Below are 123,304 nucleotides of genomic sequence, written 5' to 3'. Positions count from 1 at the left end.
ATCTTAGCAAGATGTGTTGCCTTAGTATGTGAGATTGTCAGCCAATGCTGCTGTGTAAGCTGGTATGTCTCCTGAGCCACAGGAAATGTATTTCTTATTCTTTGTAACTAGATGTCATTAATCAAGCTTTGATCATATATATGCTAATACAGTGTAATCTTGCAGTACTCCCCCACCTCACCCGCGTAAGACAAAGCAAAATGTATATTACCAGTCTGTAACCTGATAGAAACGCTCCCTGTGACTAACTGTTGAGACATATTTCTGGAAGGGGAGCAGCTTTTGATGCTTTGTCTTTCCCTTTTTATCTTCTGTTTGCTTGTAAATGAGGTCCTTCGAGTGTTTTGCCACTGGTAGAAGCTCAGGCTGGCTTTAAGCAAAAAGGACTAGCACTGCGGTGCTCAGGTCTTATCTCACCTGTCCTATTTGCATTGAAGGCTGGACAAAAGGCAGCAATTTCATAAAGCCAGGCAGCCTGCAGCCGTGGTGGCTCTTGTGAAAGAGTGAGGAAGCTGCCGGGCTCAGCAAAGGCTGTGTTCCCCTCTCCTGCTGATGTACCCAACCTACCTGCAGGAGCAAATGCTGGTTTCCTGGCCAACCGATCCATTGGATTCATCAGAAGAATTCCAGTTAACTCCTTTTAAAACTTCATGGGGGGAGAAATCTTGGAGAAGACATCTGTGTGTCTGTTGCTGGAGCCCTCACTATAGTGGGGAAGACAGCACTAGGAACAGGTGTCCTCTTCTTCCCCCCCCCCCCCCCCCTTTCCTTTTTGATCCTTTTAATTTTGTTAGCAATTAATGATATGTAGCATTGATTAATTATTATTTTTTCCTTGCTCACCAAGATTTGCATATTTGGCATTTCTCTGCCCATACATTCAATTCCCAGGACAGTGCCTCAAGCACTTGGAAGTACAAAATCATTTATTCCCATGTGGGATTCTTTTTTTCTTTTCCCCTCTGCTCTCAACCCTAATATTTGGAAACGGTGATACACAGAGCCCGCAGGTATCTGAAAATACCAGTACAAAGTGCTCGGGTACCTGTGTGGCAGGACGTACGCTACTCTGCTGGATGCTTGCTTCAGATGCTTTGGTTGCAAGGGGGAGAACGAAGAGCCTTGAACATGTGTTGCTTGAAGTGCCCATTTGGCTTGAAATAAAAGATCAGAGTGACCTGAAACCCAGCTGCCAGGAGCCGTGTCCCCAGGTGTGCCGCTAGCTGATGGCCCAGGACACTTCCAGCTGCAGTCAGGAACTCCATGTGCAGATCCAGTTTGAGGAACTGGGAAGGGTGCAGAGTTTGGGGGGCCTGTAGGTGTTATTTTCACCAAGAAGTGAGACCACCCTAAAATTGCTTGGAGAACCGGCAGCTGGCTGGGGCGGGGTGCATGGTGGAAGTGGTCTCTGCTCCTTGTGGCTTGGGCAGCATCATGAGCAGGAAGAGCAGATCCTGGCAGGAGCCAAGGGGTGCCCAGTCAGCTGTTCTCGGGGAGGGGGGGGGGGGGCTCACAAGTGAGGTACCTGTTTCCCAGGAGTGCACTGATGCTGTTTTCCCTCTGAGCTCATTGCTGCGTGTGTATATGAGAGCTCTGGGATGTTGTTTTTCCTTTCAGCAAGTGAAGCAGTCTGCTGCTGGAGTTCCCCTCCCATCTGCCAGCTGAGCTGCTCATGGGATGTTCCCTGGCCTCTGTCAGCGTGAAAATGAGCAAAGACCTACCACGTAACCTGTTTCAGCTCATTAAATCTGACGTGGGTGCAGGAAGCAGATGAGCAGTTCAGCTGGCAGGACGGAGGATCTGCAACCTCTTCACCCAGCACAGCTGGAGCCAGGGGCAGACAGATGTGCGGAGCCCAGCCGTGCTCGGCATGGCACTGCGGAGATGGACCGTGAGAGGTGGCTGGCTGCCTGCCCCCAAGAATTTCTTATCTAAGTGGCAGAGATGCACGCCGAGGAGAGGTGACAGTGACAGATGCAGGAAGCAAACTCCAGTCTCTCTGCTCCCTGGCTGGAGGCCTAATCGCGTCACGCTGCTGCTATTTGTAAAACGTCTCAAGATGCTGGGGCGAGGGTCGGAGGGACAGAGCACGTGAGTGCTAATGGAGGAGGCTGTTAGCGGGGTGGACTTGCGGTTGACTGCAGCTTGGAAAATGGCCTCAAGGGGAAAAGTGCTCAGTGTGCATTTGTGAGCTCTGCTTCTAGTTTGTGTTTTAATTCAGCTCCTGGAATGGGGCTCAGTCGCCCACCGTTGAGGGTAGGAGCTGTAGCGAGCTGGTCTGGATCGGGCGGACCAGGCTGGGCAAGCTGCTCCTTTCCCATCCTGCCCAGGCTCTGTTACTCCCAACTCAAATTAAACATCTCAGTGCATCATACTCCTGCGCTGCAAACCCCTCTTCTGCTTTACCCATCGCCCTGCAGCTAGCCCTCCCGCAGCAGGCAGCGATTTCACTGTGCCGAAGTATCCGCTGAGGACTTTATCGATTTATTTTTATTTTTATTTTTTTTACTGTCGCTTTTAGACCACATTTTCACCCAGCCTTCTCATCCAAAAGTGCACCCTAGCTGCGTATTTTCCTTTGGTTTTCAGCCGTCGCCCTGTGAAAGGCGGCAGACGCAGGTTCGGAGAGGACGGAGGCAGGTCACTGGTGGGGGTTTCCAGTAACGGGGCCACATGAAAGGTGACAGCGGTCCCCGCTCCTGCGTGGCTGTGCGCTGAGCTTGGTGCTTTGCAATCTGGCTGGAGCTGCGATGAGGGAGGCAGGGAACGCTGCTCTTAAAAGATAGCCGGTAGGTGGGCTGGGGGTAACGGGCAACTCCTTGAGTGCTTCCAGGCAGCGCCGCACCGGCTGCAGCGTGGCAGCACTTTAGCTGGATGCGGGCAGGATCGGTGCCAGGCATGTCCCGGTCTGCGCAGCATCAGCCCATGAAGGCCAAGAGAAACAATGCAGCCCTTCCTAGAAATGCGCTCTGGAGCTTAAAAGATGGACCTAATTGAAAAAATGTATCAAGGCTGTACCAGGGGATAAAAGGGAAAGCTGAGCCGAGATTAACCTGGAGCTCAGCAAGCTGAGAAGTGCGGCAGCCGCGGCCAGGTCCCTAAGCCAATTCCCAGCCACGGCCTCCCAGCCGCCCGCTGAATCCATGCCCGGCAGGGAGGTGGTTTGCTCTGGATGCAGGTCTGGCAGGAGAGCCCAGCACGCTCTGGTTTTGTGCTTCAGGTATGTGCTCGCTTTCTGCTTTGCTCTCTACCCCCTGCCACAGCGGCTCCGGGCTCGCTGTTGGGTGTGCTGGGTGTTCTTCGGGGTGTTTTCTGCCTGCACGGTTCCTGCTGGTTGTTCGGTCTGCTGGTCCTGCCAAGAGCCTGTGCCTGGGGAATGCTGGAGCTGCTCCAGTTTCCCCAGAGCCTGCATCTTCAGCTGCTTCCTCGTGACATCCTCTTCCCTCCCCACACCTGGCATCCCCTCTGGGTATCGCTCGCCTGCCCTAGGTGGCTGCAGGGCTCTGGCAGGGACTTCCTTTTCCCCTCGCAGCACCTACTGCCTTGTTGCCACCTCCAGCTTCAGCAAGTCCCATGCACTGCCCCTGCAGCCCCCTTCTAGAGCCAGGCTGGGACCAGCCCTTTCCCCTGCTCGGGCCAGAAGAGACCTGGGACAGAAGAGGGGAGCAGGTGGCCTCGTTGCTCCAGCAGCACGGAGCCAGGGGGATGTGTCGCCTGCGTTAGCAAACCCTGGGACTCCGTGACCCAGAAAGCTGCTTCCCCTCCCTCCTTTCTGAAACAAACCCAGGTGGTGTCAGCAGGAGCAGCCCCGCGGTGAGCTCCCTGGGCTCTGGTCTGCCCGGCCCTCCAGCAAAAGCTTTTCTTGTGGTCAGTTTGCAAAACACATCCCTCTCCCTGCAGTTCCTCTGGTGTCTGGGAAGCCATGAGCTCACCCTGCCCTCCTCCTTCCAGGGCAGTTAGGAGGCTGCCCCCCATCCTCACCCCCTCCTCGGTGCTGCAGTCCCACCCACCCTCCTCTGCACCAGGGCAGGATGGGGCCGGTGGGTTGGGGAGCACTGAGCCTGGGGGCAGGAGCAGCCCCACTGCCTAAGGGCCACAGCCAGAACTGGAAACCGGTCAAGAACCACATCAGAGGACTGCCCAGCGTGGGTGCTTGGACTGGGGACAAGCCTGTCCCCAAAGAGTGGAGGTGGCTCCATACTGACCCACCGAGGAAGCTTTGTGAGCCCATCCTCTTCCTCCCCCTGGCCAGCTGGCTCTTGGCGTTTGGCCAGTTGTCCTGATGTGATGCTTGGCGATTCACAGCCCCAGCCCTGTGATGGGCATTGGGAGCTGCTGGGAGGGATGCAGATCAGAGGTGAAGCTGCGTGGGGGTCTCACAGTGCCCCTGGAGAGGGGGTGTCTGGCCCATTGGGCTGCTTCTGCACTTGGGACTGGGATCTGCCTAATGCTGGTCACCTGGTAGCGAGCGGGGCTCCGTGCCGGAGGGGCTCAGGGCCGTACCCAGCCACCTTGAGGTGGCCAACCCCCACCCTATGAGCCTGCCCAAGAGTGTCTTTGCTTCCCAGCCCGTGGGGAGGGCGGGAAGGGGTATGCGATGCTGTGTTTGTGCCTATCCGGTGTCACCGCACCAGCTGGAGCAGTGCTGCAGCCCGCAGAGCTAACCACAGTTATTTTAGCAGGCTGATGTTTATGTTTACCTCCCCTGCTGCAGCAAGCCATCACTTTCGGTCACACGCAGGTTTTGCAATAACTGCTGCTCCGGGCCAGGCTAATTCCATCCCTCCTGGGTTTGGGGCCGTTTGTTCTCCCCCAGCAGCAGCAAACAGGTAGTTCTGGAGGGAGCTATCAAAATAGGTAATGTGGAGGGGGGAATTTCTGCTGCTCAGACTGGATTTGTGCTGCAGCGTCAGGGCTGCTGGTGTGGGGTTCCTGGCCCCATGGGGTGCTGCGTGCGCTGAAGCTGGGATAGGATCTGAAGAGACTAGGCTCTGGGTTGAACTTTGTCCCTAGTCCTCTTGGGACTTTGCAGCTGAACGGGCAAAAAAACCACACGAACCAGTTACTTTGTTTTTCTGGTGCAAAGCTGGAGCCATGGGTGGCAAACATCTCTGCCCTTGCCTCTGCCCAGGGCTGGGGCTGCAGCTGGGGCTGGAGCCTGCCCCTCGTGCTGTCTGCCCAACCCTCGAGCTTGAAGCTTTGCAATAACCCAGTGATTTGATGAATTGGAGTCGTCAGATCAGGAAGGAAATCAGCCCGTTCCACATTTGTGATTTTTCGCTAAATGTGGCAGGACCAGGCCAGCAGAAACTGGAGCAAAACCACCCTTTTCCCCTCCCTGCTCCTCTTTATGCCCGTCCCAGCAGAGTTTGGTCTTGTGCGTGGGGCTCTGATCTTGTCAGAGACCTCCCAAGCTCCTGGGATCCGTTCGCTCCGATCTCCGGGTGAAGTTCAAAGCTTTCCCTTCGTTCCTGCCGGCAGCCGTGGGGTGTTTAATGTGCAACTGGCATTCCCTGCACGCTGGTGCCCTGGATGTGAACCACTGCTTTTCAGCTCTGTCTGAAAAGGAGCCGTCTCAGGGCCTCGCCTCTTAATTGTGGAGGAGGTGAACATGAAAAAGCCTCTGGCTGCTTTTAACGCAGGCAAAGGCGGCTGCTCCAGAGGTAGAGCCTTTGCCCGGGGAATCCTCACAGCAGGGTGGTACCCAACCAGGAGCTCTCACCCTGGGGACGGTGGGAAACGCTCTGCCTGGTGCTGTTCCCACTGCTGGGCTGCTTTTTGGGCTGGCAGGTCAGACGGGAAGGAGGAAAGACCCTTCCTGGAAGCTGGAGATGATGAAGATGCTCCCAGAGGCTGGAAGCATCACGCTCTCTAGACATTACAGCCTCAGGGATGCCGATGGGTTCTGTCAGAGCTGGGTGTAGGGGCGTCACAGCAAACTGATACTTGCCTTTCTAGGCATTTGGTAGCCCCTCCAATTGCTTGTAGGGATGCTTGGTGGTCCAGGGCTTCGGCTGCAGGCGAGGGGCACTGCTGCTCCTCTCTCTCAGCACCGGGCTGGGTTGTGCAGCAGGGTGAGAGTAAAGCAGCACTTCCTCATCACCCAAGGGCTTTGCTGGGCTTGGATGGGGCTGGAGGGGGGGGCTGGAGGGGAGGAGCCGGGACTCAGCTAACCTGATTAACCAGGTTAGAAATGAACCTTGCAAAATTCCAAGCCGTCTCGCTGCAACCTCCTCCCACCCTCCCAGGGCACGGCTGGTCCTGAGTGGGAGCCCCCCACCCAGCCTCACGGCCCCACTCCCCTCCTGCATCCAAGAGCAGCCAGGCGTGGTGGGGAGGTGGGATGCAACGGCCGGCATCGTGCCTCCGGCTCCCGGGACTGGGTAAGTGTCACCCCCTCGGAGCACCGCGGCCAGCTTTGGCCCCACTCTCCCTCCCCAGTGCACCCCCAGCCCCGCACGCCGGCTGAGCATCCCCCCTCCGCCGCAGCACAGATGCTGCTCTAGTGACGCTTGCGATGAGTGTCTGGGGGGTTTTGGAGCATGAACTCCTCAGGAATGCAAATACTTCTTGGCCTGGTGCTGGCTGGGGGGCAATTGAAGCCTCAGCAGCAGCCAAAAGGAATCCTGCTGAAACACCAGCAGCCAGGGGATTTCTCTACCCAGGCATCTCCCCCAGCACTGCCAGCAAGCAGTGCTGGTGTCTGGCCACAGGGCTAAGAACCAGCAGCGGTGGGGAGGGGTCTGCTGTGCCCTGCGAGGGCTTGGCCACAGGGGTCTGGTCCCAGAGGAGACCCCGTCCTGTGCCACGGGGCTGAGTGTCCCCAGCACAACCCTCCTCCAGCCCCGAGTGCCTGGGGTGGCTGGTGGTGTGAGCCACAGCAGGTGGCAAAACCCAGAGAGAATTTGCCTCAGAACAGGTTTCTTAATATTTGGGCGGCTGCCACAATAGCTGTAAAGGGGGAGTCCCGGGGAGGGGGGGGGGGGGGCTCTGCTCCCAGCCCTGGAACGGCTCTCCAGCCGTGGGGGTGTCATGGCTCAGGATGCATGTGGGGAGCTGATAAAAAAAAGCAGAATTAAAACCAGTAGTGCAAGTCCCCACTTCCCCTTGCTGGCTGCTGCCGGCCCACCTCAGAGCTGCTTGGAAAGACGAAGTAAAGCTGTGGTGGAGGTCAGGCAGAGGGAGCGGAGGACTTGGCTCTCTGCAGGCCCTGGAGCATGGAAGAGCCAAAATGAGTCGCTGCCCTCCATCCCAATAAGCTTTTCCCAGCAGCTGTGGACAGGAGGGATGCAGATTTCCCAGTAAAGGGGTTTTTGCCCAGGATAATTTTGAGCATCATAAAAAAAGTGGTGTCCCACAATGGGAGTCATCCACCCAAAAGCTCTCGGGGCATCAGTGATGCCCAAACGGAGTAGAACGGCTTGTTTCCCAGCAGCGCATCCCCAACTGCCACCAGCTGCTCCGGCTGAGCCCCAAGGGATGCAGCCCCGGGTGCAATGCTGCAGCCGAGCATCCCTCGATTTCCTGCGTGTGGGCTTGGGGATTTCTCTGCAAGCACCGGTTGCCTTCAAAAATAACAGCCTGATTCATCCTGCTCATGACCTTATCTCCTGCAAGTATTTGCAGCACTGACCGAAGCAGCAGAGAAGGCAGGATGGGACCCTGCAGCTGACCAGGTTCCTTCTCTGCCCTCCGAAAAAGTTCCTCCCAAAACTTGGCGGCTGAGATTGAGTCACTAAAAAGACATGACATCACTGGCGGTTTTTGCTACCGAGCAGCTCTGCTTCCTGTTATGCCCAGACGCCCATAGAGAGACATATATATATACATGCGTGCATAGGTGCGTGCTTTTAGCCAGCGATCAAGTTCGCTCTCCTTCCTCCCAGCGTCGCTTCCCTCAACCCTTGCCTCTCTTTTGTAGTGCCAGCAGCGAGGACCAGCGGTGAGGCTGGAGAGCTGGGTCCTGCTAAGAGGATGAAAATATGGGGCTCAAGTTATCCTGCCTGAAAGGTAGGTTTGGGTGGGTGTCGGGGGTCTCTCCTGTTTCATGGAGGCATCTGGGGAGTGGTTGTACATGGAGGAGCTTTAGGTGTTTCTGCCATGGGCAGGACTGATGTGGTTTGGCATCCTGGTGGCTTTTAAACAAGTCCTACAGGTGACCTATTGCTCATGCATCACCCCAAAGCTCATTTCTCCGTCCCCTACCCCGGCCCCATAAAAACATAAGGGTCCTATCCTGCATCCTTTGCTCTGGAGAATCCTTGGGCTGATAGCATCCCTTAAGGAATCAGGTGGGGTTTCCTCAGAGGTGGAAAAGAGACAGCATGGATGTGATGCTCAGGATATGGATGGGATGCTTGGGGTGGGGTACCCCAGCTCCTGGCCTCTGGGCTGGCCCAAACATCCTTCATTGCTCCACTCTCCCCAGGGATATTCCAACCCAGGCACTTTCTACCCTGCTGCTTTCCCCCCAACTTTAATTTTCTTAATGGGGTTAGGCTGGGGATGGCGGCAGTGATGTCTGCAGAGAGAGGAAAGCGGGAGCTTTTAATGCTCCTGGCCTCGCTGCACTGGGTGAGCAGGGCAAAGGCTGGATATCGCATCTCCCATTAGCTCTGCGTCCCAGCGCTGACCCCTGAGCAGCTCGTATTAATCATCCTTGGGATCATTAAGGATGGCAGCTAATGAGCATCCCTCTCTGAGATGCAGAGCTGCCTCCTCCCTGGCTTTTCCCAAGCCCAAACCCTAAGTGAGGTGCTGGCTGGGAATGGCTTTGGATGCGTCATCAAAAAAGAGATCTGTGCCCCCTCCCTGTGTCAGTGATGCTGTGGGTGGGGCTGGTGGTGTGGGGTCTGGGGGATCTGGGGGTCCCACAGAACCCCCCAGCCCAACATGGTGTGACTGAAGAGGGGAAACTGAGGCAGCCAGGGTGTCCCTGTCCTGCCCCAAATCCCCAAATCCAGAACAGAGCCCCAGAATCCCCCACCCCCCTGCCTCCAGACCCCTCTGACGAGCTTGGAGTCTCCAATAGAATAAAAGGTGCCCCCCCCTTTTCCAGCTCCCTTACATAAGGCAGGGCTTTATCCTTAATTAAAAAGAGATTAAAAATATCAGTGTCTGTCCCCTCCGGGCATTTTCCTGCTTGGGAAGAGCTGAAACCTCCCTGGCTGCCGCCTGCGCCACGCGGGGCTTTTCTTCTGATTAAAAAAGCAGATTAAAGCGATCTGCTCCCCGGGGGGACGGGCAGGCGGTTGGGGGGTGGGGGGCTGCGGTATCCACCTCTATTGGACACCCCAAAATCCAGGGTGGAGAGGAGGTGCGAGGCTGCACCTGGCTGCTGGGTGTGTGTGTCTGTGTCTGTGTGTGTGTCTCTGTGTGTGTGTGTCTGTCTGTCTGTAGATTCTCTAGCGGCTTGTAAGGGGTTGAGCCGGACATGGAGGAGGGCAGGGAGGTAGGCGATGCTGCAGCCCCACACCTGATCTTCTCCTCCACCCCCTCTCCCCTTGGTGCCCCCTCTTTCTGCAGGCTTGAAGACATGCGTGAGCAGCGGGAACGGCAGTGACAGGAGCCCAGCGGCATCCCCGGGCGAGAAGCATCTGCATGTGCCCTCCATCATTGTCACGCCACCCACGCCCACGGGGACCATGCTGTCCCGCGAGGCCCGGCAGGCGGGGGGACCACCGCCCTGCAGCCAGTGCTGAGCACCCACCGGGCTGTGGGGGATGCCAGCCGGGCAGGATTTGTCCCTGCTTCGCTGGGATGGAGCCACAGCTGCCAGGAGGCGAATTGGGCAGATCCAGCAACCCAGGGCTGGCTGGGCACCCACCATACGGGTGGGTTTGGACACCAGTGACTGCTTTTTCTCTTTTTTGCTCAAATGACTGGGGAGGGGGCAGCACCCAGCGGCTCCTCCCCAGTGAATAAACCCCCCTGGGGCTCTGCACCCTTTGATTTGGCACCCGCCGCCTCCCTCGGGCTGTGCCAGCAGAGTGGTGGGTGGGTGTCCCCCTCAGTCCCCCCCATCACCACCACGCTGAAGCTGCCCTCGTGCTGACGGGTGGCCAAAAGCGGGGTGCAGCCCGCCAGCCCCCACCTGGCCACCCAGATAGAAGGAACCAGTTGCAAACAGCACCAGAAAAATGAACTTGGTGTCGCCGTCGCCAGCAAGCCGGCCTCATGGCCCCGCCGGATCGGCCGCATCCCGGGGAGGGAGCCGGAGGCGATGCTTCCCGGGGAACGGCGGCACCAGGAGCCGGCGGGAGAGGCGGGAGTGTGAAAGCAGATGGAAATTTAATTTTTTAATGACAGCAGCAGATGGCAAAAGACATGCAAGTGGAGTCGCAGTGTGGTGGAACCATTTATAGAGCGCCCGGCAGAGCTGCGGCACGTGCTGGCGGCACCACGGGGGCTGTGTGGCTAACGGATGGGGGGACAGGGTACCCTCCTCCTGCAGACCCCATGGGAGGTGGTCAGAGGGTCCCCGAGGCTTGGCCCCCCTACTCAGGTCCAGGGACAGCCCTAGGACAATCCTCACCCCAAGGATGGGGGTAACTCCCATGGGTGCCCTGGGGCTGAGCCCAAGGTGGCTGGCGGGGGGGGGGGGGGGGGCGCTGGGGAGAGCTGGCATCACCTGGGGGGGGTCTGTTTCCATGGTGACCTGCAAGGCAGGCTGCAGCCCCCCTGAATCACCCGGGGCAGCTGGCGCTGGTGGCTTCAGCCGCTTGGCTGGGCTGGATGTGAGCAGGTGGAGAGAGGGAGGGAAGAATGAAGTGATGGAGGGAGAGAGGGAGGGAGGGATGAAGGGATAGAGGGAGGGATGGAGGGACTGAGGGAGGGATAGAGAGAGGAAGGGATGGAGGGAAAGAGGGAGGGAGAGAGAGATGAAGGGAAGGAGGGATGGATGGGGGGATGGATGGAGGGAGGTAGGTATGAAATTAAATGATGGAGGGAGGGAGGGAGGATGTGGCACATGGACAAACAGTAAGAGGAGGGCTGATTGCTGCTCTAAAGCATGGATGAGCGGATGGAGAATGAGTGGAGGCCTAGATGGGTGGGTGGGTGACTAGATCGGTGAGTGGAGGGATGGAGGCATTGGTGGGTGGATAAGGGCATGGGTGAGGGATGGACGAGTGGATGAGTGGGTGGGCTGATGAGTGGAGGGAAAGGACGGTGGGTGATGGCAGGCCCCTGAACTTGGCTGGCTGCCCAGGGACATGTGCGCAGGCGTGAGGATGCTCAGGCAGGGCGGGGGGGGCACCCCGGGCCCCGGGGACACGCACCCACGGTGGAGGGAGCCCCACGCGAGTCCCCGCGGGGCGCTGCCGCTCCCGGCCGCCAGGGGGCGCCAGCGGCGGGTGCGGCGCACATGCGCAGAGGGTGAAGGGATGGGAGGGGGCGCTTTTGCCCCCGCGGCGCCCCGGCAACAAGTGCGGAGCGCTGATTGGCCGAGAGCCCCCCGGGGCGCACTGGGATTGGTCCCTCTGCGGCTGACCCAGACCTCCCCCAGCAGGGCCCGGCCGCGGGGCCGGAGACGGAGCGCGGCGCGAGTAGAACAGCCAATCAGAAAGGGGTGCGCAATGATGACCAATGGCCGACCAGCGTCGTTCGCGAAAAACCAATCAGCGTACTCCGAGCTGCTCCAGGCCCCGCCCCACGCGGAGACCGCCAAAACGGCGGGAGGCGGGCCGCTGTGGGCGGGTCCTCTTCGCGGCCCAGCCAATCGCGAGGGCGGGCGCACGGCGGCGCCGGGCTCGTTTGGGGCCGGTTCGGGGCCGACCCAGGCTCCCCGGTCGCGGCCGCCATGGAGCCGGCCGAGGTGGAGTTCCTGGCCGAGAAGGAGCTGGTGACGATCGTGCCCAACTTCAGCCTCGACCGGATCCATCTCATCGGGGTCGGCGGGGCCGGGGGGTGGGGACAGGCCTGGGGGAGGATCCCGGGGACAGAGGCTTAGGGGGAGCATGGGGGCAGACCTCAGGGCCTGGGGACAGGGGCCTGGGGACAGGGCGTGGGGGGGCTTGGGGACAGGGCGGGGGGGGGGGGCTTGGGGACAGGGCCCGGCTGGGACTGGGGGTAGGGACTTGGGGGACAGGGCCTGGAGGGCAGGGCCGGGGCGGGGGCTGGGGACGGGGACTTGGGGGATAGAGCTCAGGGAGATTGAGATCAGGGTCTGTGGGGGTTTATGGACAGGCCTTGGGGGCAGGAGGGATTAGGTGTGGGGGATTGGGCCGAGGGGATTGGGATTGAGGGACCGGAGCTGGGGTCATCAGGGGACAGGGGCTGTGGGGATTGGGGGCAGGTAATAGGGGATGTGGGGCATGGGGAAGGAGCTGGAGGGATTGGGGGTCAGGTGTGATGGGGATGGAGGGATTAAAGGGGGACAGGGGCAGCGATGGGGCGGAGGGGGGAAGCAGGTTGGGACAGGAGGCAGGGCAGCCCCCCGGTGGTTTGGGAGGGGGCAGTGCTGTCCCCCACATCTCCGGTGCTTTTGCAGTGGGTGGCGCAGCCCCTGGCACCTGGGCCTTGGCTGGGGGCTGGCAGGGGTGACCGGCTGCCCTGAGTGCTGAGCCACCAGCCGAGGGGGGTCTGGATCTGGTGTTGGTGTTGGTGTCCACATGAAATGTGCTGGTGGTGCATGCTGTGCTCACTGCCACCCGCCTCTGAAAACACCTCAGTCTGAGCCCAGGGGGTTGCATTTCCAAGACAGATGTAATTTCTGACTATAACTTCTGTGAAATGCTTTGAAATAGAAAATGCACTGGAAACGTTAGTTATTACTTCTCAAGGGAGAGGAGGAAAAGTCTGAGAGCAAGAATTATGGGAAGCGAGAGGAGCAAATTCAGAAGCTATTTGACTCGGGCTTTCAGAATCCTCTGGAAACCTATGCTCTCTAGAGATGGCCAAGGCCAAATTAGCAGACAAATTCTGCAGTGTCCAAGCCCTCACTGCTGCCTTACTTTCATCTTCAATTCATCTTCCAGGGAGATCTGGGTCCTTTCAATCCTGGCTTGCCGGTGGAAGTGCCTGTCTGGTTGGCCATTAATCTGAAGCAGAGGCAGAAGTGTCGGCTCATTCCTCCAGAATGGATGGATGTTGGTAAGGATGGTGGCTTCAGCCCTGGGCTTCAGTTGGTGCAGCAGAAACATGAAGTTAACAAAAAATCTCTGGTTTTCAGCATTAGCAGGAAGCTTAATTCGACAAACACAAGGTAACTCTGAGAGAAGGATCTAATGTTCCACCACTGGAGTGCTTTATATTTACAGGAGATGTAATCTTTCCAGTTAAGTCAGGTATTTAACTTCTGTTCCTCTGATGAGGAGGAAGAACAAGGGTTAGATTGAATCCCCAGCCCTGACGCTCATCTCCAGCAGTAGTCACTGGTTTTCTGAGCAGCACTTGCATCTCTCGCAAGACTTGCTCAGAAAGAGCTCTGGGGACCTTGGATGACACTCTGTGAGGAGGGAAACCTTGGAGAGCATATATGTATGTTAATCACCAGTTCATTCACTCCATGAAATAATTTTCCTCAAGGGCATTGGAAATGGGAAGTCGTCTCACTCTCTAAAAAGTGAGAATCGTGGCACCCTCCCTTTTGTCATCTCGAGGGAAGCTGGGAAAGAGAAGGTAAACGGTGGAGCTGCAGTAAGAGGGAAGGTGCACCAAGCAGTCCTGCTTTATTCATTCAAGGGCACAAACACTGATTAGAGCAAGTGCTTTGTTGGTGAATGGAACATCTCCCAACAGGTGATGAGTTTGGGGGTCAAACTGGTGTGGATCCAGCCTCCCAGCATGGTGTGCTGTGTGGCTTCAATGTCCCTGTTAGCATCCTTGTGTGCTTTGTTACAGAAGCCTTTTACTGTCTGCATGTTGGTTCCAGCTTGAACACAGAGTCGGTCCTACAGAAACAGCACGTGGGTTTTCCTGGGGGCTAAAAATGTGCCTAGGGCATTCAAAGTCTGGCAATGCCTGACCATTCCTGGTTGTATTTTAGAAAAACTGGAGGAAATCCGGGACCAGGAACGTAAAGAGGACACCTTCACTCCGATGCCCAGTCCTTATTATATGGAACTCACAAAGCTGCTGTTAAACTAGTAAGTAGGAAATGTATTGTAACAGTTTCCGCCCGAGTACATACTGGCATAGACAATTTTTCAAGCTTTCGTTGGCAGCAAACCCAGAGGGCGGTGGGAAAGTGAGAGTTAATGGAGGTTTATTTCACAGCGTGCCAAGATCTCATTGCAGCAGTTTTCTCATGGTAACTTTGCATTTCAGTAACTTGGGGATTGCTTGTTCTGTGGCCTGATAATTGGGGCTGTGCCGCTTTATTGAGCGGCAGCTAAGCGTAGAGGCCTTGAGGATCGGCAACACGTTCCATGCCTGCAATCTGTTCAGCAGCCTGAACCCTCCAGGCTTCTTCCTTGGCTCTCCTTCAGGAGGAAAGCTCCTCTTTCCTCGGCCTGAGAAGCAGGAGACCGGGGATATTCCGAGTCTGAACTCCTGCCTGCTGAGGCATTTCACTTGTAAAATGTGCTGGCTGGTATTTTTCCTAGTGCAGGCTCTTCTGACTTTAAGCCCTCTATTACGGCGGGGTGGTCATTTAAGCACTGGCTTTTCCTCTGGAGATGACGCTCTTGGCGTGCGGCTCCTTCCCTCACGCTAGAATAACCCTGACAGCTCTGTCCATGTGAATTGATCTGATCTCTCGAGGTCCTTATGGCAGCGCTGAATTGCCTTAATGGGAGGATGTGGCACAGCTCGTACAGTCCTTTCAACTTAATACTCTGATAGAGCCACGAGAGCACAGAGCCGGGGCTCTAATCGCAGCCGAGTCCTTTCAATTCCCTGGCTGCCTGTGAGTTTGGCCGGGTTATTGGCCCTCCGTGTACCTCGTACCAGCTGGGCAATTAAAGAGCAGAAGGATTCTAGTGAGAACCAGATGCTGCATCAGAGCTGAGCATTCCTGGGTAAATAAACTATCCCAGAAATCCCAGCAGCAGAAGTACCAGGCTGGATTTTAATGTTGAGTTGCAGGTTTTTTTCTCTATAGCAAACTGTTCTGCTTATGCCTCGGAGGGCTGAAGAACTGCCAACATTACTTACACCGGTGACATAACGTACGAGTCCCTCACAGCCTGTTCTGATCCTCTCCTCCTCCAGTGCCTCAGACAACATCCCCAAAGCCGATGAGATTCGAACACTGGTGAAGGATACCTGGGACACCCGGGTGGCCAAGCTGCGGCTGTCTGCGGACAGCTTCGTCAGGCAGCAGGAAGCTCACGCCAAGGTGCGGCGGGGACGCGCGGGGCGAGGTTTGCCAGCTCCGTGCTGGGAGGATTCCAGATGCCGTGCGATTGTGTGGGCTTGTGACTGATGAGAGCTGCTCGTGAAAATGCTGGTTGGGGCATGTTTTTCCTGGGTTGTGGGTATGTCAGTTGGGATCTAAAGCCATATGCTGAAACCTTGCTTTATGGGCTGGTTGCAGCTCCCCGTGCCTTATGGAAATAGCGCTCTTGTTGCTCGTGTGCTTCTCTTGACTGGGGGTGGCAGCTGGGCCAGTCCCTTGGGGTGTCACCGAAGGAAAAGTGCGGGCTGCAGAGCTGCTTTCAGAGTTCCTTGTCCTCCACTGCAACAGGGCTGTTTCCCCACATTCTGTTATTTTCTCTTTTAGCTAGATAACTTAACCTTGATGGAGATCAACACAACCGGGACTTTCCTTACTCAAGCCTTAGATCACATGTACAAGCTCCGGACTAACCTTCAGCCTGGTGAGAGTGCTCAGTCCCAGGATTTCTGAGGTACTAGCCAGGCCGGCCCCCAAACCTCTGAGGAGAGGGCAGTGGAAAGGAGCAGGCTCCCTCCTCACCTCCATCTGGCCAGCTTCCACCTCCCTGCGCAGATCTCCTGAAGCCACCCAAGCCTGCAGCCCCTCCTCGGCACACGGGCTGTGGTTCCCTTTCGGTGTGTGTGCAGGCAGGGGAGGGAGCAGGCGGCTGGGAACCGCTCCAGAGCTGCCAGTGGCCCAGGAGCATCCCTGTACGGCAGCTCCTATGTGCTCCCTCTTTGCAGAGGTGGGCCTCTCTCTTGGATTCGGAGATCTGCTTGCTGCAGGTGGTGGCTTGCCAGCACTAGGCTGCTGTCTAATGATGTCAGGCAAATCTCTCCACCCTGGAGAGTGTGGGTGTACTTCATAGAGGGAACTTCTGAGGGCAGCACAGGCCACACACTGGCTTGAAAGCAATAAATTTCTAGGCGGTGCTTCGCCATGAATTTTCTCAGAGCCTTGAAAAGGGGGAAGATGTGCTGGCAATGAGAGGTGTCTGCTACTCTGCTGGGGAGATCAGCTGGGAAGCAGATCCATCTGCTCTTTGGAGAAGGACAAAAGGAAATTATTTTCCCTCTCCAAAGCCAGGCTGTCTTGTAATATCATATGTCTGACTTTTTTTTTTTTTTTTTTAAATATTTAAATCTGAAACTGTGTGTATAAAAAATAAAGTAGTTTTTTTAAAATTGCAGCTGAGTGAATGGCATCAAATTAGTCACCCTGTTCTGTCGCACGCTGTGCATCAAGCATACGTGGGTTAAACAATGCTTGGAAAAACCCGCAGCTCTCCTCCTTTGGCTCCAGCCCCGTTCTCCTGCGGCAGACCGACAGGCAAGGGCAGGATCCTCGCCGGCGTCGGGCTGCGTTGATGGCAGACGTAATTATTACGGGCGAGGGGGAAATGCCGGCTCAAACCCAACGGCGGCAAGCCGCGAGCGGTGCCCTTCCCCGAGCATCTGGGCCAGCCTCCGTGCAGCTCCTGCCTGCCATCTGTGCCCTGCCTGCCTCGCTGCTTCCCTCAGCACTGCCTGCAGCGGCCAGGGCTGCGACCAAAGGGCTCTGACAAGGTGGCAGTGGCAGGAGCTGCTCGCGGTGAGGCTGGGGGATGCTTGGAGCAGGGCTGACTTCCCATCGCCAGTGGGGGAGAAAGAATCCTTTGCCGTCATTGTGGAAGAGTTTATTTTTTTTGGATGTTTTCAGAAATTACAGCAATATATTCATAAATACCTAATTACTACATTCAACAAATAATATATTACATTACAATTAATTCAAACAAGTACACTTAGAACATGTTTAGGGTTTGGGTTTTTTTTTTTTTTTTCTCCTTTTTGGGTTTTTTGTTTTGTTTTGTTTTCTTTCACAGCATCTAAACTGCCCCCAGCAGGCTCTGCCTTCCTTCCCCTCCTCGCAGCCCTCCCAGGCTCTGGCGCAGCTGCTCCAGCAATTCTGCATGGGGTACGTACAGACACAACTGCTTGCCATGGCCTCGGGGGGAATAATGCTGAGAAATTGGTCCAAAAAACATGATTATGGGCTGGTGAGGGGGGAAAGTCTCAGCACAGGAGCTGCTACGAAGCAAGGCTACATCCCAGCCAGGCTCCTACCCGCAGCCTCATCACGGCACGGTGGCGGCAAGGGATAAATTGCCGCTGATTTTCTAGCCCTGGCTTCTTCCCCCCCCCGCCCCCAACCCCAGCACACGGGAAGGGAAAAAGCGAGACGAGCAGCAAGCATATTTTGCCGTGTTAAAATTCATTGTGAAGCCTGGAGTTGGCAGCGGCTAGGCCAGAGGCTGGCGATGCAATTGGGGATTTAAAAAAGATTAAACTAATTTCTGTCACAAGGGCATTTTGCTTTTTAATCTTGCACAGCTTTTTTTTTGGTGAAGCCAATGGGAGACTGGGGAGCTGGTGGGGGGGGGGGGGGGGTGTTAATGCTTTCTTTGAGAGTGCAACAAGGGAATTTAAAGCAGAAAGCAGAGGTCACCTTTTCCCATAGACGTGAGCTTGTCTTGTGGTGAATTAAAAAAAAATAATAAATAATTGTAAAAATAATAATAACAAAAAAATACAAAACCTCCCTGGGGAGTTGGGGCACACAATGATTACAAAGTGGCTAAAAATGGCACCTTGTGGCACCAAGCCTGAACCTGCCACCCTGGCCCGGCGCTGCCATCGTGCTTCACTGCGGCACTGCCGGCAGCGAGCCTCAGGCAGCCCCTGCCCACCGGCGGGCACCGGGATGGGCAGGGAGAGCTTGACCTGGCTTGGCCCTGTGGTGCCACCAACCCCAACCCCACGGGCAAAGCCCGGCTACCCCTGCCCCAACTGCCTTAGCACCACTCTGATTGTCTTGGTGTTTTGGGGGGGACATGACAAGGACCCCCCAGCGCCACCCATCCCCAAACCCTCCAGCCCTCTCGGCGCAATTGCGTTGTATTTTTAATTTGGCAGATGGGAGCCCACACAAGGCTGAGAAACCACCCGGCACTGTGACACCCACAGCTGCCCAGATGGGCCAGAAAAAGGTCCAGAAACAAAAAAACCAAAAAGGGTAAAAAAAAAAACCAAACCAAACCCAAACCCCAGGAGGAGGAGGGTGGTGGAAGGGCTCAGCTCCAGGTTCCCAAGGGGCTGGTGGTAGGACAGCACCTGCCCCACTGGAAAAGGGGATTTATTTTCCCTGTTTTAAAATTCTTCTAAAACAATATCTTTTCTGTCCTGACCAGCAGCAGTACAAACACTAAAAGCAACTTAATCCTTTTGCCAAAAAAAAGAAAATAAGAGGGAGGCAGAAGGGGGGGGGGGGGAAGGGGAAAAAAAAAAGCAAAAAAAAAAGCAGAAACATATTAAAAAAAAGGCAAGCTTTTTATAACAATAATTAAAGTAATAAAAACATACAAAACTTTTCCTTTTTTTAATATATATACACAATACAAGGCTGAAGCACCTTTTTTTTTTTTTACTTTTAAATTGCAAAACCAGGGTGAATGGCTCTGACAAGGTACCCCCACTGGGGCCCACCACCAGCGCGTCTCTGCCCCTTACCCCCAAACAGGAACAAAAAGGTACCTTCAACCAGTTTATTGACTTTATTGTTTTATAGCGAAGTGCATTTCCAGTGGAAAGCCCCGGGGGGTGGAGGGAAGGCTCCCAGTGCCATGGCAGGGGGGCTCGGCCGCTGCTGGCCAGCCATCCTGCACCCAGCCCCACAGGGCTCCTCCGGCTTTAGTGTTGGTGGAGTCTTTAATTGTAATTAAAAAAACCAAAACAAAAAAAAAAAACCAACCCCCCCCCCAAAAATAATAAAAAAAATAAACCCAACAAAAAATGAGCATTATAAAGTGTGGGTGGGTGGAGGGGGGCCGCAGCACCCTGCCCCCGGGAGGAGAGCCTGAGCCGGGCTGGCGGTTGCTTGCAGAGGGCCAGCAGCCAGTGGGGGGTGGGAGGGGATGGGATGGGGGCTGCTCGCCGGTCAGGTGGGCTCCCCTCCCGGCTCCCGTGCTCCTTTGCTTCATGCATGGCACATTCTCCGTTTTTGTTGTTGGTTTTTGTTTTTTTTTTTTTTTTTAATTTTATTTTTTTAGCTTCAAACCTCCCAGTGAAAAATATTAAATATTCAAGGTAATAAAATAGATTATTATTTCTAGACTATATGTTCGGCCTAGCCCAAGGAGCGTCACCTGGGATACCCCTTGAAATAACCCCTAGACCACTGCATTGCAGGCAAGGCAAGGCACTTCCGCAGGTGATCCAGCTCGGCTTGCAGGCGCTCACGCTCCGAGACCATCTTCTGCTTCTGGGTCCTTAATTCCTGCAGGCAGCCGAGGGGGAGAAGACAGTCAGGGCAGGCAGCGGGGCAGCCACCAGGCCAGGGGTGCAGGGGTGGGATCCCTCCTGGGGTGCTGGGCTCGCCTGGGTGGCCCACGGGGGATGTGGGGTGCCTGTGCGGTGGCATAGGGTGGGGGGCACTGGAAGGGACAGGGAGGGGACACTGCAAGGGACTGGTACTGCAGGAGGATGGGACACTGCAAGGGATGGACAGTGCAGGAGAACGGGGCGCTGCAAGGGAGGGGGAGGGGACACTGCAAGGGATGGACAGTGCAGGAGAACGGGGCGCTGCAAGGGACTGGTACTGCAGGAAGATGGGACACTCTAAGGGATGGATATTGCAGGAGAACGGGGCACTGCAAGGGAGGGGGAGGGGACACTGCAAGGGATGGACAGTGCAGGAGAACAGGGTGCTGCAAGGGAGGGGGAGGGGACACTGCAAGGGATGGACAGTGCAGGAGAACGGGGCGCTGCAAGGGACTGGTACTGCAGGAAGATGGGACACTGTAAGGGCTGGATATTGCAGGAGAACGGGGCACTGCAAGGGAGGGGGAGGGGACACTGCAAGGGACCGGTACTGCAGGAGGATGGGACACAGCACAGGTATTGCAGAGGGCCGGGGCACTGCAAGGGACGGGTGCGCTAGAGGCGGACAGGGTGCCCGGTACTCACCGCCATGCTGTGCGAAAGCTGCTCTGCCGTCAGGCTCAGGCTGTAGTGCTGGGCCTCCAGCCGCCGGCACTGGGTCTGCAGCACTTGGCGCTCCAGGTTTTGTTCTGTAAGGCCCAGAGGAGAGGGGCTGAGCACCGGCTCCTCCGGTGCAGGACCGTGCCCGAGCACCGGCATGTCACTGCGGAGGATGCCAGCCCGGCACAAGGCTCTGCCCAGCCAGCAGCCATCACCTCCAGCATCCCTGCATATCCCCTGCGCTGCCCGCGAGGAACCTGCGAGGTTCCTCCCGCTGGGAGGGCTTTGGGCAGCTGTGAATACATGAATTTTTCACTTATATATCCATTTTCACCAGTGCCTGTTGCTTTTGTGCTGCTCCTGCAGTTCTGGGGAGCCACCGGTGCTTCCCCAGCCTGTCCCAGCAGGAGCTGGAGATGCCTGGCTAGGGAACGGAGTGGTTTCACCCAGGGAAACTGAGGCACGAAGTGGGGGTTTACCCTCCCTACCCCTGCCCTACACACCCACCACCACACCACCCCCTACCTTCTATATGTTCCTGGTAAGCTTCAAAAATTGCCTCAATCCCTTGCCACTTGGGCCTGGGGTACTCTTCCTCTTCTTCCTCCTCCTCCTCCTCTTCCTCTTCCTCAGAGGCCGAGTCGTGGGGCAGTGGGGGCAGCGCCCGGTGGGGCAGTGGCCCCTCAGCTGTGCCGTTGTGCGGGGGGGCGGCCAGGCGGCTGGTCGCCTGCAGCTCAGGGATGTTGTAGTGGATGGAGGCATCAAGCTTGTGGTTCTGCTCTGCCGTCAACGCTGTCGTCCCCCCTGCAGGCACCAAGCATCAGCCCCCTGCCCACTCCCCGTGCCCCCCGCCTGCTCCCTGCATACCCCACCCTAATGCTACCCTCCCCGAGACTGCATCAAGAAAGATGCTCCCCTCAAGGTATTAATCTCCTCCCACCTCTGGGCCCTTTTTGGGGGGCTGCAGCATCTTCTGTGGGTTTTCTTCATCCCCTGCCCACTGGAGTAACTTTATTTTCCTCACTCACTGAAATGAGCTGGGGGGAACAGAGCTGTATTATCCCAGCACCTTACTTTTAGCTTTACCGATAAGCTGGGATGCTCCAGCAACAAGGTTGCCAGTGAATTTTGCACCCTCAGCGGTGCCAGACCCCAGCTGGGGGACAAAGGGGTCTCCTATCCCACAGGGATGCTAGCCCAGTGGTACCCAGCCTGCTTCCCGCATCCCTGCCGTTACCTTTGTGCTTCTGCAACGCCTTCTGGGTGGACTGCAGCACCGACTCGTGGAACTGGTGGGCGAATTCCTCGGCAATGAAGGGCTCCCAGGGCTTGCTCTTGCCATTCATGCTGTGAGACAGTGGCACTGGGATGTCCTTGGGGAGGGGACCCCTGACGTAGCTGAGGATGCTCAGTGCCTTCTTCCCAGGGTGCCCATCGCTCAGCCGGGGCTTCTCTGCCGGCACGGTGGCCAATTCTTTAGCCCTCGGCAGCTCCTGGGGTCTCAGCTGGTCTAACCTGCCGGGTTCCACCGTCTTCTGCACCTCTGGCACGGAGACAGCGATGCCCACGGGTTTATCTGGATCCAGCAGGAGTGGCGGCACCGGCGGCTCTTTGGGCACAGGAGGAGCAGTCAGCTGCAGTCGGGGCTGCGTGCCCCCCGCAAGGCAAAGCTGAGCCCCCCATCCCGCCGGGCAGGGGATGCTCCCGGCCAGCCGAGAGCCAGGGAAGGATGAGGCATGCTTACCAGTGGTGTGGCCACTGGGGCTGTCCCGCGGGGAGCTCTTCACCACCACGGCGGCCGGCGTGGTCTTCTGCTTCATGGCCTGGAGCATCTCCACCAGCTTCTCCTTGTCTGCAGCATGGGAAGCTGAGGTTTAGTGTAGCCTCTGCTCAGCAGAGCAAGCTCACGGCCCCAGACAGCACCCCTCCGTGGCACCCCCCAAACCAGGCAGTGGGGATCCCCTAAGCCAGGGCCGGGCCAAAGCGTGCGCGGGGCATGGCTGTTACCTTTCCTCTTCTCAGCACTGATGTGTGTGAGGTTGAAGATGGTGAGGAAGCGCTTCTTCTCCTCGAAGTTGGGACTGTTGTTCATCTCGTCAGGGCTGTACCGGGTGGAGAGTGGGAGGCGTGGGGAGGGCGTGCGGCGCTTGCTCTGCACCGTTGGTGGCGAGGGGCTCCTCTCCCGCAGCATCCGCCGGCGTTTGCGCCGTTTCTGGCTCAGCAATTCCTCCTTCTGCTGCTGCGTGGTGAGGCCGAAGAGCTGCAGGAACTCCAGCTTCTGGGGCACCGAGGGGGAGAGCAGAGCAGGGTGACCCCTGGACCTAGTTTCCATCCCCATCTCCATCCTCATCCCAAACCCCACCCCATCCCCCTTCTCCACATCTCCATCCTCATCCCCATCCCCATCCTGGTCTCCATCCCTATCCCTGTATCTCCATCCCCATCCTCATCTTCATCCTGATCTCCACCCCCATCCTCAGCCCAATCCCCATCTCCATCCCTGTCCCCATCCTCCTCCCAATCGCCGCCCTTACCCCCATCCCAAACCCCATTCCTGTCCCCATCTCCATTCCCACCCCCATCCCTAAACCCCTGGTGCCTCTGCAGCCAGCTGGGGATTGTGGTTGCACCGCAGCGCAGGGACCTGGTGCCTGAGGAGGGGCTGCTCCCCTGGGGGACAGAGGGGACAGGGGACAGCAAGGGACAGCAGTACCTCAGAGGATGTGTCCAGCTTCAGCGGGGGCTGCTCGGCCACGCAGCGCAGATGGGCCCGCACCTCCTCCTCATCGCTGTCGTCGCAGGAGTCGTCCAGGTCGTAGTAGTAACCTGGGGATGGGGAGAGCTGGTGTGAGACTGGGGAGACCATGGGGACCTGCTGGGACCCCGCTGGGGACAGATGCAGCAGGGTGCCAGTGCAACGAGGCAGGATACTGCGGGAGGAGCAGTGGGGGTCCAGTGTGGGTCCCAGCAGGGCAGGGGGTGTAACCCAACAGAGCCCGGCCCCCCTCCACCAGCTGTGGGACCCTGGAGGGCATCGCCCACCCCCGGGTCCCCGCTCAGCATTGCTCTGGGCCAGGTGGCAGGGGCTCGGCAGGCGGGTTAATGGGGCATGGCTCTGGGGAGGCTGCGGCTGAGCCCCCAGCCCTGCTGGAGGGGGTATGGCAATGCCTGCCCCGCCCCCCCCCCCCCCCAAAGCGCTCCGTCTCCTCACTGCTGTTCTTATCCATGCTCGCAGAGTCCCATTAATATTTAAAGGCCGCTTATTAGCCTCAGTTCATCATTTATTAATTGGGCATGTCTAGAGCAGAGGATTTACCGAGCCGCTCAGCTTGCGGGAGCATTTGCATTGCAGGCTGCCGGCATCCCCAGGAGACTCGCCGGCTGCCCCCACCCACCACCAGGTCCCAGTGCCGGGGCAGGGGGGGTCCCCAGCACGGTGCAAACCCAGCACCTCACCTTTCTCACGGGCCTCCCGCCGCCGCCGCTCCTCCAGGTCGAGTTTGCTGACCAGCCTGCGGTGCTGCTGCACGAACTCGTCGTAGATGTACATGGGGTCCTGCGCACGGGGTGGGGGGGGGTCGGTATGGGGAGCTGGGCTTGGTGGCCTCGGTGAAGGGGGCGGCTGGGGGTCTTTGCTGGCTCAGGATGCTCTGCGTGGACTTCTCCAGCTCAGTTAGGAAGGGGGTGTGGGTGAAGCCCCCATGCTCTGGGGCACCGGGCTCCCGTCCTGGTGGGTATTTCTCCAGAGCATCCCTCTTCCTCGGTCCCTCCTCCAGCTTCTCAGGGCAGAATACCCTCTCCACCTTCACCAGTGGGATGCCCTGACGGCTGGGCTCGAAGGGGGCTGGGTGGCCATGGAGGGCGTGGGGCTCAGGGAGGCGCCGGGGGGGCTCGGGGGTGCTCTCCATCAGCGAGACAGGGTTCCAGAGGGATGTGGCGACAGGGTGGTGCTGGGGCTTGGGGGAGATGAGTGGTGGGGGGCCGCCGAAGTGCTGACCCGGTTCCCGGACACTCGGCTCGTGGCGGTTCGATCCTGACCTGAGGGGAAAGGAGAGGACCGGAGAGGTGAGGGGCCAGCACTGATGCCAGAGAGCCGGCTGCACCCTGGCACTGAGCTGCTTTTGAGGGAGAAATGCAGGGGTTAGGGCCACCTGGCGGGGTTTGCGTATGTGGGGCTGCCACAGCCATCCCCTCCTGTGCCACTGCCCTGAAGGACAGCGGACAGAGTTAAGCCTGCTCCCGGGTAGGCTGAGCAGGGATGTGGCTGCATCCCTGGGGCACCAGGCAGGGGACTCCAGGCTCAACCCCCACCCCCCCCCAGCTGCCCGTCATGGGGACAAGAGAACCACCAGCCCTGGCACAACCCTGCTCCCCCAGCAGCAAGGGCAGTGCCCCGGTGCAATCCTCCTCCAACAGCCGGGGACAGCGCCAGCCCGTTAGTGGGATAAATATTTCATGCGCCCAAGCTGTGCATTTAACGCTTTTCCGCTCCGGTGCCCCAGACCTCTGTGCACAGAGCAGCAAGTTCAGCCCTGTGTTGCCATCACCACCCCGGCACCGCGTCCCCACCGGTGGGAAGCACCGCCTGCCTTGCTGGGGATCGGTCCCTCTCCCCACTGCATGTGGGCAGCCCCGGGGTGGGGGTGAGGATGAGGATGGGTATCCCCCAGCTGCAGGTGTTCCGGGTGACCTTGCTCTCTCCTCTCTGGTTTGGGGTGGGAGGAACGAACGGATGGGGAAGGGAGACTGCGGCAGACACTCGCCTTTGTGCCACCCCACAATCCGCTGCTTATTATCCTTGATGAGCTGTGCTAATCCCCTGGATACCCAAAAATAACAAAGGGAGCCAGCAGCAGAGCTGGCTGGATGAGCCTGCACTGCTTAAGCACTCAGCAACGGGGACGAGCAAGGCCCTGTCAATCAGGGGGTGCAGGCACGCTCCCCTGCTCCCCACAAAAAGTGCCTGGGTTTGGGGCAGATGCTTCCCCCCCAACACAGGGCATCCCACCGCCTGGGTCCGCTGCACAGGGGGGAGCTGCAATTAGCAGTGCCGGGTGCCTGGGCAGCACCTGGCTGCTCGCCGCTGGCCCCCAGCCACCTCCTGGGCTCGTCGCCTGCCGATGCGCAGATGTCGGGCACCGGCAACGCCTGGCATTGCCAACGCAGCCGGCCTGGCTGGCACCGCGTGATGGGGACCTGCTGGTGCCGGCCAAGCACAGCGGCTTCTGCTCACGGGGATGTGCAACGAGCGAGGGGCACAGCTACAGCATGCTGGCTACCTAGTGCGGGGGCCAGAGCCGGCTAATGGGGCAGGCACAGCCACAGGGAGACAGTGGAAAACCCTATAGATATTACAGCAGGGATGGCTGCAACATGGGAAAACACAACTTGGTTTCAGGGGGAAGCTCCATCCCTGGAGTGGGGCAGGCAACATCCCTACCTGGGGTGCTCGGGCCGATGCTCGGGCTCGGGCTGGCTCGGGGCACGCCCCATGTCCAGGTGCTGCTCCAGCACTTGTTGCCGGAACTCCGAGACTTGAGATTGCCGATCTTCCTTCTCCTGGCGCAGCCGGCGCTGCCGGGCCAGCCACTTCTCCTCCTCGTTGGTGCGGTGGATGAGCAACGCCGTGGCTGCGCTGCTCCCCGGCAGCGGGAACACGTTGTGGTTGGGGATGAGGCTGGGCACGGGGTGGTGGGAGGCTGGTGGCTGGTGCAGTGGGTGCTGGATGGGCTTTGGCGTCGGAAGCACCGAGTCCTTGAGTTTCTCTGGGTTGGAAAGGGGGTGCCGGAGTCAGGGCACAGAAAGGGGGGGGCCACTCACAGCCAGCTGTTCGCTATCGGGGTGTTCTGGGGTGTGTGCCCCCCCTCAAGCATCGCTGTGGGCGGGAGGCACCCAGAGCCGTGGGGCAGCCACCAGCCTGAGCCTGGAGGTCCCCTGCCCACGTGGCGCGGGGGGGCTGCCCGCTCACCGCCAGCCCAGCTGCCAGGCATGCCGTGGCACTGGGCACAGTGCCGCCCCGGACCCAGTCAGATGGCACAGGCACCGCGCCGCCTCTCCGACAGCCACGGCAGCTGGGCTTTTGGCAAAGCGAGCTGGCAGCCAGGCGAGCCCAGCTCCATCCCAGGCCACCTCCCGGGGCCACCAACCCCCTCGGCTTTGCCATCTGGAGGGGAAAGGGGACCACGGCTAGCTGTGCTGAGGGTGGCAGCCCCCCACCTGTCACGCCTGGGGACGTTACCTGGTCTGCTGGGCACCAGCGGCTCTGCCGGCTTGCCCCGCTCCTCGGCTGGGTGCCCCCGCAGCCCGTGCAGCTCGGCCACGGGGAGGAAGGGCCCTTCCATGGCTTTCACCATGCTCAGCTCCTTCTCCCGGGCACGCTCCCGCTGCCGCTCCAGCTCCCGTTCCCGCTCCTTCTCCCGCTCTCGCTCCAGCTCCTTCTCGCGTTCCCGCTCCCGTTCACGCTCCTTCTCCCGCTCCCGGTCGGCTTCTCGCTCCCGCTCCTTCTCCCGCTCCCGCTCGCGCTCCCGCTCCCTCTGCCGCAGCTCCTCATCCATTTGCAGCCTGCAAAGAAAACCCCCCAAAAAAAAAAAACAAAAAAAAAACCAAACCACCAACCCCCAAACAACCCCCAGATGTTTGTTAGCATCCCCTGGAAAGTCCTGTCCGCTGCCCACCCCGGCCATCATCCCCGCTGTACCTCTCAGCGGCGAGGCTGGAGATGCGCTCGGACTGCAGGGCAGAGAGGGAGGAGTGCGAGAGCTCGGGGGGGTACCGCACCCCCGAGAGGTGCAGGTGCATGGCCGAGGGGTGCAGGGGGGGCAGCGAGCCCGGTGCCGGCAGCGGGTAGAAGGGGGACCGCAGCGCCGACAGGCAGTATGACTCGTCCATCCTGGGAAGACAGGGATGCTCAGCAGGATGCACCACTCGGAGGGAGAAAGAAACCCTCAATTCCTCCCCACTGGGAGTGACCCCAGGCTGGATGGGGGCTGCCTTCTACTGGGAAAGGGGTTTGGAGAGCCCAAAAATCCCTCAGTGCAGCACCACAGCAGGCTCCCACCTCCCCAGCCCCCGGGCTCATCCTCCAGCATTCCCCGAGGACACCCAGGCCACTGGCCGATGCCCACCTGAAGGCAGGGTGCGGGAAGGGGTGATGCGTCAGGTAGCTGGGGTGGTAGTAAGCGGCGGCGGCAGCCGGATCCAGGCCGAGGGGTGGCAGGGAGGACATGCGGAGGTCCTCGGCGGTGTGGTAGGGACGGAAGCTGCGCAGGTAATCCTCAGTGACAGCGCTGGGAGGCACCACGTGGTGGACCGGCCGCTGCAGGCTGGGGGAGCAGGGAGATGGTCACCATCCCACCCTGTCCCCCTGGGGAGATGTCACTCCCCCACAGAGATGCCTGGTGGGACCAGACTCCGCAGGGGACACCTGCATCCTGCAACCCCCCCCCCATCCATTGCTGACAGACTCACTTGAGAGGTGGGAAGCGGGAGTCCTGGACCACGGAGCTGGGGGGCAGCCCAAAGGAGTAGGGTGTCCCCAGGAGGTGGGAGGGGACGGCAGGCCCCCCTGCTTTCTCCTGTGCAAGGGGGGGCTCTGAGATGAGGCGCTCGCGGCCACCGCTGCTGCTGCCTCGCGACCCTGCTTCTTGCTGGAAGGCAAAGAGGCAGAAATGCCAAGCTGGGCGTCAGGCAGGGGGGCAGGGATGTGGGGGGGGGTCCCTGCTACATCCCCACCCCAAGTGTCCTAGTGAGTGACCCAGTGGGTCCCCAGTGTGCCCACAGGGTCCCTGACTGGCACCAGTACCCAGGGGAGGATGCATCTGCTGGAGCATCCTCCCATATTCCAGCTGTCCAATGAGGGCTGGAGGGGTGTGAGGGGCCGGGGGGGTGGGGTGGGGTGGGGGGTGCAGGGGGGCACCAGCGGAGGGGGCACCAGCTGGAGAGGGCGTGCTGAAGCCAGGGCAGTGCTGACAGCAGGACACACATTACCTGCCTGGAGATTTACGGGCCGCTTTGTTCTCCAGAGCTATTAATCATCTGGGGAGGATACAGACGTGGCCAGGGGAAATCCAGCAGGCCTTTGATAACGGCCATAAACCAGGGGGCAGCCCAGCATCCCCCCCCGCCCCGCAGCCAGGCCAGCATCAGCACCCCCACCCCACCACAGGGCCTCAGCCGTCCTTCCATCAGCTCCTCATCCCCGGTGCCGGGATGAAGATCGCTCCCTCCTGGCACCCACGCCGGCTGGGGAGGGATCCCCTGGCAAGGGGGGGACCTCTCACGGTGACACGAGGTCCAGCAGTTAGTGGGGGGACCTCCGGCAAGGCAAGGTTGGGTTTAAAAATGATTATTTTTCATTGCATCTTCTCCATTTAGCAGCTATAGGAGGAGGATGGTGGCAGCCCTTCCCCACAACCCTGCATCCCCTCCCCATCCCCTCCCAGTCCCCAGAACCTCCAGGGTAGGTCACAGGTCCCCAGCCATTGGGGATGGTCCCAAGGTCACCACGGCCGGCACAAAGGGCATCCCCCCCGCCACCTCTGCCGCCTGCATTAAGGCTTATTGTGCGTGCCAGCCTCTGCTCTAATTACCTCCCCATCTCGGGGCGTCACGCTGCGAGCACGGCTCTGCCAGACAATAACCCACGCTCGGTTAACCCCCATGCTGCGGGGGTCACCGGGGAGGAGGTGATGTGGGGGTGGGGAGCACCCGGACACCCCACGCACCCCTCCGAGCACTCGGGGATCATGGTTCAATTTATTTTTCTCTCCCGCCCTCGGTGTTTCTCATCCCCTCCCATCGCCTCTCCGCTTTGTGGTTTAATTAGTCTTTCCAAGTGGCATAATCCCCCCGGGAATCTGCTTGTAGCGTGTGCAGGAGAGAACCACTAACGATGCTTCTTAATTAGCCGCTCCCCCTCCCCTTCTTCGTTGGCTCCCCTCTGGATGGCAGCCCAGGGACAACGATAGCAACCCAGGGACATGGCGGGGAGAGGGGACAAAACAGGGGGCAGCTCCCGCTCCCTCGGGAGCAGTGCAACCTCGGACCACGGTTGGCACAATCAGTGCCACACGTGGCACCCCACACCCCCCATCCTAGGGGGGGGCCGGGCACCCCACAGACACAGCCATACCTGTCTGCCCTCGCTCCTCCAGACCCCGTTGACCGTCTTCGTGGGGGCAATGGTGACAACGGGTGGTGTGCTGGGCACGCTGTGCCCCCCTGGGGGCACGATGATGGGGCCCATGGGGCCACGCTTGGGCGTGCTGGCAGGGGAGCTGTGGTTGGTGGCTGGCGAGGAGACCGGGGATGACTCACTGCTTATCGAGGACCCTGAAATTAAAAATTAAAATAAGTGGGGAAAAAGGCAGCTGTTACCCAGCTGAAACCACCCTCTGAACAAGCTGAAGCCATCCCATGCCATCCCCAGTGGGACACCCCGCTGCAGGGACCAGCGATGGGGCACGGGGATGCAGGCAGGGCCATCTGCATCCCTCCAGCCCCCGAGGCTGGACCCCCATCCTCCCATCCTGGGAGGTCCCAGGGAGCCCTGTCCCAAAGGAGGTTCCCTCCAGTGCTAAAAGGCTTTGCCCCACATGGTATGACAGGCACCCTCTTGCTCCCATCTAAGAGGGACTGCCTGCTGCCCACCCCCCCTCCCGTAAAGCCCTTCACAGGTGAGCCCTGCCCGCTGCCAGCCTTGGCGTGAGTGACACCGATGCGATGCCAGCCCCAGGTGGCCACTTCTCAAAGCCGAGCCCACAGGCTCCTTAATCCAGCTGCCAAAGTCGCCGTGCATGAGCTGGGGCACTCGGGAGACACTGGGACAAAGGAGTCTCCCTGTAACCCCTGGGCAAGGCTTTGGCTTTATTTGCATAATACATCTGTATTTTAAATTATACCCACTCTGGGGATGCTGGCGATGTATCCAAGGGAAAAATAAAAATGGAATTAAAGCGGAGAGTGCGATGTGGGTAGAAAAGCAGAGCTGGAGCAGAAATACAAATTCAACGTTAACTAGGGCACACGGCGCCGGCATCTGCTCTGCAGCACACTGACTGCTCCTAAACCCCAGCCAGGCAGTTTGGGGGGCTTCTACCCCCCACAACCCTGCTCCCACCAGCCCGGAGTCTGGGCCAAGAGAAGGCTTCTGACATGCTGGCAAGGACCAGCTACAGGTCACCAAGGAGTGGCCCACGGTGACGGCAGGATGCTAGCCAAGAGGTGGCGATGCTCCCCATTCTGGTACTGAGCCTGGCACCCAGAGGGGCTTTGTCTCCCCCGAGTGTGCAAGCCAGCTCCCCTGAGCGTGCAAGCTGGTTCCTTGCCCTGCAAACACGCAGTTTGGCTCCTCTGCGTGTGCAAGCCCTGCAAGCATGCAAGCCAGCTCCCCTGAGTGTACAAGGTGTCTCCTCGCCCTTCGTGTGTGCAAGCCGGCTCCCTTGAGCGCACAGGCTGGCTCCGTGCCCTGTCAGCACACAAGCTGGCTCCCCTGAGAGTGCAAGGCAGCTTCTCGCCCTGCAAGCAACTCATCTCCATCCCCCTCCAGAAGTCCCACGTACTCCTCACCACACTCGCCCCCAGCACCAGGGTAACACCGGGAGGGAGCCAGGAGCCGGCGGGGCCAGGAATGCCGCAGGGAAGCGCGAGCATCCCCAGGCATCCCCAGGCAGCGGGAAGGATGCTCAGCGGAGCAGAGAGGCCAAGCGGAGCAGCCCACTGCCGGCCGCCCTGCCTTATTAATTATTCCCGAGTCGCTCCGAATTGCTTTCATTTCAAGAGCAGCAAGACTGGGGGAAAGAGAAAGGCTGCCCGCGACAAAGGAGGCCGCCGATACGGATTTGACACCCACTGAAGTCTATCTTGTCAGCGCAAGGCCAACAACAATTAGCAGCCTAATCCCCTCTGAGCTGGGAAGCCATTACTCACCACGCGATAGCGTTAACAATCAATACCATCACAATGAGCCCGGCAATTAATGAAGCTAAAGTCTTACTTCAGAACCTTAATTCTCGCTGTGTGGCTTTAAACGGGAGGGTTTGTGATCGTTATAATTAACTGGTGGTATTCAGCCAGGAGTTAGTCAATGAAACTAATCTGGATTGGAGATGACAAGAGGCACAGTGTGATGGTGTCACCTTTGTTTTCTGACCTCCCGCTTTCCGCTCGGCGATAGCAGATTAGCAGCCCAGGCTGACAGGCAAATGTAATTAACAGCTGAGACCCTGAAGGAGGAGGGGGGGCAAAAAGAAAGGAAGGGAGGCGGGGAAATAAAACCCACCCTGCAGACAGCCCAGGGCAGGACTCGAGGCAGGAGCCCCCAGCCAGGAGATGGCTTCGGGGGCTTCTTGGGGCTTTGCTGGGATGGAGTTGGCCGGGATGAGCCCCTGCAGCTGGGGATGCTGTGAGAAAGCGGGACATCCCTACAGACGCCCCAGTACAACTGCCAGTCCACAAAGCCAGTAAAAAAGCTGGTGATCCTGGGTGGACCCCAGTCGGCATCACCCCATCAGCTGCATCTGCCATGGCAAAGCACCTCCCATTGTGGGAAAGGAAGCAGGGTGAGGACCTGGGGGCAAAGCAATTTATTTCCCTGGGGCTAACAACCACAGTGTTGAGAGAAACCCCCTTCCTGACAGGCACCCAAACCCACGCCTATTAAAAACCTCCGGGATGAGCCACTTCGGGCACACAGATGGGCGAGGACAGGTTTTTTTTGCAAACTGACTATGCAGTCATTAAGGGGAAATCCAAAGAGAACACGGCTGCTTCTCTCCAGCACCATGAAATCCATGCCAAAACCTGCTGACGTCCCTTTGGATGGGCTGAGCAGCATGGTGGGGACACAAGCCATGGAGCGTTGGGGGGGAAGAAAAGGCAAAATAATCCCCCAAACCCAACCAACCGCCCCGAAGGAAGCGGATGGGCTTTGGAGGAGACAGCGGGGGAGAACCAGGAGCTCCCAGCGAGGCTGAAGCATCATCAAGACCTGGTTCCCTCAGCATCACGGGGACCCGGTGTCCCCACGTGCTTCCACGGGAGCAGCTGATGCCAGAGGCTTCGGGTCACGGCCCTGCCAGGGTCTTTCGTGGCTGGTGAGGGGCTGCAAGGAGGGTCCTGCAGATGGCACTTGCAAAACGGGTCTTCCAAAACAGAGCCTTGAAAAAACAATGTTCCAAAAGGAGTCTTGCAGAAGGGATCTTCCAAAAGGAGCCTTCCAAAAAACATGTTGCAAAGGGTCGGGTGTCCTCCCCAGGAACCAAAGTGCCCAGGCAGTGGGCAATGACCCAGCGGGGAGCACCCACCAACAGAAGTACCAGGGATAAATACTATTTCATTGCAAATTAATGATGCCAGCAGCCTCCTGGTGAAATGCTTCATAGCTTGGGGACAGGTTGCTTACCCTGCACATGTGGGACAGCCCTGGCGATTCCCTCAGGACACGCTCCTCATGGCAGCGGGGACCTCAGGGTGCCCTGGCGCTGCAGCAGCAGCAGCTCATACCCCCCCATCATGAGTTGCACCCCACACCCGAGCAGAGACAGGGGGTGCGATGAAGGATGCAGCAGCCACGCCACTGTAGGGTGACAGGGACCTCCTGGGGGCACCCAAATTTGCTGTTTAGCCAGGCAACTCGGCTGGGGAAGGAACAGAATTGAGGAGCCTCCGGAAAAGACAGTATTTCAGTGAAGCGTGGTGGGAAGGAGTGGGTTGGGGGGGGCAGGGAGGAACAGGTCCCCCCGCGCCGCACTCTCCCAGGCTTTCTCCCAGGGTATGGCGAGTGATATGGCATTTGGATTACTCCGGCTGAATTGAATTTCTAAACTGCCCCCTCGAGACAAGACGCCGGAGAAAGACATTAGCTTGGGAAATGGCGAGAAAATGCCGACAGCCAACTCCCGGGTGGCAGCAGCAGGGAAAGGCACTGATACTCGGCATTCCCCCCACCCCCGGTCCCTGTCCCCATCATCGTCCCCTACCTCTGGGTTCCTCGGCTTGCTTGGCGAGCTTGCGGAGAGCGGCGGCGAAGCTGGAGGAAGGTGCTGCCTGGACGGACAAAGTGCTGCTGGCTGCCGGGCTGCCATTGGGGACGATGGAGCCGTTCAGTGGCGAGGGGGTGAGGGGGCTGACGGTGGCAGTGGTGCGGGTGGCGGTGGAGAGCATTCCTAGGGACGGCGACTTCGGCTCATGGCTCATGCCTGCAAACAAGAGCAGCCCACGTCAGACAGGGGTACAGGGATGGGAATGGGGAGAGCGGGTCCCCAGATCCACCCACCCCCCCAGGAGCAGGAACAACCCGCAGGACAAGCAAGGCCTTCCCTCTGGTTCACCACCCCACCCCAAAACGCAGCCCAGGTTCATGCAATGGGGGGAGCGAGCAGGCAGGTGCAAGCCCTGCATGCTTACGGGGCAGCAGCTTCTCTCGCAAAGCGAGCACGCCAAGGTTGCTCACCCATGGGAGACAAGGTGACGCGGGGGCCAGCAGCTGCTGCCTGTGTCCCGCAGCCCCACCAATCCCCCCCGGGCTGGGCTGCTCCCAGGGAAGGGCATGGGGGGCTCAGCAGAGCCCCGTGGGAATGGAGAAGGTGTTTCAAGGGGACATGGGGACTTCACCATCCTGATGGAGGTGGTGGAGAGGGGGGCAGCTCCCTGACTCCAGTGGTGCTGCTAAAACCCAAAGCAACACCGCTGTACACGTAATTACCACCACCACACCCCCAAATCCCCACCACTGCAGCCTCAGATCCCCAATATTGCATCCCTGGGCTGCCAGCATTGCACCCCCAAATCCCTACCATTGCACCTTCAGTCCCTGCTGTGGCACCTTCAAATCCTCCATATCGCACCCCTAGTTCCCCCCACTTCATCCCCCAGTCCCCACCATCACATCTTCAAATCCTCACCACCGCAGCCCCAAATCCCCACCACAGCACCCCCAAATCCCTACACAGCACCCCCAGCTCCCCACCGTTTCACCTTCAAATCCTCACCATGGCACCCCTGAGTCCACATTGTTGCACCCCAAAGCCCAGGGGTGCTACAGGGCACAGTGGCCCCTGAAGGTGGGGGTTTGGGTGCTACTGAGTGGGAGGGTGCAGCCTGCCCTGCGTCCCCTCCAGCAGCCACTCCAGGGCTCTCCACCTCCCAAAATAGCAACTGCTGATGTCAGGGCCCTTAAAATAGACTTCCATACGAGCAGCTTCATTAACACCTGCCTAAAATTAGCCCTGCTCCCAGGTGGGCAGGTGGGCGGGGGGGGGGGGGGGGGCTGAGGGGCAGCCCTCCAGCTCCCAGTGGGGCCGGAGGCAGCTTAAGGCACTGGCAATGCCGGAGACCCCAGAGCATCCCATGGCAGAGGGTGGCCGGGCAGAGTGGCAGGCGCCAGGGCGGGGGGGCCGTGAGTGCCACTCAGCGTTGATTAATCTTTGCCCCCCGGCCCCAGGAGAGGCGGCCAGCGCGGCGGTGTGCGCTCCCCTCTGCCCTCATTATACAAGCATTTATTAACTCCGGTGCTCTCAGCCATTGACTGCCGCCTTGTCGACACGCTCGCCTCATGTAAATTCATTACCAGAACAGCTGGGAAGCCAACCTGCCGGCCTGGCCCAGGCACCCCCAGGCTTTGCACCGGCCCTTGGTCCCCTGGATGAGTACCTGGGTGCCTCCCCAGAGAGCAGGGAACTGGGTTCTGCCTGCAGCACCATGCACCATCCCAGTGGGCTGCAGCACCCCAGGCCCAGCCTGGCATCCCCTGGGCACCAAGCTGCATCCTCCAGGCACAGCCCTGCATTACCCAGGCACTCCCTGCTATCCCCTGGGTGCAGCCCTGCACCCTGCGGGCACTGCCCCACATCCCCTGGGTACAATCCCACATCCCCTGGGCACAAGTTTGCATCCCCTTGGCAGAGCCCCGCATCCCCTGGACACTGCCTGCCATCCCCTTGGCATTGCCCCGCACCCCCCAGGCACTGCCCCACATCCCCTTGGCACCCCCCCGGCACCCCCCTGGCACTGCCCAGCACCCCCCAAGCACAGGCCTGCAGCCCCCCAGGCACCGCCCTGTGCCCCCCCGCCCCGTTTTCCCCAGCTACTAACCCCAGCATGACCCCCAGCCCCAGTGCAAGGTTGGACGTGCCTCGCTAACCAGCCGCTGGGGATTAGCACGCTCACGCACGCTCGCCGGGGCACGGGGGCTGGCGGCAGAGCATCACCCGTGTGATGCTCAGCTGATCCCCGTGGCCCCAAACGCCTCCCAACAAACTCATGATCCCGCCGGGATTTGCCGGGCAAGCGTGGGGCAGCTCCGAGCCAGCAGCTTGCCGTGAAGCATGTGGGGAGCTGGCGTTCCCCCCCACCCTGGGCTAACGCAAGCTGCGCCGCTGCCCCAGCCGGGCTCCAAACCAGTTTTGCCACTCCTGGCCGGTGATAAAATCGGCGCCTCCGCCCCGGCTGGGGCCCGAGCAGCACCGCTCACCCGCCTTGCCCCGACGCAGGTGGCGTCCGTCTGTCCGGGCGTCCCTGGGCTGCTCTGCGGGACAACTGCCAGCTGGGGAAACTGAGGCACGCTGGGGCGGGGAGTCGGTCGGGCACGAGCATCCGTGTGGGGATGGGGATGCAGGACTGCGCTCCATCCCTCCAGCATCCCATCACCAGTGCGGCACGGGTGCTGCTCACTTCTGTGGGTGCCACCATCCCCACGGTGGCTGGGGACACCATGCCGCCTCACAGCGAGGTGGGGCCTCCCCCCAGCTCTCGCCCTCCTCCTGCCCCTCCCCGGCTGCTTTTCCCAGCAGGCAGATCCGTGCGGAAAAACAGGTCAAGTTCGGAGCCTGGCAGCAGCCCGGGGTCATGACAGCGGTTGCCTCACCGAGGCAGGGAGCCAAACCCTGAAACGGGACAGGCTGCCCCCCGCCCCACAGGGAGAGGGGCTGGCACCCCCAACGTACCTGCCCTCGGGCACCACTCGCTGCCTTCGCCCCCCCAGGCAGGCAGCTGCTGCCTGTACGCCCCCCTGCCAGGCCACGGCAGGCTGGGGGTGCGGGGGCTGCAGGACGCCTGCTTCCGCTGCTGAAGCCACGGAGGAGGCTGGGGACCGGGGACCAGGCGACGTCCCTGTCCCTCCCACGGCATGTGCCCGGGCACGGCAGTGCAGGGAGTGTCTGGCATTCCCAGTGCCTGCTGGCTGCCTGCCCGTGGGAGCAGGCAGGTCCCTGCCCGGCAGCAGGAGGAGAAGGGGATGGCAGGGCCATCGCCGCGTCCCCCTCACCCTTCCCTGTGCCACCACCGCGTCCTGGCACCCCTTCCCGCAGTGCCACGCACGGCACCAGCCAGGGTTTGGCATCCCTGATGGTGCAGGACCCCAAGCCCCTGGCTCCTGGGGGCGGGGGTGTCCCTGCCCCCGGCCCCCCGCAGCCCTGGTGCAGGGCTGGGAGCAGGGAGCTGGGAGCGTGCCATCATCTCTCCATCTGCTCCTGATGACGCTGGCGGGTTTTTTGGCAGCGGGAGCCTCCTCCGGCAGCGAGAGCAGAACCAGTCTGGCTGCCTGGTGGGGCTGGAGACAAATAAACCACGCCGGCTGCCGCCGCGGGCAGGCAGGACTGGGCTCCCAGCACCCTGAGACCCCGGGATCCTTCTCCCGTGGGCAGGGGGCACAGGGTACCCTGCCTCCCCATCCCCACTGCAGGCAGCTGCCGGGAAATGCGGCGCAGGCAGGTTTAGCACCTTGGTTTCTGCTCCCCCCGCCGCCCCCCAGCACCTTGAAAGGCCCCTAATGAGCATGAAGTGCCCTTCAGAGCAGATTGCCATTGAACTCAACCTGCACCAGCCGCCCGCTTTAAAAGCAGCTATTTTGAGCTCCCGGGCTCCCAAGCGCTGGAACTAATAATTTATTACCAAATACGATCAGGCAGCAGCTCCAGCCCCCGGCAAATGGAGCGGAAAAAAACCCCAGCGCAGCGGGAGGCCGAGGGAGCAGGGAGAGCTGAGCATCCTCCATCCTCCCCGGGACGGATCTGCACCCACCGCGCAGGACCTCGGCTCGGATGGAGCCCGCTTGGCCAAGCCCCGTGCAAAGCTCCTCCACACTCCCTCTGGACGGGTCCCCAAGGAATTTGGGGTGATGCTCCACTGTGCAAGGTCCCACTGCCTTTCCCCCCCTCTCTCAGCACCTCAGTTCCCGCTCCAGAGCCGCATCCAGCTGCACGCTCCAAGCGGGAACAGCTGCTTTGCATGGATTTTCAATGCTAATGGCCTCGCATTGTTAAGACCCCCCCTCCCCGATGCCTGAATGCAGCAGGCAGGGCCCCGGCCGGCTGCCTGTGTGGGCAGGAAGGAGGGCAGGCAGCCAGGGCCAGCACGTGCCCATCGTCCCCCCACCATGTGCCCCGTCGCCCCGAGAGCCAACAGGCAGGGGACAGGCAGCGGGGACCACCTCATCTCCTACCAAGCTGCCACACATTTTCCACCCCTCATTAAAACAGCTCTGCTGCCGCACCTACAACATGCCCCATTAATTAATTAATTGATCGATCGGAGCCCGCACTCCTGCCCTCACTCCCCACTGCCTGGCACACAGCCGAAACGAAGGGAGGTGGCTGGGCTTGGTGTCCCCAGGTGTTCCCAGGGATGGAGAGATGCAGGCGTAGCCCCTGCCTATTTTTAGGGTCTTTGGGGCAGAGCCCATGACCCAGCCCAGGAGCATCCCACCTTAGCTGGCTCCTCAGCACCCTTGGAGGGGTCCAGGTAGGTCCCCTGGAGTGAAGGCCACCTTGCTGGCCAGGGATGGGATTCGGGGCTCCCTGGGGAGCCTGGCACGGCACCGAGAGTCCAAGCGCATGGTGCTATTAGCCGGCTGCATCTCCATCGATCACTCCTCCATGGACCACTGATCTGGCAAACGACAACAAGCAAAACTAATAAGAGCTCGTTTGGAGGGCGCAGCGCCAGGGAGGGGCTGGGGCCAGCGTGATGTGGGATTATTTTTCTCCCTTGCCTCCCTGTGCCCAGCCCAAGCAGCCTTGGGTGCTTTTTAAACCCGTAGGAAATTGAGCTAGTAAAACATTTGCTTCAAAGCAACTTTATTCCCCATTTCTGCCCTGGCAGAGCAAGCTGGGGGCTTCGAAAATAAAGTGCCTGTGCCCAAAGGATGCTGCTGGCACCCAAACCCCTCTCTGCGGCACCCAGATTGGCACGGCAGCTCCTCTCAGCTCCTGATGCCCAGACCCAGGTGCCAGCTGTCCCTCAAGGCCACCCCCCTGCTTTGGCAGAAGTGGGGTACAGCCCCCACTCCTCCTCTTTGCATTAGCTGCTGCTGGGGGGCTGAATGGCTACATGGGGTGCGTGGGTGGGTGTTGGGCATCACACAACACTGCTGGGCACTGCATGGGGCTGCCAGGCATTGTGTGGGAGAGAGCTGGGCATTGCAGGGGGCTGCTGGGCATTGTGGGCAGCTGCTGGGCATTGCAGGGGGCTGCTGGGCATTGTGGGGGGCTGCCAGGCACTGCGTGGAGGAGCCAGGCATTGCATGGGGCTGCTACACACTGCGTGGGAAAGAGCTAGGCATTGCATGGGGCTGCTGGGCATTGCAGGGGGCTGCTGGGCACTGCATGGGGCTGCTGGGCATTGCGGGCAGCTGCTGGGCATTGTGGGCGGCTGCTGGGCATTGTGGGCGGCTGCTGGGCACTGCATGGGGCTGCTGGGCATTGTGGGCAGCTGCTGGGCATTGTGGGCGGCTGCTGGGCATTGCAGGGGGCTGCTGGGCACTGCATGGGGCTGCTGGGCACTGCAGGGTGCTGCCAGGCACGCATGGTACTGCTGTGCACTGCATGGGGCTGCTGGGCACTGCACGGTGCTGCCAGGCATTATATGGTGCTGCCAGGCATTCCACGGCGGCACTGGGCACGGTGTGGAACAGGGCTAGGCACTGCACGGTGCTGCCAGGCACTGCACGGTGCCGTTGGGCATCCCACAGCGCCGCAGGGCATCGCAGAGCGCCGCTGCGCATTGCACCGCGCCGCTGGGCACCGTGCGGGTCAAAGCCAGGCACTGCACGGTGCTGCCAAACCTGGCACAGCGCTGCCGGGCACCGCACGGGCCGGGAGCGGGCGATGCCTGGTGATGCCAGGTTGCCCTCCCACCCGTGTCTCCCGGCCCCAGCTCCGACCCCATCCCCACGCCAGCAGCTCGCCACAGCCCTGCGGCGGGCAGCGCAGGCTTTGCCGTCAGCAGCGCATTGTTCTCAGCGCGAGAAGCCCTTGCCCAGCAGATGGCAGGTATAACAAAGCAGCTTGCTGCGGCCAAGCCAATTATTTATCTAATTATGATTTACCACTTAACCACATGATCTTTCTGCAGAGTTGTAGGCAATTAAAACCGGGGTGATTATGTGGATTATGCAAATCGGCTGGAGCCGAGCGAATAAAATTGGAGATTAGAGTTTCACGCAGGCTGGATCTTGCACGGGGCAGGTCCTGGTGGGGCAGGGGGAGTCAGGGGCAGGGCAGGGGGCTGCTGGCAGGGGCGGGGGGCCAGGACCCAGCCAAGCCAGAGGCTATGGGGCAGAGTTCAGAGGTGCCAGGGCAAGGCGAGGGGATGCCTCCTGCCACCCTGCTGCCTTCGAGGTGCTGCAGCCCCCCTCCGGCAAAGCCAAGGGGGTCCACAGCCAAAAGCTGCCCCCCATCATGGGGGTGGGTGGCCCCAGGGGACCCCTCACCACTGGCAGAAAGCAGCCGGTGACTCAGCTGGCACCGGGGATTTCCCAGCACCTCAGCTGCACCCCAAAAAAAGTGGAGGGGGGATTCTACAGCGCAGACCCCATCCCTCGCCCCATCTGTGGGCAGCTAATGAAGGGCTCCAGGGGCAACGGGTATTAATAACCGGTATTAATAACAAGTATTAATAACGCTGCCTGGCAGATTACTCTGCCCGCCTGGCTTGATATGAGATTTATGCATGGTGCGAACTCCGGAAATACAGAAGTATTAATGGTAATACCTCGTGTCCTAGCAAAGGTCACGGGCAATCTCCATCAATCCCACTGCTCCGCTGGCAAAGCCGGGGGTCCGGGCAGGATGGGGGGTCCCCCCTACATGCATGGCAGCACCACTGTTTATAACCCTGCGGATAGCCCAGCACAGACCAGAGGGAAGGTTTTACCATGGGATAAGAAATTAACACTGGCAAACAGCAAATTTACTGCGTGTATTTTCGGTTTCCTAACATTGACACCATCTGCTAGCAATCAGTGCCCCGCACCACCGGCCTTTTAGTTATAAGATGCTGTGGAGGTCTGGGCGAGACCTTGGCTCACTCCTCACCTGGAAGCCCTGGATCCCCTTGCAGTGTCCCATGGCGTCCCCAAGGGACAGCCCAGGGTCTCACCACCACCTTGGTGGGTGTCTCACCCCTTTCATGAAGCCCCCCCAAGAAAGGGGCACCAGCAAGGAGGGTTTGAAGCAGCAGTGATGCCCATGGAGCCAGACTCTGCTGGGGATGGGCACAACACGCTGCCAGCACTGGTGGGACAGATCCAGCACGTTCTTCATCATGGGGCAAAATCAATCAAAAACCCAGGTCTGAGGGTCCAGTGCCAGGGGGAGCAGACCCCTCTTCCCACGCCAGGATTTAGGGTGATTAGCACCGGCGATCCCACGTGCCGGTGCCCCCGCACGCATAGTATCTTCCCTTTTCGCCTACAGTAATCCTCAGCCTTTCGAGCAAATTATTAAAATTCACTTATATTTAATCTGCCTGCTGGAATTAATTGAATTTTTACGCTTGGCAAATGTCAGTGGGTGCACGCTGCCTCCCAACGGGAACCCGGCTGCAGGTGCAGCGGGCGCAGCCCCGGGCTTTTACTCCTCTCTGGGGACAAAACCCACCCTGGGGTGTGGGACAGGGTGCCTGTGGCAGCCACAGCCCCTGTCGGCAATGGGTGGTGGGATGCATGGGTGCCAGCACCCTCCCAGCTCTTCGGGAGATGCTCCGTGGCACCAGGCATGCATCCCTGACACCTGCCTTCCTCCACAGGGTGTGCATTAAACACTCCCCAAATCCCAAGGGATTCTCACATCAGCTCCCGGCAGTGCCTCAATAGCTTTGGAAGGGACATGGGGAGCCCCCTCCACTTCCCAACCCACAGCATTGCCAGAGAGTGCCAGCACCCTGCCTAGTGATGGGGTCCTCTGCCAGGCAACGAGAGCCTTCCTCCCCTCCCCGTCATCCTCCTTGAAAATTGCCAAAGCGTCTAATTTGCCCGCCGGGAATGCCGAGGGAAAAGAGCCTCTATTTTGCCAGTAATAAGCCCTCCAGACAAAGGCAGGATGAGCCATTCAGCGCTGGGAAGGGGGAAGGGTCCAGCCCCGTGCTGGAGCAGTGCTGGGGGCGTGCGGGTAGGGAGAAATTCCCTCCTGCCTGGGGGAGCTGGCACCAGGACACGCATGGCATCCCAGCATCATCCTGGGATGACCCAGGTGTGAGGTCCTGAGCTCCTGGATGGGTGCTGGTACGGGCAGCATCACTGGCCACCATGCTGGGGACACTCCTGCTCTGCAAACTGGGACCGATACCCAAATCCCATGTGGGCTCGCTCTCCGTTCCCCCGGGGACAGCCCCGGTTGCCACTCGGGGACACTCTCCCCATCCACTGGCTTTGCACCGCGATGGAGAAGTTCACGGTCGGCATGAGCCACGGGGGACCCCGGGGCCCGGCAGGCAACTTCCAAACTTGACTGGCGCTTGCCCCCCTCCACCGCCCGCCCAGGATTATCATAAATTAAGACATAATTACTCCATGGAAATTTACAGCACAAAGCTGCGGCGCTAACAAGTGTGTTTGGCGGCACCGGGAGGGGGGACATACAAAGCGCTATTGTCTGGCAGGCGCCAAAAAATCTGCTCTGCCCCGAAAACGCCGCATCCCGGGGACAGGGATGGGGATGGACCGACTCCATCGCAGCCGCCCGAGCGCTGCAGCAAGCCATGTGCGTGCCCCACGCGTGCGGGGATGGAGAGGGGCACAATGCTCCAAGAGGAGGGTCCGAGCCTGCAGGGCTGGGCAAGGGTGGGTGAAGGCTCCCCGGCGTGCTGGGTGCCCTCCTACCCCGTGCCGAGCAGTGCCGTGGCTCTGCTCCTCGCTGGCAGCTGATGGCACAGCGCCGCTAACAAAGACATCTCCTTTATTCCCTCAAATAACTTTGCACCCAGTCAGCTCCCACCCATGGGTGCTCCCACCCGTGGGTGCTGCACACAGCAAAACCCCAGCAACCCCACATCCGAGACCCCCTTTCACCAACGTCAGCATGCACGGGGTTAAAAATAAATCCCCTGGGGACTTGGGGGACACACACGGGGACCAGTGCCAGTGCTGGTGTGTGTGTGCCCCCTCCCCTCGGCGCCGCCAGTGCTGCCACACTCCCCCAGCTGCCACACGCATTAAAAAATAATAATCAACGTGGAAAAAAACAACAACACAGCGCGAAAAAATTCAGGCGGCTAAAACAAATCCAGCAATAAAGGAGCCGGGGATCCTCGCAAAGCTGGCTATGCAATTAAGCAGTTTTCTGCTGTACGCCGATAATCACCTAATTATACTATTAATGACAGTTCAACCTGCTCGGAAATAAAAGGACATTCTTCCATAACAGGATGCCAGCTGTTTGTTACAGATGTCAAACATCTTTAAAGCGTTATTATTAAAAGAAGGGGGGAAGGAGAAAGCTCAAGCTTGGTGATGCAGAAACGCAGCCGCCTTCCCCCCCCAAGCCCCTTCTGGGGTGGTGGGTTGGGGTGTCACCCACCCCTTTTTAATGCCAGTGAAATAAACCATCGGAGGGGTGTTGTGTCAGGGGAGCATCCTTCCCATCGGCGTTTGGTGTAATAAATACCCCGCGTCGGCTCGCGGCAAGAGGCGGCTGTGTTTAATTAAGTGCAGCGTTCAGGAAATAAAGTTAAAAATTAATAATAAAAGTGGAGGGGGGGGAGGACAGGCACCCCGCTGCCAGGCTCGGGGCAGGGCTGGCCCTGCTCCCCCCGGCTGCCGGCAGCGCCTCGAGCGCGGCTGCCGCCGGCGGTGCCCGCGCACGTGCCACGGTGCCGTGCCAAGGAGGAGCGTCCCTGGCAGGTGCTGCCAGCCGGTGCCAAGGAAAGGGAAGGGGGGACACACACACCCCGTAGAGAAAAGAAGCACCTGCTCCCCCCAACACCCCGACGTGGGTGTGGAGGTGAGTGATGGCCGCAGCACCCCGGGGACCCCGAGGCACTGGGGGTCCGGCAGTGCCGTGAGGGGGGGGATGCCTGCTGACGGCGGGGAGGAGGCAGCGGTACCCCGCTTTCATCACAGGCCAAACTCCCGCTGGGGTAATTACACCTTGCCTGCTCTCCCCCAGCAGCACCGCCGCTCCGCACCGGTGCAGCCAGCCCCGGGGGGCAGCCGGGTGCCCACCTGCCATGGGGTGATGCTGGCACTGGTATTACGCACCCACCCGTGCAGCCACCCAGCTTTACACCCTGTCCTATATATCTACAGGCAAATCTGCCTTTAAAACCATCGGGAACCAGGTTTAGCCCAGGAATAAAAAGATTACAGAGAAAGGGGGGGGGGAGGGGGGCCCGGAAGAAAAGCAGAAGAAAAAGGGGGTGTCTGGGAATAATTCACCCCCTCAAAGCCATGTGGCTGCTGATGTCCTGGGTACCAGTGGTTCCCTGGCACAAGCAGGATGGCTGCAGACAGGCATCAGATTTTGGGGGTGCTCACCTACCCGCTTGGAGCTGGGGGGGCTGTGATCCAGCCCCCTCCTCAGAGCAGGACCCCCAGCCCTGACCCCTTGGCATGCACCAGGCTGGCACTGGCCCCCACTCGCCAGACGGGACCCAGCAGGGAAAAACCATCTGCGAAGCGTCACCCGCAACCCTGAGTGATGCCCTCAGTCCCCCCTGCCGGTGTAGCTCTCGCTCACCACCCCCCTTCCCCCGGCTCCCCTCTTCCCTCCCCTCCTCAAACCATCACAGGGAAGCTGGAAAGTGGTTGACATGGTTGCCATGGCGACCGAATTTAGGACTGGCAAGAGGAGGAGGAGGAGGAGGAGGATGGCGAGGTGGGCAAAGGAGGAAGGTGGGAGGGCTTCCCAGCACCCCAACACAGCCTGCCCCCCCCACGGCATCCCCCGGCCCCCCCTCGGCACCCCACCGGCATCACCCTCGAGCACCCTGCAACCACAAACCCACTGAGGATGAGGAAGGGCCAACCCCAACCCCAGCACCCAGCCAGAGGCTGCCAAGAGAGGGGGCTCAGCCCCAAGCACCCTAAACCCAGCCCGGGGGTGGCCATCCCCCCCCCGGCAGTGCTGAAAGCAGCCAGTGACTCACACCTCGGCACCCGCCGAGCGGGTGTTTACGCAGCATCACCCAGCTCCTTCCATCTGCTTTGATCCAGGGGCTAAATATTACCGGCCCCAGCGTAAAAATAGGAACCATTCGGGAAGGTCCTGAGTCAGCAGCATCCACCACCGGCACCCACAGCCATCCTCCCCAGCACACCAAGGCACCCGGGGCCCCATCCTGCCCTGCTAGGGAGCCCCAGGGTCCCTCTGGTACCCAGTGAGTACCAGTGATTTGGGGCCATCCATACGGAGAGGGAGGGGACCCCAAAAGGCTGCATGCATTTGGGTGCCACCCTCGTACCTGCTGGAGCAGCCAGCCAGGCCCTCTGGGGATGCTCTGTGTCCCCAAGGGGTGCCACTGTCCCCAAAGGATGCCGCTGTCCCTGGAGATGCTTGTCCCCAGCCATAGGGTGACAACTGCACCCACGTATCTCAAGGGAAACCAGCCTGAGCACAGCTCCCATATGTACAGGCAGGGAATGGGGTCCCCTCCCTGGCCCCCTGTTCGCAGCTATGCTTGATGCCGGGTCCCCACCATGCCCAGTGTCCCCTTGCAGCCAGCTGAGCCCTGCTGCGCATCTCCAGCCCCATGACCGGAGGGATGCAGGAGACAGAAGCATCGGTGACAAGAGGGATGCTGGGGACAGGAGCATCGGTGACCAGAGAATGAAGGGACAGGAGCCTCAGCGACCAGAGGGATGCAGGGGACAGGCGCATGGGTGACCAGAGGGATGTAGGGGACACCGAGGAGCCAGCCGGCTCCCATGCCAGCCCAGCAAGCGTGTGACAGGGGCCATGGCCAGGCAGTCCCTGAGGCGGTGACAGTCCCCAGCAGGACTCACACCGCTGAGTCACCGCCACCAGCCCAGTGCTCATGAAACCCTGCGAGCCCAAGGCGGGGGGAAGGTTCACGTCTCCATCTGCTCCCACCAGACCTGGCCCACCAGCATCTCCCAACGCCCTGGCAGCTGCCGCTGGCGATTTCTCTGCTTGCCAGCGCCTCGAGCGTAATTTCCCTTAATTGCTTTAAATCTCACAGCCTGACACTTCCATGCTCCTCTCTGTCTTGCTTTTCTCCTCCGATTTTTTTACTTCCCCTCCGAGGTGCCTGGAAAGCAAAGAGCCGGCTGTAGCAGGGTTTTCCAGGGCACAGGAATTAGCACATTAGCAACAACGACAAAGCCAGAAGTTTCATGCAACAGGAGCTGCTGGCAGGAACCCCCACTCGACCAGAGCGTGCTAAATAAGGAATTTAAGGGGGGGGGGGGGGCGGGGAATCAACCCCCAACCCATCTCCCTGCACCTGCAGCCTCTGGAGGAGTCCCCACCGTGGGGGACGGCCCCAAGGCTGGGCAGGCACTGCCCAACGGCAGCTGCAGGCAGCTGAGAACCAGCAAGGAGCAGGCAAGGGGATGGTGTAGCAACGGGGGGACAGGGAGCGGGACCCCCACAACCAGCAGCAACGAGGGCACAAGCTCGGAGCGTGCTAGGATTGAGCAGGGTGCTATGGGCAAGCAGGTCACCCGTGTCCCTGCAGTGGCACGGCCCTGGGGTGGGGGGTGATGTCACACCACAATCCCTCCCAGGGTGGGGGGGTCCCCAAGTTGAACCTTGCTGCCCCTCCGCCGCCCTTCCCGGCTCGCCTTCGTGCGCTCCGGCGCAGGCGCGCTCGGGCAGAGCTGCTCGTTCCTGTAACAACTGCCACATGCAAAAGCCATTTCCTGAAACAAACAACCATCCGTGGGGAAACCACCACACCGGAGCACGGCCCCCCAGGAGGGGGGGCCCGCCACCACCCCCCACCTCTTGGAGCACACCCCAAGCTCGCAGCCTGAGTGTGCGCCCTGAGAGGCATCCCCAGAGTGCTGTGAGCTCACAGCCTGAGCGTGCACCCCAAGCCTGCACCCCACGAGCCCCTCGAGCTCACAGCCTGAGCGTGCACCCCAAGCCTGCACCCCACGAGCCCCTCAAGCTCGCCGCCTGAGCGTGCACCCCCAGCGCACACCCCGAGCATGCCCCGAGACTGCACCCCAAGAGCACTTCGAGCTCCCAGCCCGAGCCGGCAGCCCAAGGCTGCATCAGCAGGGTACACCCCAAGTGTGCACCGCAAGAGCACCTCGAGCCCACATGCCCAGCCTGCGGCCCGAGTATGCTGAGTGTATGCCCCAAGCATGCACCCAAAGGTGCACCCTGAGCCTGCACCCCAAGAGCACCTCGAGACCCCCCGAGTTCACACCCCAAGCCCCTATCCTGAGCGCACATCCCAAGCATGCCCCTCGAGCGTGCACCACAAACACGCACCCCGAGCACGCACCCAGAGCGCGCCCCCCAAGCCAGCGCGTGCTCAAGCTCGCCCCCCAGCCCCCCTCACCACTGATGCTCCCACAGCACCCCGACCCCCCCCGAGGGGAGGTCCCCCTGCCTCGCCGGCTGCCGCGGGGGCCAGTGCTGCCGGCTGGGGCGGCTCAGCAAACTTTGGTGCCCCAAGTCCCTGCGCCCAGGCAGCAGCAGGGCTGCAAGCAGGACCCTCACCCCAAAACACAGCATGCCAGCATTTCTCCCCATCCCTCCTCAGCCAGAGCGCTCCCCCCCCATCCCCGGCTCCTCGGGGAGGGGAGAAACCCCCCAGTGAAGGAGCAGCAGCAGGAGAAGAGGGGGGACGCAAGCACCCCAAAACCCTGCTGCAGAGCCTTGCAGTGCCATGCCGGGGGCTGCCTGCTCCCCCCGCTAAAGCTCGCCAGACCCCAAAACCCCTGTTAGGCGCTGAGAGAAAGTAACTTCACCCCCAAATCCCCCTCGGCTGCCGCTGGCTGGGCAGGACAAAAGGGGTGTCCCCAAGTTGGGGGGGACCCCGCAGGAAGACCCCGCGGGGGGTAGAGGGACCGGGGAGGGCCGGCAGCAGCATCGCTCGGTGCCTTACCTGGTAAGTAATAGAGAGGTGGTTTCAACCCAAACATGATTTATGTTACAGTTCCATTGCGGCCAGGAAAAAAAATAAAATAAAAGACCCAAGGTGAAGAGGATGTATCAGGAAGCAAGAAGAAAAAGGAAAAAAAACACACCAAAACCCCCCAAAAAATGAGCACCAAGCCACACGGAGGGGGTTGGAAAAATAAACCAGAGGCGAAAAAATACGGTGGAGCGGGGAGGAGGAGGAGGAGGAGGAGGAGGAGGAGCGGGGGGAATCAAGTGCGTGGGGGGAGGAGGAAAAATAAAAATTGCAATAGCGGCGAGCGCAGGGCGCCGGCGGAGGGGTGGCGGTGGCGGCTGTCACCGGCGGGGCCAGGGCAGCAGCCCGGCTGCCATGGCGTGTCGCCTTCCCGGGGCTTTCCCTGCCGCTTCAGCCCCGAGCGGGGAACGCGGGCACACAAAAAGCAGCGAGGAGGAGGAAGAGGAAGAGGCGGTGGGACCCTCGGCGTGGGGGCGACGCACCCCCTGAGCTGGCCGGTGCGGTGGGGCGCCCCCCTCTGCCCCCCCCCGCTGGCGAAGGGTGCTGGCGGCGGCGGGTGGGCGACCCCCGGGGGGCTGCCAGCCGGGCTGCGCGGGGCGGCAGGCCCCCCCCAGGCCCCCGGGCTGCGCCCAGGCGGGAGGCGGCAGGCTTGCTCCTCGATCAATTTTCATGCAAGAATCATTATCGGTAAATTGGAAATCTGGCTACTTGACAGCAGATTTGTCTCCCCTAATGAAGGGGCGCGGGCAGGAGAGCGGCGGGCAGCTGCTCGCCCCAGCCCCGCCGCCCCGCTACCCCCGGGCTCCCACCTCCAGCCCCGGCGGTTTCGGGGCGCCGAGCCCCGGGGCACCCCGCCAGCCGGGGCCGGGAGGGCAGGAGAAGCCTCCTTCCCCCTCAAACCCGCTCCTCCTCCTCGCCTACAGACAGAACAATTTTTTTTTTTTTTTTTTTTTTGGTCTTTTCCAGGATGCTGTTTCCAAACAGCTGCCGATGGAAGGGGGTGTAAAATAAAAATAGAAAATCAAAATCAAGCCCCCCCACCCCCTCCCCCAGTCGCTTAAGGAGGAAGATTAAGAAATAAAACAATAAATATAACCCAACTTTCCTGCCTGCTGGGAGCTGCCCGCTGCTTCACAAAAGACGGGGGCAGGAAGGCTGCCCGCCCCAGCCGCTGGGTGGGGGGCTGGGGGTGAGCCCCCCGCCTCGGCACCCCCAAATCCCCCCTGCCCGGCCCCGCTCGCCCGGCGGGGGCTGGAATGAGCCGCACGATAGGATCTCCCCCATTCCCTCTCCGCTGATGCATTAGCAGATCCGGGAAGACATGCTTGCAGGCAAATAGGGCTAATAAATGCTATTACGGGGAGAGCGAGGGAGGCTGGAGATCCTGGCTGCACCATAGTAACGAGGGCCCGGCTTAATTTGCTTTAAGCAAACGATCAGCCAAGGCGGGGTAGGGAAGGGGGGGGGGGGGTGGGGAGCGTTGCTCGCTCCAGGCACGCATGGGCGCGCTTGCATGGGTGCACACTTGCATGGGCGCACGCTTGCATGGCAGCCTGCATGCCAGCGTGCCTCTGCGCTGCCCCCCTCCCTCCACCCCCCCCAAACTCCAGCCCTCTCTTCCCAAACTGCCGGCTGCTTTTACCACCAAAGTTCACGAAGGCGACGTGTGATATCTCGCCCCTGCAAGAGAAGCCACATCCTGTATGATAATGACCAGCCCTTCAAACAGCTTAAAGATACAGGGCCATTCCCATGCCCCCCCCGCCCCCACTGGCTGCCCCTGCCTGTTCCTCATCGTGGGGATGGAGGGGGGGGGGGGGCAGGGGGTCCCAGCATTACCCCAAGCCCACCTGGCCCCACGGTGGGGAGGTTGCACATGGTGCTCACGGGAGGGCCATTGCAAAAGGTCCTCTTGGCTGCAAATGCACACGTGTCCATGCTCATGCACGCACGCTCACACGTGTGCATGCACGCTCACACGCATGCACTTGCATGCACCTACGTGTGCACACACACACACACACACGCACCCTTGCAGCTGAGTTCCCCAGGAACCCATTTGGCAAAGACGGAGCCAGTGAAAAACTGCACCCACCTCCTTCTCCTCCTGCTCCCCACGTTAAATATTGCTTTTCTAATTCCAGGTCGGGGGATTATTATTATGTCTTTTCTTCCTTCCTAACCTACATCTGTCAAGATCGGCGCTGGGAGTATTTCTGGCCTGTCCCCTGAGTCATCGCTCACGTCCCACTCCCTCCGAGGCAGCTCCCCTGTGCTGCCATGCTCCTAGCCACGGGGTGCTGGGTGCTGCTGCTCCTCTGCCGCATCCCCCCTCCCCGGCCAACCCCCCCAGCCATCTCGCTGCAGCATTAGGAACTGTCACTTACGGGGCGACACGACTCTGGCTGCCCCAAGCCCAACACCTTGATAGTAGGGGGGCAAGGGGCAACGCCCACCCTGGGTTGGAAAGCCTGTGGGGTCACTGTGTCACCCCAAATTCCCTCACCGCCCCCCACCCGTCACTGGCCCGCTCGCAGCCCCCCTATGCTTTTGGAGGGGTTGAATCTGACAAGCTCACGCAAGCACTGGGGGACCCCTCCTCTGCTCCCCCCCCCCCCCGCCCCCCCCCATGGCATGAGCTGTAAAAATTAATTTGCAAACATGTCATTACACAATAGCTGTACAGGCAATAAACCTGTAATTACAGGCGGCTGGGGGAGCGGGCAGGCAGGCAGGGAGGGCAGGCAGGGAGGGCAGGCCTGCTTGCCAGCTCGGGCTGTGGGGTTTCGCCCCCCCTGCTCCCTTTGTTCATTATGCAAACGAGAATTGCTTCACTCCTGGAAGTTGGGCTACACTTCAAAGGGGCACCCTGCCTGCGCTGCCTGCGCTCCCCACCCTGCCAAGACAGCCCTTACCCCGCCAGCACCCAGCACCCCAAGCCGGGAGCCCCCGTTGCTTTGCTGGGATGGGGAAACCGAGGCTCAGCGGCTGGGCAGCCCCGTTGGGAAACCAGCCCAGCCCTTTGCGACATCGGCCCAACCGAATTACCCGCCACCCTCCTCCTCGGCTGTCCCCGCTCTGCGGGTGATTGCAGGCACAAACCGGTGGCGAGCATCGCCCTGCCTCAGTTTACCCACTTACCACCCCACGGGAGACGGGACGCAGGGCACCGGTGTGAGCCACCCGCCCGGCCACCCAGCAGCCGGCTCTGCCACGCCTCGCCTCACCCCTCGTTAGCGGGAGAGCTTGACGAGCCTGACCCACTTCCCTGAGCGCTGGGAGGATTAATTGGTTCCTTGCTCACGCGAAGCCGCCGGGAGCTGGGGCAGGTGCCAGGCGGGATTAGCAAAGCATGAGAGCGCAGCTCGCGGGGCCGGCCGGGCAAGCGCGCCGCCAGCCCTGCCCATGCCGCCCAGCCAGCCGCCGCGATGCCGGCCGGCGACGGGGCACTGCCCGGCTCGCTCGGTACCCTCGCCACCGGGATGCTCGGCCTCCCCACAGGTGTCCCCCCGGAAAGGGATGCAGCCGTGCTGGGGACATCCAGGCCGCGGTCCCCAGCGGGATGCCCACCCCCCAGGCAGCTCACCCTAGGGAAACTGAGGCACGGCCGGCCCCTGCCAGCTGGCACCGGGCTCCACCGCACTCCCTGCGACCCAGCACCCTGAAAGCATTTGCCGGCGGGGATGCACGAGCAAGGAGAGGAGCAAGCAGCCGCCTCTCACCGTAAATAAGCGGCTCAGCGATGATTTCCTGCTCTTGTTGACCTTTGACTATGCAGAATAAAGACATAAATCCATATTTTAAACCCATCTGAGCGCCAGCCAGGCCCACAAAGCCATTTACAGCCTGCGATTTGGACGGGGCAGTGAGCAGGAAAGCGATGGTTTCTCGAGGTGACATTCCCCAGGAGGGAAATGAAGTGTTTTATTTGCAGATATATAGGGCACGGTCGTTCCTCCGCTTCCCCTTCCCTCCGCCCTCGGCTCATAAATAAAACATACGGCCGTGTAACCGGCTAATTACGGGAGGATGGCAAAACCCTGCAGGTCGCTGGGAAAAGAAATCAGCTTTTTAATCAGCCCACTTTCCTCCCCATCTAACTTAAGGAGAAACGGGCATTTCGGGTGCCGGGATGGATCCAAGACTCTCCGGTGGCTTGTAGGCTCCCGCCAGGGTTGTGCACCCCTATCCCTTGAGGCAGGTTTGGGTTTGGAGGGGGGGCGGGTTCAAGCTGCTTCTGGGTTTTTTTTTTCCCTGGCTGGGAAAAGGATGTCTTTGAAAAGTCTAATTGTTCCTTACACATTAGATACATTAATGAGGTCTCTGATCAAGCGGCTGGCTCTCCGGCAAGGAGGCTTCAAGTAGCAATTTTCCATTTGTGTTTCAAATTTTAATGAATGTTCCTGTCTCCGGCTGCGATGCGCGGTGATAATCCGCACGGCTTGGGTCAGCGCTGGAGCAGGGGCTGCTGCGCGGGAGGGCTTGTACAAGGGTTTGATTTCTTTGGGGAATAGTTCATACAAAAAATGGTAATGGCAGAAGACAGTCTTCCTTCCCCCTCGGCTGCCAGAGCCCGAGAGCTACAAATCAGAGGGTTATTATTTCTTTCCGATGTCCCTAAAGTATCCTATATCTTTAGCAGGAGAGTAAAGTTCAGCCCTGATAAGATTGCGGCGCTGGGTGAGACACGCTTTTCCCCTCCTCCTGCCTTTTTTTTTTTTTTTCCTCCCCATCTCCTTCTCCCTCTCCCTCCAGCCGTGCAGGGGCCAGAGGGGTGTCCCCAGGATCCCCAGCCCCCAGCCCACCCAGGGCCACCCGCGGGCAGGGCAGAGCCCTCGTCCCACCATCTAAGGGCCGGATATGGAACCCACCCCGCCAGGACAAGATTTTTATAACCTTGTTTTGGCATGCCTGCCATTAACTTAATTTAACATCCATATTGCCGCTACTTAATTAAATAGATGAACTCATTTTACATTTGCAAGTCTTAATTCATCCTGAACAAAATTGGCCATGTTTCGTTCTTTCTACGCTACCAGCTCCCCGGAACAAATGACTGCCTTTTGTAGTTAACTGCTAGTACAGGTTAAAAGCTAATTAGCAGCCCGGGTTGGGTGTTAACTTCCTTATTTATCACCCGGCGCCACTCGATTAGCGAGGGGGCGCAGGCTGGCACTTCCTTGTCCATGCGTGGGCCCCGTTTCTGCAGGGGTGGTGCTCCCGCTCCTCAGGCAACGGTGCTGGATGCGTGCAGGACGCATGGTGCTCAGTGCATGATGCATGTGATGCATGGTGCTCGGTGCATGGTGCCTGGCGCATGATGAAGGATGCGCGGTGCATGGGGCTTGGCACATGGTGTGTGATGCACGGTGCTCAAAGCATGATGCATGGTGCTCAGTGCATCATGTTCCCACGGCACCCAGCAGCGTGGCAGGACAAGCTTGGCAGCACCCAACTATCAGCCAAGCAAACAGCCATCACCCAGCACCCCAGGAGTGCACGCCTCCAGCCCCGCTGTCCTGCTAAGCCATCGTGAGCTCTGCTGTACCCAGCACACCCTCCCTGTAGGTATCTGGGGAGAGGTCCCAGAAGCAAGCATCACCCTGCTTTTTCAGGCACGGCTCCTGTGCTCCCACCCAGCCAGCTCATGGGGTCCTGGTTTTTCAAGCATGGCTCCGGTGCTCCCACCCAGCTGGCTCACAGGGTGCCCGTGCCAACCGGCAATGCCTGGAAGCCGTGGTGGGAAGCCACGCCGAGGCTCCCCACATCCCACCCATGCAGGATGTGCTGGCTGCGGTGGGGGGCACGGCAGAGATGGGGGATGCGGGGGGACCCCGCCGGCAGGGTGGCCTGGCGATGTTGAGCCTGGCAGGAAGCTGCTCCAGGAAGGCTCATCTGGTTTGACTAACAAATCGCTAACTGCCTCCCCCGAGGCAGGTGGAAGGAAACAAGTTCCCCGGCTGTAAACAACCCCCCCGGCCCCCCGCTTCCCACCCACAGCCCCCGATGGCCCCCCTCCAGGCACCGGCCAGGGACAGGTTGAGACAGGAAAGCACTTGTGAAACATCCCCCCTGCTCTGACGCAACCCCCGGCACAGGGACGGGGCCCCCCAGCCCCTGGGGACGCGGGGACCCCAGGCAGCGTGTAGGGAGACACAGAGCTTGCACCAGCCCCAGCCAGCCCCGTGGGACAACACCTCGCCGGCGCCTGCCACGCTGCCCCGGCTGCTGGCGTGACTCAAGGGGACAAGCCAGTGCGGTGCCCAATGGCAGCACAGGGTGGCTGGGAGCAAAGCCCGCCACGCTGGGTGACGCTGCAGTCCCTTTGCCAGCACGAGCCGGCAGCGGGGACGGGTGCACCCCACAGGGCAGCGTGCCCAGGAGAGGAGACCTGGGCACCGGTGGCAATCACCGTCACTGGTGATGTCCAGCCCATTACCGGGGCCGTGGTGGCAGCAATGTGGCGGTGGCATGGGGACGATGTGGCGGGAGGGGACCGATAGGCATCTGCCTGGCCCCGAAAACCGATCTGCCCCCGCCTGCTGAAATAACAGCGAGGGGAGGCAGCTCTGGTTACCGGCAGTGCCGGGGGCCGGCTGGGTGCCAGGGCCCTTGGCTGAGGGCCAGGTGGCTCGGCGGGCACCGAGCAGGGACCCCCGTCCTCCCCCCTTCCCGCAGGCACGGCACAGAGCTGCTCATCCCGCTCCCCAGCGTCACCCCTCCGCCAGGCTCCCCACCCAGTATTTCAGGTCTGGCACCCAAGCCGGCGCCTTTGGGAGCCAGCGGTCCCACAGGGACATCACCCCTGCCTGGGGCCACCGCCATGGGGATGGCACTGGCCACGCCGAGTGGGAGCGCGAACAAATCCTTCCCCATGGCACAAGGGTTATCCCGAGTGGCTCTGCCCACATCCCCCCAGCACAGAGGGGTCAGAGCCCGGCAGCACTGGGATGAGGTACCAATGGCCAAAAGCAAAACCTGAAGACGGGATCTGGCCCCTTTGGGAGGAGGGTAAGCGCTACTGGGTCCTCTCTCCCCCCCCCCGACCCCACCAGGACCCCATCCCAAATCCCCACCATCAGCAGAAGCGAAGAGCAGGGCTGTAAGGAGCGAGGGTGATAGATAACAGCCCTCTGCACCGGCGAGATAAATAGCCCCAGCAGCGCCAAGCTGTACTCGGCCAGAAGCTAATAGGGGCTGTCAGGGCAGTTTAGAGGAGCAGAGCATCGTTTCGGGGCCCGGCTGGGAGGACGCCGAGGGGAAGTGACAAGGAAGCTGAGCAGAAAGCGACAGGCTGTACACAAAGAGCATGTCCTCTGTAAGTGGCGATAAACCTTGAAAAAAAAGAAAAGCTAAATCAGTTGTTTAGCCGATGTACCACATGCTGACAGGGCAAATGTGAAGGCTTTTATGGCCACATGGGTTTTCATTTGCAGTTATTCATAGCGGAGCCGGGCGCTTTATCTCACTTTACATTATGTGCAACCACAATGCAGACACTTGCACCGCAACGCATTGCCTCCCTTGGAAAATATTAATATGTAAATGTCAGGCTCGGGAGGGCAGCAAGGGAACGGCGGGCTGCGGGAGCCATGCAGGGGAGATAAAACCTGCCCTGAAAGGAAGGGTGGTGAACAGGACCCCCACCTCACACCCGTGGGTGTGCAGGAGTGGGGGGAGGCAGGTGTGCACAGACATGCTCACCTGGGACAGAGCTGCTGCAGTGGGAAGCAGGGCGTGCACATGGTCTCTGCGGAGGAGGATGCCTATGTGGGTACACACGTGTGCACAACATACACCCTCCGCAGGGCGGGATGCATGTGTGTGTGTGTGCACACATGCAAGTGCACAACATACACGCTCTGTGGAGGCAGATGCGTGCACGTGCACGTGCACACCTGTGCAGTGCACATACCCTCTGCAGAGGGGGGTGCATGTGTGTGTGCACACGCATACACTCAAGCGCACAATACACACCCTCTGTAGAGCAGGATGCATGCATGCATCACCAGCACCTCTGCAGGACAGCCAGCCTCAGCAGACTGACATGTATCCGCACACATCCATGCACTACCCCTGCAACAAGGAGTGCATGCACACCCATGCACACCCATGCACACCCACCAGCCCTCGCCGCACAGGGACACCACCGCAGCCCCCACCCTCGCTCCCTGCCCGCCGGCCAGGGGCCATGCCTGTCGCAGGGGACGCGTGGCGAGGCCATGGGCCACGGCTGGGTGCTGCTGGTTTGGGAGGCAGCCCTGCCTGGGCGAAGCACGCCGGCGCGGCGTGCCAGCGCCTGCAAAGCCCCGTCGGGCAGCGCTCCAGCCATGCCTGCTGTTCCCGGGCTCCGTTCCTCTCCGAGAGCCTCCAGCCCCGGGGGTAGTGCCAGACTGACAGCCTGGAGGCTATTTATTCGCAGGCAGAGGCAGCGGGAGCTGCTGGCGGATGCAGGCGCCTTTGTCCTACAGGGAAGTTTGCTCCCTGCCTCCCCGGCTGCCCCCCATCTCACCCCAGGCCCCTCTTTCCACCTCTGTGCCCTGATGCACCGTCTGAACCCAGGGAGGCACTGGGGGAGTCCCAGCCCTGATGCCCACCATACCACTGCAGGACTTGTCTGCAAGACCCCAGCAGGTGGGGATGCCAGACAGCTGCCATGCTCCCCCCATCCCTGGCACCCCCCCAGCATCACGCATCACTGGGCCAAGGGTCTGGAGGGGGCACCCCAAAGGTGGCTGGGGGCAGGAGGAGGGCGGGCACCCAGCCCTGGGTTTTGCTGCTCAGAACTGTGCCAGCCGGGGTGGGGGGGCATCTCCAAAATGCAGCCCCCTCGGCCGTTACCAGGAGAAGCGCTGGCAGCCGGCGCTGGCACTGGGACAAAACCGGGAGGGAGGCTGCCCCCCAGCACCTCGGGGAAGGGAACAATCCTCGGGCATTTCTTTTTTGGCAGGCCCTGGATGCCCCCCCTCTGCACCCCCCCCCCCCCCCGTCCTCCTCCCGCGCTTGGGCGCAGGGATACAATTAAATCAGTGTTCTGCTAACAATCTGCCGGCTAATAAGACATTTTCCTCCCTCTCCCTCCTCCCCCCCACTCCACCCCAATCCGCGTGTGATGGGAGCGCTTTGATATGAGAGTGGACTCTAATGGGTTCGGTGTAAGGGAGCCTTAATTTATTACGTGCCTGTAATTGATGTTTGTATAAAGTAGCTCTTACAGCTCCTCAGAGCGGGAGATGAAAAGCAATCAGTCAGCCATTTGCCTCGAAAGGAAGGAGAGAGGAGAAGACAGACAGCGAGAGAGAACCAGACATACTCATCAAGCCCAGAGAAAAACCCAGAAAGCGAGGGAACAAAACAAAATTCCCCCCTGTGCAGCCTCCCCAGAGGCTCTGGCACTGCCAGCACCACTGGGTACCACCGCCAGCATCCCTGGGTACCACTGCCACCATCCCTGGGTACTGCCACCAGCATCCCTAGGTACCGCTGCCAGTATCCCTAGGTACCACCCCTGGGTACCACCACTGCCCCAATGCCCTCGGGGACGGATCCTGCTGGGGGTGCTGGGAGCGGGCAGCCTCGTGGAGCCATGCCAGGGCAGGATGCGGACCCCTCCCGCGCCGGCGGCACGCGTGGGGCTGATTAGGGGTGGCGGGCTGCAGCAGCCGGTGCTGAGCTGCTCTAATGACGGCGGGCGCTGGGGAGTCACGTGCCGCCCAGCGCCGGCTGGGGAGCCGTACGTCACCGGCCCCAGCAAAAAATCGGTGCTAAATTGAATCAATCCATCTTGGAAATGGCTCTTGTCAGCCGGTGTCAGGGAGAGCGTCTGCAGGAGAGGGATCAGGCGGGGGCAGGCCGGCAAGGGCCAGGCGGTCGGCACCACTGCCGCAGCGCTGCCGGGTCTCTCCTGGCCCCCCATGGCGCTGGCCAGCCCCAACTGGTGGGCACGGGGGGCACAGCAGGGCGGGATTCCTACCCAGCTGTCGGGGAAAGCAGAGCCCGGAGCAGACTGCATTGCACCACGCTATGCCTCAGTTTCCCCATACAGGGCATCCCGTGCCCCCCCTGCCACCTCCCCTGGGGAAGGACGGCAGCTCCACACCGAGAAAAAGCCCCAGGAGGGACGGAGACACCCCCAGTGCCCATCTGCACCCCAACACCGTGCCCAGAGCAGAGCATGCCAGGCTGGGAAGGACGATGCTGCGCCAGGGAGACAAAGACACCGGCTCCTGACACAAATATAGATGGATCCTCAATGTACGAACCCCACAGCCTGGCAAATTAAAACATAGCGCGAAAGGGGGGACGGAAACAGCCCTGGTGATTGATTTTCCATCCAGACATTCGAACCAACCGAATATGTCACCCAGACAAGCCCTCGGAAAGCTGCAGCAAGCCCAGATTTATCCTCCACTTGGACCAGAGACCATCAATCCCTATCCATTCCTGGTAAATGGTTTAACATCCCCGTCTTCCCACTGCTGTGCCCATCCCACCCGCTGTCCCGGCATTGCCATGGCAGCCAGTGGGATGGGCACCGCGGTCAGAAGACGGGGCGCAGGGAGCCGTCATCGTGCCGGGAAAGGGGATACAGGCAAAGGGACACATACCCAGGCTTCTAACGAAGGCAATTAGAGGGGAAAGCATCCCTCGCGCCGCTTCTCCTAATTAAGAACCAACCAATTCCCCAACCCGCCTGTTCCCCGGCTCCGGTACAGCCTGTTATTTACCTGCAGCTAATAGGTTGGGCGCAGCTAATGATAGTCTTGTATCAAATGGCTGGATCTTGGCTTCTGACAGCTTTAAAGACCCGTCTCGGGGACACGAGGGTTTCTAATTATGGGGTTCGTCACGGGAAGGCTGGGTTCAACGCCAGTCACTCTCCCCGGGTGACATTTCTGCCCGGATTGGAAATCTAAACACAGCCCAGCCGGTTAAGGTTAAAAATACGGCACTCGACAAGACAAGGGATCATAATTTGGGTCACTGCCGGGTTTAATTAATTGCAATGGAGCAATCAAAGCGCCGCATGCGGTAATTACAGCCCGGGTTGGGGCAGGGCTGGGGAGGTGGTGGTGCCTGGGTGAAGGGATGCGGGGGGATGCTCCCCACCGCGGGGATGGGCAGGGAGGCATCACCCTCACCTCGGGGTTCAGGCAGGCATGGCATGCAAGGAGCTGGGTTGGGGCAGGGAGGGAGACACTAAAGAAGTGAGCCGGGAGCTCGCAAGCACGCCATTCCCAGCGGATGGGACGCTGGTCCCATGTGAATGGCGGCCGGGCAAAGTGGGGTCCATCCCTGGTGTCCCCGTCCCCACGGTGCCACGTGGACATAGCCCAGGCTCCCAGTCACCACTGCGGCTCTGCCGGGGCCTCGACGAGTGATTTATTTTCACCAATTACTAGGGCACTTTTCCCTTCGCCCGGACCATGCTTAATTGATTGGAACCTATTGAAAACAAATTAACCAGCACCGGGGCGCAGGGACCTGTTTATGGCTCCTCTGCAGGGCAGCGGGGAGGACATGTGAGCAGCTCCAGCACACGGGTGATGCTGGTGAGGACCTGCATGGTCCCATGGGATCAGGGTGAGGAAGGTGTGACAGCCCAAATGTCCCCGCCCCCGTGCTGCTCATCAGCTCCGCTGCAACGGTTATCACTTGATGCAAGGGGAAACTGAGGCATGGAGCAGCACCAAGCCCAAATCCTGGTGCTTCCTCGCCAGAAAAACCCTCCACGGTATGGGCAGGATCGAAACATTCATCCGCCCACCCACGCCACCCCCGAGGAGGGATGCTCGCGAGAAGCTAGCAACGGTGACCCCATTAAGCGAACCTAGCTAGCATTAATTTGACCCCATCCGCCGCGCGCTAATCAGCTGTAACCGTGGCACCCAGCTCAATCCAAATTGATTTACCGAGGCTGGAAATGGATACAAATGTGATTAAAGGCTTTTTATTTTCCATAGGTCCTCTCTAAAATGATTTAAATCAATTGCTACGTGCAGGGTCCTCCCCTTCCCCAGCCAACCCCGCGGCGCCGTGGAGGGTCAAAGCCCCTCCGTGGCGCCGCAGGGTCGGCTGGGGAGAGAACAGCACCCCGATTTCCACCACCGACCCCTCCAAACCCACCCGGGGGGCGCAGCACCCCAATTTCCACCGCCAACCCGCCCACGCCCCTCGCCAGACCCCGAGCATTCTTTGCCGGCGGGGTGCCGGCACGCCGGGCGGCCCTGGCGAGCGATCAAAGCCCATTAGGCTGAGCGCCGATGCGCGCCCGTTGTTCGTCAATTATTCAAACAATAATTGCACCCTTATTTAAAGTCTAGTCTTGCGTGCGCAGCACTGCAGGCTGCCAAGGCCCACGTTAGATTTACACCCCCGGCGCGCTCCCGCCGCCAATTAATTAAGCAAACACATTCCTCCGCACGCTCTCAGGTGTGCAACCTGCCCTGTCGCCGCCGCGGCTCATCCCAGCATCGGCACCGCATCCCAGCCTGGCCGAGAGGTCCCAGCCCGTGGTGGGGTTACGGGGTCGTTATTAGGACTCCTCGTTATTAGGACCGGAGTTCTCCCTGGGGATGGGCACGGCTGCTCTCGCTCTGCACTCCAAAGCTGATTAAAGATTAAGCAATCCCCTTGTCTACACTTTCCTACAAATTTCCCCTTTGGAAAAAAAAAAAAAAAAAAAAGGTGAAAAAAAGAGAAAAAAGGAGGTGGGGTGGAGGGGGCTGACACCAGCATCCGTTATTAGGGGCCCGCTCATTCCCACTGGCACCTAACAAGGGGGGAGGCTGGGAGTGACAGTCACCAAGAGGTCAATTCATTCATCTGGCCATGTTATTACAAGTCCAAATTTATTGTCACCGGGCCACATTAGCGCTGGCACCGAGGATGCGAGGTTGCACCCCTACTGAATAAGCAGATAAATGAAAGACATCTGGAGAGCAGAATGAAGGGGCAGATTATTAATGCTGAAATTTAGAAGCCAAGGTCTAAGCCACGAATCCATCAGCGCAACCAGTTATGTCCAATAAATTAGGAGAGATAAGGATTGAAGGATGGTATATTAAAGGCAACATTCATTTCTGAACTGGCACAGGCATCCTCCCCCCCCAGCCCCAGCGTTAACCCTTGCTGGCCAGGGATGTGCCAGAGCTGGGGAGGTAGTCGGGGGACAGAGCCCATGCTCCAGCGATGGGCACGGGTCCCTGCATGGAGCCCACCCTGCCACCGGTTGCCTAATTCGGGGTCGTCCTTAGTAGCCACAGGTGGGTGCGACGAAGGAGCATGCACAACACCAGAGCACGCGTGACGATGGAGCACACACGACAGAGCACACATGAAGACAGCGCGCACAATGCTGGAGCCTGTGCTGCATGACTGTGCACAGCAATGGAGCGGGCATGGCAAAGCACGCGCAAAGATGGAGCACACACGAAGGTGGAGCATGCAACTGAGGAAGCATGCACAATGACGGAGCGCGCACAAAGGTGGAGCGTGCAAGATGACGGAGCACGCATAAAAACAGTGTGCACCATGACGGAGGGCACACAATGGCACGTGCATGACAACAGTGCGCACACACGTGGGAGAGGCTGGCACGGGAGAGCAGAGCACCCCATGGTTGCTGGCCGGGGAGGGCAGAAGGTCCCCAGCCCTTCCCACAGCTCATCCATCCTCCCCAATTAAGGGGCTAATAGGCCTGGGGGCCTGCGCGGCTCCTTGCAGCCGCAACATCTGTGACCTTCACCCCGGCCTCTCCCCGCTGTCCCTGGGCTGGGGTTCAGCTGGCCTGGCCAGTCATTTGGGGACTTGTTACCAAGGGGAACTGGTAAGGACTGAGGGGACAGAGCCTGTCTGAGCACCCCAGCCCCGAGTCACACAGCTGTCACCAGGAATTGCCCCCCTGTTCCTCCTGCCCTCAGCACCTGCTGCCCCCCACCCAGTGGTCCTATCCCGGCCATCCCACCCCATGCTGCAGGTCCTGCCATACCAGCACCTCCTGGCTGTGCCTGCCTCAGTTTCCCTAACACTATTGCAACCGTAAAAGCGGGGTCTGGCTCCCTGGGGACAGCTTGGTCCCCACCTGGCTGGTCCTGAGGGTGATGCTGCAGCCTGGCATCCCCCACCATCACGTACCCATGAGCCAGCAATGTTTTTGCCCTTGGGGGTGACAAGCAGCTTGTGGGGGTGACTGCTCAGCAGTGGGGACACACATGTGTCTCCCCTTGGCACCCTAAAACTGGCAGTTGGGAGGAGAGATGTGGGCTGAAATGGGGAGATGATGGTGAAAGGGGGGGGGAGGGAGGGGGGGTTGTCCTGATGCTGGCCCCTCCTGGCCCAACAGCAAAGGGGTGTAGGGCAGGAAGGCATGCAGGGCCCGGAACACTGACCTGGCCCCCATAACATCTACCGAGCACCCTGCCCAGCCCCAAGCCCTCCCAATACCCACGCAGCTCCAGCCTTCCCAGTGCTCCCAGTTGAGCAGCCCCACCACAGCCAGCAGGGACGGCAGCACAGCTTCGGGGGGGCTTTCGGTGTCTCTTCCCCTCCCCATGCCTGCTCCTGAGGAAATTTTGAATGGCCTCATCTGGCATCTGAGGGATTTGGGATTTGTTTAAGCTCTTTTCACCCGCCGGACTTTAATCGGTGCGTTTGCCTGACCTCCACCCCGGTGAAACCACGTCCGTGCCGGCGGTGACGCCGGAGGGTCCTGGCTCGGGGTGATTCCCAGCGCCAAAGCCCAGGGCTGCCCCCAGCCCTCGGCCAGGATTAGCTATCAAATAACTTTGCATTTAAACCCTTTTTAACAGGGCTGGAGGGCAGGAGGGAAAGGGCAGAGGTTAAGCCTGGCTGCGGCCGGGCGCTGACCGCGAGGAGGGGGCTGCCGGGGAAGGGACGGGGCGGCACGCGGGGCCAGGGGGCACGGGACCCTCGCCCCAGCCATGCCACCCACCCGCTTCCCCTCGCACGGTGCGACTGGGAAGGGGACAGCCGGTGGGGACCCCAAGGCCTTGCAGCCCCCATCACTTACTGAAGCTCTGCAGCAAAGACGACCAGCTCTTCATCTCTGGCATGGTGGGGGTCCCGTGGCCCCCTCCCCACCCCAGCCCTCAGGCTGCTGGCGGGGCCTGGGACCGGCCGCACACTCCAGCGGTGGGATGCACGGCAGCGGCGATGAGCTGCCGGTGGGAGATAGCGACCATTTTATTCCCTTTTAACTCTGCCTGTGTGTCCCCAGCGTGCTTGTCCTCCCCCTCCCCATCGCCCAGGGCTGGTCCAGAGTCCGGGGAGCTTTGCTTTTCCCTCCCTTCCCTCCTCCTCCCTCCTTGCACTTGATAGCAGCCTTGTCAAGACTGCTGAGTTGCTACTGACCCCTGCCCCGCCGCTGCTAATTAAGGCTGCACAGTGACAGTTCAAGTGCCTCGCCGCCAGTTTGCAGCACCGCTGCTTCTAATTGGAGACGCTTTTTATTTCTCAACAGCCGCCGTGTCGGGGCTGGGGGGTCCGGCGGGGGGATTTGCACCCATCCCAGGTGGTGCTGGTGCAGGGGGACACAGCATCCTGCCCACACCTGTCAGCACCCCGGACATCAAGCTCCCACGCGTGGGCCTGAATTATTGCAAAGGTGATGCAGAACTGGATAAAAAGACCCTGAAGTCAGGAGGAAAGCGGGAAGGGGGAGGAAGGAGGTGAGGGATTCTTCCTGGAGTGTCCCCAGGCTGCGAAGGTTTGGGGGGCACCTCGTGCTGGTTCCTCCCGATGCATTTTTGGATGGTGAGGAAGAGTGAGGGCAGCAGGCACGGCGAGGAGCCAAGACACGCAGCCGTATCTCCCTGCAGCAGAGCAGGGGATGGCTCAGGCGTGGGTGCAGGGTATCAGCCAGGACACCTGCGTCCTGTCCCTGTCCCTGTCCCTGCCCGCGGCCCTGGCTAACCCCCTGCTGAGACCCTGCAAAAATCGTGATGCTTGTGTGCACCCTGGGAAGCTGCAGCAGGGCCACACTGAGGGTGCAGGGGCACCCCAGCACCCACCTGATCCCAGGGCCATGTGTCCCCCCTCCCGTGGCACGCTCCCCCCGAAAGCCGTGCCAGCAGCCTGATGGATCTATTGTGTCGTGACAGGCGAGCTGTTTCATCGTGGCGAGGGAGCCAGCGCCAGCCGTCGTCCTGACCCTGCCGGCGGGCTGAGAAGAAACAGAAGAGGGCTTGTATCATCCCGGCGGGTCAGAGGGCAGGGGAGGCAGCCGGCCCCCCCGCGCTGCCAAATTCCTGGGATGCACGCCCGGGCAGGCAGCTGCGTGCGGCCCCTGCCCCTCAGGTGGGGGGCTGGCAGGGTGTGGGGACAGACCCCCCCCGGCACCCTGAGTCCCTGCACCACCAACCCAGCCTCCCCTTGTCACCCTCCAGCCAGGGGTCTGCTCCTTGCAATGGTGTCTCTGACCTGCCCTGTCCCACAGCATCTCTGAAATGGTGTCCCCAACTTGCCCCATCCCACAGCACCCCTGATGTCCCCAACCTGTGCTGTCCCACAGCAGCAGGCACCAGGCAATGCCATCCAACCCAAAGCTGTCCCCAAAATGCATGTCCCTCTGGGAACCATCTCACTGGGCTGATGTCCCCAGCACCAGGCACGGCCAAGCTTCGGGAGCGACGTGGTGCCAGCCACGGTGGTCAGAGGCTGACTCTGCCCCCTCACCCCAGCACCGAGGCTCTGCCCAGGGCAAAGCCCCCCCAAGAGCCTCGCCAATCCCCCCCGCCCCTTCCTCCCCTCCCGGCAGCCTTTGTGCCTCTCCAAGCCGGCACCTCCGGCGTGGACGCATTAAGGCAACACAAAGCAGAGCCGAGAGGCATTTCGGCTGCAATTTTCTCTGCTCCATTATTGACAAACAAGCTGCTTCGCGCAGGTGACAGCGAGGCCAGCACGGCAGCTGGGGCACCACCGCGTGTGCCAGCCCCGTGCCGTGCCAGCTGGCCTGCCCCACTCACCCCTCCTGCCCCCCAGCACGGTGCCATCAACGATGCTCTCCTGTCCGCTGCACCCCGAGTCATTTCAGCTCTGGGTCACACAGATGCAGAGATGTCACCCCCTAAAAACAGGAGGGCAAGAGGCAGCCGGGAGCGCCCCAGGATGCAGCCGAGGTGTGCGGCCAGGCGCCCGCTTTGCCGCCGGGTAGCCCCTTTCCCCCGGCTGGGGCGGCTGGGCGCAGCGCGCGGCGAGTCTGTCGTTAGCACCGTGCCAAACCCAAAGTGGCTGCTTCGAAACGGCAATCCAATAAAAGTGCTACTTGTCTATTTATCATCCTCAGGGCTTTTTATCACAGTGCAGATGGCTGCTACCTTCGCAAGGCACAGCAGTGTGCTGGCACGCGCCCGCCGCACAGAAGCTCAAGCGCCGCAGAGTCTGTGCTTACACCTGCGAGGAGCCGCCGGGCCGCCTGCTCCGGCTCCGCCGGCCGTAGAGCCGGGCAGCGCCGCCTGCCAGCACCACGACGCCCTTTACAAGCCGAATCACAGCCTGGAAGGTGTTTGCACCGGGCATTTGCACAATGCATGTTCACCAGGCGTTTGCACAGGGCGTTTGCACCGGGCATCTGCACAGGGTGTTCACACCATGGATCCGCATCGGGTATTTGCACAGGGCATGTGCAGCCTGTAATTACTCCAGCCACGCGGTTTGTGGGTAGCAGCAGCGCAGCAGCGCGGGCGCAGGGCAGTGGGTGGGAGCCGCCGGAGCAGGTGATTAAAGCCGTATTAAGTGTCTGTCTGCACGCGGGAGAAAACACACCTAATTATCCAGCCGGAGTCGGACGGGAGGGAGGAGTGGCCCTGATCGCAATCGCGTAATGAAGTGTAACACGGGGCCAGGCCTGGCGCGGGTGTTAATTAAGAGACGGCAAAGCCAGGATTGCAACGGCCGCGGGCAGTGAGTAGGGGTCCCCATGCTGCTGTCGAGTAACCCACACACTGGCCCGGAGACCTCGGGCTCCCCTGGGAATCCCTCCTTGGTGAGCTCCCAAGACGGGGTGGTCACATCCCCGCGCCGTGACGTTGGCCCATGCGCTGCGGCTCCATGCCCCAGCTGCTCACAGCAAACCCTTTTGCAAACCCCCCCCCCCCCCCGCTACCAGCACGATGCCAGTGCGCTCCGGCAAAGCCTGGGGCCAACCGGGGTGCTTCGGCGTGATGCCGGCACACCCAGCCCTGGCTGCTGGCGGCGGGGAGGCACCGTTGCATGGGCGTCGAAAAGAGGTCCGCTGAGTGGTGGCAAGAGGCGATGCCAGGACACCGGCGAGGGCAGGCGCCGCTGGAAAAGGCGTCTGCGGGGCGGTGGGGGTGGCCGGCCCCACCTCTTGCACCGAAGCCAAAACCGCCAACCCACGCTGCCGCTCCCCGAGCGGGTCCGGCGGGTCAGGAGCGCCCGAGGGAGACGCTGAGTGCCGCGTCACCCTGCCTGCGCCCGGCGTCCGCAGCACCGCTGCAGGGACCCCACGCCCGCGCCTCCCCCCTGGTCCGGCTGCCCCAGCCGGTTGGGAAGCGGCCGGGCTTGCCCGGGAACACCGCTTGCATCAGCCCTGGCCCAGCTGGCACCACTTGCAGGCAGGTACGTGCAGTGCCGGCAGGCAGGCAGGCAGGCAGGCGGAGGGAGGGCAGGCAGCGTGCCGAGGTCAGACCCTGGGAGAGACGTGGCGGGGATAAGGGTATCCCTGGCACGGCACCGCAGGGCCCCGGCATGCCCCGGGGATGGTGGCACAGGGAACGCTCAGGGCAGGCGGTGACCCCGCAGAGGCACACACCAGGATCCATCCCTGCTCCCCGTCATTTCCACCCCAGCACGCCGCAGGTGCCAGCACCCGCAGCCCCATCCCTGGCACAGTGACAATCTCCAGCTCCCCGCTACAAAGTGCGGCACAGTGGCAGGCGGGGGGGGCTGTGGGGGGCAGGAGGACACCCCCTCCCCTCTCCTCTCCCTGTCTTTTTCTCCTTCTATATGTGTTGGGTTTTTTTTTTTTTTATCAAAGCTCTCCAGAACAAAGTACACACTCTACCTCTTCAAACCCACCACCATCTGTCCGTCCGTCTGAGCGCCGCCGCCAGAGCTGCAGCCCCGCCGCTCGCAGCGGCCGCCTCCGAGCAGATGGTGACAGGGGAAGGACAAGCCGCTGCCACGCAGGGCCTCGACGGCGGCGGGTCACAGCAGCTCCATCGGCCCTGACCTCCCCATCCTCCCCGGCACGGTAATTACCCACCACGCCGAGCAAACAGCCTGCGCCGGGTCATTGTGCTGGACACCAACAAAGGGCGGCCGACGGTGGGACCTCCCGACCCCTGCTGACCCCTGCCAGCCCCTGCCGACCCCTGCCAGCCCCTGCCCTCCACCACCCCCTCTGCCAAAAGAGTAATAAATCACAGGGACAGGACGGGGACAGGCTGGCAGGCAGGAACGGGGACAGGGACTCCCTCTGCCACCAGCACATGGCTGCACCCCCTGCACTCAGGCAATGAACCCCAGCTGCTCTGCAGCCCCCCCCCCCCCAGATTAGCAAGGCTTTGTGAAGTGGGGGGGTCATCCCTACCCCCAGCGCAGGGGACCTGTCCCTGCTGCCCTTGGGGACAGGCATGGAGCCTGTGTATGCTCCCAGGCTGAACATGGCAAGGCGGGGGGGGATGGATGATTGTCCCCCCAATACCCTCTGGTCACAGCCTGTTAATGGGGAATTTCATGGGTGTGGTACTGCGGAGCCTGGCTGGGGAGCGTGCTGGAGCCATCTGCTCGCGGGACCTGGGGCTGTCGAGCTGCCCTGACCTCAACATGGCAAACAGTTTGCAGGAGCAGATGTCGCACCCTCCCTCTCCCCGGGGCCGCAGGTGTGTCTGTGTGTCCCCTGGGCTCGGGCTCGGCACCGCCACCAGTCCCGGCACCTCAGAATGGACCCTTGCACCGAGCTGGGGGCAAAACCAGGTTGAAAACAAAGGTGTGTTGCAAAGACCTGGGAAACTCACTGCGGGAGTGACACCCCCCAACCCAAGATGGGGCTCCTTTGGGAATCTGGGCACGGGGCAGTGGCACCGAAGATCCTGGGTCCATCCCAGCCACAGCCACCTCGTGCAGCCAGCTGAGCAGGCTGCCACCACGTCTGTTGCCATCCCCGGGTGCCCACTGGCACTGCATGGCTGCCCCACCAGCATGGGCGGTGGGATTTGGAGAGCCGGCTGCGCCCAACTCCCAGCCCACAGGGCCCATGCCCTGCAAACCCCTCACCCTGCAAGCACCGCACAAAGGTAGCCTGGCTCTGCCGCTGCACACACGTGGCACGGCGTGGCACGGCACAGCACGGGAGCAAAGGTGCAGGCGCTGCCTCTCCGGCAGCAGATCCCAGCTGGATCCAGCTTGGTCCCCGGGAGTGGCTAGCACCGGTGTCTTTCGGACTGATTAAAATTCATTCTGCATGATTTAGGACCTAATCTCAGTGAAACTCCACAGCGCTTTATTAATAGCGCATTAGCAGATAATTCATGCATTTGGATGAAAAATCAGCTTGTGTTATTCTCCGGGAGGGGGGGACACGGCGGGGGGGGGGGGGCACAGGCACCGGGAGGGGGGCACCCTGCTCGCCCAGCCTCCTGCACCTCCCTGCCGCCGCCGCATCCCGGCGAGGCAGCAGCCCTTCTGACAACTGCCACCACTCATTAATCTTGACGAGTTTTCTGCTGAATATTCTTCCACAGGCTTTCAAACCGTTCACTAATTGCAATTAATCACTTACCGAAACAGATGTCAGGAACAATGGAATTGGGAAGTCTGGAGGCTTGATAAAGCTGTCAGAGGAGCGCGCTCGTGTGGCGGCGGGTGCCAAAAGGCGCTGGCAACACCTTCCCCCAGCCATGTGCTGGGGGGACCCGGTGACCCCGTGCTGCCCGTGTGGCATCTGTCCACCCCAGCAAGGGAAAACGTGTGGCAAGGGGGCATGGGGGGCTCCATGTCCCCAGCAGCGGCCGACAGGTGGGATGGGAATGGTGGGTACCGGTTTTCGGTGATGGGAGGTTATGGGAGCGGTTTTGCCTGGGATGATGTGCCAGCACCCACTCCCACGGGGGACAGCAGGGACCCCATCCGGCATGGCTTTGCCCTGTGCCCGGCACCGGGGCGGCTTGGTCACCCCTCTCCATCAGGAAAGCCGCAAGGAGGCCCAGCAGGGCGTCACGTCCGCCGTGCCTCGCGCAGGCGACGGCACGTTCCCCGTCCCTGCCAGACGCCGCTTTAGCACCAGCAGGGATCCAACAGCCTTCCCCGGCGGGCGCCGCGCTGTTTACCCATCACACATGAAAGGTGCCGAGCTGACAGCTCTGGAGACGGGAGAGTGCTCCCGGAGATACTGATGGGCCACAGCTCCTGAGTGCCTTCTCCTGCCATTGGAGACCCCAAAGGCCACCCCATAGGTGACCCCAGCATGGGAAAGCCCCTGGGCTTCTGCTCCCCAGGCAAGGAGCCTGCAGGTTCACGAGCTGGAGCTCTCAGCCACCCCCCCAGCCTGGGGATATCCTTTGGGAACAAGGCTGGGGACAGGCTGGGAAAGGGGTTTTCTTGGGCCCCTACAAGGCAGAGCATGCTGCGCAGCCTGAGGCCACCAAGAGCACAATTAGCCCCAAGTCCCCCAACAATGATGGGGACAGCACTGTGGGGACACGCGCACCTTCCCAGCAGGCAGAGCCCAGGGGACCAGAGCATCCTTCTGGGGCCGGCACGGTGCAAGCCAAGCCTGGGGCTTGTGACCGGCACGGCCCCGACACATGTTACAATAAATATTCCGCACAGACACCGTTCCATATGTATGATCCGGTGGGGTGATGATTTTTCTACTGATCACTGGAAGTGACAGCTGTGCGGAGAGCAGGAGAAACAAAGGCACCGACTGCTCTCCCCGTTACACTCCGCTAGCGACATGATGGTGTGACACGGAGCAGCAGCATCTGGTGGCGCGGGGACTGGCAACCAGGACGGGATGCCTGTTAGCGGCGGGCACAAAGGGGCAGCGATGGGGACAGGGTAGCCATGGGGTGGCTGTGGGGACAGGGTGGAAACAAGGATGGGGTGGCAATGGGGACAGGATGGCCATGCGGATGGCTCCCATCAGCTCTCTTGTGCCACATGCAAGCACTCGGCCCCTCCATCCTGCCCCTGCCACAGCCACGGGACAGGGTACTGGGGAGCACCCGCCACCGCAGCACGCCCGGCCCAGGCATGGTCAATATTTGCATTTGATTTGCAAGCGTTTCCTCCCCCCAGATAACGGCGGAGCTGCTGCACGTACAGAAGGGAGAAGCGCTGGGTTTGGTTAATTATTAGCGAACATGCAAATTCCCCCTACATGAGATAACAATAAACACCACGATTTCAGTGAGATAAACAGGGCTTTAAATTTCCAGCAGCCTTTACTGGTGTAAAAATAAGCGTCCCTTATTTATTTAGCTCCTTTGAGAAACCACATCAGTCCCCAAACACAGTCTTTTACTGTCAAGCTACAGTAGAAGCCTTTATAGGCAGCGAAGATCCTGACAGCTACCCCTAGCACAACCATCTTTTATTCATGCTCATAATATAAACTGTATTGCCTCGGAAACAAAAGGATTTAACTCGCTGCTGGCTGGGTGGCAGCGGCCGAGTGGAGGTCTCCAGTGGGGGCACATGGCTGGGATGGTTTTGCTCAAAATGGGGACATCCCACAGGGCCACCGCCTCCTCCAGAGGCCAACCCCGGGCCAGACCCCTGCCCCGCTGCGTCAGCACAGCCAGGGCTAAGATAAAGCCAAAATAAAAATCCCCCACCCAACCTGGAGCCATTAGGCAAAGCCTCCTTGCTCTGCGGCTCCGAATCCCGCCCTGCCTGCACAGAAACAGGCAGAGCAGCAGTTACAAGAGTGGTTCGTATTTAATAATGCAATTTATATTCCACTCTCAACATAAACTATTGTAAAGGCACACTAATGTAAAAATACATCTGGCTTGTCAATAGTTTATCTTCTGGATCTGCATCTAAATCCCTGGGCATTCTTGACTTATGGCTGCACCAGTGTCTAATGAATAAAAAGGTGCAAATTATAGGCCTTGCTTTAATGCTCATCATAAAATTAGATGATAGTTGCAAAAGCTGCATTCTCCTGCCCACAGTGCAGCAATGGTAAGCTATAAATAAAGTGTATTTAATGTATCCCAGCGCTGCGCAGAGCCAGGAAACAGTATGTTACTGCACAGCCTTCAATGGATCCGCCACAAGTTCAATGAAGTGATAACTGATCCATCATGTGAATTTATGTTAACTGTCTGCTCGCAAAGTCACGGCCCCAGCACTGTAAATAGCCGACAATCCTTCCAGCCCGGCCTGCCTGCCAATAAACCTGTCACCGGCAGGCTGGGAGCAGCCACCTTAGGACACCGCAGACAAACCATTATGCTCTTGGGCTTCCTCTTGGTTTTTCCACCCGTTTGTCCGCACGGCGCATCGCTGCCATGCCTCGGTTTACCCGCAGCTGAGCCTCCCCGCCTCCCCGGGGCTTTCCAACCCCTCGCAATGCTTTTCCATCTCCCTGGAGCTGTCACATCAGGGATGCGGGAAGCCCAGATGGGATCCGGGGGGCTGGCGGGCATGTGGGTGGGACGACTCCTGCTCAGGCGACAGGCAAATGCTGCTGGGGGCGGGGGGGCACAGGCTGGAAGCAGAACCCTCTGGCTCCTGCGCCGTGCTGGGATGCAGAGCCAGGAGGGCACATACCGGGTGTGCTGCTACATACGCTATGGTGAAGGTGGGTAGAAAGGCTAACTGCACCATGCCTGGAAACACCCCCCTCTGGCAAAGATGTGTCCCAGGGCTGGCACCTGGGAAGATGTTCCCAGGAAGGAGACGTCCTCAGGAAGTAGACATCCCTAGAAAGGAGATGTGCTTAAGAAGAAGACGTCTCCAGGAAGGAGATGTCCCCAGGAAGCAGATGTCTTTGGGAAAGATATCCCTGGGAAGGAAACATCCCTGGGAAGATGCCATCCCAAGGAAGGAGATGTCCCCAGCAGGGAGATGTCCCTGGGAAGGTGTCATCCGCAGGGAGGTGTCCCTGGGAAGATATCCCCAGAAAGAGACATCCCCAGGAAGATGTCCCGCCTTCAAGCAGCCCAAAGCCAGGGAGACCCTCATCCCTCCATATCCAGCCTGCAGCTGTGGACACACGAACAGGCCCTGGCCAAGGGAGTCAGCAGCGGTGACAGCCATGGGGACGCAGCCACCCTTGGGGAGCAAGGTGGCAGCCCGGGAGGTGCGGGGGACACCGAGCCCACGGGACGCAGCGTTTGCCATCACCCGGCTCTCATTAACGCAGTGCTGAGCAGCCCCTAATAATAGCAACAGTAAATTCTCCTAACCAATTCGGGTCCATTTCTATAAATAATGTAGAATCTTTTTATTTACTGACAGGTTGTAAAAGTATCAGTGAGAATAATGTGAAATCAGGCGCTGCTGAATAATTCATGGAAGCAGCTCTGCTCTCCCCATCCCTGCGCTTCCCTGGCCCCAGCGTTTACACGACAGCACCTTGTGCCCGGGTTTATCTCATAAAAACCAGGACTAACGACCTGGCACTAATTCTTTATCAACTGGGTCTTTTACAGCAAGGGGAGGGAGGAAATAGAAAGAAATAAAAATAACCCTGGGTGCACCCTATAAAAAATGCATGGGCCCATGTGCTCGCCTCCACAAGGAGATGGTGATCCCTGGCGCGCTCAGCACCTCCCACCAGCAAGTTCCTCCGGCCCCCAGAGCCTCTCCAAAAATTAGTATTAATTAGCAGCACTCACAGCTCCACACTGGCATCCCGAGGCAGCGAGTGCAGGAAAGGTGGCACGACCCTACTGGGACACGGGCACAGCGGCGGGACCCATGGGGACACCAGCAGGACCCACGGGGACACCAGCAGGACCTATGGGGACGATGGCAGGATGCTTGCTGTCCCCACACCACCCCTGGGGATGCCAGCCTGGGGTAGCAGATCCCCCCTGAGGGCAGATGGGTTGAATTTGGGCAGAAAAACCAAATCACTGGGGCAGCTAATCCCTGTAACAACCTGATCCGGTGTCCCTCATCCCTCCTGCCACCGCCAAGGGTGATGGGGATGGCGGGGACCCCCCCTGCAGCCCCCTCCATCCCCTCCCCAGAACAATACCTATCCACTGCTGTTTTGATGTGTGGCACAAAGCCGGGAGAGCTTTCCATGTAACATGATAAAAGCAAGTCCCCAGCCAGCACAATTATTTGATAATTCTCCCTTAACACCCATCAAATTAAAGCAATGTCCAAGGGCTGCCTGAAGTGGCACTGATAGGTATTAAACTTTAATGAGATTTAATGGCACTGCCCTACTTTTTAAGCGCTCGGGCCTACATTTATGAACATTTAATTTCCCGGGCCCTGACCTCTTTTTTTTTTTCCCCCCTTCCCCGGCGGCCCCCCCTGCCCGCCTGCCCGCACAGCTGGTTTCTGTTAGTGCTGGCGGCCGCCCGACCTGGGATGCTCGGGATGCTCGGCCAGCCCCGAGCCGATAGAAATCTCCAGGCGCTGCGGGGTGAGATGTTGACTCTAGCAGAGAGCCGAGACAGAGGGGGAGCCTGGGGAAAAAGGCGGGAGGGGAGGGGGCAGATGTGATTCACCAGCAGCAAACGCGGCCAAATTTACGGAATGACTTAATTAATTTGCTCCCAGGATGACATGACACCACGGGTCAGACTGGTTTGAGGGCCCGCGTCCTGCCGCTCAATTGCATTTGGCTACCAAACGGGTTTAAGCACCCCTTAAAAACAAGCGGCTCCCTGGCCCCAAACCCGCTGTAAGGGGGCAAATCTGGGGGCTCAGACCCCTCAGCGCCCCTGGGGACCGAATGCAGCCACTGATCCAGTTTGTTGCTGCCCTCTAGTGTGTACGGGACAGGCCAGACCCCACTGTCACTTGTCCCCCTCCCCACTCGTCCACCGGATCACCTGGTCACACAAGATGCTGCATCTCAACATCGCTCCAGCCTGCAGCCCCACCAGCTCCCCACAACCCCACTAAGGGGGGCTGCAAAATCGGCACCGCTGAGCACCATGCATCACCTCCTGTCCCGCAGCATGGCCCTGGTGGGATATGGGATGCACGTTTCCCTCCACGCTGGGATGCTGGAGGGGTTGTGGTACCCAAGTTAGCATCGTCATCATCCAACAAGAGGGGCTGCTGGTGTGTGTGCCACCGTGGCCCATCCTGGTGTGCCCCATGGCATGATGCATGAGGCCAGGGCTAGGGCAACTGAGGCACACCGCAGTGCATTCAGCTTCTGCACTGGGAATGTCCCTCTCCCACCTCCTGACACGTACACCCCCAGCACCCACACCAACTGCAGGGAGTCCAGCTGCAGGAATGCAAAGGCAGGGCAATAAAAGGGAGCGTTATCAAGCCCCAGCAGAGCCGACAGCCTGTGCCGAGGCGGGAGCAGAGCAGAAGGGAGGGAAAGGAGGAGAAAGAAAAAAAAACCCCACCCTTAACCCCGAGATCACTTATCATTCAGGCTGCATCACGCATCTTGAAAGTGCAGACACAAAAATGTAATGTCATAACATTCGCAGTTCAATAACCTTTGCTTCACGAGACGGCTTGAACTGTCAGAGGAGCTGGAAGGTAAATATTTCAGCGCACAGGCACTGAATGCAAAGGCGTGGGGAGGGGGGTCGGCCTCGGCTTCCCCAGCTCGCCTCGACACGTTCAAATATCCCCCGCCGTAAATCCCGGCCGGCGCTGGGGAAAGGCCATGACGCGGATAAAATACGAGCAGATATAAAGCAAGACACCTTTATTGTTTGGCAAAGTCTTCCAACAAGTTATGAACCCGCAGCTTGACCCTAACCCATCATCTTGTTATACAGCGGAAACAAAGCCAGTGCTGGGAGCCGGGGCAGGATGCGGGTGGGAAGGAGCAAAACCCATCGTGCCTCCTCCCCAGGCGATATTCGGGTGTGATTTGTCCCCAGCCCTCCCTGCACCCCACATCTACCGTGCTCCAGCCTGCGAGCAGCTGGTGAGAGGCACTAGCTGTCCTTCGGGAGCAGACCCGATGTTAGCCCCTTCCAGTGAGCCTCCCTGCCAGGTTACAGTGGTGCAAAATCCCCACAGCCAGGGTTAATGGGAGCAGGACCCCGGCAAACGCTGCACCTCGCTGTCGGGTTAATGGGGACGCCACGCTGTGCCGTGCTGGGCAGAAGGAAGCAGATTGCATAGCCGGGGCCTTGGTGGGAGCGGGCAGGGAGCAATGGCTGTGGGGCGGGTGGCAAACTGGCTGGGGACCCAGAGGGCATCAGGGCAAGCAGAGATAACCCCCGATGGGGAAAATCCCCCCAACAGCACTGGAAAGCCTGGGAAGGTGCTGGCACCAGGGCTGTGTCCAAGGGACTTACATGGCACAGCACAGCTGGCAGTGCCCTGTGCATGCAAAGGGGTGGCATGGCACAGCACGGTGGGGAGCAGCAGTGCCCTGTGCATCCAAGGGGGTTGCATGGTACGGCACAGCATGGTGGGCAGTGCCCTGTGTGTCAGAGGGGGCTGCATGGCACGGCACGGCACAGCACAGCAGGCAGCAGCAGTGCCAAGCAGCCTGCCCAGCCTGTGTGTGGCACATGTTGCATGGATCCCCCTGGTCCAACTGTGCGGCACAGCATGGCATGGACGGGGACAAACAGAGACACCTGCCTGCAGCTGGCCTGGCTCTGCCATGAGGCTGTGCCAACCACCAGCGGGGACTCCACACCCCGAACAGTGGGGCGCAGCAGGGCCATGGAGCACGGGTGCTGTGGGAAGGACACAGCACCCGGCTGGCAGGTCCCAGGCGACAGGGGCAGCACGGGGCCCTGGGTGCAAGCACCCAAGTGCCAAGCCCTGGCATCACCGCTGCACCCCAGGGGAGGCGGGGAAGGCGGCGAAGGGGGCACGGCCATGGTGAGGAACAGTTAAACGGCCCCCGCCCGCACGAGGCGTGCGGCAACAGGCACCGTCGCACCCTCCCCAAAACACCTGCTAATGCCGCGCTGGCATGGGGCGAGCGCCCGGGGCGAGCGGGAGGTGCGGCGGCGGCGGGGAGCGCGCCAGGGCCCGCAGCAAGAAGCGGCATGTCTGCCGCTTGGCAGCACAACAGAGAGCAGGTGACAAGCGCGCCGGCGGTCGCTTTATTACAGGAAGCGAGCATGCAAGCATCTGACGCTGCTGCCCCAAGAACAAACTGCCCCCCCCCTCCTTGCCATTAACCCTCTCGCCCCAGGCGGGGGAGTGGGGGCCCCAGATTCGGGAGGTGGGTGCCCCACTGCAAACCCCGCTGCAAAATGAGGGGGATCAGGCTCCAAGGCCACCCCACCCAGGTGGCATCGCTGCCCGCCCCCACCCCCCGCATGTCACAGCCAGGGCCAAGCAAATCCCAAAGGGAGGAAAAACACACACGTGTGTGTGCACAAACATTTCTCCTCAGCAAACACTCCCCGAGACAACAAAATTAGCTGGCGCTGCCGCCCCTGCGCCCGCTCCCATGCTGACCCACTCCTCTGACACAGCAATTAGAGGCAGGCATTAATATTTAAATATTGCCAGCTCTGGAGAAGGAAAATCAAATAAAAACGCCAGCGTGCCGGCAGCGCATCAAGCTCCCACTCCATCAGCCTCAAACTGCACCGGCTGCACAGTGGCGGGGGACGGGGGGACGGGGGGGGCAGGCTCCTGTGCTGTGCCAACCCCTGGGGGACACTGGGGCATCAGTGCCACCAGAACCCCCTTTCTGGAGGAAATCAGTGTGAGCAAGGAGTTGGCGAGCACGTGGCGAGCAAGTGGCAAGCAAGTGGTGAGTAAGCGGCAAACAAGTGGCAAGCAAGCGGCAAGCGAGCGGCAGTGATGCTCCTGCCGGCTCAGTGAGGCTGGGGGGCTTCAAAGGGACCCTGACCCCATGTTGGCCACGCTTTAGGGGGGCACATGGTGCTCCCTGCACTCTCCAGCCATAAAAGCATCTGCAGCATGCTCCTGCAGGGAGCCAGGGCCAGGTGGGGGACACACACACATGCAGCCTGGCCCCCCCATGAGTCACCCCCAGTCCCGCGGGTGCTAAGAGGCGGCGTCGGCACAGCAAAGAGGATTTACTGCTCAACGCAAGGGGCTTTAGAGGCAATAACTTTCCCTCCTCTTGACTTAAATGGATTTTAAACTTCAAAAAGGATAGAGGGGGCAGGCTGCCAAGCGGCCGCCCCCAACGGGTCGACCCCGCGGGCGCTACGCCGCGTGCGGGGGGAGGGTCAAAGGGGGGGCTGTGAGCCCAGCCAGGGCCAACGGCTGAGGCAGATAAGGGCCAAGGGAGCCATGCCGCCCGCCCTTGCAGAAGGCCCTGCGATAAGGCAGCCGCCGTTATCGGCGCGGGAGCACCGGGGCACGCTTCCTCCCGCGCCGCCTTGCAACCGCCAGCAGGCAGCGGGGTGCCGGGGTGGGGGGGACACGGGGTGGCCTTGCAGCCCAGCTAGCCAGGGCAGCCGAGGCATGAGGCACAGCAAGGGCTATTTCAAGGGCAATCCCCCTGGCAACCTGCCCAGGCGGCCGCAGCGTGCCAAGCTCTGTCCCAGCTGCCCCTTCCCAGATGGGAGCTGGGGCTTGGTAGTGCTGCCCGGTGGCCCCCCCAGGACACCCACCACCCCACAGATGGGTGATGCACCAGAGCAACGCCAGCACACGGTGGGGTCTAGGTTGGGTCTCCCCACCAGGACGTGAAGGCAGAGGCAGGCTAAGGCTGTTTCTCCCTGCCCACGCTGTGACACCAAACCTTGCACCCAGGGCTGGCATCAGTGCTGGGGCTTGGGAACAGGGGTGTGACCCATGGCACCATGCCCCCCGGTGTGGGGTAGGAGCACCACTGCCTTGCACCATGGCTGGCACAGACAGAACCCCCCCCCGGACACAGCCCCCACACACCCTGACCTCCCCAGGGCTGGTGCCAGACACCAGGGTGAGAGGCAGCGCCTGGGGGAGAAGCCGGGGGGCCGGCGGAAGGAACAGGGGAGTGGATATTAAAAAGAACAGCCCCCACCTCGAGCTGCCCCCCCACCTGCAGTCCCATCCCGGGTGCTGGCACGTCAGGAAGCGATAAACGGTCCTGCCTCCTGCAGCACACACACCCCCGCGCCCCCCCCCCCCCCCCAACCCGGCAGCCTGGCCCCCCGCCAAAGCCACTGTCTCCGCTGTAATGCTCCCTGCCCTGCAGCCAACACATACACACGCACGCACACTCGTACCCAACGCCCCCCCCCCCCCCGAATAAAACCCTGGGTGTGCACACTCGTGCGTGGACACATGAGCGCAGGCACACAGGGGCGTGCACACACATGCTTGTGTGCGTGCACGCACGCACACCCCAGCCTGCACCCCACAAGCAGGGAGGCGAGCACGCTCGGCGCACACGGCTTGCACCAGCAGCTACCAGCACACCCTTGGGTCATGCACACGTGTGGGCACAAACAACCCCCCACCATGCACACTCCCACCCCTCCGGTAGCCACTGGCCTTGGCCGGCCAGCCCTGCGTGCCACTCGCCATCGTCGTCACACCCAGCACCTCCCCACCAGGTTACCCAAGCGGGCTGCCAAGCGCACACGCAGCGGCGCACGCTGCCTGGCCCACGCGTGGCGGCACACCCACAAACCACACGGGCTCACCCCGATGCTCCACGGCCGGCGCAGGCGCACGCTCGCAGGAAGAGGCGCTGGCTTCCCGCTGCCTTTTCCCTCCATTAACTCCCTCCGTGTGGCTCCCGCTCGTGGCCCAACGGGCACCCACAAGGCACCCCAGCACCCACCCCAGCCCCGTGCCCCCTGCCGTGGCTCAGCGCTGGAGGAGGAGGAGGAGGAGGAGGAGGAGGAGGAGGAGGAGGAGGAGGAGAGCAGGGCACTCACCCTGCTGCTCCAAGGGCTGGCGGCGGGTGCTTGCCCAGGGTTTGGGAACAGCAATCAGGCACTGGCACCAGCTCTGCCGTGCAAAGCAGTCACTCGGACACCACAACGTAAAGCGCAAGGGTGGCGCGGCCAGGAGAACGGTGCGGGGAACCGCCAGGCCCCAGGGCGAAGGGCAAGGCAGGCAGCGCAGGCAGGAGTGGAAGAACGAGGACAGAGCAAAGCAATAAACACGGCGGTAGACAATGAGCCGGGCGAGACCAGGTGGCTGTGGCATCACCCCGATGGCGGTGCCCAGGCTCCCCGCGTCGGGCTGCAGGACTCGGTTAGCAACATGGTCAGCAACACGGTCCCTCCCCGGTGCCAGGTGACACAAAACACAGATATGACAGGCGCTGCCCGCTCAGGCAGAGCGGTGTGTAGGTAAACTGAGGCACAGCCCTTGCGGCAGCACCCCGCGCGCTCGGCTCAGGCGATGTACAGACAGCAAGGCGAGAAGACGTGCCAAGGTCGGTGCTGCTGGCTGAGCCCCTGGCACTGACCTGTGAGCCCCTGGGCCCTGCCGGCCCACAGGAATGACCCAAAGGGACTCTGGGGACATGGGGACCAAGCACCTCAGCCGACACTGGACCCTGAGCCCACAGCACCCAGCACGTCTAATCTGACCCCAACATCCCCCAGCTGCAACCCCAGCTCCAGGGCAACCTCCATCCCTCACACCATGGGGTCCTCAAACCCACACGCGATGGGGTCCTCCACAACATGGGGTCCCTCGACCCCAGGGTGACCCCTGTCCCCCACCTGACAGGGTCCCCCAAGCTGAGGGCAACCTCCATTCCGCTGATGATGGGGTCCCCCAAGCCAAAAGTGACCTCTGTCCCCCAAACGACGGAGTCCCTCAAGCCCAGGGTGACCTCCACTCCCTATGCCATGGGGTCCCCCAACCCCAAGGTGACCTCTGTCCCCTACGCAATGAGGTCCCCCAAGTCCAGGGTGGCCTCAGTCCCCCACACCATGGAGTCCCCCATCCCCAGGGCGACCTCTGTGCCCCACACAATGGGGTCCCCCAAGTCCAGGGTGACCTTCATCGTCCCCACCACAGGGTCCCCCAGGCCCAGAGTGACCTCCGTCCTCCTCACCACCATGTCTCTCAACCCCAGGGTGACCTCCGCACCACCACCCTGCCCCCCAGGTCCCCCAGGCCCAGGGTGACCCTCCATACACACACCCCCACGGGGTCCCCCAGGCCGAGGGTGACCTCCACCCCCCCGCCATGGGGTCCCCCAGGCCCAGGGTGACCTCCACCCCCCCACCATGGGGTCCCCCAGGCCCAAGGCGACCTCCACCCCCCCACCACGGGGTCCCTCAGGCCCAAGGCGACCTCCACCCTCGCCACCTCCACCCCCACCCCCCCAGCAGCAGAGACCAAGGGGCTGACGGGGGGCTCTGCGGGTGGCGGGTGCACACCAGCCCCCTCCCTCCCTCCCTCCAGCGCGGCCGCTCACCCACCACAGCCCCCAGCCGGGGTCAGCCCCCCCACCCGGCGCTGAGGCGGGGGGACCCGCGGCGCGGGGGGGGCACTCACCCAGCGGCCGCGCCGTCCAGCGGGGGCTGCGCTCCTCCATGGGCTGCGCGGTGGAGGGCGCGGAGCGGAGCGGAGCCGAGCGGAGCGGAGCCGAGCCGAGCCGAGCCGAGCCGAGCCTTCCCCCCGCCGCTTCCTGCTTCCCTCGGCGCCCGCCCGCCGCCCCGGGAGCCGCACGGCTGGAGCGTGACTCACCGGGGGCCGGGCCGGGCAGGGCCCCGACGGGGGCGGGGGGGGGGGGCGGCCGGCTGGCACCTTCCCCCCGGGGAGGGAGGCTCCGAGGGGAGGTCCCCTAGAAGGGATGCTGGGGAAGGAGGGGGACACACACCTCCCCGCCGTGGGGGTCGCGGTGCACCGGGGATGGGGGAACCCCCCCTCATGGAGCAAGACCCCCCCAAGAATTAGGGTGAGGGGGGGGTCACAGCCCTGACTCTTACTCACAGGCAACACCTCCCCAGCGCAGAGCTGGGGGGATGCCTGTGCCAGGCACCGATGAGGGCAAGAGGCTGGGGTGGCACTCACCCTTTGACGCGCACCCCAAAGCTGCCCGCACCTCCACACAGGCTCTGGGACACCCCTGAGCCATCACGGTGTGCGCCCAGGGTGGTCCTGAGCCAGGACCCCCACAGAAGTATGGGGTGCTCCCACCACGGCCCCCCCTGCGCACCCCTGCACCGGGCACAGGCACTGGGACAGCATCGTCCCCTCTGGGTGGGGATCATGGTGGTCACCCCTGTGCCAGCCCACGGGCCCTGCCCGCACCAGAGCCACCAGTGACACGAGTGGGGTGGGGCTCTGCCCACTCGCAAGCGGAGGAAGTTGCCGATCATTTACAGCCATGACAAGCCATGCCGGTCAGCTGCGTGTGCCGGACAGGCTCGGCAGGCTCGGACAGGCAGGACCCCGACCTTCCCCGGGCAGAAGGGAGGCTTCGGCCAGGAATCCGGGTCCAGCACTGCTGGCCATGAACTCACATCCCTGCAGGAGGAGATGCCACAGGGGCAGCCAGCCAGCCCCCAGCGAGCTGCCACACCACCATGTGCACCCACCCACCCACTCACCCGAGCCCCTTCCCAGCTCACCCTTGCCTCCGCTTCCCCTCCATCCTCCTCTTCCTCCAACAGGCCCCACTGCCTGCCATGCTGGTGCTGCCCGCCACGCTGGTGCTGCCCACCGCCTCCCACCGCCCTCCTCACCAGCAGCACCAGCACTTTCTCCCCCCCCCCCCATCTCCCTTCTCCCGTTCTATTTTAAATTTTTATTGCATTCTTTTTAAAGAATACAGAGGAACAAATGCCCTTATCAGCAATTCTCACAAGGTATAAAGAGCCGCTTTTATCTTCCTGCCTTTACTAATCTAGAGCAAGCCAATGCCTGTTAATTTTTTAATTTTCCTAGTGAATGCATTTGTGGCTCCGTCAGCACTCATCCGCACACGCACGCTCTCCTCCGCATCCTAGCCCGGTGACCCCGTCATGGGATTGCCACCGTGCCAGCAGAACGGTGGCAAGCACGGCTCGTGGTTTTGCAACCACAAAGGAGTTTTGTGTGCCAGGAAGCCCTGTGTGTCATACGAGGCTCACTGGGACACCCTGGGATGTGCCACCGGCTGGGAAGCCCCAAGATACCGTGGTACCGCCGGGGATGTCCACCTGGCTCTGCCTGGCCACGGTGCAGGCAGCAAGCACCACGGGGGATGCTGCCAGCGTGGGCCTCCAGCCTCGGCACGGAGATGGATTCCTGTGCCAAGCCGGCCAGCCATCACCGCCACCCGCTCCGGCCGAGGTCCCTGCAGGGGCACGGGGGGGTTCACCCCCGGAGAAGGGAGGGCAGGCGCAGATGAGGAGGGCTGGGAGCGCCAGCAGCCGGCCGCGGTGCGCAGATGAGATGTGGCAGGCGTGTAACAAGCCATTAGTCACTGTCACCTTTGCCCGGCAGCCACTGGCAGGGTAATAAATCCCGAGCTGACTCCGGCGGGCCCGTTCCAGGCCACGGCTCCCAGCTTGCCTCCGCGACGCTGCCCGGCTGGGCTGTGAGCAGCTTGCAAATGCATCTCGGTCCCCCCAGGGGACACAGCGCCTTGCGGGGTCCCAAACCGGGGCCAAATCCCTGTGGGGCTGATGGATGGCCGACACGGGCCACCACATCCCCGGGAAATGTCCTTCCCTGGGGACACGGGGGGGTCACAAATCCCCCCCCGCCCAAGCAGCCCCCTCGCCCCACAGAGCCCGCCCCGGCTCCCTGCCCGCTGCACCTTGCGGTTCCTGGCTCTCCCCAGCCCAACACCAGGAACCGGCACCGGCAGTTGCTGCCAGATCAAAGCAGCCTGGCGTGGCACAGTGCGGCACAGCACAGCACGGCGCGCCCGCCGGGAAGGGCTGGCAAACAAGCCAGTCCAGGGAGGCGGCAGGCGGGAAGCACGCATGATACCTCTTCCAAAAATGCTGCTGCTCCTGACGGACGGGGCAGCCAAGTCCCAGGAGCCGCGGCCCGACCCAGCCCTGGGGGCCCCCCCAGCTCCCCAGCACAGCCAGCCCAGTGCTGCGGCTCTCCCCGGTGCCCACGGCCTGACTCATGGCCCCCGGGACGACAGGCAGGGACTGAGGTGCCGCCAGGGTCACCTCTCCACCAAGGGCTGTGGGTTTCAGAGCTCTAACCCCAAACTGCTGGGCGCAAGCCTTCGCCTTGAGACCCAAGCTGCAGTAGCACCGCACGGCAGGGCAGGGGACAGCCCCTGGGGACAGCACCCCTGCATCCCCTGGCATCCCTCCGGCATCACCTACTTGTGGCTCCAGCGTCTGCACTCTCCGCATCCAAAGCCGTCCGCTGGCCGATGTCCGGGGCAGTGCCACTGCCCGTCCCCGGGATCTCCCCAGCACTGGCCACCCGGTGCCGGGGCTCGCCAGCCGCTGGCTTGGTGGTGGCTGTCTCGAGGGATGAAGAGGACGCCTGGAAGAGAAGCAGGACAGAGACTCAGCGCCTTTCCCTTCCCCGGCCTGAGCGCAGTGGGGCCAGAGCACCACCGGCACAGGTGGGGGGCACGGGGGGGCCGGGGCGCACAGATAGAAGATGCTTTTGTTTTCCAGCCGGCCGGTGCACGTGGCCGGCGCGGGAGCCACACGCCAGCCCGCGCCGCGGGGCTACAGCTGGATCCGGCCGATGGCTCCCAGCACAGCCAGACAAGAAAGGCTGGACGGGGGCGGGGGGGGGGGGGAGAGGACATGAATCAAAGCGGCGTCCCCTTGCTCGCTGGCGGCAGCTGGCCGGTTAGGCAGCTCCCGATTACTCAACCGGGCAGTGTTTACTCGAGATCAACAACCCCCCCATCGCCTTCCCTGCCAGGCAGGCAAGGGAAACATGCGGCAGGGATGGGGACAGCATTGCTGCTTCTTGCTCGGTTTGGGGACAGTCCCACTCCCCGACCCCCAGCGTTCCCCAGCGCTGCTGTGGCCCTGTGTTTGTTGTAGCTGTCACACTCCCGCGTCAGGCGCACCCAGGCACACAGCTTAGGCTGTCACCACTTCTGTTTATCTTTAATAAAACAACAGCCAGCTACGCTGCATGTACCCCGGCACCGCCACGCCGCGCCGGGACAGACGCACAGCCAACCTGGTCCCAGGTCCAAGAGGGTCCCTGGGATGCTGTGCCCACCCTGCCATAGGTGACATCCACAGGGGACGCTGACACTGGGATGTTCGGGCCAGGGCTGCAAGAATTTTATGTTGATTCTGTTTTTCTCAGGGTTAGTCCTATAAACCTGGAAAGCTGAAGCGAGATGGATGGCAGGTAGATTTTTTGCTGGGAAGCCCTTAGACTCAATGAGCCACGCATGCGAGCGGACGTATAAATTTACCGTTTGCTTCCTGGAAAGGTTTAATTTATGGAATCCATATGGCAGTACCGCACAACCGCGAACGCTCAGCACATCCCGCGAGTCCTCGAGTGCCACCACATACTGGCTCCAACTGGCAGGGCGCCACTGGCTGCCCCGACGATGGTGGGATGCTCTTCTCTTTCCCAATGATTAACAGAAGGTGACTTTCACAGTGGGCAGGCGACAAGCCCAGGGGTTGGTCCCCCTCCCTGAAAGCTTGGCCACAGGATCCCTGAAGGTGGCAAGGACATCTCTCCCAGGGTTCCGGGGGGATGCCATGCCACCACTCCTCCTCTCAGGGTAATGCCCCCGGCAGCAGCAAGCAGCAATCCCCTACCTGTGGGCACAGGAAAGGGCTGGGGCGCACTTTGATACCCAGAGCAACTAATCACTAATTAGCATTAATCATCTCCCATCATGCATCACAGCAGCATTGGGCAAGATGTAGTCAGGGAGTGCCGAGACGGGCCAGGGTTGTGGTGGGGATGGTGGATTTCGGCAACGGTTGCTGGGCCAAGGCCGGCACCCTCCTGCTCCTGGAGGGAGCCCTGGCAGCAGCCCCAGACCCCAACCCACCCATCAGCCCCCCACTCTCTATTTTCCCGCCAGGGGATGCCGTGTTGCAAAAGCACCGGAGATGGGGGGTCCCACCCACCTGCCCAAGGGGCAGCCAGGACCTGTCCCCCCTCACGGTCTGTGCCCCTGGGACCCCCCAGGCAGCAGCCAGAGCTGCCATGGAGCACTGGCCGCCTCCTTGCTTTAACTTCACCCCGCCGCTATCTGTCAGCAAATCATCCCCGGTTACACAGATAAGGAATAATTGATGCAAAGGAGCCATCTGTTTGCGAACACAGAATATCTGCTCAATTAGAAGGGATCTGTCCACCCAGATAAAGCATCGCAGCAGTCCCTCGGGGGGGGGGGGTGGGGGGGGTGGGGGGTGTGTGGGGGGTGTGTGTGTGGGAGGCTTCCTCCCCAACCACCACGTCCTCTAAGACTCACCCCCAATTAGAGGTGAGTGGCTTGATTTGGGTGCTAATTTGCTAAGCAGCACCCCAAGGTGCTCAAGCAAAGGCTGGGAGGGGAAGGGTGCTCTGCCACCAAGCGCTGAAATTCAATGGGGGGGCCAGCAGTTCCACCATGGCAATGCTCAGCCTGGCCCCGGGATTCGTGGAGATGCATATCCCCACGGGTGGACAGAGGGGACCAGCCAGCTGTGCCTGCTCAACAGTGCTGAGCTGAGGCCGGCCCATTCATTGCATGGGTGGATGGCTGCAGAATTGCACCCAGGGAGCCTGCATGTGGCCAGAAGGACTCAAGACCAAGCCTGCAACAGCTCACAGCATGCACCGGTCATGCACGGCCCTGGCGGGGACCAAGGCCACAGGGCACAGCCCCAGGCAGCATCCAGGTCGAGGGTTAGGTGTGGAGTGAGGCGATATCAACGTGACATCATTATGGGATGTTACTAACGCAGGAAGAATTGACCTGACATGCAGGCGAGGGCTGCAAGCCAGGGGAGATGGGCAGGGGACAGGCAGAGCAGCTCCACAAGTGACAAAACCAGGGGAGAAAAGGCTCCAACCAAAGCTTGCATGGATGGCCCCACGCACGGCACTCCCTCGACCCCCCCTGCCTCCATCTTCCCCAGTGGGTCCTCAGCACAAAGGACATGGAGAGCTCAAGCCAGGTCAAAACACAGCCAGTGGCCTCGAGGGACAGGCACAGAGAGGCACGTCACCCATGCCCCCAACACCAGCACGGCAGCACCGTGGTGACCCACCTGCCCTCGACTCGGTGCCCAGGGCAGCAACTTCGCAGCCAGAGAACACGATAGCGGCAAGGGCAGGGAATGGTGTCCCTCTGTCCATCCCTCCCTGCCGAGGGCACATTCCTTCTGCTTCTGTCACCGGGATAAATACCTGCCACAGCACTTGGCTCTCCCCTCGGCCCCAGCTTTGGGATGGTGGTGACGGAGCGGGAAAGCAAAGGGCCGTGGTGGCTCTCCGGCGAGGGATCTAGCATGCAGGTGGCCACGCCGGCGTGCTTCCTGTGCCTTCGGGATACCCGAAAACGCGGCTTCCCCATTCCACCTCCCCTGCGCCTCGCCTGCTGCCGGGGCGGGCTGTGGCGCGCGCGCAGCGGTGATGCCGCCCATGGGGATGCCGCCCACAGAGCGCCGCGGGCACAGCAACGTCCCCTCCACCCCGGCAGCATCGTGCCCGCACAGCTCCAACCTCCGCCCTCCCGGGTGGCAGCACCCCAGAAAACCCCCACACTCCCAGCAGCCAGGGCACCGGAGGTGGATGCGGTCACCGCACTTCGCCTCTTGGCTGGCATCACCACGGCGGGCACAGAGCCCGGCAAGCACCGGCACAGCTGCACCAGCAATGGTTTTTGGCACAGCCTCCGTGCAAACTCCCATGAGTGAGCAAAGGCTGAGGCGGGGAGGATGCTCAGCTCAGAGGGGCCACATCCTGCACCTCCTGGGGGACGTGGGGAGCCAGTGACAGAAGGAGGAGCCCCAGCACAGGGGGAGCAGCATAACCCAGCACCCGGCTTCAAGGTTGGAGGAGTGGATAAACCCCTGCTGCCGCTGCCCCCAGGCCTCCCCAGGCCTGCAAGGCAGCACTCAGAATAAAAAGTGGGTTTGGAGTGTTTAGGGCTGCAGGGAGCAGGCTCCCCCCGGCTCCCGTTGTTGGTGAGGCCACCAAGCCCGCCGGCTCACATTGGGGCTTTATGGGGCTTTAGCACCACCACCGCAGGCACAGCCCCTGCCGCGTGTTCGCCCAGCCGGTTTCAGCTGCTATTCCTTCCAAGAAGCTTTCCCTCCTCCTTCTCCTCCTCCTCCCAGAGGCCTGAAACCAGAGGGTTTTCCCCCAAAAGCAGGCTGAGCTCGGAGACCTGGTGTAGCGAGGGTCCCTGCCGGTGGCACGGCTCAGCACCCCAATGGGTGCCCACAGGAGGGGTGGTGGCTGGATCCCCACATCCCTGCCACCACCGTGTTTAAAGTTTCTCAGCCGTGTTTGCTGGCGGGAAGTTGGAACCTGCAATTACAGCTGTGCTAACCCCTCATTAAAAAGGGGAAGAGGGGGGAGAAAAAATTGGAAAGAAACAAAAGGCTCCAGAAAGAGACACACGGTGCCGTTAACCCTTCCCAAGCTGGGGGTGTGCCCAACCCAGGTGGTACCCCCTGGAAAATGAACACGGCTGCAGGGATGCATCGCTGCGGTGGCAGGGAGCCAGCAGTGACACCGTGTGCTGGGGGTCAGCCCATCCCTGCAGCCATCACTGCCCGCCCGGATCCCCGCTCCAGGTCCCGGCGTACCAGTGAAGCCGGCTGTGCCGTGGCATGGCCCAGCTTGCCGGCGGCACCCGCGTGGGCATGGCTGCAGCTGCGCCGGAGCCGTTTGTCACGGCAGGGCTGTGGTTCCTGCTCGCTCTCCAGTAGCGACACCGTGACGCCTGCTGCAGGAGCCCACACAATATGTTCACACTCATCTCACAGCTGCCCCCAGACAGCCTGAGGTGCTGCGCTCCTCCCCGGCGCGGGGGCCGGTGTGTGCCGGCAGAGCCACGGCATGCTGGCGAGCCACCGGCAGCGGGGCAAGCGGGGATGGAGGGGGCCGGACAGGCGGCACTGGAGACTGTGGTCAGGCTGGACGCCACATGGCGAGACAACGCTGGAAACACCACCAGCACCAGAGAGGGATGCGCTGGTGGCCCACCCACCATGCCCAAGCACCCTGACCCAGGGGCCAGGCTGTGCCATGAGCCCAGGGAACACCGGGCAGGGGGAATGGCCTGACCCTGACCCCCGTGTCACCGCAGCCCACCCTGCACCGCACCGGCAAAGCAGGTTTGCAGCCACCCACCACCGGCATGGCGGAGGAAGCGCCCTGCGGAAGCGGGTGCAGCACCTCCCTGCTCGCTGCTGCTTTTGGGGTGGAGCATGGCAGCCCCCAGCAGCCCAGCCCCAGCAAGGGTCTGATCCTGCACCCACCCCAGCACGGCTGCATCCCCCCGGTACTCCCAGCCCTGGGGAGCAGTGGGTCCCCACGTCATCCTCCTGCCCCCCCCCCCCGGTGACACCACCTCACCCACCGTGGCCTCAGCGGCTCTGACAGCCAGCTAACAAGCTGCAGGCAGCAATTTGGGTTATATATAGCCCCAAAGTGACTGCATCTAATTGCTCCAGCACGCACCAGCCCCGCCTCAGGGTCCGGGCGCTGGGTGCAGAGGGACGGGGTGAGCATCACGTGCTCAGCACCCCCCACAAACCCCGGCTGTCAGCCTGTGTCACCCCCAGACCCCCCGAGGCTGGCGGGGCACGAGCATCACCCCATCCCATGCCAGCCCCAAGAGGCAGGGCTGTTCTCGCCAGCTTTGTGCCGGGCCATAAGCAGCTTTGGCTAAAGCTGCCGTCCCAGCCTGTCCCAGCCAGGGACCCTAAGCAGCTTTTGTCCCCTCTCATTAAGGGGTTTCAGCCAGGGGGCCGCGGGGTGCAGCACCCAGCACCCCCTCGCCACAGCCCGTGGGCTCCGGCCAGCTGCTCCAGCAGCCCCAGGAGAGAGGGAGGGATGGAGGGAGGGAAGTGGTCCTGCCACCGGCCCCCGGCCCTTTGTGGCAGCCCCTGTCCCCTCGCAGCAGCTGCCAGGCGAGGCGGCGGGCGCAGATGCGGCTGGGGGGGTGATGGTGGGGGGGGCCCCCGCGGCGGCTCCCCATGCCGGCAAGGCGAGAGGCAGCCCCCGCGCAGCCGCCGGCGGGGAGGGGAGCCAGAGCCGAAATTGTTTGCCAGCTTCCTCGAGACGGCACAATGGAGGGCGCGCAGGCGGATCCGGGGTCAGGGGTGAGAGCAGCAATAAGTGGTTTATGCCTTTTGTGAAGAGGCTGAACTGACAGCTCGCTGGATTAACAAAGACGTCCTCTGTTCCCGGGCAGGTCATGTGGAAAGCGCTGCGCCGACCCCTGTCACTTCTTTTTTTTGCAAGAACAGACATTTGTTCGCCAGCGAACGGGGAGGTGATGGAGGGGGAGGCGAGGGGCACGCAGCCGCTCACTCCCGGCTTTCCTCAAGCTCCTCTGGGGCTCTGGGCATGGGGACCGGCGGCTGCCCGCTGCTTCGGCAGCCCTGGCCACGCCACATCCCCTCCCGTGCCTCAGTTTCCCCATGCTGTGGGATAAGCCGCAGCTGGTGGCCATGCACGAGGTCCTGGGGACTTCCAGCACCCCTACCCCACTGCCCAGGCAGTGCTGGGTCCCGCCCCGCCCCGCTCCTGCACCCAGAGCCCCCCATGCTCGCCACCCCATCACCCCTAGGTTGGCTGGGTGGGATGGGACCCAGCGCCCTGCTCTGTGCCAAAGCAGCCCCTGTCCCACTGTGGGAGCACACGGCTCTTGCTTACATCTGCCAGCCCCTGCCAGGCTGGGAAACATTCCCTCCACCCTGCTTTCAAGGCAGGGAAACTGAGGCAGGGGAGTTTGTGAGCATCCCAGCCAGGCACAGACAGCAGGGCTGGCAGCAGCACCTCCGCTCCTGGTGCTGAAAGGAGAGCTGGCTCTGCAAGGAACAACCAGCCCTCTCGAATCCGCAAGCGTTTCCCCAAGGCTGTGCAGCACCGAGCCCTCACTGTCATCATTAGACTTCAGAGTGAACAGCTGAAAAAAGCAGTGCTATTCTACAATGAGACAAACTAACCTGGCCAGACCAGTGACCCCCCGGCCCCAGCTGTCCCTGCAGCTCCCATCTCCCTCTGCCACCACGCCACAGCCCTGGCTCCAAGCCAACATTACCTCTGTCCCCCCAGCACCATGGGGCCCCGGGCCACCCAAATCCTGCAGAGACCCCGCAGGACACGCTGCTGCTGAGACCTTGCTCCATCCCGTGTGCTCCCCATCCGCATCTCAGGGGACACCATGACCCTGCAAGCCAGCATGGCACCCAGCTCACCCACCTCCAGCTCCGGAGCTGCCAGGCAGTCTGCAGCTGCTGTCCCCACCACCCTAAATACCTGCGTCCCCTCCCTCCCACCCTAAATACCTGTCACGGGGAGAGGCAGCTGCCCCAAGGGGCTTTTTACTCTGGAAAATCCCACCTGCCCCACAGAGGCTCATGTTTTCGGGGCATTCCCACATGTGCGAAGCCCCGCTGCATGCTCAGGGGTAAACTGAGGCAGGGAGAAGCAGCCAGGTCGGTGCAAGGCTCTGCCAGGCTCGCCGTGTCGGGTGAGGGGACCTGGCTGGGGGACCCTATCCAACTCGGGGAGGGGTACATCACGGCAATCACACACATGGCAGAAGCCCTCGTCTGCCTCGGCACGGGTCCTGGCGAGGGCCACACGCCGGCTGGGCAATCAGCTTGTGACGCGCTGGAATTAAAGCCTCAATCCCCACCGTGTCCCCCTTCTTCATCCAGCCAGGCAGCTTAGTGCGCCGGTTCTCAGCTCCCGCCTGCCATCTAAAGACGGACTAACCACCAGGTCCGGTGCTTCGTTAAGCTGCGGATTAAATGCGCACCATCTGCAAGGTGAAACTTTAATGCAGGATAATACCTGCGGCACATACTCTGCCATGTCACCGCTCGCCCCTGGCAGGCCAGGCAGGTGGGCACAAAGTCCCTGCGGTGGCATGAAGATCCTTAGCAGCACCGTGCCCATCAGCGGGGATTTGGAGGGCTTCACACACGCGAGCGGTACCCGAATTGGATGCCCCCATCCTCCCCGCTGTCCCTCCGCCCCAGCACAGCCCCATGAGGACCCATGCCACAGCCCCCACCCCAGCAACCCCTGTGTCCCCTCTGGGGCAGCCCCCCCAGGCAGGGGACACCCAGGCACTTGGGGAGGTCCTACCATCGCCTCACCTGGTTAATTACTTTAAGTGATTACAGGTCCCCTCATCAGGACAGCAATTAGATCCTGTAGCCAGGAGCTGTCTTCCCTCCTCCCCCAGGGGAAAACATGGGGGGTCTCTGCCTTGTCCCCATTTTTAGAAGCAAATCCCACGTCTCCAGCCCTCGAAGGTGACCCAGGTGCCTGCTGCTCCCACAGCTCAGCGAAGCCCCTAGGGATGCCCAGGCCAGCAGCATCACCCAAGCTGCAGCAGTGACACCCGGACTGTCCCTAGCTACGGTGGGGACAGAGCTAGGCTGAATGTCACGCAGAGGCAGGAGGGATGCCGGGTACCACTCAGCAGGGAGGAGGGATGCTGGCAGGGGACAGCACACCCCAAAGGTGGGTGGGGGAGGATGAGGCACCCGCCTGCCGACTCAGCACCCCGACGAATTACACCAGATTACAGGTCCCTGCTCAGGTCAGCAGGGAAAGGAGCCAAGGAGGCATTCCACCTCCTGGCCTGCTCCTGCTGGAGGATTTACAGCCAGGACTTGGCGACGGGCTGAGTAATTAGTGCCGGGAGGGAGATGGCTGAATCAGCACCCAGCAATCCACACCAAAGGGACGGAGCCGGAGGAGGGGGGATCGTGAAGCCCCAAGCTGGGGGGGCTATGGAACTGAGAGCAGCCCCCTGGGATACAGGGGGCAATGGGTGACCCAGCAGTGTCTGCCAGCAGGGAGGTCAGCCCTACACCTGTGAGCACTGGGGGAAAGCCAGCTGGCTCAGCATCCCCCATCCCCAACCTGCTGCTCTGAGGTCAGCTCTGGCTCAGCACCTCTGAGTTGGTCTCTTGAGGTGTCACTTTGGGAATGCCCCAGGATGTAGCTATGGCCCGCAAAAGCCCCCCATCCCACTCATCTAAACACGAACATGGCTCTGCTCCTCCCTTCATGGCCTAGATGCTGCATCCCAGGATGCTGGAGCCCCGGGATGCCCAAGCATCCGCCCAGCCATGCCCAGGCAGCTGCCATCAATTTACTGGGGTTGGGAATGGCAGGGCTGGCTCGCCAGCAGAGCCGGCCCCTGCTCCACGGCTGATTACAGCCATTTCCCTGCCTGTTCCCCCTCCCTGCTGTCTGCCTCCTGCCTCCGTCTGCTGCCTGGTTTTACGAGGGCCATTTCCAAGAGGTCGCTGGAAATAGATTTTTATCACCTCGTGATAAATATCGTTTACGGTGACATTACTGCTCAGAGCAGCCATGCAGAGGAGGGAGGAGAGGTGGGCTGGGGGACACCCGCCCATAGCCCCCAGCTCCGCTGAGCCCCTTCTCATCCCTGTCCCCATCCCTGCAGGTTTGGGCAGCACCAAGCCCTGACACCATCCATCTATCCACGCAGCGCGAACAGAGGGAGCCGCATCATTAGCCCCGCGCACCATTAAGCACTTAAAAAGCCATAGGAATAAGCCGCGCCATTAGCTGACAAGCGAGCTGGGAGGGGAGGGATGCACAGTAGTGGTGTGGGGAACAGAGTGTGGAGCGGGGATCTCACCACCCTACACGCTGCAGAGTGCCCACAAAACCCCTGGGAGAGATGCTCTGGTCCCCCGAGAGCTGCAGTGTGGCCAGGAAAGGGGGGCAGAACAGCCCCCTTCTGCACACAGCTCCAGGGTGGAAAACCAGGGGCTTTCAGAGCTGACATCACTTCTGCAGGGGTGAAGCCACCTGGCACTTCTCCAGAGGGAGTTTTCAGGAGCGCAGGGAGAACTGGCTCCCTGCTCATCCCCTCTGAGCCTGCCCCCACCAGGCTGTGCTTTAGGGACGGAGCTGGCACTGGGATCCAGGAGAAAAAGCCACTGCTGGGCTGAGAACTGCAAACTCATGACAGCCACGGCACCGGCACCGGGTGTTGCCAGCCTGTGCAGCAGCGATGCCGTGGCCCAGGGGAGCACAGGTCCTGCCCCGGCCAAGCCCGCAGGCAGGACGGCTGCCAAGCTGTGCCCACAGGCAGCTGCCACTGGAGAAGGGCACAGCAGCGGGCAGGGGGCCAAGGCCAACCCGCTGCCCGTGCCAGCCCTGCCACACACCACGCTGGGCGCCGGCCACCCCCAGAGAGGACAATCACCCCTTTCACCAGCGCCGAGCTGGGGGTGTCACCAGCGGGGATGGAGCCATGGTCCCCAGGGGGCCTCCCTGTGGTGAGCAGCCCTGCAAAAGCAGGGGTGAAGCACAGCAGCGAGCCCCGCCATGGCACCGGCGGGAGAGCCAGCCTGCAACACCCTGCAAAGAGCAACCCTCACCCGCAGGCAGAGAGCGCGGCAATGCCAGCCTGTGCCAAGAATCCTGTCTTCTCTCCCCAGCCCTGGCAGTGGGTCCCTCGGGCAAGGTACCTCCTGCCCCGCTGCCTCAGTCTCCCCAACATCCAGGAGCCAGCAGGGATGCCAGGGGCACAGGCAGAGGCTGGGCAGCCACGGGGGGAGCCCAGCGCTACATTTTGGCTGCTTCTTGCAACACGCAGTGCAAACCTGCCGCGGCGCAGAGCCCCGGCGTCTCACTTGGCAAGCAGCCCCGCGGCGTGGGGCTGGGAGGGAGGGAGGGAGCCGGGCTTTGTGTGGGGACAGGCCTCGGCGAGACAGCGGCAGCAGCCACCTGCCATGAGCCACCGCGGCGGCACAGCCCCTCCTCTGCTCTCCACAACCGGCCGGTGGAAAACAACCCCGAGAAGGGCCAGCCCAGTTGGCACCACAGGCTGCATGGGCACAGCCAGCCCCACATGCAAGGGACGCAGCAGAGATGTCATCTCGCTGCCAGGACACATGCGTGGGTCAGCGGGCACTGCCCCCGTGCCATCGCCCCCGCTGAGGCTGCACCAGCAGCTGGCACTGTTCCCTGGTGCCACGTCCCACCTCAGGAGATAGGGCTCCCCTGGCAGCCCCCCAAGGATGAGGGGTCCCTCATCCATCCCCAAAGACCCCCACGGCAGGCAGCGTGCCCAGCGGCAGGACGAGTTACCGACCCAGCTGCCTCTACCGAGCATGAAAGGGCGTTTGTTCACCTGGCGAGCAGCTCGCTGGCCCCAGGGACAGGCTCCTGCCACCGCCTCGTGGCTCCCGGCACGCAGGAGCCACCGCCGGAGCCAGCATGCCCTGGCAGGGCCACCTCCCTGGCGGTCGTGGTGACCTTATGTGTCACTGCAGGGAGAGCCTGTGCGCTGCTGCCAGCCCAGCGCTTGGCCCGGCACACGGCTCCCACCGCCAAGGCAGGCCCGCGGCTTGGCACCCACCGTGCCCGCCGCCTGCCTGCGGCCCCACCGCATCACCCCTCCTCCCCGCCGGCTGGTAGGGGGGTGGGCAGCAGCTGCAGGCAGACAGACACCCAGCAAGAGCACAGACCCCCGCCCATGCTGCCCGGAGCCCTACGGCGGACGTTTGGGCATGCCCTGCCCGCAGTGGGACCGGCACAGCCTGGGGGCAGGAGGCGAGGCCAGGAGGCGAAGGACCGGCAGCCTGTGGGGATGCTGCCTGCTCCAGGGCCACCCAGCCGCGGGCATCCCTCCGAGGCAGACGGCTCCAACCTCAGCCCACCCAGCTGAGCACCCGGGGCGGGGGGCAGCTTTGCCCCCCATCACCCACAAACAGAGCCAGGCACTGCCAGGGAGGCAGTGGCCATGTGGCCCAAATCCCTTCACCCCCCTGCCGAGCACCGCTGTGCCCCTGGGGTTGCCAGACCCGCACCCCCCCCCGAGGATGAGTGCGTGTGCTGCAGCCCCGGGGGAGCGCCCCTGTTGGGATGCCCCCCAGGAGAGCAGCCTACAGGCTTGCTGGGGTGCAGAGAGACCATTTTACTGGCTTCTGAAATAAAAATAATATAAAAAAACCGCCAGCCAGCCTGGCAGCACCGTACAAACTTTGCGGCAAGTTGCGCCGAGCCCCCCTGGTACCCACGGCAGGCTGGGGTGCCACAGGGGGTCCCACTGCTGCACCACCCCCCAGCCACACCCCCACACACCCACTCCACAGCAGGGGCTGCCCCCCAGGCCCCCCAGCCTGGCAGCTTGGGGGGGGCACGCAACAAGTCCGGGGGGGTTCATCACCCTGCTCCCCCCTCCACCCCCAGCAAGGACACCCCCTTCCCCCGGGTACACCACACCACCCCCCCCCTTCGGGCTGGGGGGTTGGGGTGGGTACAGGCAGCTGCCTACCCTGCACCTACCTGCGGGCTGCGGGCAGGAGCGGGGACCCGGCGGCAGCGAGCGGGAGGCGGCAGCGCCGCGCACACGCACCATCAAATCCCGAACCGCCGGGCGGGGAGGGGGGGTCAGAGAAATTAATAACCGAGAAAAAGGCACTTACCCCCTCCCCGGGGCTCGCCGCTGTGCCGCGGGGGTGGCTGGAGGGTGGCGCTGGGGAGGATGGGGGGGATCAAAGGCTGGCGGGGGGGGGGGGAGGGGGGGGTCTCGCCAGCCCCCGCTGCCTGCCACAACAAAGAGCCAGACACAACAAAAGCAGCATATGGCCAGAGCCGCGCGGGGCTGTAAATTAAACATAAAGGGAAGATTAGATAATTAATGAGCGCTCCCGGGCCGGCCTCCGGGGGAGGGGGCTGCCTGCTGCGAGGAGCCCTTCGCCCCGCGCCCAGCCCCGACGGGGAGGGGGAAGCGATGGCTCCGGCAGCCCGGGGGGGGCCGGGGGGGCACCTGTTGGGAGGGGAGGGCGGGCAGCGGCCGGATCCAGCCCCACCAGCTGCTCCGGGGCGCAGCCCAGCCGGACCGCCAGCGCCTAAGAGGATTAACGGGGGCACGCACTCCCCCCCCCCGGGAACAGTCCTGAAGCTGCATGGCTGGGGGGGGGGGGGTGTGTATCCCCCGTGCCCCCCCGTCCGAGGGCTCCACCCCTGCCCCAGCCCCGCCAGTGGGCAGCCAGTATCCCGGGGTGGGGGGACAGGGACCTCTGCCTCCCACCACCTCTAGGGGTGGGGGGCACGGCTTGCCATTGCCCCCCTGCCCGTGCGTGTGTGTGTGTCCCCCGCAGGCAAAGCGGCTCCTGTGCTGCCAGGAGCACAGAGCTGTTTGCAGTGCTCGAAAGCACCCTGCTTGGCAGGGGGGGAAACTGAGGGGGGGGGGGGGGGGGGGAAACTGAGGCAGGGGAGCAGCAAGGCCACGCTGGTGGCTCAGATCTGCATGCGGACAGACTGGGGATGTCCCCAGCAAGCCCTGCGACCCAGCATCTCCTGGCGGGCTGGTTCCCAAAGGGTGGTACCCTGGGAAGGGGGTGCCCAAAACACCATCAGGCTCAGCCCTGGCCGGGGGAAAGAGTTAATCCCATTATTGGCAGGCTCGCAGATGGCGACTGCGTGATTCCCCTGCTTAGCAGATTTAACAGCTAAGGCAGGAGGGAGGGAAGGAGCCGGGGGGATCCTAACCCCCCAAACACACACACAGCAGAGGCATGGGGTCAATAAACCCGCAGTCCCAAGCCAGAAGAGCCTGCAAGCACCCAGGGATGCTTCCCTACTCCCCATGGGTACCACACAGCACACCTGCGATGGCAGAGGGTGCTGAGTGGGCAGGATGCAGCCAGGGTGCACTAAACCCTTTGCAAACACGAAGTCTACCCAACCTTGTCCCGGACAAGGGGTTGCAGACAAGGCAGGGGACTTGGGGACACCCAGGCTGCATGTTGTCCCCATGCCAAACCCACTGCCCCAGCAAAGCACCAGCTCCTGGGGGAGGTCGGGGGCCAGGTCCTGCTTCCCCAGCTCCGGGATATTTCAGCAGCTGCTCCCAGGGTTTGGGAGGTGGCAGCAACAGCCGGGGCTGGAGCCCGGGATTAGCGAGTGTGGGAAAAGCCTGGCGGGAGGCCAGGGACAGAGAGGCCAAAGCATCCCAGACCGGGAGCAGAGAGGACACATGCAAAGGGATGGAGGGAGGGATGGCCAGAAGCCACCAGCTTCCCATCGCTGCGACATCGGTGTGTACCCACGAGACTCTGCCTGAGCACCTCCACCCCTGCCACGAGCCTGACAGGGCTCAGCAGCCTTCACCTCGCACCCGTTTCCCATCACAGCCCCGCTGGAGCCCCCAGATAACCCCAGCTGCAACTGGCAGGTCCTGGCAGCACCCAGCCCAGCCCCAGCGGGCAGGATGAGGCCAGCAGCCTCCAAAGCAAACCTGCCTGCTCTCCTTTTAAGCTGTTGCAAAACACTGCGCCTTTGATTCTGCGGGCGGCAGGGCAACGCAGGGCAAACAGTAATGCCCAGCTTGGCACACTGGAAACTAACCCCCCCTGGCCACCCGCACCAGCCCTCTTCACCTCCCTCTTCCGCCCGGGAGGGACCCCAGGGATGGGGAGGGCACATGTGAGACATCCCCTTGCAAAAGGCCCTGAGTTGCCATGCCAGAGGTTGCCACGGCAATGGGAAAGCAGGAATCTGGGTGGAAAAGGGGCGTGTGTGCGATCCCCCAGGGCTGTGGGGGCACAGCATGGTGCCAGGGTCCCCCTTCCAGAGCCACAGTGTGCAACAGGAGATGGGTTGGGGTACCATGGCACCCCCTCATCTTCTGCCCCAGGCAGGGAATAAAGATGCACCCACCCCTGCGCCCAGTCTGGCCCCACTACTCATGGATGGACGTCTCCATGCCACCCCCCTCCTGCTGGCATCTCTTCCTTGGAGGGCCGCTGGCAGGTTTGGGGGTGCAGGAACATGTGCACCAGAGCGAGCACAGCCTCAGCACACTGACATGGCTCAGGTCAGTGGCAGTGACACTGAAGCAAACCTGGCCAGTGTCTGATCCCCAGCAAGAGGGGACAGCCCCAGAGTCTTGGGGACACACCACATTTAGGGGGTCTGGGTACCAGGGGAAGCAGCAAAGCCCCAGTGAGCACCCCTGTCCATGATATGAGCAGGATGGGGCCCAGGGAAAGACCCCAGCAGGATCAGGGCTACTGGGAGGGCAGTCTGCTCCCCAGCCCTGCTGTGCCTCAGTTTCCCCTGCTATAAAGGCCTTACTGGCTGCAGGCAGGAACGCTACAGGCAGTGTTACGGCAGCCGCCCAGCCCCACGGCTCACCCAGCCATCTGGGAGCAAGACACTAGCACTGCTTTCCAACCTGCCCATCCGGGAGCTCCGGCACAGCTCCCGGCGGACCCACCCCACATGCTGGCACAGGGGAGAAGGTGCTTGATGGCCAGACTGCAAGTACCCCTCTCTAGCTCCCTCCCCTCACTCCAGGCACTGGCCAGCCAGCATGGGAGCCTGTTTGTGCCTTGTGAGCCCAGCCAAAGCCCCTGGAAACCCACCCTGGGGAGCCCCAGCTCCTGTCTCCATCCCGCACTGGCGCAGGGCTCCCCACGCCAGAGCATCCTCCCTTGGGAAGCAGCTCAGCCAAGCCCCGCTGCTCCCACAAACCATCTGGGTGCCAAGCAAGCCATGGTGATGCTCGGCTGTCTGGGTCCTCCCCTGTCCCATGCCATCCACAGGCTCTCAGGGGTCTCCCTATGCCACATTCAGGCTTCTAGGGGGGGGGACCCTGAGGCATGCCCAGCCGGCAGCATGGTGCAGGGACACCACCACCCCCCCAGCCGCCACGCAGCTATTTCCATACATTAGAGATCTGATGATCCATCATCTGGGAGCAGACAGGTTGAGGCTGGGAGCTGCCTTCCCTGTGCCAGCCCAGACAGCACTCCCAGGGGACTAATACCGGCATGTAAATATTAGATACTTTTGTCTCCTCCGAGGCCAATTACACAAATCGTGGCAGCTCCCGTAGGACTCTCTGCGTCTACTTACTGTATCATCATTAACAGCTTATTAGAGAACAGCTGCTCAAAGAGGGGGGAAACAAAAAAAAATAAAACCACTACCAAAAAAAGCCCCAGGAGAGACGGCAAGGAGACATGCACATAGGACAGACTGGGAAGCATGACCTCGGCACCCAGGGCCACCCGCACCCATCCCCGCAATGCCACCGGCATGCCCAGCCCACTCTGCAACCCCAGCAGTGGGACCAATCTGAAAACCACGCTGGGATCTACTGCAGGCTTCCCGGGAGGTGCTGGGAAGGGGGTAGAGGAATGGTCCCTGGGGGTGTCAGATCATGGGGTGGTGGGGAACAGGAGCAAGGTGGCCACAGGACCTCCAGGGAAAGGAGCAGCTGGAGTGAAACCACCAAAGCAACATCGCACCCCCAAACCAGGATCATATTGGGGGCTGGAAGGTCCCTCCGTGCCTGGGAGGGAGGTTACTGCTCAGCCTTTGGGTGCCTGTCACCTGCCCAAGGGCAGCAAGTCCTCCCCGGGTGGCAGGAGGGGACAGGTTTCACATGGGGGGTGGTGGGGGATACACTGGGGAGGGGGCTGGAGGCTGTGATATCAGCCCCCGCCTGGGGCAGTGCTATCCAGGGGATGCTTCTCCATCCCCCCTACTCTGGGATGGGGGGGGGGGGGGGGGGTGTCACAACGTTTGAGGTGAGCCCCCCAGCACAGCACAGCCTCTCTGAGGGGGACGCACTCCCTAAGCCAACTACAGCATCATTAAAAGATGCAGCTGATTGGGAGCCAGATATTCCTTGCCCTCCTCCTGGTCCCCTGCGGGTGATGATGGCCGGGAGGACAGGGGTGTTTTTTGGGGGTGCCACATTCCTCCACCCCTCCTGGCTCCTCCGAGGGGTCGAGCCCCAGGTGCAATTAGGCAACGTCAATCACAGCCCTGACACGTGCACTAACGCCATCCCCTGCGGGCACTGAGGGCAGCCGGGGTCCCCGGCGAGGTGGCAGTGGGTGCCCCTGGGGCCACCCTGGGGTGCCTGTGGGCAGGCGGCCGGTGTCCCCGGGAGGATGCCACGACATGCTTCTGGTGCGCTCTAGCGTCAGCCAGCATTAATGCATTGCCGGCACCGCGCAGCACGGCTGGACATCCACACGTGCAGGGATGCCTGGCACGGCCACCGGACCCCCTTGGCAGGGGGGGGGGGACACGGCCACCAGCTGCACCTCGCCCCTGCACGGGTGGCTTTGCAGGGCTGATGTCCCTTACCAGAGAGGGGCAGATGCCCCATGCTAGGGCGGGGGCGGGGGGGGCAAAAGCGATGCAGCCACCCCACGCAGGGGCAGATGCTTTGCAGAGTGGGACCCGCGAGGCAGGAGGGGAGCGGGGCTCCACGGGGCTTTGGGGGGACGGTGTGTGAGCAGGGAGGTAGCAGCTTCCCGTCTGATTGCTAATTATCCTCGTTATTCCATGTCAGACACTTTATGAAGCACCAGAGTGATTTGCTCTTTCCCTGTAATTAGGCACGTCGCAATTACCATCTAATTCAGGTTCAAGCTCCACGTCCTCACGACCTTCCCGGCCTCAACACAATGTCCCTGCTCGTCTCTCCAGGCCCCCCCCCCCCCCCAGCCCGTGTGTCATCCCCTCCCCCTGCCTGGCTGTCTTGCGTGCCTGAGGGAGATGGGTACCACATCCTCCATCCTCGGCTGGTGGGAGGATGGGACACGGAGCAGCCCCACCACCCACCACCCCCACAATCCTCCCAGCTCAATGGGATGCCAAAAGCCCCCAGGCCAGGTCTGATGTCCCCCACCAGGGACGGGAGGGTGACAGTCCCCAGCACAGCGCTTCTGAGCATCCCTGAGCCCTGCAGATTTTGGCCCAGCTACAGCAGAACTGGGGCCAGCGCTGAGCCCCTGCATGCTGCCGGACCCTGCCCGTGCACTGCTCCACACCAGCTGCCACCTCAATAGCAGAACTGGGGCCAGCGCTGAGCCCCTGCATGCTGCCGGACCCTGCCCGTGCACTGCTCCACACCAGCTGCCACCTCATCCCCATTAGGGTCACGTTAGACACCACAGGATGTATTTAAGTGCTCATGCCACATCCAGGTCCCACCCTCAGCTCCCATTCCCAACAGGACAACGGCATGAGAACAACCATGCAGCAAAACCCCCATCCACAAGGCTTTTTTTTTTAAACAAAAAACTGGGAAATAAAGAGGGTAGGAGCCCAGGTGAGCAGCGGCTCTCACGACTTCCCAGCATGGCACTGGCTCATTCAGGGATTTCCTCTCCCCACCTGGCCCACAGCGTTTGCTCCGGGAAGAACCACAGCTCCTTCCAGAGCATCCTCCTGGCAGCCCCCGGCCACGAGCAAAAGCGCTGCCAGTGCTGCAGCACCAGGCGCTGTGCCGTGCCAGGCTCCACCGCTGCACCCAGCAGCACCGGAGTCACAGCAGAAAGATGCCCTCCCCCTCCCAGCAGCTAATTAATCCTTCTGCTCAGGCAGAGCTCATTAGTGCTGGTGCAACGCAGGGCTGCTCCTGCTCTGGCTGCCCGGCACAGCCGCCCTTCCCGGCGGAGAGCAAGGTCAGCACGAGGGGCCATCCGGCACTGGCACCACCACGCTTGCCCTGGCCTCTGCCTTCTGTCCCCCTCGATAGCCTTTCCTGCAGGCTGGTGGTGTTTTTTCAAGCTTATACCATAGGAAAATAATAAAATCTAACCAAAAAAAAAAGGGGGGGGGGTGGAGGGGGTGGAGAAAAGGCCCCCCCGAGCATGAACATGAGGGAGAAGCAGCCAAGGAAAGCAGAGGAGTCAGCCAAGTGCCTCGCTCCGTGCCAGGCAGGGCGCGAGTGGGCCGCCCTGTAAATGTTTTGAATTTCCAAAACAGGAGGGAGAAGCCAAGAGCTGCCGAGTTCCCCCACACGCCAAGAAGGACAAAGGGCATCCCTGCGCGGCAGAGGTGTGGGCAGGCACCCAGCACCCCGGCTCCCCTCCATCCCGGCTCGCCTGTGGCCCTCTGGGATGCGCCGTGCCGGGGCGATGCGGTGTGGGGGCCCCCTCTGGCTTGGCTCTAATTATAGCCAGGGAGAGGAAGCGTGACAGTGCCAGGTGAGGGCGAGCGACAGGCGTGGGGCTGGCAGTGGCCCTGCGGGCAGGTCCCACGTGAGGATGATGGGTGGCTGTGGGTGGGATGTGCACTCACCAGGACAGCCCTGAGCAGAGACCAGAGCGATCTGGTGCATGGCAAAGCCCCCAGCCTGCCATCCCGGCAGAGTGCGAGCCCCCCAGCTCGCACCCCTCAGGAACCTGCCCCCTTCAAGGGCCAAATCTGCTGGAAAAGCCCTGAAGCCAGTGCGCTGGAGGCTCTCCTTGCTGCGGGATGCTCCACCGCTGATCCCTGCCACATACCGGGGGGAAATCCCAGTGCCCACCCTGGCCGCTGGCAGGGATGTGAGGATGCTGCATGGGTGGTCCAGCCCTTCAGAGTAATCCCCTGTTCTGAGGGGTGATGCTGTGCCCCAAAAAGCAGAGCCTACCCCACAGGAAAGAAGAAAGGGCTGTGGAAGATGGAGTAGCATCCATGGGAATGCCAGCAGCCCAGCCCCCACACCGAGGGGGGGCCCTACCCAGTCTGCTGCAGATTATAACCTTGCACAGATTATAATCTTAAATTATAATCTTCAACAGACCCAAAACACCATCTGCCTAATCCTGCCACCTCCCCAGTATAAAGCTCTCCTGGGTTGATGCGCTGGATGGGGGGAGCAGGGCCGTCTGGGTACCAGCCCTGCTACTGGGGGGTGGGAGAAGCTGTGGGGCGAGCCCCCCCAGTACTGTACCGCCGGGTTAGGAGCAGGCAGGGAGACAATATAGGGACTATGCGGCCTCCTCACCGCCAGATGTGTGTTAATAAGGCAGCTGCCCCCTAAGCTAATAAGGTCACTTACTGGCTCCAGCAAGACGAGAAAACAAGCAGGGGCTTGGCTGCGGTACAGCCTGACTTGGCACTCGCCGCACGCCGGCTTCCTGAATTCTTGCCGCTTCCAGAACAGCGCAACGGGGTGGAAAAAGCAGATATAACACCCCCCTCCCCACAAAACAAAAGAAAAACCAACCAAAAAAAAATACCCCACAACACACACATCAAAAAAAAAAAAAAAAACCAAACCACCAAAAAAACCCCCACAACCCACCCGCCTCTAGCATCCCCAGCATTGCCCTTCATCCCGGGGCAGCTGGATTGGGAGCCACCTCCTGCACTGTGCTGCAGGATGGGCTGCGCAGGCTGGTGGGGTAAGGACACCCCCACTGAGCTGTTTTATTCCCTGGGGAAAATCTCCTGGGAAGGACTTGGGGGGTGGGGGGGTGGTCCTGCAGATTTTCCCAGCACAGCGAGCAGAGCAGCAGCCTCCCCCCTTGCCCACGCGCTCCCTCCCTCCCTCGCCTGCCCCCGATCATGGCGCCTACAACTCCCTTTGTTTTAATATTATAAAGCGAGCCAGATGCCGGCTTTAATCCCCTCAGCTGGTGAGGATTTGCAAACACATTAGGAGGCAGAACCGCTGCGCGCCCGCCCCGCTGCTGCTGCTGCTCCCCAGCCCCACGGCGCGTCACCGTGCCCCATCTGCTGCCTCGGAAAGGGGATCCCGGCCCCTAATTGCCTTCTCATGTCCAGATTAGGAGCCGACAAGGTGTCCGACAAGGGGGACCACGGGCATCCCCTGCCACTTGTGGCTGGGAAGCACCAAGAGGGCCCTTTGCTTCCCCTTGTCCCCACCGGGGAGTTTGGAGGATTTGCCTCCGGTGACACGACACCAGGGTGATGGGCACAGGGGGGATGAACCCCGGCAGGGTGGCGCGGATGCACATGAGGGGACAGGCAGAGGTTGGCCAGACAGCCCTCCTGGTGCAAGGATGATGGATGGTGTGTTTATCCCAGTGGTGTAACATCACAGCTGACAACTGGAGCACGAGCCGGCTCTCCCGCATCCCCAGCGGATGGGGGACACTTCAGGCAAAGCTGTGCAAGTCCTCCCTGAAGCATTAACAGGGAAAAGGGTTTTCATCCCAACCTCCACCACTGCCAGCTCCTGCTCTGCAACACCCGAAGATTGCCACTGCATCCTTTCCCCCAGGTTTCAGCACAAGGTTGAGATTAAACAGGTACCAGTGGCAGGGGCAAGAGGAATCACTCCAAAGTGTTGCATCCCATGGGAGCAGCTCCGGGGCCAGACCAGGAGCCAGGTGTGCATTTGCCTTCCCTCCCATCAGGGACCATGTTTATCCCATGCAGCTGACAGCATCCAGGCCAGCTCCCCTGGAGCACAGCCCCAGCTCCGAGGGCACGCACGGACCCTTGCCACAGCCAGGAGGGGTGAAATGACCTCTGCAAAGCGGGGAGAGGCGGCTGCAGAGCCCCGGCAGCTGGAGAGCAAGGGGGATGCAATGCCAGAGTGATGTCCCAACCCTGCAGCATCCCAACAGGGGAAGCTGCTGCCAGATGATCCCCAAAGCCCCCTCCTCACCCAAGGGCCAGCTCACAGCACACCCTCACACCTTCCCAAAGGCTGGGGGGGTTTCCCTCCAGGCACGACAACCCAGGCTGGACTTTGTCAGGGGGACCAAACAGCCCCCAGCCCTGCAAGGACCAAGTGTCCCCCTGGATGCTGCTTCCAGGAGATTTCCGCATCCTCCCCTGCCACCAGCCCCTCGGCAGCGCAGTGGCTCCCGGCCAGCCAGGTGCTGCTTGGTGCTCCCAGGGAAGTACCACGCTCCAACCCAGCGCTGCCCAGGAGGGATGTGCAATGCCAGGGCCCCCACAGGAGGTTACTGCTCCAGATCCCCCAAGGAAATGGCTCCAGGAATACACACAAAATCTTCCTGAGCTGCCTCAGACCCCGTATTTGCACTGCAAAGGCAGCAAGGCTTTTCTGAGGGTGTGTATTTTGGGTTTTTTTTAAGACCAGGATCTCCTACATACCACTTAGCAGCCAGGAGTTCAGAGGGAGCAGAGCTCAGTCCTTTAAAACAACGCCTCGTTTGCCAAGAAATAATCCCAAAGAACAAAAAAAACCCCAAAAAAACAAAAAAAAACACCACCAACCACCAAAAACCCAGACTCAGATGATAATTAACTCCACAAAGCAGCGACCCCGAGTAGCTCAAATCTTCACTGTAACTACCAAGCCTCTTCTCCAAGGGCTTATTTCTTGCTGTCTGCAACAAAACAGCACCAGCACTCAGAGGCCTGGGGATTTTATTAGTGTGTCTGTACCCCCCCCCCTCCAAAACCCTGCTGACAGATTTGCCCCCGAAGCACACTCAGTTCACTGCTCCCAGCCAGGCACAGCGGGGGGCCCAGCCCCACACGAGACCCCACATCTCTTGCAAAGGGGTCACTCCCCATCCCTGCTGGGGGGCTGCAATAGGGATATCAAGGCTGCGGGGCTCCGTCCTCGGTTGCTGCGGGAGAAGAGGTACAAGAGCTAAAGAAGGGGCAGAGGGCTGCTGCTGCTGCCCCCCAACACCCATCAGCACACCCTGGCAGGGAAGGAGCCACCTTTCAGGGTCGTCGTCGTGTCGTCCCCCCCCCCCAGTCAAACAGCAAGAGAAGGCAGGGAAGCCCAACCTTGGGGGTGCATTTCAGCCCCCCCATTCCCTCTTCCACCTTTAGGGCCAGCAGAAGGGATGTTCCACCAGGAGCTGGCATGAGCAACCCTAGCAGCATCACCCCCCCAGCAGCATCACCCTCTGCCCCTTCCCACCGCTTGACAGGGAGGGGAATAAAAGAGAGAAGAGCCAAGAAAAAGCGGTGTGGAGCCAACCCTTCCCGCTGCCGCTCCCCCCGGCATCCCCCTTCCCCTCCTGACCGCGAAAAGCCAACATCTCCCCGCGCCCCTCCAGCCAGGGGATGGGAATGTGGAAGCAATTGCACTTGGCAAGGCAGCAACAGTGAGTCAAAAACAGTTGTTTGGCTTGTCAGCCACCCAGGCCCTGCAGCACTCTTGTTTTCCTTCGCCTGCCTTAACCCCTTCCAGCCCCGGCCCTCCCCCCAGCGGGACCCGCAGCCCCCCAGCCCGGCCGTGGAGAGGGGCTGGGTGCTGGGTAAAAGCCTGGTCCCACCGCCCAGCTGCCCTGCTTCTAGAAATGGGATGACAGGCAATTCCCCAGCGTGAAAACCTGCAGCAAGAGGGTGCACCGGCCCTGCGCCAAACCTGCCGATGTGCTGGGAGGGGCACGGGGCTGGCACAGATCAAACATCAAATGGACATCCCGAGGCCACCAAGGAGTAGGATGCCTGGTGCTCCTGGAGCACCCCACTTGCTCATCCCAGGAGCTGCAGAGAGGTCCTTGCTCCTGCTACAGAGAGCATCCAAGATGCCCCTTGGCAAGGCAAGGGGACACAGCCACTTGTGCTGGGGACTCCATGCTGCCCTGGGGGGGGGGGGCTGGACCCCCTCACAGAGCCAGCCCGGTGGCGCAGAGCTGTTTAAAGCGCTGAGCGCAGCCTCCCCTGGCCCGTTTATGATGGTTTAGCACATACCAGGCTGCTTCCCACCAGCTCCTCCAGCCCCTTCCCTGCCGGCCATATGGCAGCGAGGCCAGAAACACACCCAGAGCCAGCAAGAGCTGCACCAGGGTCTCTTCTCCATCCCCAGGTCACCCCTCACACCCCAAGACAGAGGACTCGGGCCAAGCACTTGATGTCCTCCCCGTCTGGCAGCATCACACGCTGCTGGGACCCCATGTACATTCAGGCCACTGCTGATTCAGGGCAGGGTGGGGCAACACCAGCACCCATTCACCACCTCCCCAACACGGAGGGGTGACCATGTGGGTCAGGGCACCCAGCCAGGACCCCCACCCACTGCACTGCACCCCAAGTCAGACCCAGAGAAGGAAGAGACAAGGAAGGAGCTCGTGGAAGGAGTTGCTCCCTTTTTCTATTGGGGGACCCCCTGCACCCCCACAGTACAAGAGAGCTGGGGCAAGGGGATGGATGGGGAAGAGTTAAACCCTCCCGACGGGGAGGAAAAGTGGAGGGCAAGCCTGCTCACCCACCCGGGAGAGACAAAGCGAGATGCTAGAGCCAAGAGATGAAGGCGAGGATGTGATAAGAGGGGGAGCCGGGGTGTGTGCGCTGGAGCGAGGGAGCGGGGAGGAGGAGGAGGAGAGGTGGGTGATGACCAAAGTCATTGAACATTTTTTGGCACGCCTACCCCCTGAGTATCCTGGCCGTTGGCCCAGCTCGGAGCTGAACTTAAACAAACTCCTGTTGCAGCCATCTGCTTGATTTTAAAATAAATCAAACAATCTGTTGAGCCGTGGGTGATCAAATTTCCATCTGTGCGGACGCCTGCTCGCCTCCTCGGAGCCTCCGCTTGCCTCTACCAGCCAAACACTCCTGGCAGCATGTGGCCTCCCTAATTCCTCCAGGAAAGGGAGAAACCGGACCTCCCCCCCGCACCCCAGCCCCCTCCCAGCCCTTCCCCACCACCCTCCTAACTCAAACCAAGTGCTATTTTTACAGCCGCCCACCAAACAGAGACGTATGCCGGGTTTAAACGGGAGGAAAACAGGGCTGTGGGGGGAGATCCCAAGAGGTCTCAAGCTTCTCCACTGCTGCCCACGCCAGGGGGGATTCCTCATCCCATCCCCATCAATCCCACGGGTGCAAGAGAGAATGAAAAGGAAAAGGGCAGCAGCTGCCGGCAGCGGGACACTGCCTGCCCTGGCACTGCTGACTGCGGCACAGAGGCCATGGGCTGGCCAGAAATAGCAGCTGTGAAGCCAGGCGGCTGTCCCCAGGACGGGGACATCGGGCACACGTCACCACCAGGTGCCCAGGGGTGCCCAGCTCCCAGCCGTCTCCTCCGGCCAGCAGGGTGGCCCTTGAGCCCACCCAAAATCACCCTGTCCTGAGGGTTGCCCCCTCCCCAGGAGCAGGAAACCCAAGGGGAGGCAGCACCACTTGCATATTCAGGCACCTGCCCTAGGGTCCCCAAAGTGCCAAAAGAGGGGTGGCATCTCCAACCTCCACTGCCTCTTTGGGTGCTGCAAGACCCCAGCTCACCCTGGCCTGCCCTGGCTGCAATCCAGCCACAGGCTCTGCACGTAGGGACCCGCAAGGGAGACGGCACCCAAAATATCTGTGGCCCCAAATGCCCTCTGATCGGTTGGTCCTTTCTTCAAACCAGGGTCAAACCTTCGCTGGCATCACCCAGGCTTTGCCCTCCTTCCACTCCGAGCAGAGAGTGCCAGGCACGGGGCCAGTACAGCCAGAAACAGGGCAGCAAGCAGGGTGAGGGGGGGGTGGATCACAGCGAAGGGACAAAGAGGCAAGCAAAGAGGTGGGGGAAAACATTGTGTATGAAGGACACGGGGGTATGATAAAGGATGGTGCGGGGTTAGGGCTCACCAGACACCAGTAGCCCAGGTGCAGGAAGGTCAGGTTGCTGAAAGCAAGGGTTGTCCATGCATAGGGAGGAAGGACACGCGACACAGCAGGATTTATTCCTCCTCAAGGGCTGCAGATATGGGGGTGATGCATTGCTGAGGGACCCCGTAGCTGCATTGTAGAAGCAGCACTGGGAAAGGAAGAGGAGGTGCCCAGGGTGCCCAGCACCCAGGCGCAGCCCTGCCAGGAGCCCCAGCCAGCAGCAGGGCTGCAGAAGAAACCTCACCCGCGCGGGATGCTGCCAAGCCAAGAACCACCCTGGCCAGCCCAGGGCCAGGCCTGCCAAGCCGCTCGCTGCTGGAAATAACGGGGAGCTGGGGCCAGGGGAGGGATCTGGGACCAGGGTGGCCCCCACCCAGCCACAGCCCTGTGTGTTTCCCAGTGCAAGCTCTTGGGAGGGAGCCACGGGCAGCAAAGGGGTTGGACAGTCCCAAGCACGCTGCAAGCAGTGCCCAGGCTCTGGGGATGCAGGATCAGGCTGAACGCAGGACTGGGTGGGGGGAACAGCAAGGGAAAAACAGCTGGAATAAATAAGTGATGTAGCAGCTTGTGTGACCCCAGTGCATCCCACCAGTCACCCATCCTGGAACAGCCCTGTGGGAAAACCTGCTCCTGGGGGAGTCCATATCCCCAGCTGGCTGCTCAAGAGGGTGGCAGAGATGGGGGTCACCCAAAAGCCAGCCCTGGAGTAAAATCCAGGCACTGCCCTGACAGGATACACAGCCAGGAGCAGGTTACACAGCACAAGCAACAGAGGGAAAGGCGGAAAAAAAAAAAAAACCACCACCAAACCCCTTTTTGGAAGAGGAAAGGACTGACAGGACCTGGCCGAGAAGCAGGAGAAAGCCCAGATTTCCCAGTTACTGTGCAGATGTTCTGGACTGAAAACAGAAGACGGCAGGAGCAAATTCATCTCCCCCTCCAGAGACGCCGCAGCCAGGGCATCTGGACTCTGTCTGCAGGCAGGAGAGGCAGCTTCCCCCCAGCTCCCCGGGGAGCCCTCCTCACCGGGGACGGCCGGGGTATGCCGAGCCCCCTGGGGTGCCCACCCACACCCGAGAGCCAGGGCGGCAGCGGCAGCCAGGGCCCCATCCCCACGCCAGGTTGACCTTGGCATGGTTACCTCCCGGGAAAACTGAAGGGCCTTGTCTTCACCATGTTTTCACTTTGGGATAACTCATGCTGCCTGCTCCGAGGAACGGGGGGAGAGATGGAAAGAAGAAAACGCAGCTGTTTTAGCAGTGAAGACAAGGAGGGAGGGCAGGAGACATACATATATATATATATATATATTTATTCCTGGCCAGGGTAATAACTGAAATCACTAGCACTTGATCATCACCCGATGAAAAGCTTCACAGCCGACTGAAGTCAGCCCGCTTCCAGAAACATGCTGCAAGCAGATGGGAGGTGATGGTGGCAATTTGCTGCTTGCCCCAGACCCCGCACACAGCCCCCGAGACGCCTTGCACAGCTGTCTGTCTGTCCACCCATCCCTCCCTCCCTTGGTCTGTCCACCCCGCCGCGGCTGCAAACCACCGAGCGAGAGAGGTTGACGCCTTGGCCGTCACCAAAATGTTCCCAGCTCTGAGGTCCCTGCCAGTGACCGCAGCATCCTTGCATCCAGCTCCTTGGGGACGGAGGCAGCTGCTGCTGCCCCCCCCGGGAGCTGTCAGCTGATGCTCCAAGGGGGGCAAAGCTGGGGGGGACACAATCAAAACTATTTTGGAGGGTCAACAGGGGAAACCACCCTGCACAGGGCTGCAGCAGAGCCCGGGCTGTGCCACAGGGTGCAGTGGGTCCTGCAGGGACAGGTGCCCAGCCCTGGCTGGGGCTCGAAGAGGCGAGATGCTCCTATGATGAAAGTCCCCAGCCCCAAAAGCAGCAGGTGCTGGGGACACACCAGGTGCCAGCATACCGGGACACAGCCTTGATGGGGGGTCACGGGGGGGGGGGGGGCGGGCAGGCACCCTGGGAACAGCCTGGGCTTTGTGCTAAGTCAGCCCCAACATCTTCCTCCCTGGCTGGAAACCACCACTGCGCTCCTGCCCTCTGGCCACAGCAGGCAGCTGCCTGTCCCCCCAGCAAAGGGGTGATGCTCCTGGATGCAGGGTCACCACCACCCATCTCCCCCGATGACCCTTGCATCCCAGCTGGCTCTCAGCTTTGGTTTAGCTCTAAACTAGAAGCCAACAATTCACCAGGAGGAGCTGGGATAGAGCACGGGGCGCAAACCAGTCCCTGTGAACCCTCCTGCCCTGCTCCTGCTCCCAGGGGGGTGCCAGCATCCTCCCCACGCTTCCCCCCCCATTCAAAGCCAGCCCCAAGACCCAGCACCCTGTTGCTCACCCGTGCCAGCACCAAGCTCTCCCCGGGTACCAGCGCAGGCGATGCTGTGGCCGGCCCTGCCGGATGCCGACGGGAAAAGGCAGCACTGGGCCAGACAGCGATTTCCTGAGTTTGTGTGCAAGGGCTTGAACAGCCCCCGGTAAATCCTGCGGTGGGTCCCTGCTGCAACCAGGGATGACCCGTCCAGCACCCATGCTTGTACACAGGCACTGAAACACAGTGTCTCAGCAGTTCCCTGGCTGGAGGGAGCTCCTACACCCGCAACACGACAGCACAGGGGCCCCCCCCCCAAGCCCCATTTCGCACATGCCACCGGTGTGCGATGCCAGGCAGCCACGGTGCTCGCCCTGCCCCGGCGCGGGTTGCGGCACGCTCGGCACAGGCACCTCGCTGCGGGCCGGCAGGTTAGAGAAGGAAAGCCAGGGCAGCTGCTGCTCCGAGCACGCCAGCTCCACGGGTAAACAGATGACTTCAGTCTCCCGAGAGCTACTAAAGCCCGGCAGCACTTGCACTAATGGGGAAGCAGGGAGGAAAATAAGGAAAATAAAGAGGGAGAAGCAGCATCATATTCATGCCAGGCTGCAAAGTGCACTCAGGTAACGTCCTCCTCCTCCCAGCCCAGCCAGAAGTCCCTCCTGGAGCCATTCTCTTCCTCCTCACCCTGCTACTGAAGATCCAGGGGGAGAAAAAGTCACTCTGAGGCCAGGCCAGCTGCACGAGGCTGTTTATCCAGCCATGCCGCAGCAAGGCTCATGTGCATTGGGGCGGCTGGGGCTGCCAGTGCTGCGCCAGAGCAGCTGCTCGCCCGGCAGCGGGAGCAAACCACGACCTGCCCGCGGTGGCCCAGGCTGGCACTGGGGCTGCAGCATCCTCTGCACGGCACAGGGAGGGGAACTGGGCTCTGACAGCCAGGGGCAATGCGTTTTGCAAGCAAGGGTGCAAGTAAGGAGCAGCACCGCATCCCCAAAAGCAGGGCTGGCACCTGCCAACACACAGCACTGGCTCTGCAAGGAGCCAAGGCACGCTCGAGGTGCTGCTGCTGCCTGCCTTGGCGGCGGGGGGACCTGGAGCTGTCAGAACCCTTGGCCGGGGCCTGGGAGGATTGTGCTGCTGGAAGGTCTCCCATCACCAGCTGCTCACGGCAGAGGAAAGCCCAGCACGGCTGGGAGCCTGCCACCACCGGCTGAGCTCCAGTGGCTCCTTCTCAAGCTCCCACCCTGCTCCCCAAGCACTGGGATGCTCCTGCCCCATCACCCTCACACATGTGCCCCTGCAAGCCCCCAGCCTGGCAGTGCCTAAGGAGGGCAACGTCCCCAGCACACCGGAGGGACATTTCCATGCCACCCCTTCAAGCTCAGGACGCCAGCAGGCGGCACAGACTTTTTGATGCAGGGAGGATGGGCAACATCTGACCAGATGCTGCCCAGTAGCACAGGACCAGCAGGAGCTTCCTGAGAAGCTGGGGAGTACCCTGTGCCAAAGGTGCTGGCAGGGAGCAAACAGCTCCCCCCACAACCCAAAACCAGCATGGGAACAGATCCAGGGCACAGCAGGCACCCATTGCAGCCAGCAAGGTGCAAACAGGCTCCTGGCAAAACAGCTGTGCCCTGTGCCCAGGAGGTCCCCAAAACCTGCTCAGGAGATGGAGACATCTCCTTGGCCCCAGCTCAGCCACTGAGGACGATGACAGCGGAGGTGTTGGCACAGGACCTAGCTGGCGTGTTTGCGGGGCACAAGACGGTGAAAAGCCAGCTCATGCCGTTACCCACGTAGTTGCCAACGCAGGCGCCCATGCTGCTACAGCAGGGATGTTCCCCCTCACTGGGAAGCGGCTGAAGAGCATCCCGGGCTGGCCTCCGTGACCATGCTTCCCAGGCAGCCAGGAAAGGCCAAGTATCTGGACAAAACATCTGTCTGTCCACAACAGCCAGAGCCAGCCGTCCCTCTACCCCATCTCAGGACTTGGCCATGGCTTCGCACAAAGCGCAGACAGGGAGGCTGCTCCAAGATGCTCCAGCGGTTGCGAAAGCATTTTCACTGCAGGGGACCAGAGCGGAGCCGGCCCCTCTCCCCGGGAGGCTGCGGGGGATATTTTGGGGGGTGCAGGCAGGGTTTCCTGGGCAGCACACATTTCAGGCCAGCATTTTTGGCAGGTGCTTGCAGAAGAGCAGCAGTGCTTGAGCTGCCAGTCCTCTGCTGCTGCTTTTGGGAAAGGCAGAGAGAAGACAAGGGGCGGGGAGGGGGTGGGTGGGTAAAAAATAAATATATAGCAGCCAGCTGGTGAGCTGTGGAGTCAGCACAAGGTCTGGAGGACGCGGCGACTGGCAGCAGCGCAGGAGCCCTGGTATTTTGGACAGCTGGTACAGCAAGGTCAGCCTGACCAAAGCAAAAGCCCCCTTTGCTGTCGTCCCCCCCATCACGGTTGAAGGACGCTGACCCCCAGCTGGAGACACTGGGGGGATGAGCTACCGGCCCATGGGGTGACCCTGAAACAATCTAAGCAGTGAGTGAGGATGAAGAGGGATGGAGGGACAGAGGGGTATGGGTTTCTAGCCTGGCTGGGTACATACCAAACCCTCCCTGACCTCATCGGCAGGAAAAAGCAAGCGGCACATTTTCCTCGTGTTGTTTCTTTGTTTGCCATCTGGGAACACGATCCCGCAGGAGGCCGTGCCCCGAGACATGAAGTCATATCATGATTATATTGCCACCTCCGTGCCCGGATTGAGATCTCATCCGAAAATGCCAGACCCAGTCGGTGTTAGCCGCAGCAAGCACTGCGGAGGAAGCTGCTTTGCTGAAAGGCAACGTGACCCTTGCTAAAAACATCTTTACATAGACATATGCTGCAAACAAAACAGGTTTATCCCAGTAACTTTGGCTTAAAATACCTTGGCCTGATTTTGCTCTGTATCTGCTAGAATTAGTGATGGCAAGAATTGGCACAGATAAAACCACCAAAGCCAAGCCGAGCTAGAAGCCAAAAAATTGTGGTGAGACCAGCTCTGCTCCTCCCTTACATTTAAGGGACGAGCAGAAGCCCGATGCAGCCCATGCCACCCCTCTGGAGCCCACACATGAAGCCCAGGCTGGGGACTCATTGAAGAGCCATCAGCTTGGCAGACAAAGTGCAACCACTCAAAACACCCCCAGTCACCAGACCACTTTTGGTTTGCTTCAAAATTAATAAAAGATGCAAAGAAACCAGAGGTCCTGCCTGCCTGGCTACGACCTGGGACCCTTCCTGCACAGGTTCCTTGTTTCTCATGCTGCAATACACCCGAATATCCATACCCTCACCAGGAATTCGTCGAGAGGGCAGTCAGGTGTCACCCCTCCACCCCCGGGTTTGTTTTCATGGCATCCAGGAGTTTCAGCTGCTGCTCAGCATCAGTGGGACAAGGTTCAGTTGAGAAGACAAGAACCCTTTGATGTTTGCCCAAACCCTTTTTCAAAAGCCAAAAAGAAAATGCCCACCAACAGCTGTAAGCTCGACATAGCATTTTGGAAACACAGCATGACCTTTGAAGCTTGTAACCTGAAAAAAGGGGCCAAATCCCCAGCTGAGCTAACACCACTGCTGCCAAGCAATAAACGCAGTGAACTCGGGCACAGCCCCATGCAACAAGACTCAGGTGTCCCCTGCAAAGCAGGAACAAGACATGGAAAATGCCAGATGATGCTCAGAAAGCAGCCTGAGGACAGAGCTGGAGAGATGGCAGCGAGCTCTGGGTGCTCCCAAGGAGCAGGACGGCACCAGCTGCAGATTTTGCACCCAAAACAAACTTGAACAGCTTTGCTTGAGTTATGGTGGGATTCATGAGCTTTCCAGAAACCTGAATGTACTTGCAGAAAGTTGCATGTGAGGAAAGAAAACCAACAGAGCTCACTTTTACGGGTACGTAACTGCAGCAAGAGCAGTGGCAGGCGAGGATGGGAAGAGTCAGAAAGGCAGGGGAAGCTTTTCCAGTGCTGGCAGAGGGAAAGGTTCAGAGCAAGCACAGAAAACAACAGCCAGGTCGAGCACAAACAGCCCTTGACCCGGGAGCACTGGTGACACAGGGCTTCACCCCTTTAGAGAGGGCAGGAGGGCTCGAGGGGTGGCTTCAGTGGCCTCTTCAGCAGGCACAGCCAGCCGGGGACACAGGTCAGCATCGCCTCTGGACACCAGCCAAAGCTGGGTGTTTTATGGGTTATTCAAAGCAATCAGCCTCAACACCTGCTCTGCTCGCAGCGGCTGCTTGTCCCACAGAGCCCCAGGGAGCCAGCTTCTCCCAGCCAGCAGCAGGGCTCGACAGTGGGATGCACAGGTGGTTTCTCTGGATTAGAAAGATGAGACATCATACCTGGTGGCAGCAGCCACCCCAAACCCAGGAGCCCTGCACCAATGGGTACATAGATCTGTGCAGGTTCCCCTTGCAAGGGACACAGCTGGAAAGAAGATGCATTCTCAGAGCACACATCCGCATGCCTTGGAGGGGACCAAAAGCAACAAGCCAAAGGACACCCATACCAGGGATGTCTATTACCAAAACTCAGCATTACCATTTTCCTTGGTGGGAGAACCCAACCCACCCCACACAAGCCAACAACAAGGTTTCTGCAGCAGCCCCTCTGCCAGGCAGACCTTACCTTTGGGAGACCCTCCTGCAGCAGGTAGAACCACCAGCAGCACCACACCTCTACAGAGCAGCACCCACCCCACTGTTCCCCAACACCAAACCAGCAGCAGGGGCACCACCCCACCCAAAATACCAAAGCCTCCACCCTCTTGATGAGCCTCAGGTGTAGGGTTCCCTCCTTAGCACCTCCAAGCTGTAATAGAGATGACCTGAACCCTGATCTTGCTGTCCTGCTAAGAGAGAGGGATGCTGGAGGGGGTGGAATCTGGTGACATTTGGTACATTTACTCATTGCCTCAAACTTTGAGCCGTCTGAATCAACCACCTGCAGCCAGGACAGTAGTAAACCACCAGCTCTAAGTGCAGCCGGGTGTCAATCCTGAGTGTGTGAAAAAGCACCTGCGTTCAAAAAAATGAAGTTGCAGAGCTGCAAGGAGGAACGGGGAGATGGTTTTAACCCCTCAGGCTCACTCCCTCCTGTCTGCTTTCATTTGAGTTGGGACCTGGGTGTCACACAGGAGTGAAAGGCTCGCCCAGGGTTACTTTCAGCAGCAAGCGTGCCTGAACAAGGGTACAGTTAAATTAGCCAAGAACCCTACCCAAGTATTAAGCCATGTTTTAAATAACCTTGACATCTGTGAGGTCTCAGCCCGATGGAAAGCATGTGGAGACAGGGAGGGAAAAGGCGAGAGGACCTTCTGGCCAGGCAGAGTCACCACCAGGACATGGCAGAGCCCAGCAAAGCAGAACGGTGCCCGGACCAGCCATGCTCTCTCTAGGCAGCTCTGCCTTGCCCCCTGCCACTCTGCCTGCCTGCGTTCTCCTCCTCTTCCTCCTCCGCCTCCGCTGCCTTTCATAGCCCCACACAAAAGCTTTTCATAGCTGCTTGGGTCAGAGACAGAGCTTCAGGCAGGAACCCAAGTGGGAGTTTGGGGCTGGGGCCAGCGGGGACAAGAACTGATGTGCCTGAGAAATGCTGGGTTCCAGGGGGGTCACTAAGGGACCCCATGGGATGCACTCCCGAGCACACAACACCAGAATGCGAGCTGGGACAGAATTGCTATCCATAATGTCCCCATGACATGGCCTGGGGACACTAACAAGGTAGCAGCGTGAAACATCAGCGGGGGACATGTGGATGCCACCCCCCTCATCAGCTGCACCAGCACGGGCTCTGCTGGAGCATCATCCCAGCACCCTCCCCTGGGTCAGCACCGTGGGATGCTCGCCTGACTCCTGAGCCCTCCAGGGCCACCAGCCAGCCAGGGCTCCAGCACCTTGCAAATGCCACCAGAGCAGGGGATGGACAGATGGGCAGCGTGGCTGTGCCCACGTGGGCAGCGCAACTCATGCAGCCCCACACCAACTCCAACACCCGGAAAGTCTCCACCACCTGAGACCCCTCAGCACACAGTGAGTCGTGTTGGCTGGAAGCAGACTCCCATGTGGGCAAGCCTGAAAATAAATCATCACAAAGCATCCACGGATGACCTGCAATGATGTTGGGGCAGTCCAGCTCAGATGGAGCCTGGAGGAAACTACTCAAAAGCAATGGCTTCTGGAGTATTCCCATCGCCGGCGCCAACCCAACCTCCCGTGCCATCCTGGCAGTCTCCGCACCGCACACCGACCTCCGGTGTGTGCAGCCCGGTTGCTCTCCAAGCAGCGTCACCCCAGCTTGGGAGCCAGCACAGCTGAACGGAAAATTTTATTTGTAACCAGCCAAGGGAGAGCAACCGGAGAGAAAAGGAGCGCTGTCTTGGAAGGGCTGGTTTACATTTCTAAAGAAAATGCCAGTGCTTCGGAGAGCTGCAGGGTTCTGGCTACGAACGGAGCCCAAAGACTTTGAAAATGAACGCGGGGATTTAGGATGCTGGCATTTTACGGAGCCCAGCCTGGGGCCTGGTCTGCAGATACAGAGCAGCGGCTCTCCAGCACACTCCTGCAAGCTGGAAATTCAAGGGTAAAAGCAGTTATTTCCCCATCCTGTGAGAAAGGCAAGCTTGCGACTAGTAAACCTTTGCCCTGCCATGCTGCTTTCTAGGTGATGCCCCCAAAGCACCCTGCGTAACCCCAGCGGGAGGTACAGAAAAGAGCAACCCGCGAAATCTGGCAGCACCCGGCGATGACACCCATGACACCCTTCAGAGCCGCAGGGCTCCGTCACGGTGGCTTGGAGGGATGCTGCCTGGGGGTCCCTCGCTGCTGGATAACCAGAGCAGCACAGGTGGGGAGCACCCAGCCCCGAGCCCGCACATTAGCTCCCCCAGCTGCAGGAAGAGCCGGTGTTTCTCCAAGGGGAAACCCTTTGATTAAGACAGCTTATACAACCGGAGATAACTTGGGAAGTTTCCTAGGGCAGCGGAAGGCCATGCGCTCCTTCGAGCTTCCCGAGGATGCTGCCGTGGAGGGCAGGCCAGGCAGCCCTCCCTCCCCTCTGGCCCCGCTGATCACCCTTGACAGCGAGAGGTACGGGATCAGGATTTCCTCCGTGCTGGCCCCCACCTCCCTCGTGCAGGGCTGCGAGCAAGCAGGCGCCAGTAACACAGACACACGCTTCTGCAACAGGACAGGTCTTGGCTCTCCCCACCTCTTGGAAGGATTTTTATCTGTTCCTTCGCAGCTTGACAGCTCCAAAAGTTCATTGCTAAAGGCACCCCATCCATCAGCGTTCGCCCCCAGGGACCAGACCCGAACGGAGAGCATCCATCTATGTCACCGCTCCACCTCCTCCTCAATGCCAGAGCTGGGAAACGCTGGGAGGAGAGGGATGGGGTCCGGGCCAACCGCCTTACCTTGGGGAGGAGCGCCGAGGGTGCCACTGCCAACAGCTCTGGCGGGGTCACGCTCTTGCCAGCCAGGACCACGGCACCGCACTCGGCACAAGCGCCGATGGTCAACTGCTTCCCATCATCCACCAGCAAGCTGTTGGCCACGCGGAGGGTGTAGAGGAAGACGGGGAGCCTGGCCACTTGAACCGCTTTTAATCCAAGGCATCGCTTCTTCTCTTGCCGGCAGAAGAAGCAGACGAAGGTCTCCACTTTGTATTGCCGGGACCAGGCGCTGCTGGGGTGGTGGGAGTTCCTGCCCTCGTGCTGCAGCCACTGCCCCAGCAGGTCATGGTAGCAGAGGATGCAGGTGGCCACCAGCCCGGTCGAGTCAGCCGGTCTGGCCCGCGGGGCGGGTGGGTAGACCGTCAGGAAGGGGAAAAAGGGCTCCTTCTCCCCAAATCGCCCTGGTGGGTTGACATTGAGCTGGAACTCTCTGCCAGCTCCCAGCTCGGCCCCGCAGATGTAGCAGACGGAGGTGGGACCGGGCTTGACGACGGCAGGGTGGCTGGCCAAGCTGCCGGGATCGCTGGTGGAGAAGACCTGGTGGTACCTGCCCAGGAAGCTCTGCACCGAGGTGATGAGCTCCTCGTTGTGGCAGGCCCTGTACATGGCCCACAGGTCCTGCAAGACCCCGAAGCACTTGCGGCAGCTGCTCACTTCCCAGTGCTTGTTCAACCCCTTGGCGCTGGGCGGGCAAGGCAGGAGGCTGAGGAAGGGGAAATGCATGGTGCTCTTCGCATTGCCGTTGGTGATCTTGGCTGCCACCGGCCTCGCCTCCTTGCCGCACTCCTCCCCGCAGAGGTAGCAAGCCTCGGGCACCGGTGGGGCGCCCACCCCGTCCTCCTTCAGCCCTCGCCGCCCCTTGGCGGGCATGGCGCCGGCGTTGAGGGGCACCACGTAGAGCCGCTGCAGCACGGGCACGTTGGCCAGCTCGAAGCTTTGCCACTGCTGCATGAGGGAGGCGAAGCAGCAGGGACACACCAGGGTGCTGCCCGTGGGCGAGAGGGGCTGGGCGCCGGGCGGGGGGCTGTGCAGCCAGAGGAAGGGGAAGAAGGGTGCCGGCGAGGTCTTCTCCTGCTTCTGCACGTGGACGCGGTGCTGGGTGGTGGGCGACAAGGGGCTGCCGCAGATGTAGCAGGCGGTGCCCGATGCCCAAGCGGGCCGCTCGCTGCCCTCCTCCTCCTCCTCCTCCTCCTCCTCGCTGGTGATGTTGATCTCGCTCTCCTCCGAGGAGCAGCGGGGCGGCCCCCGCTTGCCCGCCGCCGCCGCCGCCGGGGTGGGCCGCGCCGCGTCGCCCGCCCCCTCGGGCTCCGAGAGGGGCTCGGCGTCGGAGAGCTCGGAGAGCTCGGAGCCGGCCGCCGGCCCTTCCTCCTCCTCCTCCTCCTCTTCCTCCTCCTCCTCCTGGCCGGCGGGGCGGCGCGGCGGCGCGGCGGGGTCCCAGCCCGTGGCCCCCCGCCGCAGCCCGGCTCCCCCCGCCGCCGCCGCCGCCGCCTCGCACTGATGGGGCCGCTTGAGCCAGTACATGCGCTTCTCCACCGGCGTGCGGCTGCGCTCGAAGGAGTCCCACTGCTCGCCCAGGAAACAGCGACAGACGGCGCAGACCAAGGCGCAGCCCTCCGCCGAGACGGCGCGGGCGCCGGGCGCCGGCTCCTGGTGCTGGAGGAAGGGGAAGAAGGGTCGGTGGTCGCGGGGGGGCCGCACTTGAAGCTTTAGCTCTTTGCCGCGGCTGATGCCGCCGCCGCAGATGAAGCAGCAGAGCGGAGGCGCCGGGGGTTGCGGAGCCCCGGGGCCGCCCGCCACCGCCGCTTCGCCGGCCGCCAGCGCGGCCATCAGCCGCTGCTTGCGGGAGAGCGGCGCCGCCGCCGCCCCCGGCCCCGCCGCGCTCATCGCCGCCCCCGGCTCATCCCCCGGCTCCGCCGGACACGCAGGCTCGGGGGGCGGGTTTGCCGAGCGCTCCCCCCCCGCCCGCCGCCGCCCGCCTCCTCCCCGCCGCGGGAGACGGCAACGAGAAAGGGAAAAAAGAAAAGAAAAAAAAAAAAAAAAAAGACCCAAAAAATAATACTCCGAAACCACCAAAAAATCCCCCCAAACAACAACAACAACAACAAAACCGGAATAAAAGTTCGGTGCGAAAGTTTGGGTCCCGCCGGCGGCGCGGAGGAAGGGCGGCTGCCCGCCGCCTCCCGGCCCCGGCGCCCCCGGCCCGGCTCCTCCCCGGCCCCCCCGCCGCGACCTGCCCGCCGGGGGGAGCCGGGGGGAGGAACGAGCCGCTGCCACCCCCCACCCCCCACCCCGCCCGGGGCGGCTCGGGGCTGCGGCAGCCGCAGCGGGGGGTGCAGAGGGACCCCACGGGGGGGGCGGGGGTGTGTGGTGTGTATTTACAAACCCACCTCACCGAGGGGGTCTATAATCGCCCCCCCGCGGGGCTTCGCGCATGCCCCCCCACCCCCCCATGGGGGGCGGCCCGCACGCGTTGTTCCCTCCCCATCCATCCCCCCGCCGCCCCCTCCCCAAGCACGGCCTTTGGGGCAGCTCCCCCTTCCCAAGGCAGCACCGCCGGCCGGTCCCGCCGCAGGACGGCTCCCACTGCGCTTTGCCGCCACATCCCTGCCCTTCCCAGCGCTGCCCACCAGCCATTAGCTCCCTGTCCCGACCACAGAGCAGCCCCGGTAATTTATTTCACATTTCAAAAGTCCTGCTGCTGTTCCAGTTCAATACCAGATTCTATTTCCCGCTCGGTCCTAAAATGCTGCATCGCTTTGCCACTCACTGGTAAATAGCTGATGTGTTCCCAGCCGGAGTTGGCCACGTTTCAGCGACGCATGCAATAATCCCGGTATATCCTTACCTGCCTTGCAGCCTGCGATAAGATTTAATGCTTGTAAAGCACTTTGCTGTCCTTGGACAATAGGCACCGCGGAAGTGCAAACTGTACTGAAGTCCAGCCACAATTAAACCTGACTTATTAACCACCCAAGCATCTAGTCAGCATACCCGCCAGCTCGGCACAGATCTCCCAATAAAAAAAATAATATATATATATATATATATTAGAGGCTGTAAGGATATTTTTCAAGCAGTCGTTTTTAGGAGGAAGCCTGCACCCGGCAGTACTGTTGAGTTTGAGTTCATGGCAAGTCACTGCAACATCCCTGGTCCTGTCCTTGCAAAGCCCTCAGCCTGCCCTGCTGAAGGAGGGTGCTGTGCAGGATCGAGCCCAGAGAGGCAAGGTCGGGAATTGCAATAGGACAAGGGACAGGCGGGACCGCGGGCTGAGTGCCTGGGCCATGTGTCAGGGCACCCAGCTGATGCGGAGAAGCCACACGGTCCCCACTCCTCATCACCTCTGGTGTGAGCACAGTCCTCGCCCTGGGGGCACCCCCCGGCTGCGTCCCCCTTGGGTTGACCAACCCTTCGTGTCATCTCCCACCCGGACCGCAGGGTGACGGCGTCCGGCGCTCCCCAGCAACTGGCTGTGAGATCAAACAGATTGTGTGACATCAGCTGGAGCGCGGGCAGGGGCAGGAGGGCTCTTCGGGGACCCGGATCCAGTTTCCATGCAGATGGCTCCGGCAATAAAGAAGCAGGGGGGTGGGAGGCAACACACAAAGCGGGGAACACGATACCTTGGGAGAACTGGCTCCACGGGGTTTTTTGCAGGGTTTCCAGAAGACAGCAGGGCCTTGTTGTATTTTATTTATTTACAGGCCTGATGTGGCGGCTGCTCGATGCACTGAGGGTACTGGGAGAGCTGTGCACATCATGGACATGGGGTGGACATGAATCAGATGTTCCTTAAAAGGTGCACGCGGTCTCTCAGTGGCACCCCTTTTTCCGGCTGGGAAGAGGCCATCCAGGTGAGATGGGGTCCCTGACCCCAGGCAGCAGCACCGGGTCAGGGAATGCTTCGCCCTGTCTGTGCATCCTTTGCTGCTGCTGCTGCCTCTGGGTTTTTCCCGGGGGAGCAGTCTCGGGCTGCTCCCGATTGCCCAGCCGGAGCTCCCTGGGGAGACGCAGCCACCGGCTCAGCCCACCCTTCGAGTGCGGCCGACAGATGCTCTCCCGCCTGCTCCACAGATGGGCGAGAAAACAACGCACTGCATTCAAGGACCAGAGCTTAGCAGGGCCAGACCCCCCCTTCCCCACCCTGGCCCAAAACACCAACCCTCCTTGCCTCTCTCCCGCCTCTCTGGAGGCGCAGTGAGCCCCCGGCTCCCCCCGCGCCCTGCTGGGACGCAGCCTGCCTCGGAGCGGCTTCCCGGGCCTTGGCTGCGCACGGACAGAGCAGCTCATTTATCATCCTGTGCCGCCCCGGCCCTGCGGTTGCTGTTTGCAACAGAGAAGCTGGGAGGGAGAGAAAATTTCTCAAGTCGGCCTCGGCAAGAACTGAAAACATATGCCCTGGCGGCAAACGCCTCCCCTGGGGCGCGGGGATCGAGGCGAGCCTAGCACAGGATTTTCCACCTCGGCTCCCGCCGGCGTGCAGCCCTCCTGCCAGAGCCAGCGTTTTAAAGCAACCCAAGGGCTGGGGATGGTGACAGCCAGGTCCGCTCCTCCGAGCCCGGCGCCGTGGGGCTAGGGGGATGCAATGCAGACGGAGCAGGATGCGGTGCAGGATGACTCCTCTCTCAAGCTGGACTGCTGCAGACCAGGGTCAAGAGGCAAACGGCCTCACTGCACCCCACTCAGACCTCCTGGCTGGCTTGCAATGCAGAATCGTCCCCTTGCACAAAGGCAAGCCCCAGGGACAGATGTCCCTTACAAGGCAGGGGCCAGACAGCCACTGCGTGACCGTATTGCGTCAGGACTCATCAGGACTCGGTGCTGGTTGTGCAAGGTGCTGTACAAACAGCCCCGAGCAGCCTCGTGGCACGGTGCTCCCACGGCTTGCATCGGGCTGGGGCTTGGGATGGATACACGAGCAGGCTGCCTGGTGCCGGGGCTGTCCCCGGACCACCACCATCCCCTTCCCTGTCTGTCCTAGTCCTGTCCCCATCGCCGTCATCCCTGTGGTCCCTCAGGCGTGGCAGGACGGTGCCCAGCAGCACCCACTTGGCAGCACGCCGATGAGGTGCCGCTGCACCCTGAGAAGCGGGCACGTGCTGCAGATCCCCCCTGTCCCCAGGACCGGGAGGTTAATATGGAAATTACCAACTGCTTATTCCTTCCAGCTGTTGCTGTGAGTCATCAAGTGCCTTAAAGAGCATTTCAAACAACACAGTGCCTTCGAGACAGCATGACTGTTTCCCCAGCCACCCCCTCCGGATAATCCTCCACAGGGTCTGGTGTTTGAAAAGGGAATATTTCTCCAAGGAGGCAATTCCCAGCCGTGCGTGGCCGGGGAGGTGGAAC

General features: G+C 61.2%; 2 protein-coding genes and 1 long non-coding RNA gene across 3 annotated transcripts; 2 read left to right on the top strand and 1 right to left on the bottom strand.

The window, feature by feature from the left end:
• The first annotated feature begins 4,989 nt into the window (after window positions 1–4,989).
• LOC119157818 lies at window positions 4,990–10,332 on the top strand. The gene is made up of 3 exons (XR_005107677.1): window positions 4,990–6,383; window positions 7,922–8,010; window positions 9,526–10,332. It is a non-coding gene; the product is annotated as an uncharacterized LOC119157818 (long non-coding RNA).
• Window positions 10,333–11,720: 1,388 nt separating this feature from the next.
• On the top strand, window positions 11,721–19,109 carry GINS2 (GINS complex subunit 2). The gene is made up of 6 exons (XM_037409114.1): window positions 11,721–11,890; window positions 12,978–13,092; window positions 13,988–14,087; window positions 15,154–15,280; window positions 15,665–17,275; window positions 18,805–19,109. The coding sequence occupies exons 1-5, from the start codon at window positions 11,801–11,803 to the stop codon at window positions 15,788–15,790; spliced, it is 558 nt and encodes a 185-aa protein (XP_037265011.1). The 5' UTR covers window positions 11,721–11,800; the 3' UTR covers window positions 15,791–17,275; window positions 18,805–19,109.
• Window positions 19,110–19,498: 389 nt separating this feature from the next.
• Window positions 19,499–119,326, bottom strand: GSE1 (Gse1 coiled-coil protein). Its single transcript, XM_037409113.1, is given in 18 exon segments — window positions 19,499–19,633; window positions 20,323–20,426; window positions 20,863–21,141; window positions 21,575–21,946; window positions 22,082–22,189; window positions 22,345–22,615; window positions 23,051–23,163; window positions 23,794–23,914; window positions 23,916–24,375; window positions 25,778–26,102; window positions 26,576–26,898; window positions 27,035–27,226; window positions 27,462–27,659; window positions 27,805–27,983; window positions 29,468–29,667; window positions 33,315–33,533; window positions 82,995–83,160; window positions 117,917–119,326. Coding segments are annotated over 18 exon segments (4,755 nt in total). The 5' UTR covers window positions 118,907–119,326.
• Between the last annotated feature and the right edge of the window lie 3,978 nt (window positions 119,327–123,304).

This window comes from Falco rusticolus, chromosome 15 (assembly GCF_015220075.1).
Source record: "Falco rusticolus isolate bFalRus1 chromosome 15, bFalRus1.pri, whole genome shotgun sequence".
NCBI classification, from domain to species: Eukaryota; Metazoa; Chordata; class Aves; order Falconiformes; family Falconidae; genus Falco; species Falco rusticolus.
Note: the sequence above shows the minus strand (reverse complement) of the source record. Positions and strands in the feature narration are given on the sequence as shown.

Coding starts and splice junctions, on each gene's coding strand:
- GINS2 (XM_037409114.1), top strand. CDS start 11,801: ATGGAGCCGGCCGAGGTGGAGTTCCTGGCCGAGAAGGAGCTGGTGACG. Junction 11,891..12,977: donor ACCGGATCCATCTCATCGGG/GTCGGCGGGGCC, acceptor TTCATCTTCCAG/GGAGATCTGGGTCCTTTCAA. Junction 14,088..15,153: donor ACAAAGCTGCTGTTAAACTA/GTAAGTAGGAAA, acceptor CTCCTCCTCCAG/TGCCTCAGACAACATCCCCA.